Source organism: Balearica regulorum, chromosome 4 (assembly GCF_011004875.1).
Source record: "Balearica regulorum gibbericeps isolate bBalReg1 chromosome 4, bBalReg1.pri, whole genome shotgun sequence".
NCBI classification, from domain to species: Eukaryota; Metazoa; Chordata; class Aves; order Gruiformes; family Gruidae; genus Balearica; species Balearica regulorum.
In genome coordinates this window covers 26,931,291-27,074,691 of record NC_046187.1, presented here as the reverse complement: position 1 = coordinate 27,074,691, position 143,401 = coordinate 26,931,291, and the positions used below count along the sequence as shown (strand labels likewise).

The 143,401-nt window shown below is 38.9% G+C and overlaps 6 protein-coding genes and 1 long non-coding RNA gene across 13 annotated transcripts in view; 1 reads left to right on the top strand and 6 right to left on the bottom strand.

Moving 5' to 3' along the window:
- Window positions 1-20,587, bottom strand: part of UBE2D3 (ubiquitin conjugating enzyme E2 D3) — a 23,532-nt gene extending 2,945 nt beyond the window's left edge. For 2 of the 3 annotated variants that reach the window (XM_075751534.1, XM_075751536.1), the window contains exons 1-6: window positions 20,063-20,476; window positions 5,761-5,824; window positions 5,644-5,675; window positions 2,967-3,044; window positions 1,611-1,716; window positions 165-258 (exon numbers count right to left, since the gene is read on the bottom strand). In XM_075751534.1, coding sequence (XP_075607649.1) covers window positions 165-258; window positions 1,611-1,716; window positions 2,967-3,044; window positions 5,644-5,675; window positions 5,761-5,824; window positions 20,063-20,086 — 398 coding nt within the window. In that variant the 5' untranslated portion in view covers window positions 20,087-20,476. Of the gene's footprint in view, window positions 1-164; window positions 259-1,610; window positions 1,717-2,966; window positions 3,045-5,643; window positions 5,676-5,760; window positions 5,825-20,062 lie in introns of all 3 variants that reach the window. The other variant, XM_075751535.1, reaches the window with a different exon arrangement.
- A 14,057-nt stretch (window positions 20,588-34,644) lies between these two features.
- CISD2 (CDGSH iron sulfur domain 2) lies at window positions 34,645-43,828 on the top strand. Its single transcript, XM_075751537.1, has 3 exons — window positions 34,645-34,856; window positions 42,219-42,430; window positions 43,472-43,828. The coding sequence occupies exons 1-3, from the start codon at window positions 34,754-34,756 to the stop codon at window positions 43,559-43,561; spliced, it is 405 nt and encodes a 134-aa protein (XP_075607652.1). The 5' UTR covers window positions 34,645-34,753; the 3' UTR covers window positions 43,562-43,828.
- LOC142601705 (uncharacterized) lies at window positions 36,619-42,223 on the bottom strand. Its single transcript, XR_012835269.1, has 2 exons — window positions 42,151-42,223; window positions 36,619-41,603 (listed from the first exon to the last, which is right to left on the bottom strand). It is a non-coding gene; the product is annotated as an uncharacterized LOC142601705 (long non-coding RNA).
- Window positions 43,829-46,196: 2,368 nt separating the features above from the next.
- Window positions 46,197-68,401, bottom strand: LOC104637205 (sodium/hydrogen exchanger 9B2). Of its 2 annotated transcripts, XM_010304592.2 has the most exons (12): window positions 68,132-68,401; window positions 65,807-65,909; window positions 64,033-64,216; window positions 61,819-61,989; window positions 58,976-59,118; window positions 56,946-57,073; window positions 55,881-56,056; window positions 55,231-55,337; window positions 53,923-54,072; window positions 51,638-51,746; window positions 51,298-51,434; window positions 46,197-50,326 (listed from the first exon to the last, which is right to left on the bottom strand). In XM_010304592.2, exons 2-12 carry the CDS (start codon window positions 65,897-65,899, stop codon window positions 50,087-50,089), a joined length of 1,638 nt encoding a protein of 545 aa, XP_010302894.2. In that variant the 5' UTR covers window positions 65,900-65,909; window positions 68,132-68,401; the 3' UTR covers window positions 46,197-50,086. The 2 variants fall into 2 exon arrangements, with proteins under 2 accessions (XP_010302894.2, XP_075607642.1); XM_075751527.1 differs by lacking the exons at window positions 65,807-65,909; window positions 68,132-68,401 and adding an exon at window positions 64,779-64,915.
- Window positions 68,402-69,658: 1,257 nt separating this feature from the next.
- On the bottom strand, window positions 69,659-83,820 carry BDH2 (3-hydroxybutyrate dehydrogenase 2). 4 transcript variants are annotated; one of them, XM_075751532.1, is made up of 11 exons: window positions 83,797-83,820; window positions 81,958-82,038; window positions 80,349-80,427; window positions 77,160-77,256; window positions 76,527-76,635; window positions 75,257-75,317; window positions 74,433-74,546; window positions 73,841-73,899; window positions 73,075-73,167; window positions 71,731-71,831; window positions 69,659-71,335 (listed from the first exon to the last, which is right to left on the bottom strand). In XM_075751532.1, exons 2-10 carry the CDS (start codon window positions 82,027-82,029, stop codon window positions 71,778-71,780), a joined length of 738 nt encoding a protein of 245 aa, XP_075607647.1. In that variant the 5' UTR covers window positions 82,030-82,038; window positions 83,797-83,820; the 3' UTR covers window positions 69,659-71,335; window positions 71,731-71,777. The 4 variants fall into 4 exon arrangements, 3 of the variants coding, with proteins under 3 accessions (XP_075607647.1, XP_075607648.1, XP_010302895.1); XM_075751533.1 differs by having other exon boundaries at window positions 69,659-70,683; XR_012835267.1 differs by lacking the exon at window positions 83,797-83,820 and having other exon boundaries at window positions 69,659-70,679; window positions 71,130-71,831.
- Window positions 83,821-85,604: 1,784 nt separating this feature from the next.
- On the bottom strand, window positions 85,605-125,879 carry CENPE (centromere protein E). The gene is made up of 44 exons (XM_075751514.1): window positions 125,685-125,879; window positions 125,253-125,344; window positions 124,322-124,411; window positions 123,521-123,639; window positions 121,795-121,914; window positions 120,767-120,848; window positions 120,501-120,568; window positions 120,354-120,425; window positions 118,754-118,805; window positions 117,848-117,935; window positions 117,531-117,657; window positions 116,743-116,862; window positions 115,265-115,423; window positions 114,746-114,890; window positions 113,373-113,467; window positions 113,013-113,069; window positions 112,768-112,935; window positions 110,492-110,566; window positions 110,111-110,233; window positions 109,615-109,749; window positions 108,831-109,008; window positions 108,218-108,372; window positions 106,981-107,295; window positions 105,824-106,135; window positions 105,465-105,623; window positions 103,981-104,187; window positions 102,828-103,112; window positions 102,558-102,716; window positions 101,464-101,685; window positions 100,695-100,853; window positions 100,263-100,484; window positions 99,092-99,229; window positions 98,006-98,206; window positions 97,776-97,922; window positions 96,063-96,275; window positions 94,650-94,859; window positions 93,917-94,126; window positions 91,464-91,685; window positions 90,626-90,829; window positions 89,521-89,633; window positions 88,930-89,027; window positions 88,197-88,359; window positions 87,565-87,827; window positions 85,605-86,685 (listed from the first exon to the last, which is right to left on the bottom strand). Exons 1-44 carry the CDS (start codon window positions 125,738-125,740, stop codon window positions 86,588-86,590), a joined length of 6,696 nt encoding a protein of 2,231 aa, XP_075607629.1. The 5' UTR covers window positions 125,741-125,879; the 3' UTR covers window positions 85,605-86,587.
- A 317-nt stretch (window positions 125,880-126,196) lies between these two features.
- Window positions 126,197-133,611, bottom strand: LOC104637209 (radial spoke head protein 6 homolog A). Its single transcript, XM_010304596.2, has 6 exons — window positions 132,836-133,611; window positions 132,099-132,330; window positions 129,699-130,442; window positions 128,395-128,548; window positions 127,479-127,596; window positions 126,197-126,815 (listed from the first exon to the last, which is right to left on the bottom strand). Exons 1-6 carry the CDS (start codon window positions 133,540-133,542, stop codon window positions 126,575-126,577), a joined length of 2,196 nt encoding a protein of 731 aa, XP_010302898.2. The 5' UTR covers window positions 133,543-133,611; the 3' UTR covers window positions 126,197-126,574.
- Between the last annotated feature and the right edge of the window lie 9,790 nt (window positions 133,612-143,401).

The following is a 143,401-nucleotide window of genomic DNA, read 5'->3' as shown; positions in this document are numbered from 1 at the left end:
CCTTTGGTTTTAAATTATGCACTACCAAGAACAGATACTTCTTTGACACACAAGTTCTCTTCATCCCAGATTTTCACAAAAGGCTCACTCAACACAATTGCTGTCTGACAATGCACTCTTACAAAGTTTGTTAAAACATTAGTCTTACACAACTCTGTACTTACTTGTCTCTGTCTGTTTTATAGATACGTGCAATCTCTGGCACTAGTGGGTCATCTGGATTTGGATCACATAACAGTGAACAAATGGATAAGAGAACTGTAAAAAAAAGAAAAGAATCCTCAATACCAAAAAAGGAGCAACAATCTCAGAAACAATGGAGCACAGATCTTTGCATTAGTACAATGTCAGCTCAGGAGAGAACCTAAAAAGCCTTTTCCTGATATACAACCAAAATAAATTTGTAACCCTCTCTAAATAAGAAGCCCAAAATGATTTACAAGTTCATAAGAACTACTTCTTATTTCCCAATACTTACAGCTGTCAGTAAGCACACACGAGAACAACACTGCTGTCCCCTGCACTATGATGCAACACAGCAGCCAACAAAAGCATGTTATTATGTATTCTGATGACCAGCATGTTCCATGGTTTTAATCACGAATACCAGAACTTCTACAATTTTATTAATTTTTTTAATCAGACTGAATTCTGTCTCTGTTTTAAGGTAGCAATACACTGGTCTGCACTGATAAAACCACACGTATGTTGTAAAATAAAGGTGTAACACCGTTGTAGGCAGCTATATGGACTTCATCCTCTACTCTCACAGCAGCTTTGAAAGAAAAACAAAGGTGACAGCATTAAAATGTAAGGAATCCACATTCAAATCACAAACTACTCCTTGGACAGACAGGAATTACAAGTTGTATAGACAAAGGAACACTTTCATGGATCTTTTGAAGACACAGTGACCACTGGCTTTGAGGCAAAACAAAATTTGATCATCATGAAAATATTTAAGAATTAACTGTTATTTCCTATAGTGAACTGAGGAAAGCTACAAAGCTTCTATTGCAGCACAACATCAATTTATCCTGAAGTAGAATCAGTAAGCTCAGTTCATGAAGTAACGTAATACAATGCCAGTGCACAGTAGTAGAAAGCAACATGTATCAGTAACAGTTTTCTTTTATTCATCTACCACAGAGATATGCCATCATAACTCTGCATGTAATTCTAGACAGACTCAGTCAAAAAAACCCATGCAGATTTTGTTATTAAAAACTGACTTTAAATTAATATTTGAGTGTGTATCTACACAGACAGCTGCAAACAAGCAGTTTCTCAGCCTTAGCTCAAATACAGCACCACAGGCCTGTTTCAATCCAAGTGCTGGCAGATTCCTCTGGGACCAAGTTAGTAAGCTCTGCTAAGAATACTGAAGCAAGTAAGTGGCCAGACAAGCCCTTAAACAGCCAAGTAGCAGAAGGTGTTAAAAAAAACAACTATCCATTAAAAACACAGTAAGATATCATTATCAAATTGGCAAAACACAGGCTAGAATGAGTAAGGGAAATCAAGAGACAGGTAAGAACCCAAGACAATCAAAGCTAAAAGCACAGTATTCAACACAAGATGGAAACATTTCTCCTTCATGAAAAAGTTACCTTTAGAAATAGTTAAAGCAGGAGACCACTGTGATCTTAGAATATCAAGACAAATGCTGCCATTACTGTTAATATTTGGATGATAGATTCTTGTTGTAAATGCAACCTGCAACAAAAAAAAAAAAAAAAGAAGAGTGTGTTTCGGTCTATGGCGACAATGACGTCACCCTTTCTTCTCAGTCAACTCAATTTAAAAGAAAAGGATTAAGCAGTTAAACTGCATCAAATTTATGGAAAGGCACCCAAGCTGCAACCTCTTCACTTCCAATTACCAGGCACTGTATTTCAAACAGAAAGAGGGCAAGTATGAAGCTGTGTTTTAATCACAGGTGCCTGCATCACGATCAAGACACTCAACAGAAGCACCTCAACCACGGTAACGCTGCTATCACAGATCTAAAGAACCTCAAACATTGTGGTCACTCCAAATGTGCACTTTCATATTGACAGAAAATTGGAAGACAATGCTAGTGGCTGATAAAGCTACAAAAAAAGCGTATTTCACAATTACTGCCAAATTCTAACAGATATCATCTTCACTGATTTTAGGCACTCAACAAGTTAATCCTTACCCATAGTGTCACACTCCTATAGACCAACCCAAACAGCTACACTGTAATACTTGACAGTCCTCCAGCAAGAATTCCATTACAGTAGCACAAAGCTAATGAGTTTTCCTATCAATTAAGAAAAGGAGAACTAAAACCAAACATCATTCCAAGTGTCCTGGTTTTCAGCTGGGATAGAGTTAATTTTCACAAGAAGCTGGGAGGGGACACAGCCAGGACAGCTGACCCAAACTAGCCAAAGGGATATTCCATACCGCGTAACAACATGCTCAGTATATAAACTTGGGGAGGAAGCTGGCTGGGGAGGAAGGATCCAGCAAACAGGCTTGGCATCAGGTTCTAGACAGTGAGCAAATTGCATTGTGTATCACCCACTTTGTATATTCCTTTATTTGTATTACTGTTGTCATTTTCCTCTTCCTTTGCTGTCCTAGTACACTGTCCTTACCCCAACCCACAAGTTTTACCTTTTTCTTCCAATTCTCCTCCCCATCCCACCAGAGGGGGAGGAGCAAACGAGTAGCCATGTGGTGCTTAGTTGCCAGCTGGGGCTAAATCATAACACTGAGACATTCAGAATTCACATATATGAATTTGCTCCTAAAATATAGGCTTATGCATCCATTCTTGTGGTAGTCAGAGAGGGACCTAGCCATCTAATATACTGTAAGAATGCATGAAAAGAAATGAGAACTTGACAATATTACAACACAGATGCCAACAATTTCTGTCCTGTACTCAGTTCTTCAAAGAGCACTAATTTCACAAATGAGAAAGCAACACTTACCTTAGGTGGTTTGAAAGGGTAGTCTGTAGGAAAGTGAATTGTCAAGAAGAATACACCACCCTGATATGGACTGTCATTCTGTCAAAGCAAACAAATAATTCTCCTATTATTATCTTTAGAACAAAACATCACTGAAGAAATTGTTTTTAAATAAATAAAGGAGACAAAATTTATTTAAACAACTGAACTGTTTAATTCACAATATAAGAGAGATGCAATTAAAATTCAAGTACTACTTCCTAAGGTAAGCAATACAGAACACATACAGGTCACTTTTTGTATGGACGTCTCCAAGCTAATGCTTCACAGAAAACAGCCTGACAATCCACTCAGGACAACTTGGCAAAAGCATCCAAACACCTCCAAGGCAGCTCCAAGAAGTAATGTTAACAGAGTGGGAGTCCTGTCAGGCTCAAAACCCCCCAGGTTTTGTGTTTGCAGCTTATTTGTTACAACCACACAAGTCTACAGTGGTCATGGACAGCTCTAAGGGCCTCCCATTCCCTCCTAAATTCTGTCCTTGGCTTAGGGACTGCTCAGTCCTGCAGAAAACCTATGAATATGCAGCTAACTCCTTGGTTCCTTGGAAGGAAAGAAAACAACACTCAACCAAAAAACCCAACAAAGCACCAAACCAAACAAACCCCACTCTACCAGCACTAACAAACAAATGTAAAAAACCCCAAAAAACGTGTCATGGTTAAATTGAATTCTTCCTCCCTTTCTGTATTTGAATTTCACTGTAATCTAGCATGGAAGAGTATTTTACATTTCCCTGCTTCAAGGAAACAATTATGGGGATAATTCATTCAGGCATTAGCTATTAACAGTAAAGCAACATGTGGAAGTAAAAAAGCTGATAGTAAGCAGAGAATAAATGGAGTGACTAAATAGGGATTGTGTAAGTTACTAGTTACAAGAAGAAAGACGTAAGAAGCTTTTACTTGAAACTACAACTAAATTTCTGAAATAGAGCTAACAATTTCGTTATTTAACCTGAAGACTACAGTGCTTTTAATTCCAGATTTGGGGCTAGGGAAAATGAATTTGCGACACACAGCGTACACTTCTGAATTATTTGTAAATTGAATTTTCATATTAATTGCAAGAACATTTCACCAACATAAGGAAATAACTACATCTTTCTTAGTTAAATACCAGAAAATTAAATTCTGCAACACAAGGGACTCAAACCTGAAAACACGTAGGTTATATGCTATCCAATCTCTGCTGAAAACCTAGCAATCAAGATATAATCTCTTGTATTTGGTCAATAGATACTATGTGAAGCCCTGAGGAGCTAGAAAGCAACCCTTTTACTGCACATATTCTGGGGATATATTTTTAGCAATTACAGAAATCCCTCTTAGAATGCGTTAAACCAACGCAAGCTTTCTTACATCTGTCTAAGAAAATCACAGCCTATTGCAGAGATGGAAGGCCAGATGATTAGTTCTATAACCCTCATCTGTTATTAAGGGCACTAAGCAACACCACAGGTGCACTAGATCTACTAACACCACACTTCTGTCAGGATACTGCCCAATCTTGAAAGAGGAATTGCAGGCCTTTTGAGACCACAAAAACCGTATGGGAGGGGGAAAAAAAAAAAAAAAAAGAGCTGTACATTATTAAACCAGAAGGGGAAGCTGCTAAAAGTTATAATCCCAATTTAAATTCAACTAATGTTTAATACCTTAAGACCGTGCAGGCACCAGCCACGTAAAAATCATACTCCATATAGTGCAGAACATTCCTTGCCATTTAAACATGAATATAGCTATTAAACAATTTTATCTTTTTCAGGCAGCTAGTTACAATCAATGAGGACCAGGGATTTTGGAGAGCCATTTTTCCAGTCAGGTGAACCTCTAATAAGCACATTTTCCACAGCAATCTCCTAAAACCACACTTGTGTGTATATATATATAACATCAGGGCAATTCAGCATCACTGTTATTTAATTCCTACTCTGTAGCCTCACCAGAAGCATCACACAGTGGCTGCAGGTCTACTGGCATACAATATTTGCCTTAAGTTACAAAAGGTTTTGTTTTCTAAATATACATAACCAGCCCCAGAACTCCAGATGTCAAGTGTTTGCAGGTTAAGTTTTCAGTGAAGGGAAACATTTGCCTTTTTTAACAACGAAAGTCACACTCAGGCTTCAGATGCTTACTGAACATTTAACACAGTTTTTTTTTTCTCCAGTCATAACTGGAACCTCACATTTCAGTGACTTTTTCCCTTCCATTCCTAAAAGTATTCCAGATCTCAGTACATGACACTAGATCAAATAAGGATTCCCTGTTCTAAGATTCACACAAAAGCATCCCAACTCCTGACACTGGGATCAGCTCCTAGTACAAAGTTCATGCTAGATTCAAACTTCAGAAGAAGTTAAATGCAAACAAAATTTCTAGATAGTAAGTGATAATGTCTAGCATTGCTGTAGAGATCATCTCAGCTGAATTATATATCCTCATAAAACATTCCAGCAATAAAATAATCATTAGACTTTTTTTCCCCTCCTTCATTTTCTGTTACTGTAAGGAGTACCTCCAGAACTAAAGCGTGATAAAGGGAGTTAAAAAAAGGTAAAACAAACCCACCCCCAGTTTCCTCCTGAATAAGAACTACTAGTTTAATATTATGTCACAAGAATTAGTATACTTACAGGTCCCATAATTGTGGCTTGCCAATGAAACACTACAAAAGAAAAACTCCGCATTATTATCTATGCATGATACGCTTTGAGTTAGCAGAGCAAATCATAAAACTTAAGGTTACTTACTGTCATCTCCAACGGGACCTGCCGAACACTGTGCTGGAGGATCACGGGCTAAGTCACTAAGTTCCTTTAGGGAAAAAAAAGAACAAACAAAAAAAAATCTGTTCAGAGAAGGAACATTAATGAACTCAGTCATTTTCACTTCCTGTCCAGCAAAAATCTTTAACAGTTTTTCCATACACAAACATAGAAGAATGTGCAATAACAGCAATTAGAACCACTAGATCAGTATCAAAAATCTGTCTTATAAAAGACAAGGACCATCAAAACCAGCTATGAAGGTAAACAGCTACAATGACTATGCTTTTCCAAATCATTACTGTAAAGACACCCCTGCTGAAGAACAGAAAGGAGAGCAGGACACAGAGCCTGAAACGGGCAAAGTCTAACCACTTTCTGATCAAGATTTTCAAGGATTCAGTCTTAGCTAGAGAAGCCTGAAATGGGAAGAGAGAAAGCTATTGATGAATCTTCATGAAACAGAAAGCACTATGTATGTAGCATCTGACAGTAAAACTCAGAACAGAAAGAAAACAAATACAGAAACTCAGTTTCATTTTCCCCACTACCTCCAGCAGCAATGTATCTTGTATAGATTAAAGTAGATATAAAAATTAAAGAGGCTGACAAGTATTGGAATCAGGCAAAATATTTGTATTTTTTATTTTAAACTTCACATTTAAGACAATTATTCCTTTAAAATTCTGAATAACTGAGGTGCAGAAACCCTCCTCCCTCCTCCATTATAGAGGGAATGAAACCAGAAACTTCAGATGGAGGATTCCTTGTGTAGTATCAAGATTGCTATGATGCATCAAAGCAGTGCATCATTTATTTGTTGAAATGCTCCACAAGTTACTTGTTTGGACAGTGTCTTTTAAAATTAAATTTATACTTTCAGTTAAAATATGTAACAGATACCTTCCCTCTTCCCTGCTTTCTTTTGAATCTAAAAATGGCTTCAGGAGCTCCTAGATGCCTTGACAAGTGCAGATTTATAGAAGTCATGAGAAAAGGAAAAAACCTTCAGTCCCTCTCCCATATATTAACAGCTGCACACAAGTTATTTTGCTACAAGTCTATACAAGCCCTTAAAACAAGAACTTTCCACTAGTTTGTCAGAAGAAACCCAGGCATACCTATTACGCTGGAAACACATGCATATATTTGGACCAGACAGCTAATTGTTTTGCCTGGGAAGATCCTAATGTACATCCTTTAAGTTTCACGAATTCTGCACTTGATAAAAATTTAACAAGTGTAAGCCAACACAAAATGAGGGGAAAAAAATTATGTTCCCTGTAACCTAAACACATTGCTCTTCGGTAAGACGATAGCTCCTGCAAACACAGAGAGAATAACACTACTTCAATATGTAGAAGCCCATACATTCAAAAAAAAAAAAACCCCAACCAAAACCTGCACTGAAAAAAACAACCCTCAAAACACCACAAAAATTTAGTCCCACGTTTCCCCTCCCCTTCACATGCTAATTTTTATGAAGTTTCCAATTAACCAGATTTCAGTTTTGCACTGGAATCAGACTTTTGTAAAACAGAATTGTATTAGTTTTGATAAGCAAGGGCACAATGAAGGTAGTATTACAGTTCATTTCACTGCTGCTGTTATTTAGAAGCATGGGCAACAGCTCTTTCCAGATCATCACAGTAAATCCACTCAGAGTGCCTTTCTCTACATTCTCCAGCTATTGTTGGGGGTCCCTGTAATACTTATTTCTGCCATGAAATATCACTTACTAGGTCCATATGTCATTCAACACCCTCCAGAACGATTTGCTAAGTTAAACTTATATTACCCATGTAAAGACAAACAAGTAATGTAGAAGAACCTTCAGGTAGAAAGCTTTTTTAAATTTTCAGGGTGGGTGGAGTTTTTTTCCATTTAACAAATACAGCAGGTTTTGTTAATCAGGCTTATTTATCATCTAAATATATCTTCCACTCCTGAGAATGATCAATCATTTCCAAAATCTGAGGGGGGGGGGGGGGGAAGACATTTTGTCCCTTAAAATAAGTTGTAGCAATAGAAAAAGCAGAAAGACATAAACGTTACTATTTTAATATAGTGGTGTAGTTATTACTGGAGCAATTTAATTGGGAAAGAAGATCAGATTTATTTTTTTTTAGATCACAGGGACTTAGAACTTTGAAATGGCTCTTCATGCAGTTTATGAAAATTATAAAAGTGAGTAGCATAAAGACAAGGTCAAGAAAAGATCAGCGTAAAGAGGACTGTCAGAGGTATGTGCATGAGACTAGAAAGCTCTTCAGAAGGTATTGCTATCTTCAGAGAAACAAGAAATCAGTACTCAAGATAAAAATAAGGTATTTTAACACAGCAGTAAAGTTAGAGTATATCAATAATTCAACTAGGAAAAGCAAATATGAGTAGGATTGCAAATGTAAGACAAGTAATAAATTTAGTAAGTTCCGGTGAAAAATTTGTGCAAAAACACCTTCAGTAATATTAAAAACAATTTACAAGCTGAAACACATGAGTTTTAATATTCCAGTCTCCAGTCATTTCAAGATACATGTCCATACAGAGTAACCCCTTAACGACTTGAACTGTTCTAGAGAACAAACAAGCAGTGATTTTCATAAGCTAAAAGGACTAAAGTTTTGTCTGGCCCAAAAAAGTTTCAGTAAAAAAAAAAAAAAATCTAATTTTGCTAAACAAAGCAGTTCAAAATACAGATAAGATTAGTAACACGATACACCACTTAGCATTTCAACTACAGAGCAAGCAATTTACCTGCTAAATTCAGAAAGAAAAAAAGCTGAGGTGGCATGCATTCTTATATTTGCTTCTCTTCAATACTATGATCAGAAGAGTAAAGCTTTTAGTAAGGCTGTTTGCTTCAGCAGAGCATGAAGTGTTGTGGCAGAGCTCGGACAAATACGAGACACACTGGCAAGCTTTGCCTGCTTATAGTAACACCAGACCTATTTCACCTCCTCCCTGGTAAGTGTGTGGTGCTTCACATCTATCTACACTGAAAGAGGAAGGCATTTTGCAGCAAGGGAGCGGAAAGTCATTTCTGTGTAACTTTAAAAAGTGCCTCCTGAAAGGTACAACTCTGCTGAATCCAACAGGCAAACTGGAATAACTGGAACTAAACAAGCAGACGCACACGGGCTGTGATATTTGGAGCACAGTTGAAGCATTTCATTCAAGGAAAGGGAGGAGCTTGCATTTATTTTTTTTTTTAAAGCTTCCCACTCAGCAGCAGAAACACAAACTGACCTTCCTTCTCAGCTTAGCAATCAAAAGCAACTATTCTACAACAGGAAAATATTTAATCTGAAAAACATTTCTGACATCAAAACTAAGCTTCATCATAATGGCAATTAAAAAAATAATTAAAAAAAAATCAGCTCACAATTGTTCCCCTGCTTTTACTGTTTACTCACCAAGAAGGTGAAGACCATGTTAAGTTTCATTTTACAAAGCAGAGTTTAACTAGTATTTTAGAATTTAACCAGTATTTTTAAAAGTTAAAATCATTCCAAGCATTGTTCTGCAAAATTTCTATGCATAAGGGCTTTATCTTTCTAATATTCCTTCTGCTGCTCTACTTACTATCTCCAACTTTCAGTAGTGCTTTCCTTTGTCAAGGGTTACTAAGCTAAATCCCAAACTTACTTTAAAAACCCCCAGAGTAGAACCCACATTTTCTTGGAGTCACCTGCTATAGTTTCTCACTTTACAGGTGGCTTGAGAAAAAAATTCCCAAGAAGCAAATTCCAAAGACTTTACATAGAAACAATAAGCCAAATTTGGTTCAGAGTGATGCGTTATATGCCTATCGGAAAGGATTAGTCTTGAATTACAACCGTGACTAGTAGTCTCTGGCACTGCCAGAGGTTTCCGGTGTAGCTCCAGCATATCACCATTTCTGCGTCCCAGTTTCCAAATATAAAGTTGTGATCGTTCCTGGCTCTCCACAAGGATGATTAGTCACTTAGCATTTTACAGATTTAAACACTGTTTAAGGAGTAAGCACCAATGCTACTGTTAGAGGACAACGGCAATGTAGCATATATGAGAAGCAATATGTCTACAATTTTGCAACAGAGTTTTGAAAAACAGAGATAAGTGGAAATACAGCAGCAGTACCCATTGCTGCAACAGACAGACCTGCCTTAACACCAATTCAGCACCCTGGTACTCTGGCAGTTTCATATTAAGTCTGTAGCAAGATGTAGTGTCATTGGTGAAACAGCCCCATTCTTAATCTTCTCTCTTCTCTTTCACTATAAATTCATCAAAAAGCTAACCAAAAATAAACCAGTATTTTCAATTAAAAAATGCTTAGAAAAGTTAACTAATCTGCTTGTTTTGCACAAATATAATCATAACATTGAAAAAAGGGCTTATGCTTCATATGATGATCCAAAACATTGACATGTGAGTGTGAATGCAGGACTATGACCCCATTATAAACCACAAAAGTGTTGTCTTTTTTTTTTTTTTTTTAAACAGAAATGCTACTAAAAAAACTCCGTCAAATAACTCCTCTCTACCAGTCATTTGAAGGATGAAGAAAATGTAAAGAATGACATGGAGGATACTTCATCCAAATATGCATGAGCAAGACAGTGAAGGAAAATATTTAAGGGAACTATCTGCTTTTCTCACAGAGGTTTTCAGGTCTCAGCAAATTCAGTAAGAAATGACAGCTTGATGACTACCCAGCTGCCTTCTTGCAAGGTACCAAGTAGAGCAGCATCAGTGTCGACTCCTTTTCTCCTCCATTTGTCAGAATTCATACTCCCTGTGGCACAACTGCTACATTTTTCTAGTTTAAGCTGGAAATAGCCAGGGCTTATTTTTAATGATAGTAGCAGCTGACTTAAATACAGAGTGGCAGAAGATCACTCCCACCAGCGTGACAGAAGATCACTCATTTTCCTCCACAAGCATAAACTCACAGATTTAATAGTGGTTTGTAAAGATTCCATATTGGTTTGTAACACAATTATTTGTCAAAATAATATTTTGCAGCTTTCTGGTTTGTAATCAAGAAAACATAATGGAAAAAATGAGGTTAATTTCCTTTAAGTTTCCAAATAGTAACTCACTCTTCCTTGGAGGGCATGAAAGGTGATATGCAGTTAAATCAGAAGTTTAAGTTAAAAAAAAGAAGAGAAAGAGAACACAACAGCCAAAGAAAAATCAACATTTATTAATTTGAGTGCTTGTCTAATGTCGTCTGTGCCAAACAGGATATTTCAAACTCTAAGCATCCAAAAATTCATCACTGCATTAGTCTTACTCATTAGCTCACATCTGAAAACAGCTTTAAAAAAAGAAGGAAGGATTGGAAGCAGCTATAAAGGGAGGGGAAGAACATTTAAGCCTGTTTGAAGATTAAGAAGTGTCAACCAGCAAAGAACTACTGCCTCATCCCACACACCTGCATTTGCAACATTCGTTTCAGCATGAAAATTAATTACCCCTGGAAGCAGAGAATAACAGTTTGAAAGAACACCGAATGTGGGTTTCTAAGCTGAATAAGAAAGCGATGGCATAATACACATCACCAAACAAGTGTAACCAGCAGAAAATTATCAGTTTCAAACAAGCTGGCCTTTTGGCTAACACTTAATAAATGGATAAAAACAATGTATAATGATAGTGCATAATACAGAAAGATGTAGGTTCCTGTTGTTTTGTGTGGTGTTTTGTTTTTTTAAAAAAGACATTAGAACAAATATGCAGAGATAACACATGAAGAACAGTCACAGAAAACAGTGAGGGCCAAAGAACACAAAACAGTTTTTAAGAAACCCAAATCATGACAAGGAATGTAACAGTTCCTGTTGTCCCTATCTTGATTATTATGCTTGTTCTATTTTTCATGGTTCTCCTTTCTCAAGCCATTAGAACTAAATTTTTCAGGCTACACACTGCACATTGTTTGTACAATGTCTACCAACAGTATCATACTAGTATATTAAAAGACAATCATAGAAATATTCATGTTTTAAGCCTTGCACTCAAGGAAGGAAATGCCAGACTGCTGTGCAACAGTAATTAAGTCACTTTGTGTGCTTGGACTGTGATACAAACTACTCAGATGACTACACACTATCTTTTCAAAGAACCTACCGTTCAGTACACAAGCCCTTTGTGAATGACACTATTGTCTACAGCTCTTCTCATCTGTTCTGAAATTTGGAAGGCGTACAACATAGGTAATGCTTTTCACCAAATTTCAGAGTTACTGCAGCTAAAATGGCTCTCTATTGTATTCCAGCCTTTCACAGAATTCACCTTTAGTTGGACAGACCCAAGTGGAAAAGGAGCTCAGTTACCAACTTTGCTTTCCTGATCACTCACTAAAGGCACTCAGAACAAACTTAGAAAAAAGGTGGCAACTACACACCTATAGCTGTGCTTTAAACTCAAAGGTATGGCTTGTTTCCCCCAAAGCAATCAAAACCCACAGCAGCTTACTCAAGATGAAAAAAATCTGACTGCTTCACACAAATCAAGTTCTGAGGTATAACAACTACCATTCCCTGAAAACTAAAACACACGCTCAGTGTAGGATGAGGGCTGCGTACACTGACTAAAGTAAGTTGAAGGGAAAAGTGTGAAGCGAAGCTGGTTAATTCCCTATCCATTCAATGATAACCAGGTATTTTAATTCTGGCGTTTCCTAGCTTTTCAGTATTGGACCCTGAATCTTAGCATACTTTTCGCTTTGAGGTTTTTCCTGCAAAAACCACACTGATCTTTGGTTCCATAACCCAGGACTACAATGCAGACCTTAGAGAAGAAGGTAACTAGCATAAATAGGCCACTAGACAAGCAGCAAGATGTATCTAACTCAATTTAAAAAAAAAAGAAAGAAAGAAAGAAAAGACAGGGAAATGAAGACACAGATTAAATTCAATCTAGACAAATGTGAAGTGACGCACTTGGAAAGAAGTTCATATTCAAAGTAAGGCACTCTGGCCTGATGACTACCACTCAGGAATGAGATTTTAGCACTGTGATAGACAATTTCACACAAATGCTAGCTTAACACTTACTAGACACCAGGGTTTGCAGGGTTACATGAGAACCTTCCAACACGCTGCCCTGCAGCTCATCGAGAAGACAGTAACATAGAGCAGAACCTCAGCCAACATATCAACGAGAAGCACCATCGGTACGCGCACTGCCCTGGACTCTGTGACAGAGGCTGCCTGCAGTTTGCCAAGCCAATGCAAAAATCTTTGGGCACTGGTAGCGTACGGCACAAGTTTTTGCAGAAATCACAAGCGGCCTTACTTGGGCACTTAACCTCCATAAGTCTGCACTTGCTGAATAAAAGTACAAGAATTCTCCACGTTCTCAAGGAAACATATGGAAACGAGGATCCTCTAACAGAAAGTTATCAAATTAATATTCTAACAAATAACACCACATCTGTAACCAGTGTGGTGAATTCATTGTTTACATGTAGTCTGATATATTATTCTGAAATTTAATTATTTAACCTAATGAACTCTAAAAATCAGCTCTCCTTTTAAAAAGCTGTCTTGACTTTTACCAGTTGGGTGTTTTGTATGAATCCAAAGACACATGTGAAAGCTACTGCAATACACCATAGGGGAACATTCTATGTACGCAACTATATGGAGATGATTACACTAGCTTATCTACAGCTGTAGAATTACCCTATCATACTACACTATTGTGTATAACTACCCTTCGTGATGGTTCTGTGTTTTGAACAGCTAGCAGTACAGATGCAAACTAAGGATCTGTCTGTAAGATTAGATACAGTTACACAAAAATCAGCTCACATTGAGCCAACAGAGTGTAAAGAGCTCACAGAAGTGATGAGTACCTGGCCAACCTAACTCCAGGTTACAGAAAAAGCTCACTGTAGAGTTCACTGAGTACGTAACACAATCCTCATGCCCTCCATCATGAAGACCTAAAGCACTTTAGCATCTGCACTCAGTTCAGCTTGCAACTCTGGTGTCCAGATGCTAGTGGAACAGATTAAACATTTGTCTCCTCATTTTTTTTACTGGGCCCTAACATTTGCAAAGCAGTCTGCAATCCTCCCATCTTGCCTTCTTAAAACCAGAATAAAAAACCATCACAATTACAGGGGAAAAAAAACTGCAGGAGATCTTGAAGACGTCTAGCATATCACATCTCAAAAGGGATGAACTTCAGAACAAAGGCTTCCTTTACACAAAATTTTAATACTGGAGTTTACTGTTGGTAAGAACACTCTGAACAATGTTTAAGCAAAATTTTAAAAATCCCCTCTACCTATTTAGTCCTGAATCCTGCAATGCTCCCTTTGGCTCATTTTTCAGTATTAAACCTTGCCTACATCCAAATGTTTTACGAAGAGTTGCCAAAGGCATAAACACCAATTTAAACTTGTGAATGTAATTTTAACTTTTGGGTTTTTTTTGCAGTTTCCCCATCACAAGCTACCACATTTAATGTATCAGATCAGTGCCCCATAAAAAGCCTGCTGAAGAGAAAGTTTTTATAAATGGAAAGTACAGGAGCTTTTTTTAAAGTTTGAGGTGTTACATTTAGATTCAAGAAGTTTACAAAACTGTCCAGCATGTGCAACTCAACACAGTTTAACAGTCTCTTCTGATAAAGCCAACTTGACCAAAAGTAACTGCATATAAAAATGCACTACTGACTGCAATCATATATACATTCTCACTGCTGCTTTCATTTCTTACCCTAATTTATTTCTTTCTGCGTATTATACCAGCAGGTTACTACATCACGTCAGTTGCAGGAGAAAATGCATGCTTGTAACTTAGCCTTTTTTTCCAATGTGCTACAGCATCTTAGCCTAAACTATCAACAGAAGCCAGCTTATACTGAGTTAGCAGATGTAATGCTCAAGCGCAGACCACAAGTTCCCATCTGCCAGCTCTGATGCACAGGGGAGGGACCTATACAAGAACACAGGACAGACAGTTAAAGTGGCAAAACCTTAACTTTTGCAACAGAAAGATTTATCAGAGATCACATATCAATGCCCTAATCTGAATGACACAAAAGCTCTACCCTTTTCCACTCCTCCTTACCAGCTGTCACCTGACATCCCAGACAAGTTAAGAACCTCCATCCTCTCTCTCCTTTAACAGTTCCACCCAGCGGATGCAGAGAAAACGTCCTTGGGTAGGGGATGATGCCAGGCTAGAGGTGGCCTCCACAAGGAGCAGAGATGCCTTTGGCAAGAGACAGTTTACTGCTCTGTATTCAACAGCTGCTACTTACAGCTGTTTACATCCTTCCCCGCTCCTTTGCCCATTAATGTGTGAGCGCAAAGAAAGGCATTAGTGCTTCAGAGCTGGTTGCAGACTGGGGAGGAGGTTGAAGGGAGCTCATGCAGCTTGGAGTTCTTCTTCAGCTTCTTCAGTAGAAGAAACTCTTACCGAGAATAATAGCAAAAGCATTGGCTTACTTTCAAATACAGATCTTTAAAAGCTGGCATGACTGTAAAGAAAATGTTGGCTGGACAACCTTTTTACCCTGCACATTATCCCACCCAAATCCTTAACATACTGGAGGAACTCTGTTTTTAAGATACGCAAGAAGTACCCATCTAATGGAATACTGCTTTCTGAAGTTTTGTAAATTACTTAAGTGAGATGACGATCCCCTTCTCCCCCAATTCCAGTGCACACACTTAAAGACCTATGCTGACTGGGAACTTGTTTCACCAGCACAGTGCCTGGTTAACAGGAGAAATCTTTAAGTTACTGCAGTCCAAACTTTCTAGTTAAGGAAGCATCAATTTTCCTCATAAAAAAAATGACCAGTTCTTAAAACACATCCAAGACTTTAACAGTAAATGCTGGACTTGAATATGGGTATCAAACCCACCCAATTAAGAAGCATTATTTCCATTTTCATGATATTAATTTCATAGTATAAATGTCAATTCTGACTATTTGGATAAGCTAAATCTTAAACAGAATTTAGATGATGACAGCTTTCATCTGATGTTGAGGAATTTTAATCTGAATTTTAAAAAACACTGAAGTTCTTCGTTCCTAGCGCTTCCCAAACTCCATTACTGAAATCTCATTATTTAAAATAAACCGTGGCTTTCTGGCTCAACATGACCCTTCTAGTGCCATAGTTGTACTGCATTATCTACTTGAGGTAGGCCTTAGTCTACCCCTGGATACTTGAAATAGTTAAGGTGAATTAACTATAGTAAAAAATGTAATTCAATATATATAGAGAGAGCGTTCACAAAGGTTTAAAGCATTTTAACTAAGCTTACACCAACTGCATTTCATTAGCTAGTTAATCTTAACTTTCTGAGCCCCTAAACAGACAAATCCAGACTTATTTCTAGACATTCATTCAAAGCATAAGATCAATCACGTCACTTCAGGTTATTTAACTATTCTAAGTCCAGCAAACTAAATCCAAGACTGCCTGCAAAAATAAAGCATTGCAGGTTTCATCCAGAGAAGGAAACTGAATTCCAAACGGCTTTTTCTACTTAAGCTAATTTTTAAAAATTTCACACTAAGTTCAAAAGAAGAGAGTAACAGTTTAAAACAGAAGTAATAAGCAGGCTTTATAACTCTTAACTGAATTGCCTCTACAAAAGCTACATCTTTGGTTAAACTAGTGCAGATTTCCATGCTGCCTTCATCGCTGCAGATTACATCCAATCTCTGAAAAATATTATGGTTATCTCCAGGGTTAGTAGCATTTCTTACTATGAGTGTCTGGAGGATGGGGGTTAAAGTTGCAATTAATTATACATCTAGGAATAGCACTGGAGGCTATAGCCTTGAGGAAAATACTTGTTTAGTCTCCACTCCACCACTGCCAATGGAAGCCTTCTATCTGCACTTAAGTAGTGAAACACGGTTTTGCCACCTTCAGCCTTTAGCTTCCAGGATGCCAACTCCACTTAAGATTTTCTAATAAAATACCTCAACAGAATGATGCTGGCTTATGCTATGCTTAACCAAATGGACGTAAAACACAGCAGGCACAAGTTTTCTTAAGGATTGCACAGACAAGACATTTTGTGCATACATCTCCTGCATTAATTCTATTTTTAGCCTATCAAGATCACTGCTTAGGCCTTCTATACTACCTCGCTCTAATGGATGCACATAGCAGTGATGTACATCAATGATGTAATGTTCCCAAGTTTTCTCAATTTTACACTTTCCCAATTCCCTACTCCTACACAAGTGTTTCCCTACTACCAGATCATCACCACTCAAACCGGAAGCGCGAACATGCTGCAACAGTTACGGGACGTGCCTTCAGCAGGCACCACTCAATGTGCCACAAGCATATATCAAGCGTTTAGATACAAGCTCATAAATCAATGTGAATTTGTTGAAAATTAGGAAAAATAAAATTGAGAAAAATGTCATCCTCAGGAAAGGAAATAATTAAAATTAAGATGTAGGTTCACATTATTCCATAGCACTTGCTTGTCACTTTGTCTTGTGCAAAGCAAGCCATATCAATAAAAGCAGAGTTTTGCCAATCAAATGCAGGCTACCCTCAGGGCAGATGGCACAGATGCAATGATGAGCTCCAGCATAACATAATCTTTCTAGGACTGGCTAGGTACCTGACAACTACTTCAGTTTGGAGAGCGCTTTATAAAAGGTGTTCCAGAAGTAGATAACCCAACACATAACACATGAATACTCACATGCTTTCATTTCCAAGCCAGAAGCAGAATTTGCCAGTTACGTTTTAGGTAGGGGTTCTTGTATTCTGAATGTGTAACATACTTCAGATTAAATTTACACATACTAAACCAGTCTGAAAGTCTGGTTTAACCAATATAATAAAGAATTTTATTTTGTTTGATATGTCAAGTCCACAAAGAGGGATTTGGCCAAACAGACTGAAAATACCTTCGCTGGTACATTTGGGATGTCATCTGCTGCAGTAGAGAATGAAATCTAGTCCTGACAGGTAATACCACAAGTCAGGCTAAATCAGCTATGTGTGATCACAATGCTCTGAGGTACTGGTCTCTCTTTAGCCTGTTCTGATCTAGTGCCAACAACGTACTACAAGGAAGCAGAGAGTTTCAAGGTCTGATCTGTGACCTTACGATTGGAAGACAGGGATCCCAGCTCACCGGTGACCGAGTGCCATTCTCTGGCTTTACCAGTTGGCAAGATTAAAATCTAAATTCACAACCATCTTGTTACAAAATTGGCCCTGCTATTATTGGATTTCAGCCTCAATCCCAGTAAACATTTGTATTGGAAACCATGCTTGGGAAGAAAGCAACTCGCAAGCACTGGTTTCAGTTTAGCAAAACATCCCTTTTTCAGGTTGGCAAATACAAAATCAAAACTGTAAACCCTATGCGAATTTGGAAGTGTATCTTGTAGCACGGTGTGATTAAATTGATTAAAAATAGCACCTTCAAAAAAAAAACCACAACATCAAAAACCAAACCAACTGACCAAAAAAACCCCAACTCTAACCCAACCATTTCACCAATCCTAAACTCTAGCACTGGGTAGAGGAAGAAGCTGGCTACTACACAGTGCTGTACAGCACAAGGACCAATACACGACAAGACGCTGCACACAACAGGCCAAAACCTTGAAGTCAAAGAGATGACTTATTGATTCAAGAGCCACGCTGAATCGTTTTACGGTTCTGACCACCAGATTACTACGTAAGTGGAGGTTTGCCCTGGTTTATATTTGACAATAAATTCTTACCTGCAGTGCCTGAATGTTTCATAAGCATGAGTTGATGACAAAGCATACCAGGGAGTATCCTAGCTGTGTTTCAACTCAAGTGATATCATCCACTAATACAGGGGAACAAGTTCTGATGGCAGATTTGAAAAGAATTGTTTTGAAATTCTTGTGAGAGCGTAGCCATAATTAATTTAGCTAACACTAATCCAGAACAGATTTTAAATTTTCAGGGATAACAGAACTATCCTTTCATTAATAAATTATAAATAACCTCATTTTGATGAAAATATGCCGACAAGCACTGCCGAAGAGATGTGAAATTACAGTAAGACTAATAGGTGGCAAACTTTATACACCGTCTATAAAAGGTGTTTTGTGCACCGCAGTTCAGTTCACCGATTTCAGGACACACTGACTTTCTGCCATCTTGGCAGGCTACGAGATGACCAAGAAACTCCTCTCAGCTCTCGAAATACGTAAACGCTCCACGTAGCTCGCGTAGGAGCACAGATCAACAGCGACTTCCCGGTAACGCCACTGCGCTCCCATCGCGTTTGCAATTACATCCCAGCAATTCCCAAACCCGAAGCGCTGCCATCGAGAAACCCTAAAGCCGCCCAAGCGCAACCTCACGTCGGGAGCCTTCTGCCCTGGGAGAGGTTTTTTAAAAAAAAAACAAAACAAAACAAAACCCCAAAACTTTCATCACCTCGGCATTTTTTCCGAGTTAGCCGCGAAGTTACTCCACCCGGCTCCGATTGTGCAACGGGGAGGCGGCGGCGCGGTGCGCGCTCCCGCCCGGCGCGGGGGGCGAGGCGAGGCGGCAGGCGATCCCCGGGCGGCGGGAGGGCCGAGCCGGCTCCGGGGTAGAGGGAGGGGGAACGCGGGGAGAGTACGGCACCGCGGCAGCTGCTCCGGAGTCGACGGGAGCGCGGACGTGCGTATGTGTGTGTCATGTTATTGCAGAAAGCGAGAGATCCCGGAAAGAGCCCGAACTAGGCGAACCCGCCGCCATCTTACAATGCGGGAAAGAAGTTGCACGCCAGAGGGGAGAGATCGGCCCGAGAGGCCCTCCGGCACACGCGTACCGGCACCATCCGGGCCGACCGGCGGCAGAGGAGCGGCGGCCACGACGCCACCGCCGCGCCGGGGTGGCTCCGGGTTGCGCTGACATTCGAGCGTCCCCGGGAGCTGCCGCTCCCCGCCCGCGGGAGCGGCGCCGCCCGCGCCCCGGTCTCAACCGAGCCCCCCCCCTCCACCCTCCGGGGCTCTGGCCGACCTCCGAGGTCCCGGGCCTAGGCCCGGGGAGAGCGGCCTCAACGCCCCGGCCCGGCCGCGGCCTCGCCGGAAGGAGCCGGCCGCTGCCCGGCCTCACTCCGCCAGCCTCCCGCCTCCCCCTTCCCTCCCCCGCCGAGCCGGGCCGGCGCACCCCCGGAGCCGTGCCCCTCTTCTCCCGGGGCGGGGATGAGAGGGGAAGGGAAAAAACCAAAAATAAGATTTAAAAAAAAAAAAAAACAACGTGGGGAAGAGGAGGGGGGGAAGCGGGGGTCAGGCGGAGGAGGAGCCGCAGCGCTCACCTTGTTGATGCGTTTCAGCGCCATTGTGTGCGAGTGCCGCCGCCGCCGGGCCCGTCTGTGCGCCGCGGTGACTCCGCGCTCCGCTCGCGCCGAGGGGGGGCCGGGAGGGAGGGAGCAAGCGAGGAGGAGGAGGGGGAGGAAGGCGGAGAGGGGGGAGGGGGCAGCTGCGCTTCTCCTTCCTTCGGAAACAGCCGAGGGGGGCGCCCGACCGGAGCGCGGCGGCCGCCCAGAGTCCTGCCTGCCTGCGGGCAGCGAGGCCGTGCACCGGGGAGACTGCCGGGGGAAGCGCTCCGCCCGCCGCGCCGCTTCGCCGCCTCCCGTCACCGCCGGGAGGAGGAAGGGGGTGTGCGTTTGGGGGGAAAGCCGAGAAGCGCCGCCCGCCCGGGAGAGAGAGGGCTAGAGCCCAGCACAGCCACCGCCGCCGGCCAGGCCCAGACGCGGCGGGAGGGCGGGAGGCGGAGCCAGCGGGGAGGGGCGGGGCAGGGCGAGACACGGCGCCGCCGCCAGCGCCCCCCCTCGGGGGCGAGGGGGAAAAGGGGCGGGACAAGCACCGCCGGGCAGGCCGGGCGCATGCGCCGTCCCGTGCGTGTTTTGACCCAACCCCGCTGAAGCAGGATGATCTCGCGAGCGGTAGGCGCGAGTGCCGCGCCGGCGCGTAGGGAGGGGGCAGGGGAAGGAAAGTTCTGGGGCTGCCCGCGGGCGCCTCAGCGAGGGCAGCGCCCCGTGGTGCCGCTGTACTGCTGCTTGCCGCCGCCCGTGCAGGGCTGCTGGGGGTTCCGCTGCGCCGCGTCGGGCCTGCGGTAACCCCATGGGCGCGGCGGCGCGCAGCGCTGACGATAAGCCCCCGCCCCGCCGCCGCCCTCCCACGAAATGGCGGCGGAGGCCGGATCTACATATCTGCGCTGACGCGGCGGAGCGGTATCCTTCCGCGCGTTAACCGGCCTCGTCAGCTGTCAGCGCCTGAGGGTGTCACCGGACGGGGGGGGGGAGAGGGGCTGGCTCGCCTGTGGCCTGTCCACCGTCGGGCCGCGCTGGTGCCCGGGCACTGACTGCCCCCGTGTTGGGCGGCTGAGCCGTTTTCCGCCCCCCTTCTTTCGCCCGTTCGGGTGTCCCCGTGGCTGCGCGGCAGGCGGCTGGGAAGGGGCTTGTTCGAGTGGCGATGCGGTAAGGAACGCGGCTCCGGCGTTCTTCCGCCTCGAAGAAATAATGTCAACGCTTTCACACTCTCGGCGGGCCGCGGAGCCCGGGAAGCGGACAAAGGAGGGCGCTTCGGCGGGAGAGCAGGGGCCGTGAAGCAAAGAGGTTTGCACCTCTCGCTGTGGTGCCAGTGATAGAGCTAAAGGTCTGCTCTTGCCCGGGAGAGAAGCAGCGTCAACCAGAAGAGCAGGCCTGGTGCGAGAGCAATGGGCCTGGAAACTTTGGTTTAGTAGTGTATCCACACGCACAACTAAACCAAACCCGAGTTTCTTAGTATAGGGGAAAAATCACCACTGAAGGGAAGATACAGTAACAGCTGTCAGCAAAAGGGCAGGGTCATCAAATAATTCTTTAATTTGGAGATACTGCAATGCTTCCAGCTCCTTGGAGGCTTTGTATTTTGTGCAGCACAGGCGAACAAATCACTCTGAGATAGGCTTTTTTTTCTCACAGTAATAAACTGTGTGGATTTATGCGCGGTTGTGTATGTGGGGAAGGACTCCTACTTCACTTCTGTGAAGCAACAAGCAGAGGGAGATTGCCAGACTGCCTTTCTGCTCTAATGAGGGGATATATTGTATTAATAAACATGGCATTTGCTGTCCCAGGAGTATGGATATGTAATTAGCTAAAGACATTCCACTGAACCAAGTTTGCATCCATTATAGTGCCTTTATTGCACTACTGTTAGTTTTCTTACTATCTAGGATGCTAATTATAGCTTGTCTGGAGAAGGCAGCATATTCAGAAAACCTGATTGTGTAACAAAGTTTTCAGTATGAAGCTTGAGAATGGCCTGCAGTGAATTAGGGGAGCAATGCTCTTTTTTTTTATTTAAAAAGTAGTACTGTAGTAGGACTGCCATAGTTTTTTAGCATTCACATCATGTACAGGCTAGAGAGAAAACAATGCCTTGTACTTGTAAAGTCCATTTATATTTCTGTGATCACCTAAACCACTCCTACCAACTTCCTTGTGCAGTCGTCATCTTAATTGTACCGAACAGTGTATTCAGCAAGTGTAGTCCCAAACGATTTAATTCATTTTCTTATCTCAATCAAGAATATTGCTGAAAAACACCTTGTGGTTTTTTTCCTGTTTTGGATTACAGATGCTATTAAAGCTGTTCCAAATCACCACCAGCGTGTCTATCTTTCTGTCCCAGACATCTTCCTCTGTTTGTAAACTGCTTACAAACTTCCTGAACTTTTTCATTATTGTTTGTCATCTCAGGAGATTTAGGTACTTAACACTACTCCAGTTCTACATTTTTAATTATTATTTGAGATTAATGACCTCTAATACGGCTCTATATTAAGAGGTTTGATCTGGCTTGTGATTCGCATTTTACTGTATAATGAAAGGAATGAAGAACGGCACAAACATGCTGTTGACTGTGTAATTTTCCCTGCTAATTTAAGGCAACAGGAATTGCTAATCTGGTAAATCAAGTTTTGTTTGTGTGCCTTTCAACAGTTACATGTTAAAATCAATATCTCTATTAGCATTTGACCCCAAATAGAATTTTAAATTTATTGCATAGCTCTTGTTTGTAGCCACTGCTCAGAAACAGGTTTGCATGTTTTGTTCTGGTGTACCTGTTTAGACAAACACTTTATTACACTCACTGCTCATTTTTTTTAAAAAACAAATACATCAATTTAAATACTTACCTTTAAATACACTTGAGAAAAAGAATAAAAAATAATGACTTGTGTAGGAAAGAAAAACAAGATGCATGCTCACAGTTCTGTGGCCATTTCTGTAAGTCATAGCACACAGTCCTGCTTGGAAAACATTATACTTCTCACGCTCATGTCTTTTTCCTCAAATTGTGAGGTAAAAATCATGTATTTTCTCCTCAGCGTTTGGAAATAAATAAAGCCAAATAGATTTTTTTTTTTTTTTTTTTACTTCAGTAGGAATCCTGATGCAAGTAAGGCCTTGTAACCTTAATAATTGATGTGCCATATGCAAAGAGTTTCTCACCTTTACCATATGCAGCAGGTGTACTATAATGCTCCTTGCACAGATACCTCATGCAGTAATAAAAAATGCAAGAGGTACAGATGATGGTTACTGAATATGGGCATTGCAACTTATTGTGGAGCTACCCAGTCTATTTGGGTTTGCTTCATTTTAATTTGATTTTTGAAGCTAATCCTCAGAAGTGGCTGAAGAGAGGTATTACCATGTCTAATCTTCATACGTTAGTGGAGTTGGGTTAGATTTATGCAAAATAGCGCAGCAGATGTGGCATGGTAATAAACACTTTGCACAAAAGTACTGAGAACAGACCAGATCACTTAAACTTCATCTTTGAATTTTGTTTGCTTTTTCAGGTAGGGCATTACAGAGCCCCATGCAGTCAATTACTTCCAAAGGCTGAATTTGCCGGTCCATTTCAGCTGCTTTGTGCTGGTCCAGCAGAGCAAGCTGAATGGAGCTAGCATTGATACATTGTCATAGCGCTTCCCCTCAGCAGCCCAACCGTAGGGTAAAGGCTGGCATAGCTTGCTTGCACATCAGTGTAAGTTTTTCACTTCCACTTGCCTGAGACCAGTCATTTTTAAATTTTGAGCATGCTATTCTACCTGTCTCCAAAACAGGTGGAGCAACCAAGCACCCTGGACACCAAGCAGCATTCCATACAGGATGTTTCATGTATCTGAGAGGAAAGGGGGAAATGATGCAAAATGTTTCCAAAAAGATCTTCCTTTTTAGGAAAGAAAAAAAAAAGACTTCAACAAGAGCAAGACGTCCTTCTTCGTCCATCTCATAGATCATTCTTAGTTCCTGTTTAGAGGAGACAAAACACAACAGCTTCTGCTGCTGGAAAACAAAGCACTAAGAAGATCAACAACAACAACAGCTTCTCCCTGTTTGCATGTATTACCAGGCCTCAATTTTCTCTTCAGCATCCTGTCCAACTTGTTTTTCCTTTAATTATCATAAATCAAGCTTGCAGTCAAATCCCTTTTTAACCTGAGCACAATTCATCTTATTGGGGACCCTTTTGATTCAGTGGAGACCACAAAAAGTAAGATCACAGAGGAAAGCTGACAAATAAGATTGTTCCATTGGCTTTTCTTAACAAATAAAAAGGCTGAATTTGCCAACCCAAGTGCCACTACATGTCAGTGAAAGAAAAACAGGTTTGGGGATGTCATAGGGTTCCACCTGATCTGTGTTTTAAATACCAAAGACCAGCAGCCCTTCCTGGGGCTGGGGGGCTTCCTCCTTCAAGAAGAATGGCAAGGTCATAGTTACTGCATTTGTACTGCGTGCTCAGTTCCCTGGCTCTTAGATCTGGGATCATTACTTCTCCTTCTGAAAGGAAGAAGAGGTAGCAAAACCCTTTCGCATCTGGTGTCCAGCTCAAGGTCGATGTGTTAGGCAGCAGTTGGCTTTCTAAGGAATATTAGATAAAAGGTAACTTTTTGTCTTATATTCCAATTTGGCAATTCTTCATCTCCCGTTGTTTCTTCAACAGATTCTCTGACATTCTCACTGAAACAATTTCCAAGCTATTCTGCATGTTTCCTTGTATAGTAGTGCTTTTTGTCTTGCTGTTAGGTCATGGGGCAAAACACCGAGTCCCTACATTAATCCATTTTAAGTCGTTGCTGCTCTATGTAGGGAGTTGTAAGATCTAACATTTAAGTCCACATATGAGTCCCAGTGAAAAGCTTGAGTGCTTTGTTGAATAATGGCATGCTAAGGTTTCATGGCTTGCACAAGGTCATGTGGGATTCACAAGAATATAAAACACTTCAGTAACTTACACTGAGATCAACAGACCAAAGTTCCCCACAAAATCTTCCAGTCTTCAGGATTTTGTTTAGCACTTCATTGTTTAGCACCTTCTTAGCATCATAGTGACAGCATAGTTTTCTTTCAGTTAAAGAAGATTTTTCTCTTCTCTTGAAATGCTTACAGAAAATAACAGCTATTTTACAAGAAGAAAGTTTTGACAACATAAAATTCATTATGTTATTTTCACAGACCTAAACAATGAAATCTTTGAAAATTGCTACAGGATATTTATTAGTATTCATACAGAGTATTCATTTTTTCCCAGCAAAACTACCATTTGATCTAAATGAAAAAGATATTCCTTTCAAGTCAGCAGCAGTTTGTGTCACCAAGAATGTTCATTTTCTGTGAGGATTCAGCCATATGAATATTGAAGCGTGAAACTCAGATGAGCACATGCACGGTATAATTATGATGCCAATTTTGAAAAATGAAAAGTTTTGTTGTCATGCAGTTATTAGCTAACCTTTGTTTTCTTCTTTTGTATGAATTTTTTACATTCCTGAATAAACATGGATAATATATACATACATGTCAAAACAGCATCTTAAGGGTGCAAAAGGCTGAGCAATTAGTCACAGTTGCTAACATAAGGTAATGCAGGCTGAATTCAGCAGGTGAAACCCCTCTCTGGAGCAAATCAGAGTTTTATAAATTTCAGTAGGTGAGGGTTGGAGATCTCTTCAAAAAGGTGTTTAATGGTGACCTACTTTACCCCATCCCTTTGGAGATGGTTGCTTTTCCTTGTTATACCTGTTTTTTGACCCCTCAGGCTGACTTGAAACTGCATGCTAAGGCAGTAGGAGTTACACTGTTACCAAAAATGACCAACCTCTTAGAGCAGTTTTCAGCAGTACTTAATTTGGCCTATTGTGTTTACTAAAGCAGACATCAAAAGACTCTCTGAAGCGCTTTCAAGATATGTCTTTTTTTTATTACTTTGACATAATTGATTACTAGTCAGATTTGGACCATCCTAATTTGATTGCTCCTCCAATCTTTGTTCCAGGATGCAAATGTACTAAGCAAACCACAACCTTTGAGGAGTGTTTGGGTTAAACAAATTATTTGAGCAGTGTACCTAATACACTATAAAAGTTGCTAATCCAGATAAAATATTAAGGATTAAAGTTAATTATTCAAACAGGCTAGCTAAAATATTTCACCGGCTCCCTAGTATAGGCAAGGCTGTTCAGACTTCACAACATGCTCCGTTGATTGAAGTGTGGGCTTCCATTCACCTGGCTTGCTCCATGCTAAGTACAATTGTCATTGTTTGATTAGAGTTACAGGGAATTAGTTAGCTTGAGCTAATCATGACACTGATGGTGTACTTTATCCTGAAGCATAAACCACCTTTTATCTTAGGAGGTTTCCCCACAAATGTCAGCCAGTGTTTCCAGAAGCCCTGGGGCAGGGATCCTCTCTGAGTTAGGAGCTCTAGTACCACTGACCTCCCAGATGGCCCTGCAGCGTTTCTTGGCCATTCCCCCCATCTTCTGAGGCAGTGCTGCCTCACATAGTTGTAGCTAAATAAACATTACATTTCGGCAGAGGTAGCAGGTTGACTTTCTGTCACTCTTCATTTAGAGGCTTTTTTCCCTTGTAGAACATTCTCTTTTTTTTTTTTTTTTTTTTTAAATCCTCATTCTGTTTCATATAACATAATGCTATGTTTCCCTGAGGGAATTATTACATAGTCTTGTAGATTGCAGTGTTTTAATTGTTTGATGCTGTATTGACTTAATTTAAAATAATGACTTAAGTAAATAAGAAAGTCCATGGAAATACTTCAGGGGTTTTTTTTGTTTGTTTTGTCTTTGAACTGACAGGACTATGCCATGTATTTAGACAATGGATTTAACTAGACAACTATCATGTGTTACTAGGAGTCATTTCACTTTTCTTCTTGTCCTTTTGAGCAATCTCATCTTTAAAGATTTGGCTGATCTCTTCAGTTTTTGGTATGTCCCAGTTAACTACAAGATGCCCAAGAGCTTGCTTAGACCTCAAATATCCAGGTAATTATGGCCAAATATATCTCTTAGAAGGAAGGAATATTATTCTTGTTTGCTGTCATATTGTAATTCAGGAAATATTGTTGATGACTCTAAATCACCAATACTGAAATTAGCCAGTTATTACGCTGCTCATCATTATGGTTAGGGGGATGGATCAGGGCAGTATTTCTGAGAGGGTGGGTTATGACACACACAGTAGTTATGAAACATGGTCAGGTGTTGGCAAGTTGTTGAAAATTTTGCAAATTATAAAGCAAAGGCAACCCAGCTTCTGCACTGCTGGCGACTTTTATTCTTCAAGGTCAAGCATGCTTTCAAGACATATTACATAGATTTGTCACTTTTACAAGCAATAGATGTTAACTCATTTTTCTAAAGACAATGAGGGCTGCAATTTTTTTTTTTTTTTTGCTTTGGATAATGGGATGTCAACTTAAAAAAAACCCCACTGAAAAATACTGGCGTAAGGAGTTGGTAGTGGGATTCAAGATACTCATTTGCTCAGTCATAGCAATTTAAATTCAAGTTAATAGGGGAAAAGACAATTTCTTAGTCCTTCCTGACTATTTGGTGGCCTATGTTAAATGATTTTATGATCTCTGTTTAGCTCCCATATTAGAAAAACAAACAGTGCTGCAATTAGGCATGGAGGACTCAGGTACTTGGAGACTAAATGATACGCTTACTCTTACTTTGTTCAGGATACTTGACAGTATCAAATCATACTGGACAGGCAATTTGAGGGACTATGTGCGGCATCCATTTCTACCATATCCATTTTCTGAATAATTTTAACATTTCTGTCCCTAAAGCTGTCAAAATAACTCACAGAAAAGCGTAAAAAAAACCCAGAATAAAAATATTTTAATTCCTCTTGGGGAAGCAGTTTAAAACGTTCTCAAGTATCTTAATACATTAACTATAGACACCTATGACAGACTAATTTTCAATGAAAGGCTTTCTGCTCCAAAAAAAGGGGCAGTAGGATCTTTTCCTAGTTTCCAAAAGCACTCTCCTAGCATGTTGTTCAAGATGAATGCCTGTTAATTACCATGTATTTATTTTTCATTTATTTTTTACCTTTCACAGTCATTAGGCTTACATTTCCTGTAAAGTACATTTTGTAAACTTTGAGGTGTTTATATCCTACTTTTTGTGCTGGTTGCTTTCTCTGCTGATTCAAAGGAAAAAAAGAATTTTAAATTCCTTTAATTTTTAATTAAAAATTTTTTTTTAAAACGTATTTACAGACCTTACAGTTGCCTGTACTGGGGTGAAGTACAGAATTTATATAAAATTCTGGCAATATCTTGAAAAGTAAGTGAGGAAGTAACTTACAAATCTTCTAGGGAACAGCCAACTACCTAGATCTGGAAGTGCACTGTACTATAGCTGACCTGCAGTCCAGAGGACTTGGAGTGCCTGGAAAAAATAGAAAAGAAAAAGCATTACTAAGATAGACATCAAAGAGGCTATATTCATCTTATTTACTTGCGGAAGTACTATTCCATGTCATTGCCTTGGAATCAAGATAGCCACTTTTTCCCTGCTTTCATCTCCATCCCTTATACATATATCTGTTGCCTGAAATTGAAGAGGCATGGTGTTTTGGGGTTGGTTTGTTTTTTGTTTTGTTTTGTTGGTTTTTTTCCTCCTCTTTATTCTTGTGAGATGACAGAGAAGGAGTATGGGTTATTGTCAATGCCAGACCTGGCTAACCTTGTAAAGGGGAGACGGGCTCAGAAATCTCCGCAGCACTGTTGTTACGCAGCAGCATGAAAAGGAATGATAAACTGCTGTTTTACTGCACTGTCAGTGGGCATCGTGACACAGGAAGAACTTAAGAGCAGAGTGCAGTCATATTGCAGAGATCATGTACTCTGTCCTCGGCAGGGGAAGCTGGTACTTTTTCTGTGCTATAATTAGCCACTGCCAACGAATGCACATTGCGTCACAGGAATTAGTCTTGTGGCATTCTCACCTTTGCCTTCCAAAATGAAGGAAATATCTTCCAGTGACGGCTCGTACACTGAAGGAGTAAAGTACTAAGGGAACAAATATACCCTCAGTTGCCTGGTCAAGGATATAGAGTCTTCACTGATAGCAAAGATCAATGCAGTTTAAAAGGGAATGGTGAGTGGTCCCCTGCTAAGAATATATTGACATATATATAGCTTCTTTTCCCTGGAATTCCCATCATAAAAAAGCAGCTTGTAGTGTTTTGATAGTGGTTTTACTTCACGTCTGTTCATTTAGCATCCTGTACTTCGCAGATTACATCGGCTTTGTTCTCTGTAGGTCCTTTAACATAGGGGAGGATGTATCTGTTTTCCATCACTGCGGCTTCCTCCCAGGGGACAATCTGGGGATTTTGCAGCCTGGTTTATTGCAACAAACCAGGCAGAACCTGCCACAAATCAGTAATGTATCTGGTCTTTTATGAGCGTATTAGTGAATCCTAAGGATCCTTGTTCTGATTTGAGTAAAACCTTTGTGAATTAGCAACTCCCTGAAAGCCAATCAAATTCCAGATCTGTTCAAGTCTGTATGCGAGCAGTGATCAGATCAGTCTGGATGCTCATGAGCAGCACCTATCAGATCAGCTACCTAATGTAGGTGGAAAGACTAGATGATTCATGGAATGGGTCAAAATTTAAAACTCATTGCAATATTGTATTTACTGTGTACTTTCTTGTGCGTCATTAGTGTTACTGGACTGACATTACAATAATTTCACGTCATACAACTTGTTACTTCCTATGCTTTAAATAAAAGTTGAAACCAGTAACTTAGTGTAACTGAGTGGATATTCATAATTTCATCTTCTGCTATTTCTGCAAATATTATAGTAGCTGTAAAATCCACTACTGTGGACCAGTGCTAACCATTGCATAAAAAGACAGTTCCAGCTTGGAAAAAACATACAATATAAGTAGAAAGTAACTGAACTTTGTCTGGGGATATCTAGGAAATTAGCACTGGATACACCTATTCTTTATTGAGATGGGGTTTTATTCAACTTTGTTTCATATGCCCAACCCATAACTCATGGGTAACACTTCCCACTCCCCAGCAGCAGAAGTCAGAAGAAATTAAAATGTTAAACCTGTGGCTGAGAGATCAAAGCATGGTAATTTTCTTGAATAAATAAAACCAGGGTCTACTTCTCTGTTCTCTCACGCACAAAGTTGCCATGCTGAACTTGATCCAATTCTTAGAAATCTTGCCATTTTTCTTTACATTCCTGTTTTCATTCTTTTCACAAATTAATAATGCTACAATCTGTGATAATAAATAGCATTCTAAGCCACAGGGAATTTTAAAGTTCAACAATAATACATGATAGTAGTAAAACACTGCAGTTACTTAGGCAATTACAATAGCACCTGCTTTCAAAATATAATAGTTACATTCTAAAGTTCTTGGACATTAATTAGATTATAAAGTAATATCATGCTAATTCAGTAGTAATTTTATAATATGAAAATTATGCTACTACAAAATTACCCTATGGATTCTATTATAAATGTGATTTGTTTCCTTAATTCATTTTTCTCTCGAACACTTTGCCTACCACAGAGTAGTAGATATTTTCCATAAACACCAGCAGAAGCCACTTAAGGTGCCAGGTCTCAGAGTCAAGTGAAAGCATAACAATCTCAGCTTTCTTCTAAAGGCAATTAAGCTTCTGGATGTAAAAATAAGAAATGAAAACCTAACCTGCGTGCAACACAATTGCAACTTGCTTGCACTGTTCATATGCATAAAATGGAGAAAAGTAACCGTATATATATGGTCTTATGGTTTATGTTTTTAAGCCAGTCTCCTTATTTTTTTAGAGGTTCAATTATTTAATGGTTGGGTATGACAGTACCACATAACTAACTGATGGAGACATCGCATGAAATTAATCACAGTTCCTACAGCCTTTCTGGGGTGTAATGATTTTGCTTGGTTTTGGGGAAGTGGAAGGGTGAGAGATCTCTGCATGTAGCTGCAACAGCAGCTAATCAAATCCCATTGTGAAATGATTCAAATATAAAGGGAGAGATCTAGCTTCCTCCTAGACAGAGGCTTGTGTTTGCTGATCACAGAAGCCAGCCCTTTGGTGACAGGATAGTTTTTAGTTGACAACAGTTCTTTCGCCTGCTGCAGAGATTATTCCAGGCGCTCAGTATGGAAAATGGCAATGCCAGTTCCAAGGAAATGCTTTTAACAACATGAGACATCCTGTTGATGGAAAAGCTCATTACCATGAAAGAGTGGTGAGCAAATTACCGTGCTACTTAGGTTTGTTTTAGAGATGGAAGGACTGTGTGTCTGCTGCCTCAGAACCTTTCATCTTTTATCCTTACTGGTGTGTACTTGGTAAAATAAAATAAATAAATATAATTTATAAATGTTCTTTTCCTTTGCAAATCTTAGTGTAAGTATTATCTCATTTTACAGCTGAATTAAAGGCACAGGGAAATTAAGCAGTTTTTGAAAGGTAACGAGAAGAGAAACACAACCAGCTTCTTCTCACCTATGCTCAGTATGTTGGACCACGACCAGCTTGTGGATGCTGAAGGCAGTTCTTATTTCTACTGTGAGTTGGACCAATGCAGCTATGTTGTAGTGACATTATGCTTGGCAGAATAAATTCTGCCAGACGTGATCTGCACCTGCACCATGAACTTTTCTACCACTCTCATCAAAGCATGCATAGTAGAAAGTGAATTGGGCTGGTTCTCTTTTGGGCTGTGTTTTGGGAATTCCATGTAAAAGACCTGAGCTAGCACTAACTATGTAGATCTCTTCATGTGGGCTCCATGCTCCATCTTATCTGTAATATTCTTGCTAAATGAAAAATACCCATTGATAGAGGATACCTACTGCTGAAAGCAGCAATCATATTTCAGTATCAGCGACCTAGGTTCTGTTCAAGTATCTATACTTGGGCTTTCTGTACTGTTATTTTTATTCTGTGCTGCGATTTTATATCCTAACCAATACCAGCGTTTCAGTGGTCAAATTCAGTATGAAACACATAAGCGGAGGCAATCTCTGCTTTTTAACAGTTCACAAACTGAAGCTAATTATGCAAAAATGAATTGTTGCATATTATTCTCCCCAAAAAGCTAGAAAATTTTCCAGATACCCAGAAGTATTGAGATTTGAGGCAAAGTTGAAAATGATGCTGATAAAATCCTGAAGAAGCAGTCTACCTGTGCAATAAGAACGTCCACATAGGGTGTTAAACATATATAACAGAAGAGAGATGTCATATCTGCCTGGTAAACCTTGTGATGTTGACTGATCTGAAGTTCTGAGCCCGTAATGTGGTCCCTGAAGATGGACTACTGCATAAAACCCTGTTCTTTTCTGTAGGACTAAGCAAGCCTGCAGCTTACATTTTCCCCCTTAAGTCAAACAGGAAGTCTGTGGCCAAGTTGGAGAGTGAACACACAGCTTCCGAGCCCCAGTTCAAACTGGATTTCTAAAGACCATCTTTTGCCCCCTCTTCGGTTAAGAATCTCATTCAGGCTTCAATTTCTTTGTAGTTTTTCCGTAATCTATGACTTCAGCCTTTCATATACCAAAAGCGTTCATGAGTCATGTCAACTGATACCTATGCAGACAGGCGAGGCGCAGTGAGAACAGTTCTTCTCTGCAACATGTGCAGATTGTCTAGCAGTATGCTGAGTGGAGCGCTGATCAAAGGCAGCACAGTAAGGCTCAGGAGCTTCAGTGAAATGTCAGCTGTGGTCCCAGTATCACGGCTAGCATCCAGAGAAGGCTGGAAGAGCAGAAGAGATGGAGGACGAGGGAAGGACAGAGGATTTCAACTTCAATGTGAAGTTGTTTGATTCAGAGCTGGAGGATTTGCCTTATGTATCTTCAGCCTTATGTATTCTTTCCTCAGAAAGTTTCACAAACAAGGTTACATCATGACACCTGATTAGTAATCTTTGCAGAATAATCAAGCATTTTGCTCTTTCATTATCTTGTCTAATAGCAGGCATTTGCCTACACAAGAAGGAATCATCTTAGGACATCAGACATAGTCATTACAAGGATAAACTTAGGTGAGGCAGGGAACTAAGATACTCTGAGATCACAGGAATATTCTCAGTAGCTAAAGAAGATGATTCATCAGGAAATGTTAATGTAGGGTCACAGGTAGAAAAGTAATATTCAGGCCAGAAGCACAAACAAGCTGATTTTGGGTTTGGTTTTTTTTTTTTGGCGTTAGTTCTATATGGTGATTTTAACTTTTGGTTAAGATTTCCTGAATCAATTATTAAACTAGTGAAAGAGATCTAGCACTGGGTTTATATATTCTAGTCAATACAAGCCAAACCTGACTACCAAGTAGATTCAGCGAAAGACAGACCAGTGGGTTCCTCCGACTCAAGAAATACCTATAATTACTCTTTCATGGCTTTGCTGAACTCTGTTAACTTACCCAAAACTTCTTAATTACCAATTCTGGGCTGGCAGGAAAAGTGCACAGTTGATATGGGCAGATATGCTGTGGTTTCTGTCCATTAAGGGAGAGAACTTTGCTCCAGTCAAGATCACGTAAGGAAGGAGATACATCTTCTAGAGGGATTGCGCCGCTTCAGCTTTCCTGAAGATGCTCGTGGTCTGTGCTATATGCTATTAGCACTTGATGGATTCACTGACAGTAGCAAAGCATCTTGAACCAAATGGAGTTAGACTCATGACCAAGGGACTAACACAAGAGTTTTCAGGTCTAGCTGGATTGTCTAACTTGACCTAGAATGGCTACATACTTCCCATTTTTTTCACCTGGCTATACAGGAGCAATTTTCTATGCCAAAATAACCAGTCTCCTTGACATAAAATGAATTCATTAATTAACGTGCTCAGAGATACAGCTTGTTCTGTGCAAACTATAGCCAAACGTGAGGTGGATGGGCCTCTCCCTGTAATATTAAACCTCTCAGCACTCACATTATCCCACCTCAGAAGAGTTATAATACCATATGAAAAACATCATGCATATGAAGAAAAATTTTCTTTTACTTCAATATTTTTAAGACCCTCGACATGAAATGCAACTTTAAAACAACAGGATGACGACAGGTAATATATAGGCTATAAATCATAAGCCAGATGTTATTAAAGTTGCACTCCCTCACCTCCCTACCTGTACCTTCAAGTGAGGCCTGCGCAGGCTAAGCAAGGCCCGAGTGACCAGCCATCACCGGGCACTGCCCCCCCATCGCCTCAGGAGAACAGCTGACTCAAGAGGCGCCCTGCTGGCTGCCAACGGCCGCGGTACCGGTACCGGCCCCCGCCTGCGCTCACCGCCCCGCCCGGCCCCGCCCCGGCCCCGCTGCCCACCGGCCTCCGCTCGCGCCGCCGCTCCCTCCTGGCCGTCACGGCCGGCGCCGCCCGCGCGCCGCCTTGCGGCAGTAGCGCTCCCGGCCCCCGCGCGGCAGCGCCCCCCCATGGAGCCCGCAGGAAGCGCGGCCCGGAGGGGAACAGGCTGTATCTCTGAGCGCATGCGCACGCGGGGACGGTACCGGCGTCGCTGCGTCCCGCGGCGCATGCGCGGTAGGAGTAGCCTGGGGAAGCGCGCGGGCCGCTGTGGCGGGGGTAGTTGGTGGTTGCGGCGCGTTCCGCTCGCTCCCTCGCGGCCGGCGCCATGGTGCTGGAGAGCCTGGCCCGCATCGTCAAGGTCCAGCTGCCCGCGTACCTCAAGCGCCTGCCGCTGCCTGAGAGCGTCGGCGGCTTCATCCGCCTCACAGGTAGGTTGGGGGAGCAGAGGGGCCCGGCGGCCTTGACCCCTTTCTGCCCCGCCGCCCCTCCGGCGCCAGGCCGGGCGGCACGCTTCTGCCTGGACACTGGCGCCCGCCTGGACTCCGGCACGTCCAGCGGGCCTGCCCCGTGTCGGGCTGCGACTTCTAGTTCTCGCTCCAGGCATCGCTCGCTTTTTCCCGGCCCCGCTAAACAAATTATCTGTTACAGAAGGGGGCAACCCCAGACGTTAAATCGTCGTTAAACTGTTTCAGCAGGAAAAACATCCGACAAGGTGGTTATGATGCCCTGTGAGGTAGATGGTAATAGAGTAAAATGCAGCGATAGAGTAAAACGTACCAGGCTCCTCGGCCCTAGCTCGTTTGCATTGTACTTAAAATTCCTCTCTGTACAAGTACCAGCAAGTCAGAAGCTGTGCACGTAAAGAAAATGGGATTTTAGCTGAAGGCCTAAAACACTGCCTCTTCATTTGCCTAAAAGGTTAAAGAGAGCATCTATAATGTTTAAAAAAAAAAATCTAGGAGTGTGCTACATACACAAAGTTAGGGTGGTTTATTTAATCATTTTTATAAATATTTTCTGGGTGAAGGAGTGAAAATACCTATTCATTAATGGTACCCATGTCACAGAATAAATAAGAAAGAAAACTAAATACTAGCAAATTCTTTAGGTGTTTAGTGTATTTAAGTGCTTTGCAAACTGGATCCACCTGAGCCCAGGCTAAGCTGTTATAATACAGGCAGAACCTCAAGTAGTGTCAAATGACAAGTCTAGTTTGGTGATAATAAATAAGAAGAATGCTCTAACAGAAACTCTCTGGAAACAGAAGAAGTCTCCGAAGTGTAGAATCAGTCTTATGTTTGTCTTGCAGCACTAAGCTATATGGGTTTAATAGTGCTGGAAAATGATTTAATTTAGAACAGGCACAATTTATTTAAAATCATGTTTATGCTGCTTGTAAACTTGAAGTCCTGTTGTCTTTTCCATGACAAGGAAACCTTTTTAAATGAACCATTCTTCTTTCCCTGCAGCTACTCTCTCATCTGAAAATGTTATTAATTATATTTCCCTGCTTACTTCAGAGGGGTGGACTACATGACCTGTGAAGGTCCCTTCCAACCCAAACTGTTCTGTGATTCTCTATTGACTGAATAGAGAAATTCAGTTGCTACAAAGCTGGGAGGAAGGGGATACAATAAGCTACAGAACAGTGCAGCTTCTCATATTCTTAGCATTTGGTAGTTTCCTACTTAAGTCATTGCCCTTTTAATCACAAGTTGTAGTTAAAATTTGTTAAGTTTAGTAATGCTTGAGTTTAGTTTCTTCTTGCTTCACTTGTCCAAACATACATTTCTGTAACAGGATTATTTGTGCAGTCTCTGTATTTATTCACACTACATAGTAGTAATATAATTTATTCTGGTAAGAACTTTTTTTTTTTAGTAGAATGATCAGTGGGGGAGAACTGGTTTGCTGTCATGTTATTTACCCCATAGACAGGTACTTCCTTGAATTTGGAGAGAGAGCAAGAAGCAAACAACAAATGGAGACCAAACATGTGAAATGTCAGTCCCAAAAATATTAAACAAAGGCAAAAAAAGGAACTGAGTCAGAAATTGCTTTGAGACCTGGTAGGATTTAATGAGTGTACCTGAAAAAAAAATCCACTGCCTGTAGTTCTTAGTGATTTCTTTGGTCTTGTGCTAAACACTCTAAAAAGGGGAAACAGGTATAATTAAAAATACATAGCTATAGAAACATTTTGACACTTTTTTCTTTTTTTTTTTCAACAGTGAGCTAGACTAGATTAATATCTGCTGTTATACTTGTCTATCTTCTTCTTAAGGTGGATATGAATGAAAATTGAGGAAAAAACAGCAAAAACTTTACAAGGTGCTTAAAGTTATGGCATAGGATAAATGCAACATGGTGAGGCTTTTCAGAAGGAAATCATAAGACACCACATCCTAGGCACCTAAATTAAAAAATAATCCTTAGTGCTTAAAAGTTATTGAAAGTCATTGAAACCTCATTGCTTATTAAAGACTCTTGTACTTATCTGCACTCAGAGCTGCTGTCAGTCTAAAGTTTCATCTGAGAAAACTGGATTGCTTCGGCAAGTGCCACTTCTTCTGTATAGTTGTTGTGGTCTTAGTCTGTCCTGTCCTAAAGTCATAAGCCTCTAAGAGCAGGGGATTTCCAATTCTGGGAGTTATTTTGCAGCAGCAACTTAAAGGAGCATATATATTGAATTACTGTTAGTGAAAGACTATTAAACAATAGGGAAGATTATATTAATATTTTCTTTTATATTTACTATTACAACAAATTACAGAGGAGCATATTCTTTAGCAAATAACATATCAAACATGTCAAGCATTTTTCTTTGCTTCTTTTTTGGAGGTGAGAAATAATATTGATCTTAAAACATTTATAGTGCGTTACTGTTTGCCCTTCGGTGGCATCTACTGAGCTTAGTCAGGGACCAGCACTATGAAACACTTGCTAGCATAGACCTTGTTTGCAAATGCAGGCCAGAACCCAAATCTGGAACAGTGCAGTCCTCTGCTTGTTAGCTCTTTTATTGCTTCTGTAAACCTTCATTAACTTCCAGGCAGATGCAACTTCAGTTCCTCTAGTACATCAGTTGTAGAAACAACAAACTAAAAGTATAGGGAGGATTCTTTTGTATAGGATATTGTATAGTGTGCTGATTAAAAATCTTGAGACGCTTCTTGTCTGTCATGAACTCACGAAATCACAATGGAAAACTGCTTGCTTGGAGACAGGAAGACTGTTAACATCCAGAGCAAAACTCCTGAAGGTAAAAGCAATGAGGGAGGAAGGAAAGAATGTTTGACCTTGGATTTGAAAGTGGATATCTAAATTGTCGTGCTGCTGCTGCTCCTCAGAAGCCTCTTTCAGTCTCTTGCCATAGCTGCTTTACCCTTCCCTTCTCAAGTTCACTGAAATGAACAGTGTTGTCTCATGCTGACATTGCTTTTTATCCTGGTACATATCATTAACATGGCATAGATGTTCACCTCAAAATAGCATGTGGTCAGAGTGAGAAAAGAGAATTTCAAGGTTTATGTAAGAATCTACGTGCTAGTCTCCTTTCCATAAACATGACAGTCCTGTCTTACACTTGGCCTATCTGTTAAGAGGGACTTTAATGTAACAAGCTGCCAGGCAGGAAGAAGTTAGTTTTGTGGATCATCTTTTACAGTACTGAGGGACAGAAGATACCATGATAACACAGTCTTCAGAACCCATTTGAACAATGAGTTTGTCATTTGCAGAGTGGCTTGCTAAGCTACCTATAGTTTTGGCCTTTAATTTATTTAAAGTGTGCTATGTCGCTAAAAGGACTGTCACCTCTCTACCTTCATAGCTGCTGATATTAAAGTGGTGTGCGGAATCCTTTGTATTCAGTTTGTACAGCAAGGAGAACACCCTGAAGAGACCCAAGCAAATAACAGAGAACAGTTAGGATAGAACTCCTTATTAGTTCTGAAGAGAATGTAATTGAGAAACTAATTTGAATTTGAATGAAGAATTTCATCAGCTTAGGGAATATACAATCACAGTTCCAATCTTCATTTTGATTGGTAGCTAATACTTGTTAAACTTTTTGCTTGCAGCTGAGCTGTAACTGAGAAGCTGCTTTTGGGTCCGCATAGGGTCATTTCCACAGAAATTAGCTAAAACATAAACCAAAGTGAAAGATCGCAAAGGAATAGTTGGTGAAGGACAAGCAGGGACCACTTGATTTGACTCTCAGTAGCTGGCCTGTCCCTTTCTGTTCACAGTATGGGGTTTTGGTTTTTTTTTTTGGTCTTGTTACTGTTGGACTGAAAGTTAAGACAGCCTCTCCTCGAAAATGTAACTGTGGCCTATGGTCCATGGCCTCAGCTACTTGGAATTCTCTGGGCATTCCTGTTTCAGTGATATTCCTGATACTTTCCAGGACTTATCTTTGGGATTGGTCTCTGTCAAACACAAGTCAAGTTTGAAGACTAACCTCTTCGATACTCTACTCTCCATTTCTGGCTCCAAAGACTGCCTCTTCCCATGCAGCAGAACTGATAAAGAATCTCCAGAATCAATGTAATTGCTGAATTCTGAGTTACCAGCTGTGAAAATAAAGTCTTGTGAATTGCCTTACATCTGCTTCAGAAAGGTATGAATGGCTTCAAAAACACAGAGCAGCTTACAGTTGTAGGAAGATATCATTGCATTAGTTTGCATGAAGCTTTTCTCCCATCCCCACCCACACGGTCCAAAGACCTGGGACTTTTTTGCTTTGTGACTGTATTTTGCCTCTCATGTCCTAGAAGCGTGGTCATGTTGATTTTTCAATCTAAAAGTATGAGCTTCTGGCAGTCTTTTGGTGATAACAAGTCAGTTTATGATTAGTGTACGTACTGGTATAACTGGGGGCTTTCCAGAGACTCCCAGATTAGAAATACACATATTTTACAAAGAAATCATTGGCTAGTGAGGACAAAACTCTTTATCAGCAGTTAGCATGATACAAATATTAAATAATAACCATGATAAATAATATCCTTGTACTTCCTATTCCTGTTTCTAATTTCCTTTCTGAGAGGTTACAGCTATCGTGTTCCTGTTTCATTTGGATGAACCCAACTGGTTATGAGTCTCCCATAGACATGACTACTGTTCCAATTTTGATACCATATCAGGGAGTTTCAAGCTGTATTGAGATGCCACTTGCCGTTTGGTTGCTAGTCTCTTAATGGCCTTTAATTCTGATGCGAGACATTTCCTTTTTGTGTCTTAGCCCAGTGTATTCATCATATACTTGATAGGTGTCCTGCTTCTGATACGGTGCACTTGTTAGAATGTCTGTTCTGGTTTGGAGTTCAGAGCAGCTTTGTAGAGATCCACCTCTTTGCCAACAGTCAGGTTAGATACTCAATTTGGTAATTTTTTTCAGTGACCAAATATTTTTCCTCTCTTCTAAAGTATGTTCCAAGTTGGGCCTTCACATAAGGTCGGAAAGTGCATTTGGATTCCTGTTGATGGGGTGTTCTGGAACAGTGCATCTCAATTGACATTACTCACATGATACCATTTTTGCCATATGAGTGACAAGGCTGGAATGTGGTTTAGTTTGTACTGCATGCCTGTAGTTAATATAATTTACTTTTTAGCTTCAAGGTCTTAGCACCGAAGTTACCACTGTCTCATGAAAGTTTCTGTGATGTTGATTAGTCCTTTCTGATACTGCTAATTAAAAGAGTTAAGTAAAGCTATGCTAGCTGATTCTAAAATGGTGGTTGCATTGGTTTGGTCATGTGAGGTCAGAGGGGTGGCTCATTAGCTGTCTTTTTCTTTGAGACAGTCTGAGAGACATTTACCATAATGGCTGCTATCAGATTATTGTGTTCTCTGTTCTTCCAGGCCGTGGTGAGGGAAAGGTATTTGTGAGAACTGACTGTTTAGCATCTGGTGGGAATAAGCTCTATGTTGTAGTCCAGTACTGAATGTTTCTCTCTACTGGAATATTCAGGCAATTTTGTTTTTTAATTAGTATTTTCACCAAGCTTGTCTGGGTGGATAAAATTGCTTAAATTTTTGTATTGCTGTTACTGAACAGTAATGATAGAAAAGACAAACAGGCACTGCTGTCCAGGAAACTCAGTATTTTGGGTAACTGAATGCATTTAAGTATCTCATTGTTAATGATTTAGGGCTTACAGCTTGTTGGGGGGAACTGAGAAAAGAGCAACAGAGATTAGTGTATCACAGTGACTCCTAGCAAATTTTGTCAATTGCTATGCATAGGGACCTCTGCAAGTGCAGGTGTGGAAAGACTACTGAAAATTCTTGCAGTGCCTTTAGCATTTATAGAGTTGTGCGTTCCCAGATAAATGCAAGAAGTGTGGTTTTCACTTCAAAGGCTCTAGAAAGCTCAAAGAACGTAAAACTAGTCCCACAAAGTATTTTCATTACATGGTGTACTTCTAGAAAATTCAAATTATTAAGAAAAAGCCACTGTGTTCTAATTGGAAAAGTATTAGCATGAACATGTGCTCCATTATTACAAATAAAATCAGGCTATACAGAATAATGTCATTTCTGAGAGCTACAACCTACATCTTTAGCCTGCTCTACTTCATTTCCTTTCTTGTACATCTTAATCTCGAAAAACAAACTGTAGAACAAAATTGTGCTATGTTCTGATCCTAAATCATGTAAGAGGAACTCGATTACAGTGTCTTGTCTTACAAAGTGCTTGTGCAGCTATTTGTGCTCTAGCTCATTACACTTTGTTTCTCATTTAAAAATATTTTAAAACTCTCTTCTATTTCTGTATGAGTGTTTAGATTTAATGTATTCTCCAGAAATACAGAAAAATGTTCTTTCCTTTATTGCACCATGGTACTTAAATTTCACGGGAGTATTATCACAGCATGTTTTGCTGGAAAAGTGGATCCACTTTTAATATATATAGATCTTATGCTGATGAATTTCTTAAAAAGTCCAGTAAGTCTTTCTCTCACCAGTATGTGTAGAAGATTTATATTGATGTAGCAACACAGCTAAGTCTGCAGAGGATATTTGAATCTCTTACCTGTACTTAGAAGAATTTCCTCAGCTGGGTAAAAAGCAATTTTCTGTGGCTTGAGTTTCCTGATCTCAGGATTCTTTCTTTCTCTGTGTATTGTAGAAATTGCAGGGTTGCAGATCCCTGAGCAAATAGAGTTCTGAATAGTAAAACCAAAAAGATTGATGAAGGTTTTCTAGTGCTTATCTAATAATCTGTATCATTTCTACCAAAAAAACCTTGGAACAAATAAAATGAGGGAAAACTTCAAAAAGTTAAAAATCTGAAATAAGCAATTAAAAATTGAATTATAAAAGGTACTGAACAGTTCTTCAAATACAGAATGTTAAGATTCCAGAACTGAATATACTTACTGCATGTAAGCATGCCCACTGTGCTAGTACACAGTGCTGGTTTACTTTGGGTGAGCAGAACCCCTGTAATTTTAGGGTTCCTCATTTCAGTACATCTTTTATTTGTTTTGGATTTATTCTCCTTCATTGAGCCATTTTCTAGAGTGTCAAAATTAAACTTCTGATAAAATTCTAGGAATCACATTTTCACCTTGGCTACAGTAAACCACAGCAGTAAACCCCAGGTTTTAATCTGGGTCTACCTTTCTTCTTAAGACTTAACCACAGAGTCTTGTTTGCCCTCAGAGCCTTGCTGACTGAGCAACCCCATTCCCTACCCTAAGCCTAAGTTACCTGAGAGTAGCTGATGCTGCACTGTACTGAAGTGGTGTCGACCCAATCCAAATTCCACCTGTCTCTAGTTTCAGAATGGCTGCGGTTATTGCCTTTCCTGGGTGTGCTGGCCTTGCTTGGTTACCTCGCTGTTCGTCCGTTCCTCCCCAAGAAGAAACAGCAAAAGGATAGCTTGATTAACCTCAAGATCCAGAAGGAAAATCCAAAAGTAGTGAATGAAATAAACATTGAAGATCTGTGCCTCACTAAAGCTTACTGCAGGTGTTGGCGTTCTAAGACGGTAAGATGCTTTGCTACTTTAGGATTAGAGATTGAAACTTGCATATTATTATCAGTGTTTTGGTGGTGAATTGCTACATGCTGACCTGTTGCTTTTCTTGGGAGGTGGAACATGTTCCTGGTTTTGGAGAATGGCACAGTTCTTATTTTTCTCCACTGTAAACCTATCTACATGCAGAAAGAAATGTAGAAGCTTGTAAGAAACACAGTAGAGTTTTTCTAGAAACACTTACAGAGTGACCACCTGTGAGTAGCTTAAAACCAAGCAAGACTTGTTTAATATTTGAAAATACATTGCAACTCATTAGAAGATAACTACTCCATTTTGCAAAAACAATGCTTAGAAAATTGTTCATATTAGAATGAAGGTAAGGCTGGACTTACGTTGGTGAAGGAGAGCATATCCCCGTGTGGTCCAGAGCAGCCAGTAGATACATGGTTTGGATAGTCCTTGTCCCCCAAATCAACTAGATGTACATGAACCTTTTTCACCTACCTTTCATTTCTTTTGAATGTCCTGACTGCACACTGGTTTTGTCTTCTCTGGACTGAATGCTTTCCTGTTTTAACAAAAAAATCTGCCCTGGACCTAAGAAAAACCTTTTAACTGTTCTCCCTTCAGACTAGTCACTTCAGCAAAGTATTTCAGCTTTCCTTAAAACAGTACTTTCTGGTTGCAAATGATTAAATCTTTTTTAAGAGCACTTTTACTAGTTCCACAATAAACCTTAAACCATTTGTGGCTGTGATGGCTGCTTTGCTTGTTATTCTTTCATGGACAAGGCTTTGTCCCTAACTTTGTGTCTAAGAATAGCTATTTTAGGACCTCACAAACTTCCTTACTTGCTAGCAATGTTTGTTTTTTTCCCTTAGTAACAGGTCCTGTGTCAGATAGGAGACAGGGAGTTTGATGTTGAAACGGAGCATAGTAGGAGGAACTAGCAACATTATCAAAGTGCTCTTGACGTAGGAAGAAGTATAAAAATCACCATGCAATTGCTGTACAGAGTTATACTAATTCCTCATGTATGTTTTCTTTCAGTTCCCTGTCTGTGATGGCTCCCACAACAAGCACAATGAATTAACCGGAGATAATGTAGGTCCACTAATACTCAAGAAGAAAGAAGTATAGCAGATGTTTAATCCACTAGATCACGGATGATAAAAAGTCTTTTTATACTGTTGTAGTTGCAAGGGACAGCATTTTATTATGTGATTGGTATGATTTAGTCTGATTGCTGTAGATTTCTTTTTGGAATAAACTGCATTTAGACAGTGCTAAATCTGTCACTGTTTTGATACTTTATTCTGAGAAGAATTGTCTGCTTTGTAAAACTGTAAAGTAACTATCTGTAAATAAGTCGTTTATTTCAACAATAAAATGACTTCTTACAATTAAGCCTGTTTTGTATGAACATGCAATTATAAAACTGGCTATTTCTGAGTGATAGAAGTGCACTTCTGTCTGTTGATTTTGTTCTGCTGAGAAGCCATGTTCATTCTGCTTTTCATGAACAAATTTAAGTGGGGAAAAAAAAGACACTAAATTCATTCTTTATGAATATATCTAAGGGTACCACATAGCAATGTTAAGTTACACTAGGTGAAGGCCTGGCCTGTGTGGTGCCTGAATGGGCAGTTAGTCTCATGCAAAGCAGCCTGGCTGAGACAAACTCCACACAGCTGGAAAGTCTCATATGGCATCCTAGGTGGAATGCTGCAGTTCCAGACCATATAAACTAAATTATTGAGCAGGTCAGCCACTAACATTATCCCTTTATTTTGGGGCCCCTGTGTTGATCATTGATGAGCTCTTGTAAGGAAACAAATTTGCTTCTTGCAAGGTCACATGCACTGGACCTGCTTCTTTTTGTAGCAGGGACTTTCATGGAAGGAATTGGTTAAATGACAGAACCAAGAAAGCGGAGCTGAGCTGTATTCTTGGCTTGTTACCCATTCAGAATGATTACTTGGGCAAGTCGGAACTTTGCTGTGGTATGGCTTAATTTCAGAGGCAGGTAAATAATTGCTACTTATCTAACTGCTAGACTTCTAATTAATTCTTCTGAAGTGCTTTATTTTCCAATGAAATACTGTATCCATCAGTTGAAAAATAAATATTTGATCCATGCTACAATTTTAGACAATTGTACTAAGGCAGATTTCAACTGTTCCTTAACAGCATTTCATTTGACCCATTGTTAGGCAGGTTGGAACCCCCAGAGCGATGTGCTGTTGCCAAAGCTGATCACCACCATGCTGAAACAGAAAGCAAGTCAGAAAGCAGTTCTCACATAATGGCTCTCGCAGCAGCAGTAGGACTAAGGTAGATCATTCCTCCTGCATTTGTAACAGTTGTAGTTCTAAGTACCTAAACCTCTTGCTTTGCAGCAAAAGACGGCTGGTTAGGAAGTGGTTGTATGTTAAATTCCCACTTTTACAAAGCATGTAATAGAACAACGGTACAATCTTTAATGTTTAAATGCTTCATGGTGGTCTTCCCTTAATGGATGAGCAAACCATAAACATTATATTAGGATATAACATAACAGTAATATGGATTTTCCTCTAAGTGTCTTATATTCAGTCTTCACTTATAGATGCAGTATATTGAACACCAAGCCCCAATTCTTGGGTTTGCTGAAGAAATTACTATTAGAAATGTAAAAGCCTGGCTTTAGATTTATTTTTTTTCAGGCTTTAAAATCCATAGCCTGTTGTAGCAGGTTGTTATATACAAATCTGTACAGACTTCCAGCTTTTATCAGGATACTTTTGCATTCAAATAGTTTGATTTCCTCTGAAGTCTGAGAACTAAACTACATATGTCAATCCTGTTCTTACTTCTGTTGCTCTACTCAAACAAATCCTGTTAGAGTAATACAGCAAAATTGGTTTCATTTCTCCCACAAAGCTCCTCTGAAAGGAGAGCAACAGTGTAAGGCTTAACCTTTTGTCTCCATCTCTAGCATGGCTTGATTATGTATTTAATTTTTTTATCCCTGCTTGCTGTTAGATGGGATTGCTGCTAAACTATCTACAACTGTGGCTATGCAACAAACAAGGGTACATGTGTTTACTTTTCCTTATGTCTATAGGGGAATGAAACACAGTTGTAGTATTGGCCTGCAGTAGCAGCACTCAGTCACAGTTCCTTTGTAGAAAGGACATTTTAGTAATTTCCACAAGATAAAATTAAGATCACAAGCAAGATAAGTGACCATTTCCTTGCATTTCAAAATCTGTCAAGGTAATACTGTTTCTCATGGCCACAGAATTTTCTATTAAAAATTTCAAAGAATTTACTAGTTGGTTTAAGTTATCTAGCTAGAGTCTACAGGGATCGATAGCGAAGTACTGAAGCGTCTGCAGAGCCCTGTATCTCACCAGCGACAGAGTTGAACCAGTTACCTGCTAGCATGTGCTTGGTAATGCCTTGCCACTGGATGACTTTTCTAACCTAATTTGGAAGTTGCACACAAAGGGATAAATTTGCCCCTAATGCTAATAAAGACCAGGACTGAGGCAGTAGACCAGGTCTTCACAGTCTTAATGCAAAATCAGGAGAAGCTGAACTTGGCATGTCATGACATGCCTTTTTACTCTACAAGAACAGTAACATTCACCTTTCTTTTGATTATGAATTTGAACAATACTTATAATAGACTACAAATAAACTTGTAAAAGAAATACATTTAGAGAAAGGTGTCTGACTTGTGGCAACTGCTAGACAATGTAAATGTAATTTAAGTGCAGCTGGCACAAAATTTGATCTCTTGCACTCTGTTTATTTAAAAAGCAAAATGCAAAAACTATTACTCATTGTTTTGTGGCTGTATTACACCATAAGTGTTTCACTGTTAATTTTAGACTTCAGTCTAAATTGCCTAAAATGCTCAGTTTGGCTGAAAAAGAGAGAAAGTGGTGATTATAAATACATTATCACTGCATGCCCTGGCCTGTACGACTCTCTGCTTCCAGATGGCCAATTTCTGTCTTTTCCCATATGCTGCCTGCTGTAACACTGCCCGCTGCTTGCCGCCGGGAACACGCTGTGCCATCAGACCCTTCTCCTGCAGAGGTTCTTGTGAACCTTCTGGAAATGCACACATGCACTGCACTCAGTACGCTCCCACATTATTCCTGTGATTATGTCTGCGTGACAGCAGGACTCGTCTGGTTATAGTTTACTGCACATTATGCTCTAATTTTATTTCCTGCAAATAAGAGACTAGCATGGCATAAAGATTTTATTGGCTTGAATTTATGCATTATTTATGAATGATTTCATGGCATTTTATTAAAAGGGAGATGATCTTAAGTGTCATTATGTCACCCACACAAACTGATAAAAAGTGAAATCGTATCAAAGTTAACTATTTAAAATCAGCTGAAATTGTCATGGTATTTATTAAAAAACCCCAGTCTTTTAGGTTCCTAGCCCCGATACAACATTTCTTTTCATGTTAAGATGCAAGTGTTTTGTTCCTTTCTGGAAGGCAAGGAAAGGAGCGTTATAAAGCATTAATGCTTTTCATTTTAGATCTGCAGGTCTATTAAATCTTCTTGAAGATTTAATAAAAGCTGGGGGAAAGGGGTCTTGTGAGAAACATCCACATACAGTGGCGAGGAAAGGAAAATTGATTCCATTTCATTTAGATTAGTGAACAAGATGACCATTTTCATTGGTATAGCTATTCAAGCACTCAGAATGGTGGGAGTGTTCTAATGCATAAATTGAGAGTGCACTGAGGTTAAGGGAACATGATAAATCCAATTTATGAGATGCTGTTATGATGGTGAGCAAGTATGAGAGGCTATCATGAACATGGGCTATTTGTCAGATGTTTGCTTGCATACTTACGGTTGTGTTCAAAGGGCTATAATCCTTACACATCACACTTTTGTTATTGAACAGACTAAATTTGGCACAGTGAATGCTCCCTGCAGGAGGATTCTAGTTTTTATAAAAATTTATGAAAAAGCAAACCACATAAAGCTTCTACTCCTGTAAGTTTTACTCAAAAGTAGAAATACTTTATAGACAGTCACTGATGAACTGAACACCCTTATCAATTAGGTTTACAGACATTACAAATTCCAAATACAATAACTTCTTATTAAAACTACCCCTACTTAAGTAACAGAGTGCCTCCATTAGCCATGCAAAGTAGGCAGAACAGGCTCAGAAGTCAATGGCTGACACAATAAGCATCAAGCACACACAGCACCCTAACCATTCAGCAGTGCGCAGTTTGAAAGCATCTTCCTTTCTGGTTAGGGGACAAATATGATCTGAACTAAAGATTGCACATTCCCAAAGGAAGCAGAAAGAACAGCAGTGTGTATAGTAAGAAAAATGTCAATGTACTTGACAGCTGTTAGGGGAAAACTTACTGAAGAATTTCCTGGTATTTTTAATCACTGGAATTGCTGGCTATGAACCTAAATATTTCTCAGGAAGCTTTCTTTTTGGCTTGGAGAGGAAGGCATATACAAAGGGATACATACTGAGTTGTAATTAATCTGTATACAGAGGCATACATGGACGCTCTGCAAATCATACTGTTTGAGACAGTTTTCTTTTAAAAGTGTTTTTATACATTTTTGTGTTGCATATTAAAAGTGTAAAAGCTAAAACAGAATTGACTAATTCTTGCTTACTAATGCCAAACATATCTAGACATCAAATATATTCTATACAGTATCCTATAAAATGAGTTCAGTGAACTGTAGTGTAGAAATCTGCAGGAAGGCATTGTCCATCTCGGTTACAGGCACAGTCTAACATCCTTACTAAAAAATAAAAAAATAAAACTTCCGGTTTCTGAGGGATGCTGTACTGACTCCATGCCTCAGAATGGAGTTGGGAATGACCTGCTTGGAGCTAGTTACTTGTAAAAAACAGCAGAGTGAGAATGATTTGCTGATATCTGTCAATACTGAACCCTAATTGATAGCAAAGCTAAAGGCAAGAGCAGGATTTTGATCAACAGAGGAGGTTTACTCCTGACTTTAGGACAGTCAAGGAAAAGAGAAAGGAAACTCTTCTGGGAATGGGAAAATCAAATGTGAACTATATTGCAACTGACTGTGCAGGAGACATCTATATTGAATAAAATGAAGAAAACCACATTTAAGCTTTTTGCTCCCCCTGGTGAAATGTTTTGGCAAGATATTCAACAGGACCATTGCCAATCATTATATCGTGATCCACAGCTGCACACAACTTGTGTTTCTGGAAAGACCCATGGGATCTGTGGGTACGCGCTGAGGGTGCTAGCGCTGTGTTCTAAACACTGCTTCTTCGTGACACCTGCCTTCACAGCAGCCTTTCTGAAGGTAGGTGAGAATGAGGCTGCTTTCACTTTGTACCATCCCTCTCAGCACTGCATTTTCAAGGCTGTTCATTTGAAGTATGTTAAGTTTTCTGCATCAGTCGGAGGTCAAAAATGCCCTGGCAAATCCAAGAGGCCTCTCCAGTCAATCCAGCCAGCCACTTCTTGGAAAAATGAGAACTAACTGGCTATATTTTTAGGAAATACCTGGTTTTCTTTACTGCAGTTACCCACATGCAGATGTGAGGAGGACCTGATCATGGCATTTTTCCAGCCAGGTAAGTATTAACTTAGGACAAAGCAACAGATCCTAGCTGACCCATGAATCTTGATTTGAGAAGAGGTCTGCTGCTATTGCCAAGTTCCCCAAAAGGAGCTGAGGAAGAAATGGACAACTCATTGCCACCTTGGCCTTGCCCTGTCAGCAAACCCCACCTGAGAAGCGCTCTCCCCTCTGTCCTGCAGTGGCCAGCACGAGAACATAGCCACTCTCAGTGGCTGAAGAGTTGGCTTTCCCTCCCTTGACATCACGTTGTGCGAAGACTGAGGTACACAGACGAAGCAGCAGCCATCACAATCCTATACAACCCTCTCTCAGTCCTTACAGCCTCCACACAACTCTCATCCCACTTTTAAGCTCAGTCTTTTTTCCCACCAGCACCATGTGTATTACCACAGTCTGTGATGGACCCAACTGTCTCTTTCAGCACATAAGTACCACTTGCTGTTTCTTGCTACGGCAAGGGCCGACAGTCCCTTGAAGGCACAAAGGTGCGTGTGAGCTGTGAGGAAGAACAGCCATAGGAAAAGGCAAGTTTTGGAACCCAAATGAGGAAGGAGAGGGAACTGCCAACCCGTGGTGGGACTCATTCACTGTGTGTCAGCAGTCTCTTATTCAGAAGCTGCATTCTTTGAGCTGTTGAACTTGTCATCTCATGGCCCAGTTTCAACCATCAAGAAGTTATTCACATTAGTCTCCATTTTCTTCTGTTTATATTCCACCTCATGACTCCACTCCATGCCTGAACAATTCTGATCCTCTCCCTGGCCTCACACCCACACATTCCAAGTAACTGTTGACTGCTAATTTCTCAGTGACTCACTGCCTGACCAGCATATTCACTGTATGTTCAGCTATTTCATCTCTTAAGGCACCATCAACACATAAAAACATTTTATAAAACTCCAGCAGGGCTGCTTTTCAAATAGCAGGCATAACTGATACTTGTTTTGGTTTCCTCCAGAAAGATTACAGACATGCTGTGTTTACTCAACAGAAGTGTAAGGGCTGAAGGATCATATTCCTGTAGATGTCTGTCTTATGAAGGTTCACAGGCCTCTGCCTCTTCTCTGACCTCAGCACCTTCCTCATCCTCCTTGGTATTTGTCTGAGCCTTCTGCAGAAGTCTGGGCCCTGCCAAGCCAATAACCAGGGCTCCAATTGGAGCAGTGATCAAGATAGCCAAGAAGGCTACTGTCAGTACATCCATTCCATACTTTTCCAGTTGCTCATCCTGATGACTTCTCGCTGTATCCAGGGCAAGGGAACCTATTGCAGCCTGCAGGAAAGAAAACGTTGCTGAGATGGAGCAAGTAACCTTTAGCACTGAAAGAGGAAAAAAGGGACTAATCATCAGTCAAAACGTAACATAAATTTGATGGTTTTAGTGCGTTCAACCCATTCGTTTCTAGGCAGTACGTAGAAAAGTAAACGTTATACTACACCGATGAGGACAATTTTCACTTGGCTATAGTTTTAATTTCCTAAGCTAATGAGTTTATCTGGATGGTTCCCTCCTGTGAAGAACATCACTTAGCTGCCATGTTATCCACATTTCTGGAGGATGCGTGATTCATGAAATGAGCCAGTATATTGTGTATTGCAGCTGCTAAAATGCCACAGTTTGACAATGCGTCCTGACAGCAGTCAGGACAACCTCTGAAAATTTAGTTCACAAATTTTGCAATAATCCTTGCCTATTCTGATTATTAACTTTTGTTTGCAAGTAATCATGCTATTGAGGTGAAGTCTAAATGACTTAACGATCACTGAAATAAAGGAGCAGGAATGCAGCCATCCTGAGTTTTTTCTAGCAATATGGCTGTCAGGCTACGCCTTACCAAAATGACCACAAACTGAAAACTCATTCCAAGCCTCTGGTGTGACTGTCCCTGCAGACACTTCACGTGTAAGAGGGAATTGCTTTTACCTTTGTTTTGAGAGTTCTCAGAATGTAAAGGCACAATACTCTGAATAACTGAGAAAGAGTTAAACTTCCTATGATATATGTACAATTTGCTGTCATTAAGAGTACAACCCAGGACGCAAGCAAAACACCTTCACATAGACGGCTCTCCATGCACTTTTCCAGCAGAGTTAGGGGACAGTTCAGAATATGAACTGTCCATATATTACACTCTGCTGTTATTGAGCCCGAACCTCTCCCCATTTACTGCTGTGCTAGTTATGAGGAGCTTTGCTAAGGACAATAGATTTAGCCTGGAATGAAAGTGATTTTGGACTGCTTACCTGGACAGTGGCTTTGGGAATCCATGCCAATGAGACAAATACTTTCTCCTTGAAATTAAACCCAGCAAAACACACCATCAGGAACGTTGCTATGATTCGCACAACTAGGGCAATGCCTAATGTAGCAACACAGAGCCCTGCAACAAAGACAAACACTTCTCAGTACTTTGTGCATAGGTGACCGGGGTGAATAAGCCTCCTAAAACTGTAGCTTTACAGTGGGGTTAGTTTGGGGGAGAGGGGAGGTTGGGTCAGCCATAGTCTACTTTGCTTTAGATTTATTTACAAAGATTCTTTGGAAGCCAGTAATGAAAGCTGGATAATTAGTGAATGATCTTACCAACAGTTTCAGGCCTAAGAGATCTAACAGATACTTCTGCTCCAATTAAACCAAAAAGAAAAGGTTGAAAGATATTCCATGCAACTGCGACAATTTTTTCTACTTCCCTCTGCAATGAAACAAAAACAATGTGTAAATTCACAAAAATATGGCCAAGTAGACACATCATTTAATTAATCAAAGGATAACTGGAAAATGCATCATAAAGATTGTCCAGAATTGCTCCTCCTTCTCTGACCTAATACTAAAAGCTTAAAAGTCAGTTGCACCCATTTCTAAGGTCAGTGTGTCTAGCTCTGCTAGTAAATAAAGGCTTGCTATCTCAAGAAAAGAAATAAAAATCACTGATGTTTGAACAGTAACAGAGCAGTTTGCAGACAAGAGGAAAAAAATAAAGCATAGTTGATTTTCAGTACTTAGGCAGACATAATTTGAACAGCATTGCCATGAAGTTTCTGAGCCTTTGAGAACTGCATGCTTAAATGTCTTCTTCCATTTGTATCTAAGCAGAGTCAGATCCTCAAAAGCTTCAGTCATGACCTAACTCTGCTTGCACTGCACTCAGTCAGAGGCCTATCTCCATGTGAGCAGGAGCAAAGTTAGACTAAGTCTGAAATCCCATACTAGTAAAAAGTGTTGACCTTTCCAGTGTGATGTACTGTATAAGGGCAAAGCCAGCTTTTCTCTTTGTTTTTGAACTTTACACTTAACAATTTTCTTAAAACAACTGCTGCCAGGATAAACAGGAATTTTCCTCTTATGCTATGTGTACCTTTTCACATATCTAGTAGTAAGTCTTTTTTAATTAAGTGGGTTCTACAATAGCAAGTGAGCCTTCAGGCTGCAGTGTGTGAAAAGTATAAGTGCAGTGCGCTGTCACTTAATAATCAGTCCAGGGCTTAGACATGTCCTGTCCTCAGTGTTCTCTCTGGGACAACTCTTGGAATGAAATGGTAGATGACTTCTGTAACCTTGGAGAGAACGAGATGGAAATATACAGACTTCTAAAAATTTTTCTTACTGGTCTCATTTCTCCTTGTTATCTCACCCTTCTCTTTTTTGGAAAAAAAATAAATAAAATAATCCTCTTTACAGATGTTAGCATTATTTCAGTCCATTTACTGTATACAGTATGCAGTCATCTCTGACTGTATCTGATAAAAAAAGAGCTAAGGCATTTGAAAACAACACTGTTAAGGCCAAGAAGCATCATTCACTGATCAAAAAGAATTTAAACTAAGCATTTCTACTCCTTTAACGTCCTTCCTTCTGAAATGGTTTAAAAGCTTTTCAACAGAGAGCTTTATCAGTTGTAATGTCCTTAAGTAGATAAGTCCCAAGAGAAGTTTTCCTTCTTTTAGGATCGGACAACAATGTAATACGTTAAATAGAAACCATGGCTTCTTTTTCATTGTTTTAACAAATCTTCAGATCTTACTGAAGTCAGGGTCTAGATGGGGATAATAATATGGACTCTGCTATATCTGATCCCTCTTCCTTTCTCTTCTTTCCCCCTTCTCCTACTGCATGTCGCAAGGCTACAGCTGTGGAGAGAAAGATGCCCTCAAAATATTAAGTGCAGAAGGTATCAAACACATGAGGCAGTGAGACATTCCGAGGTACAGAAATGCAGCAGGGCAGCAACAGTAAGAGGAAGCAGGCTTAGTAGCTAAGAGAAAGTGACTAAAAATCAGTCTTTTGTACGGTTTTTCTATGGTCTTATATCACCATGTATTGTGGGCACCCTGCTCTCTAATTTTTCCAGAATACACTGACTGGGATTTGGGAAAGATGAGAGGATGGTTAATTACTGTTTTCCATTTCATCCCCCCCAAAGCCACAGGGAACAAAACCTCAGGGTATTCAGCCCATGTGCACAACTGTATTTTGGACGCCTATTTGTATATCTTACCATGAAGTGACTGTGTAAGGTTACAGACAGTCACAGAGCTGGCACATAGAGCTTTGGATTCCTAGTCAAGTGCCTTGATAACTAGATCTCTTTTACATGGCTTAAGATGTCTAAGAAAAGCTTGTGAGCATTTCTCTGTCAGTATGTTAGGCTCTGTATTGCTATATATTCACATACATGGGAACTTTCTGTCATGCTAAATGTTAAAGAAGTCGTCCAAAATAAACATGACTTTTTTTTTTTTTTTCAATCCATACACACCCTAAAGCTTCATAAATGCACCATTACCACTCCTAACATAAATTCAAACTCCTGTCAGACTGTACATTCAGAGCAGTTTTGGTGTGGTATGCTTCTTTATGTAAACATTCACCTTTTCGTCAGACCATCCCACACCTGCAACAAAAGCTAAGACTAATGTGCAGAGCCCTCCTGATCCAGGGAAGCCGAAGTAGATGCTGCCAAAAACAGCAAACATGGACAGCCCAAGTACAAAATATGATCTCTTCCATGCCAGAGATGCCTGCAGCGAAGGAGAAAGACAAACCAAAAACTAAATTTATTTTAGAAATGGAGGAAAAAGGTTGCTTCTGTTAATTTTGAAAATAACAGTTTGAAAATAACAATTGCCATTAACCATTGTGAAAGAATCAAAGCTTTCAAGTGAGACTTGAACTACTCATTTGAGTTTGAGGGGTTTTTTGGACATTAATTCCTAAAAAAAATTAATTTTGGAAATTTAATATTTTCTTTCCTCTGCCCATCCAAAATCTTATTGCCAATAGGCTTTTTGTATCACAAGGAACATGATGGTCTATTCTAAAAGTCCTGCTTCAACTCTTTGGTAACAGGATTTTCTACCTGTGCAGTCAAGTACCAGAACAGTTAATCCAAGGAGAGGTGAAATCCTTGCCACTAGATATTTTTAAGGACAAGTCAAACAAATGTTTGCCAGGGACAGTCTAGTTTTATCTGATCCAGTCTCACAGCAGACAGTTACATCTCTGCCATTGCTCCCCATTTCTATTTTTCTGTTTAGCTCCTGTATCACATTTCTTATGTTACTTAAGAAGAAAATTTGGTCCCACTGAGGGCAATACATGCTTTGCAAATTGACTTCAGTAGTCCAGAACACATCTACTTTCTTCCACAATTTTCTGTTCACTTAATTGCCTCTTGATAGTAAATTAATCTACCACTTTATGTAAGAATTTGTATTGAAAGTAGCACATTCTATTTAGCACTAATGATATGCCCAGTCATGTAAAGCCTACAATCTGTCCACTTGTTTTTAATCTTAGGCCTACTGGAAACATCTTATAGAAGTAAATGTGTCGCACATCAATCTAATTGATGATTATTTTACTGTCTGAAATGGGTATCAGACCCCTTCTCCTTTACGCGTGGACACTTCCACCACCTTCAATGAGAGCAGGATGGTGAGCTGGGTTCCAAACTCTGCATCAGGAAGGACTGTGAGATCATACATTGTTATCGTTGCAGAAAACAAGTAATCACCTATGAAACACATCTTCACTTGATAGGCTTTGCAACCTGGAAGCTGTTAGCTCTGTACACAGCTTACCCCAAAAACAGCTTGACGTGAAGCTTGGAAATACAACTTAACATCATCCCTTAGCAAAGAATCTCTGTTTTATAAAAAGTTTTACTGGGTTTTTACCTGATCGTGGCTTGGGAAATATCGAACAAACATTCCCAGAATCCCCCCAGCTGCTATGCCAACAGCAACCTCGAGCACTCCACGGAGCACATTGTACAGAGTAGAACCTATTTGGCAAAAGAGAAATGGGTTCAGTATGCCATACACAGACCCTTCACACACAAACCTCACTGTACACCTATGAAGGTGATTCCAGGACAGCGTCTGCTTTAAATTATTTGGGGGCAAAGGGGTTCAGAAGGGAACCCATGGGCCTGAAAGAACTGGATAGCGCAACTTCCTTTCTCTGAAAGCTCATGCCAAGAAAGTGTGCCAGAGAAGCCTGAGAAAGAGCCACTGTGAGAACACAGGCAACCCCAGGGAAATTTGAAAGCACTTTATGTTGGGCATGCAGGGCCCAGACTTGGCAGCTAAGCAAGCAGACAGGGAAAAAATGTTCACTGAAAGTTTTTGTGATCCACAACTCAGAGCAGACAATGTTACACCAAGACTTGATCATGGGTAATTTACCTCTCAATATTCAAGTCCACACGTGAACTTTATAAGGAGATGTCATTAAGTTACAAACCAGTCAGTCATAACAGAGCACACATTCTTCAAAATATCACTGTTCGTTCTGGATTTCACCACATACAGATTAACCAGCATACCAGAAGAGAAAGCCATCCCAAGGCAAGTGTTGAAGCCTGTGATAGCCAGAATGTCGTCAATGCTGCCAGCTGCCATTAGCAAAGTTGGGACACCTTTCTCCACCCCATATCCTCCAGCTTGTAAAATCAGCATTGAGGGAACCACCACAGCAGGGGAGACTGCACCTAGAACAAAACTGAAAACACATAGGTTCAGCTTCTCACAAAAAGATAGCACTGAACTACAGAACTTTGAAACGTTCTGACTCCAATTCTTTTAAAGTGTAAACAAACAGACCTTTACATAAGCTATTTTCCTTACCTTTCCCTGCTAATTACAAGCAGGGATATTACTATGCAGATTTGCAGCCATGTCTTGCTTCCTGCCCAACTCAATAGTATTAAAAAGTAAAGGGGTCCACAGACTGAGTCTACACTGCAGGCCAGTTATGTTCCCTGATATATGACTTGTATTGTCCCATTTACAAACCCGGTCTAGGCAGGCTTATGACTCAATAGCCCAGTACCTTCTCATAAAAATCAGTGTGTGGCAGAGAAGTTCATCTATCTTGCTCCACTATATGGGTCTGGACCAAGTCCACCGGTTTGGATAGAACTAGATGGAAAAGGTTTCTTCTTCAAGGATATTACTCCAGAACATAACATGCCATATCCTTATCCTTGACTTGTGACAGGAAGTCTATCCTACCTGCATCTCTCCATGAGGTAATTCTGAATTCCAGCACGAAGATTCCCCAAATTGTGGTATCATTTTCTGTCCCTAAAAGCCCCCTGTGTTGTGTTTAAAGACTCAGGGATCGCACCACCCTTCTTCAAGTGCTCAGATCACAAACCCAGAAGAGTAATGATGCAAGTACTCCTCCACAGCCTGAAAATGTGACCTTTAAATTACCCACAGACCAGACATGAATGGTAAGTAAACAACCACAGGGGCTAAGCACAGCTTCCTAACTGGCATTAAACTGAGGTCTCTGCTTGGCGCAGAGAACTAACTGCTCTTGGATCATTTAACTGTAGCATGAAAACAGGCACCTTTGTCATACAGGAGCAAAGACAGTATGTTACCCTAATATAAATCCCCATTGCCAGGGCAAGTGCATGAGTAAGTAGGCAAGAACCGCAGCCGTGCATGTTTCTGAGATGCACGGTCCGAAAGAAAGCCGCAAACAGACTGCTTTGAGCTTCTTAAGAGCCTGCAATATACAAACACATTCAGACATTAGTATCAGTACCCTTGGCTTTATAGAGAGAAAATACATTTACAATCTGATAGGGTTTATTAAAAGAATCCCCTCTGAGCTGCAGTACAGGACAGCTTTACGTGGTCTAAGCCAGAGATAGGCTCAAGCACAACTGGATTTGGATATAAAATTCCAAGCGTGGCAGTGAAACCCACTGAATCTAGGTTCAACAACGTTCCTGCGTGTCACAGGAAGTAGCAGCAAAAAATTCCATTTGGCTTCTTGTGCAAAGCAAACCAAATGTGAGAGGCTGGACTAGCTAGGATCCATTTGAAAAGTGCACCATCAACACAGCTGACTTACCCACAGTTACTTGAGGTCATTTGCTCGATCCACAAATAATTTCCTATAATCCCACAAGTTGCACGAGCACTCCCAAAAAAATATCCAAAAATCCATGAACAAATAAGGAAAAGTTGTAAAACTACATAAACTTGGCACAGGGAGCCAAGCATCTCTTTCAGCTGTCTGTCACTTGATATCCAGAGCAAATTAAGTTCCATTTCCCCCAGCAACTTCTATTCAAAAATTTCACTCAAACAGAGTATTTATTTGTAACAGCTGCCTTTAATAGTCACAAACATGACTCTGCTAGGACAGGTCCCTAATTTTGACATGGGGGGAGGGGGGGAAATAAAAAAAATAATCAATGACTTGCACTTTTTACCAGCGCAGTTTATCCCAGCATAATTAGGGTTGAGAATCACCAAAGCAACTGACATCTTTGTCTTCACAGCTTCAATGACATGAGGACCAATTGTAACTGCATCAAAGCATTGCTACATAGAGTCCAAATGACAAATTCGATTGCCGCATGGGAGAAAAATGAGTCAAATGTGAAGTTCCTTTGGCAAAAACAGTTGTCGTGGAATAGAAAGAAAAGCACTCTCACAGAACTGGGCATCCAAGCCGTTTGTAACAACACGTAGTCCATGTTCATACAAGCTTCAATGTCTTGGAAAAAAGGATGATAGTAATCTAAGAAACCAGGCATTTTTCAAGAATGACAGAACCCTATTTTCATAAATATCTGAAGCGTTGGCAACTCCCTAATTTTCATCTTGGTTAAGAAGAATCAGTTTAGTTGTTTTGAACTAGCTATACTTGAACTAAGTTTTACATAAACTTTAAGCAGTACCTTAAACTTAAATAGATAGGGGCCAACATGGTACAGCTTTAGTTCAACCAGCTGATTTTGATCAAGTCGCACCTTGCCTTCATTAATTTATGGAACATCACATTTCATAGCGTGCACAGGAAGACTATTTTTTTGTTCACAGGAAAGTTATGTGAAGCATTGCTTCTGTAGTGCAGCAGGACTCATCTTTGCAATTAATATATTTGCATTAAAATGGCAACGATTAAAAAAAAGAAAAAAGTAAAGAAGAGACACACAAGTTTGGATTTTTTGGTTGGTTGTGGTTTTTTGATTGGTGTCACACAAGCAACATTCTCTTTCAAGGACTGGGGATGCCCTCCATTACTTGTTTTAGTTTGTCAGTGTAAATAGACAGAGAGTTTGTCAGGGAGTGTAAACTCTTCCTGACAGACCATAATGGAGCACATGTCCTCAAGATGTTCTGCTCACAAAATTCAGGATATTTCTTTAAGACAAAGGGGAAAATAGTTCATAACATCAGTTTTCTTCAGGTATTTTCTGGATTGCTTGCCTACTCTACAAATCCAACTGTCAATATTAACATATGACTATACAACAGAAACTATGCTTTCTGTAATGCTCTAATTTGCAGATTCTCTAAGACTGAACAGTTAAATATTTTTAACAGAACCAATTATTCATTGCTTTTGTAGACCATTGTATAGTTTGCCTCACACAAATGGTTGGTGCCATACCTTTGGATCCAGGCCGAGTCCTGCTCGGGTCAAGATAATTGAAAGAGCAATATTCCTCAGTGCTGCAGACCAGCGTAGGTTTATCTGGACGATGTCACTAATGAATGGGGTATTTCGGATTAGGAAACCAGCAAGTAGCATCCCTTAAATGAAAGCAAATAAGCTCTTGTCAAATTATTTGCTTTTATTGCACTAAAAGCTTGCATAGAATTCTTAAAATAGACACCATTCTATGTATTTATGAGAGACAAAGAAACAATTCATGTTCTGAATTATTAGCCATGTTTTAATGATGGGGACTGAGGCATGGAAAGACAGAGACATGTTTAAAGCAATGAAAGTGACCTAAGAACACACCAGGTTACCAATGAATAAATCTGCAGGATGCTGACACGTAGTTTTAGTGCAAGTCAACAGAATTCAGCTTTGTTCACCAGGTGCAGGTCATACTTGCCTCTGTATCCTTAAAGATATTTTGCTCATTAGCTTGTATCAACATGAAAAGAGGAAGATTGTCTAATATTGCATGTTTATCTCAGAAGTTGGAAATTGTTAAAAATCCTCTTAGGTGTAAGAAATGCAGATATCACAGGAACCATAATGCTGAGTTCATTGGGAAATATCTAAAACAGCTAATCATGGACTTAAACATTTTAAAATACTCTGGCAATATGACTCTTCTCCAAAGAGGGGAAAAAAAGGGGGGGGAAATCAGGAACTTGCTCTTATCCTCTATTTGAGCTACTTGCACGATTGAACCTTGTGCAAAGATTAGCAAAATTGTCTAATCAGAGACTTCCTGCAAAGCTATTGGAACTGTAGTTCTGAAAGGATATAGAAAAGTACTGGAAAGGGTGACTTTAAATACAGATCTGCAGAGAGTCATTGTAGGTCCTGATACTCAAAGATGTATTTTTGTGGCATAATTTTGTATTAGCCATATTAAGAAATAGGAAAACAAAAGAGATAAAAAGAAAGCAAAGACTGTGCTTAGATTGGTCCCAGCTTGGTGTGAGCCTTGGCTGTGGACTTGATGTGTCCTGGGACATGCTAAACTTTTGGTCATTGTTCTTCCCACCACCTCCCGGAAAAAAACAGTGATATAATTCATCTGTGGTACCTCATGACAATTATATCAGGGTAGTGTAATGATCACATGCTCTTTGCAATGTTTGCTTCAGGTTCTAGTCATTAGAGCTACCCTGATCTAGAAATCTGCTTAAAGCAAAAAAAAAAAAATCACCTCAAAGGATACCTCCACTGTTCTGCTCCATGTTGCCTGCTGCAGAAACCTCTCTACAATGTATATCTAAAATATACTATATGACTGTTTCCATAGCAATTTCACTCCTTTTTTCCTCAGACAGAGACTCACTCTAAGGTCCATAAGTGCTCAGCCAGCCACATTACACTCAACTACACCTAGCACAAGTGATTAAAGGCACGTAAGAGTGCAAGATTTGTATTTTTAGTGTAAAAAAGAATATTCAAAGACATTATCTATCTCTTCTTCTGACTCAGATTTCTCCAGTTTTCCTCAAAGGCTGGGAATCTGAACAATGAACTCTGTCCTAAGCACCTCAAGACACGTGCTGTCATGTTTAAGTTTCTGTTGTTCAGTATTACCTCTCTGACAAACAGTTTCATGCTCAATTCGTCACTTTTAGATACAGATGTAATTTAAAAAAAAAAAAAAAAGGCAGAATCCAAACGGTCAGAAACTGTTTTTTTTTAATGGAGTGCGTTTATTCAGAAAGGGCAGACTCCCTGTGTGTTACATTCTCTGTTCCTATTATTGTAGGCATGCATGCTATATGCAAAACACCCCTCCCTCTCATTTGAATTTTTTTTCGCTCGTGAAGCTAAGCGGTGCAAGAACACGCATACTGTACGTGAAACTATCTAGCCCTTCTGTAAGTAGTGCTACTGCGTGATGCACACCACCAGCTGTGCAGGTTACAAAATCACATCTGTGCACTACAGGCAGGTATTTGAGCCCACTCTGCCACAAAGTCTTACTGTCTGTCAAGGGCTTTACTCATTTATGCACTAAGCATAGTAAGGGGGCAGTATACAGCTGCTGAGAAGAACCATGAGCTTCATTTTTAAGCTTCATCGACATCACAATGTTGTACTGATCTAACCAAAACCCCCTCTAGGAAAGAAGTCTAAAAAGGTTCTGATGATGTAAAAATTAATGGCATTTTCATCTCCCATTTTATTTTACATTAAAATGCAAAATAGAAACAAGATGTTGATATGAAAAACAATGTTGTGATTGATTCAAAATAACTCTCTTCAGAAGAATTATTCCTTGTGGTGAATTTATTTTCTCACATTTCAGGTATCTTGAGATAAAGGAAGGAGAAGAAAAAAAATTTGGATTACCAGTAGTAGGGAATTTCTGTAGCGTTCTCTTTGGAAAACATTTTCATTGTGTGAGATGTACGCAGAACAGCTCAGCAATAATTTCCTTATGAGTTAGTTATTCTACAGTAACAGGAAGTCTGGGTTAAGACTCCTGTTTAGTGATATTAAACCCAAATTTTAAGTAACTGTGACAGGGGAGACTGAAGGACAATAACCTCTGAATCTGTAGATACACAGTTCTCTAGTCCCCAAAGAATTAAGAGCCTCAGTAGCATACAGGCTATTTCACTTGAGCCAGTTTGAGGAATTTTGTACCTTCTTGGAAAGGACCAGGTAAAAGTCACTTGGGAAAGCTACAGATTTTGAATGTGATGCAGTTTGTTCCCAGTCCAAACATATCTAGCATGCAGAGATTACTTGACAGTGTAAACATCACAGCTATGCAAGAAAAAAAGGAAGGAAGGATATCTTACCCAGAAGAGCAGGGAGAGGGGGTAGCGTTCGTATTTTAATGAATCCAAAAATTTTACCTCCGATGACAGCAAAAAAATAAAGAAACAGAATTCCAAACAGGTTTCCACCTGGGAGACACTCAGTCCCAGTGATGGACCAAACCACAGCCCAAACCAGGGCCATGATTGCAACTGGAACAAAACAAGAAATATTCATATTTAATCATCTCTCAGGGACAACTTTGTTTACTATTAAATGGCATTTGGTTTTCTACTAAGAAAAAAAATACCACAACTTTCAAAAATAAAATCACTTACCTTAGAAATTAGTTTAATCATAACAATGTGTTTATGTAATGGTTTAACCCATTTGGCAGTGAAAACGATGACACAGCCGTTTGCTCACTCTGCCCCCCCGCAATGGGATAGGGAAGAGAATCCCAAAGAAAAAAAAAAAAAGGTAGAACAAGTATCTCAACTTGTGGGTTGAGATAAAGACAGTTTAATAGGACAGAAAATGAAGATGATGATAATAATAATTATGATGATAAAGGAATACACAAAACAAGTGATGCACAGCACAATTGCTCACCACCTGAAGCCAATGCTTAGCTAGTTCCTGAGCCACATCGCCTCCCAGCCAACCCCCCAGTTATATGTTGAGCATGATGTCATATGGTATGGAACATCCCTTTGGCCAGTCTGGGTCAGCTGTCCTGGCTGAGTTCTCTCCCAACTTCTCGTTGGCAGGCCAGTATGAGAAGCTGAAAAGCCCTTGACTGCTTGGCAACAACTAAAATATTAGTGTTATTAACATACTCTCATCCTGAATCTGAAACACAGCATTATACCAGCTGCTAGGAAGAAAATTAACTCTTATCTCACCTGAAATCAGGACAGTTTAATATTTGATGCTCCCTAATAAGATGTTCTGATATTATAGATGCTAAGATACTTTAAAAAATGGTAACAGGAACATCATTAGGGACCAAAAGGTACTGAGTGAGCCTTGGGCCACTGTGGAAAGCACTTAACAGGCCCCAAACTTAAAGCAAAGACTTTCACTGCCTTATCTTGCATTTGCTTATCTTCCTTCAGCTACTTCAGAACTGCAGTAAGAAGCTGCTGCTGTACAGCCTAGTATATGTTTGAGCTAATGACTGCAGCTCCAGTCTAATTCTTAAAAGAATTTCAGTATAATTTTTTGGCTGGATGTGCTTGTGCAATTCTTTGCTATCCCTGGGGGGAAGAGGGGGGGAAAAAAAAATAAAATCAAAGAAGGTCATGTCTCTGGACAGCCTGAAGTAATACAGATACTTCCCTTGATACAGCAAAGAGGGATAATACATAGGAAAAAAAAGTCCTGAAAAATATTATGAGAACATGAAAGGAAAATATTGTAAAATATGTGAAAATATTGTAAAATATGTGAAAATACTGTACTCTTTCCAGGTTCCCAAATCTGTCCCTACAGTTATCCAACAAGAACAGACATGCATAGATATAAAAGCAGAAGGCTGAAGGAGAGGAAAAAATGTGTTGAATAAATCCCGTTCTCATCATCATAAGAAAATGTATTGCATTTTCAGACCGGATTTTTGTTAGTCTTATTTAAGGGTGATGGGTGGCAAAGGGAAGACCAGTAGATTTCCAAACATAAAAGCCTAAGAATCCCAAGTGAGAGAGAATGGGGGCTGTGGAAGCATCTTTTGTTCAGAAAAGACTGAAATAACTGGTTAGCCAGGCATTCTCTTCTGTGAGCCTTCAGTGCAGGGCAAATCTTAAACAGAACAGGTGGTTTGCCTTATAGTGAGGATTCTCAGCTCTTGTTAAAAAACAAAAAAAGGATCACTGCAAAGTCTCACTATTTGTTGCCTTAATTCAACGAAAAGCCATCCAGCATGCCAAAAATGCCAATCTCTCACACAAAAATGAGCTATCAAGACAAGAATCAGGAGGTCTTTCTTCTGATGAAAACAATTCGCAATGCAAAAACACACCTGCCATGTTAAACACAGAAGACAGGATGCAGGAACAAAAACTATACATTGAAATCTTTGTTTCACCTAATTGTTTTTTTCTGCTAAAACATTGAAACAAAAGTGTGATGTGTCCAACGTAGCTATTTCCCTTCATTATTTTCAAGGACAATGGATAGATATCACCACACCCACAGAAACAAGTTACTTCATTTACCATTTCTCAGTTTAATTAAATTCTATCTTTCTTACATACCATTTGTCACTGTTCGGGCCAGTAAACCCTGAGGAGGACAAGTAAATGTTTGCCTCCATGTTCTTGCAGGTATTGAAGACCCTGCTGTTGGTTCCGGAGGTTGCTGAGCACAATGATTCAAGAGAGCAGTTTCTTCTGTTTGTACATTCCCATCAGTACCTTTGGCATCTACTGGTGGTCCCTCCTGAATGAAGACAGTAAGACTCTCTCAGAAGCGGCAGTAGATACATTCGAAGTAGCATACGAGACCTGAAATTAGCTGTGATGCACTAGATCCACCCTGTCTACAACTACATTAACTACACAATCGCCATAGGAATGGTCCAACTTTGTACTACGTTTGGGATTTTTAGTTATGCATTTGTTTTTGCATGGCACAGAGAACTGCATACTGGAAAATGCAGGACACTTGCCTTTTTATCTGCAACTGACAGGACTCCTGTCCCAATATAAATAGCACCTGTTCAGCAACAATATCAGCATATTTGATGAAGAACCAACATTAACAGGCCAGGTTCAGCTTATCTTGTATATGAGCTAAATACTTATCGATATTTTCTACAGTTTGCTAGGGTTCTGCTTCCAGATTGGATTCCACAATACAGGTAATGATTAGCATCATTCCAGTGAGACAGTGTCTTTAACACCTAAAAAACTTCTGTTGCAAAACCGAAACAACAAAACCCACTTGTGATTATACAAAGATGAAAGAAACAGATCAGCTGGCCAGTGCAAGCATTACTCACGTGATCCATTGCTGGAAGGCTCAAGCTGGTAAGTCAAGACAAAGATGGAGAAATACTACTCTGGGAGTTATTTCCTTGAAGAATGGTTCCTTGAAGCTGTTCTCTTATACTGATTCATCTACTTATCCATATTCATAGCCAAAGCAATTTTTGACCATTTTTGGCTATGTGTCTCACTTCATTTTAGGGTCCTTATTTTTGAGAAGTTAATCATCTACCTCCCCTTATGATTATTCACCTTCATGTCAGCTCATTGTCACAGCATGGACATGGAATTCTTGCCTATACTGTGGTTTGGCTGTCCTCCAGTAATAGCTTCACATTTCCCATTATTTTTCTGTCTCATATCTCTCTCTCTCTATATATATAGATAGATATAAATATATATATCTCTCTTTTACTCAGAGTCACAGTTGGAACACAAATCTCGTGAGCTTTCAGCATGGAGTTGCTTGGTTATCTACCCTGTGATTCTGCGATCACCAGCTGCCCGTGTATATAAAGATATGCCATACAGTACTTACCTTTACAGTCAATATTATATGTTTACTCTAAAGTGCATTTTATATTAAAAATTTTATTCTTACTTCCATTTACTGCAAGTCTTTTTTAAGGCCATGGAAGTCAACATTAGAAATACGCACTGGGAAGTTTAAAGTTGTGGGGTTAATTATTTTTGTCAAATATAAAAGGGAAGAGATGCATGAATAACTTTCAGCAAGTGGACAGATAGGCACAATTTGAAAGCAAAGAAGCAATCTTAAGTCCATTTGATTCTCTTCCATAGCTAATCATTATGCTGATACATTTTCCACTTCAAGCTGAAATTGCAACCACTGATTTCCAGCAACCGAACATACCACAGACTTTTAAAAACTGAACACTTTTTAATTGTAAGAAGTTCCCACTAAGGAGATTTCTCTTTGTATTCCCTTCAGATGTAGGGATTTTAATGGATGTAGGAAGAAAAAGGAAAGTAAAAGGAGGGTTCCCCTCACTAAAACTACATTGAGATCCTAATTTATTACCTCACTTTTCTCATACATGGGAATCATGCCATTTCTCTCACAAATTGATGGCTCAGAATCTTCATTGTCATTTACAATATCCTCCTTTACCATTGTTGCAAACCTAAAGAAAGTAATAAAGGTAGAAAAGTTAGAGAGAAGCAAATAATGTTACTTTCCTGATGCAAGAGTTCTCAGTGATGTTGTTTCCTCCCCCACAGATCAGATGAAAAACTCTCCCAGTTTGGAAGTAAATGGTTTTGCATGCCCATGTATGCTGTACAAAAGACACAGTCTAACAGAAGAACAGTATTAAGCTTACAAAGTCAAGCACTAAAAGTACAAAACTAAAAAAAAAAAAAAGTTTTAGAAACATGGTGATCTCTGCTAGTCTGTTATTTCCTCCTTAAAAATACTGTTGTAATATATACATATATATTTGTTCCTCCTATTGGCACAAGATAAAGGTTTTTTGCTGTCAACACCACTTACCAGGACCATTAGTTCTGAAAGTGTCACAGGGCCTGCATGCATGGCAGTGCAAGTGACCATTTCATAAAGCTAAGAACACCCATAGTTTCTAAAGCACGCACACGAGGGGATGCTTTTTCCCTAACTTAAACCTGACTGGATCCAGCTTGATTTTCAGAGGAGTTTTCCAGAACACGGTTCTGTTAGACATCCTTATTCACATGTTGACTGAATATCTAAGAAACAGAAGATGCCTGTTTGAATAAAGATCAGGACTATGCGCAACTTGTGCTCTATATTCAGGTGAGCCTGATAAAACACGGCTCTTCTTTACTACTTACAGCCCACAGAGATAATTCTCAGAGTGGGAAATAAGGTCCAAGTTGCTTGTGGGTAATTGTCACTGTATTTACTCCATGTAACTGGTCCGCTTGTTCCACAGATGCTAAGGCTTACCAGTGTTGTTCTCTGTTACAGCAAAAGCGTGCATATATTCTCCACCAACTATATTTTAGTGCTAACAGCATTTTCTTGAAGCCTTTTACATTGCTCTGGCCATATAAAACATCACTCAAGCTGAGCCAAAACTTCTGAGCCAAGGAATTCCTTCCTTGCTAGATTGCTGGAAGCAAGTCAGAGAGCTGATTCTCACAATTATCAAGCCTTCAGTTTATAAAGATACATTTGATATTTGGGAATGATTGATGCCATGAACAAAGACAGGGGCTATTGTAACACCTGGGTGGTTTTGTTTGATCTGTTCTGATATGAAACTGGCTTAAGACATGGCCAAGGCACAGAGAAAAAATACAGAGCCATAGGCAAACATTTTAATGCGTTCTAAAGTAATAGTTTTGCTTTCTTTTTAAATGTAAAATGTTGATTTACTCAAATTCCAGTACTTTTCTATATCTTTAATTACTACTCATGGAACCAAATAGTTGTGGTCTCAAAGTTGTTTGTTTCTTTTTTTTTTTTAATGAAATAAATGATTGGATGTTCTGCTTAGCAGGAATGGTTTCAAGGTGTGAAGGAAGAGTCTGATAGTGGACACACTGTCCTTACCTGTTTTGTGACAGGTCTTCATGCTGTCAAATTCTTGAGATATAACACTACTTTCAAGCAACAGCCAGCTGGCTTAATGAGACCAAAGTGAGTAGTCAGTTTACTCACATCAGGGTGGGATTTTTTTGGATTCATGGGCTTTGTTTGGATTGGGGGGTGGGGGGTGGGGGGGTGGTTGTGTGTGTCTTCCTTTTTTTTTTTTTTATTTTTAAAAACTTTACCTCCTCTACAAACAAAATCAGCAATTGAGAAATCATGGAGCAGAATTCATACCACAGGGTTAGGGCCTGTACCATGGAAACCAGCCAGTAACAGGCTTATTTCAGTACCTCCCTGCACAATCTACTTTCCTATTTTGAAACAAAAAAGGTTTTTATTATAGCTTTTTATTAGATCCTCTCATTTGACTTGATTTTAATTGGTAGGGAGGAGGAAAGAGAGGGAGAGCTGAACTGAAGAGATGAGTGACAGGGGCAGCATGCGCACGCCTGTATTATTAGCTCTGTTGCCCTGATGACTGTCAACGTTCTGTTTTGCGCAGGCACAGGACAGAAAGGAGTATAAATAAAATACCACAACCACCGCCACAGCAACGAACATTCAGAATAAAACAGAGCAAACAAAAAAACCAGCCAACAACCCGAAGCACGCATCACCAGACGTAAGTAAACCCTGATGCAAGCTCCTTCCCGCCTCCCCCAGCAGCTTCCTGCCGGCAAATGCCGCTAAGAGCCCTCCGCCTCAGCTCTCCTGCCGCCTCCAGCCTCACGGGAGGGAGATTCCAACAAGGCAGAGGGGCAGAAAACTTACCTGGGGAATGGCAGGGATCAGAGAGAAGGAACCGCTACCTGCGCAGCCTCTCCCGCCCGGCCGGTCCCTCAGCAGGGAGAAGGGGAGGCGATAATCCACTCCCAGCAAGCAGCAACAGCTCTGCCAGCCCTGGCTGCTCCTCCCCCGGCGTTGGCGCTAGTGCCACACAGAGTCCCGCCTCGAAAGTCACGGCTTCTCTAGACCAGCAGCGAAAGCCTCAAGTCTGGAGCTTGGGAAGACCGAGAGGGATTCCCGGATACCTTCCTACCTCTCTCGGCGCGGTGCATGGCTCACTGCCGGGCAGAGGCGGCAGACAAGCGGTGACTACATCGGAGCTGTCAAACAGACGTCACGTTGATAACGTTGAGCAACGGACCACTCCTGAGCCCACGGCATCCAGGAGGGTGAGGATTTGTGTCTCACACACCCAGCCCTCCACTGCCCATGTCATTTCATCGTAACCGGTACACATTAAAAAAGTTGCTTTCTACACAGCCTTTCCCGTGGCTGTGGGAAGGGGCATGGGGAAGCTACGCCATCCTCTCTCAGACCACAGCACAGCAGTTGGATGTCAGGTGCAAAGAAAGGATAAGGATCTCTAGCTGATTTGGCTCTGGATGGATGCAGAAGAAATGCACTGAGGCAGGCAAAAGAAATTTCTTTTGCGTATTTGTGGTGTTGCCATCAACACATTTTGACTTCTCAAAGGATCAAGTGTGCCCACCACGAGGGAATGACACAGACCTCCTCTCTCAACCTCATTTTGCAAACTACACTGGGTACATGTGAAAAGCAGATTCAAATGCTCCTAGAATTAAGCAGACTACAAATCTGAGAGAAAAAGTGCAAGAAACAGAATTACCCAGGTCCATGGAAACAGACCAGGGAACTAAAAGGTCACAAGAGCATTAAGAATTTTCCTTGAATAATTTCAGTTGAAAAGCTCCCTCCTAGACATTAGAGCACATTTCAGAGTTGTGGCTGTTAACACACCCATGAAAAGCATTGTTAATAAGGCAAGAGACAGCAATCTCCACTTTTTTTTTTTGTTTGTTCGTTTAGCTTTTTTTGGTCCACCAGCTCCTCAGACTACCACTGAAAAAAAATCCGTATCTCTGTGCTTTTAGTGCAACATAAAAAGCAGAGGGCATCTAATTTTCTTGCAGGAATGCTTTGACAAAAAAACATTTGAGCAGCATCTGTATATTACAATCACCAGTGAGCTTAGAAATATTAACTAATAAAGTTCAGTATGAAATATGTATAATAATTTTCTTTCAGACTCTTAACTATACTTCCAGAATACACAGTGCAAGTTTCCCGTGTTACTGCAGTGGGGAGATTCTCTTTTCAAGGTAAGCCTTCTAAACCTACTACAAAGGAAGGACTTTGGCCTTCATATTAAACTCTGAAAGCACTGAAAAGGTATCCTGCCAGTCTGAACTTTTACCATTTGAATTTATGCCAGTGAACATTGTGGAGCTGTTTTGGATAACTTTGGATTTCTGCATCAACTTGCTCCTGCTTGGCTGCCAAGGTCACTTTATTGAAATAGTAGATACTCAAAACCCCCCTAAAATAAACTGCACAAGATCAGAATGCTCCAACCATGATTAAAGGTAAAAGTTAAACCTGTAGTAAGCCTGAGGAAGCCAAAACCCACAATACTTTCTCATTTTAAAAGTGTAAGCAAGTGTAACTTTTACAAATAAGAACTCTGATTTTAACTAGACATTATCTTGGAAATAAAATAATTCTATTAATTCTTCAGCTAATACTGCAAAGCTTAAGCAATAATTTCAAAAACATGGCAGTTGTTACAGAAACATGCACCAAATATTGTACATTTTTCTCTGTGCTTTCTCATTACTGATCAATCATACTCAGTACAGTTTACTGTTTAATTCCTTCCCCCACATATATACCTGTATTTAAAATACATGAATATATATGAAATTGCATATAGCTTCATTCACAAACTATATATATGGATCTAGGTACATTTTTTATTTTTTTATTTTTTTAAGGTAACCATATTTATAGACAGCCAGTCCATGCCATTCACATCAATTTTAACAGTACATCAACAAACCAGTTTGGGCATTCACGTTATTCATTGCCTTATATCTCTGGGTCAGGATCTGTATTTTTCCAGAGCATAAGACTTTGTGATAATAGGTTTCTGATTCATAAATCAAAGCTACCACGTGCTATCACATTAGAAACATCAACACAAACTCTTTTAGAAACAGTCCTTTTCAGAGAACTTAGCCTTGTGTTTTAGCATTATATTGGTATTTGAGGATCAAGTCATAGAATACCAAAGCCTAGCACCTAGCATACAGATTTGACAATATTTGTCCAATATTAGTACTTCCTTTTACCTAGAGTAAGTAGGTACATCCTTTTACCTAGAGTGGTAAAATCCACTCCTTTTGCTTGTGTGCCAGAAGTCAAGTGTATTTGTGAAGATCCACCTGTGATTAAAGAATACTTCTCCCACATATACCCCCATCCATGCCTACCAGAGTGATGTCCTTGCATAGTGCTTTCTGTACATGGAAGGAGAAAAAAACAATAATAATGATACTTCCAAGACCATTTTAGGAGTGATCTATACCATTAATGAAACAGTTCTGGTCTCTATTTCTCCCACTAGGACCTCTTCTGTACTAGTTAATGTACTCCTTTTCTAACTGACTGTAAAACTACATGTGATTCTGTATGGTCTCTGTATGCTTTAAGCATAATGATCTGGAAAATGGACGCTGCAGTTGCACAAACCAGCTGTGCACATACACTGACTCTTTGCTGTATACCCAGGAAGTTTCATGTGCCCCTACCATGTATCTACAGTGTTTCACTGTCTTGCATCACCCACTTTGGATCTGTAAGTGTTTTCAGGCTTGGGACATATTCTTTTCAACAATTCAGACTTTTTCTACAGCTATTACAGTTCTAAAACATTTTGCTAACGATGGTACAGAGCATAAAGTACTTTCTTTGGAATTTGCAAAGCAGAATGTTCTTTCAAGTACAATTTGCAACTAGTATGTTCTCTAATATAGAAACCAGTAACAAAATGATTCAAACATTCCAGTCTTCAAATTTGCTATTAATTCTGCTTTCTTCTGCTTAAACCACACTTAGTTCAGGATCCATTTGGCTGATTCAATAGTAGTCGCTCTGGTTTCTCTGGATACTCTGTCAATGCTAGTAGGAAATCTAATTGTGAATGTTTAGCTTCCAAATACTTTGGGGGATGAGAATAAAAGGTAGTAGTTAATTCCTTTCACTCAGATTTGCTTAAAACACAACACAGATTTTTTACCTTAAATAATATTGCTTGCCCTCTGACATCTTAAACTGAAATCTTAAATTGCTATTCTTCCATGCTTTTGGAGTTGCCATAAATTGAAATTGAAACCACATCAGATATGTTTTACACCAGCGTTTTACTGTTTAGGGAAAAACGAATCAGTAAGATCAATCTAGAAAGATCAGATCACAGTAAAAATGCATCACATTTGTTCTGAAAGACATCACATGTGTGATCTAAATCTTTGCAAGCTATCTTAATTGAGAAACATGATCCTGACTTATTGCCTTTCATATGGTATGAATTTCCATTTGCAGGTAGGGTCAATCACAAGCTCCATCCTCCATCAATGATTACTTCATTACCAGTCACGTAGGCAGACTGAAATTACATAAAAAATAACAATAATTTTAACTAATTTTTCATGGCTGTTAATTACAGAGAAACACTTTCTTTAAATTAAAAACAACTGCTTTCTTTTTATGCAAACACTTTTTTCATTTTACAACAATAACTGAATAAATAGAATATAAACAAACTTAGAAATGGAAGCCTTTCAGCTAACTCAGGGGAGAGTAGCAAAAGTATTATTAGAGGCATTAAGATGAGAATGCATCCCAAGTGTACAAATTCACATAAGACAGACTTCAGATATCTTACCCACAGGAGTAATACCTCACACTATGAAGTTATTAGCTCTGTTCAGCTGAGCAGAATCTGACCAGGTCAGCCAGTAATTGTAAGGGGACCTAACTGAAAATTTAGAATGTGCAGATAGTGAGATAAGCAACTGAGCTGTTGACATTCTTCTCCATGTCAGTACTGAAGTATACTGGAATGTATTGGAAGACTACAATTCAATCTACACGTGGTTGAAAACCTTATGAACAGACTGGAAAAAAACAGTAGCTTTACAGAAACACTAAAGCCAAGATGAAATTGAGAAACAGATTACTGGTAGATGGCAACATTAAGACTAAAATAATTTCATTGAAGGATTGTGTTATGCTCAGTAGGACTGCTGGACAAGTCCAGAGGACTCCAACCCCATTTTAGATTCATAGTAAATTTGTAGCATCTGAAATAATTTTGATGTGTGCTCATTAGTGTTGGTGGTATTTGCAGTGGTCATTAAGAGTTTGGTGTATAACGGCCTCAGTGGGTCTATTGTTTTCCTTATGCTGAAGGGGTAGATTCACTCTGAGCATTAGCCCTTTAAGCAAAAATCTCCAGCAGTTCTACGCAAATATTCACTCTTGAGTAGGGAAGGTAGGTGATGACTTAATTCTACCTCCTTAAAACGTGATCTAGCTGTGATGCAAGTTTGGAAAAGCAGACAAGCCCCTTTCTCCTACCATTCAGGGTGATCTGAGGTCAGTCGATTTACCCAGATGACATGAAACCACCAGGCTATGGTACCAGATACCTACTGCATTAACAATCACTGTCAACATTCAGGTTTTGTCTTGTAGGTTGAACTCAGTAAAAGACAGGGTTGGATTTTTTTATTTTTTGTAACAGTCCAGCTCAAAGACAATATAAATATTCTTAAATTCTCTCTATTGTGAAACAGCAAAAGTAGCATGGAATTCTGTTACAGGAAATTATATAGTTTCATACTTACTTCATCAGAAGCCAAGTACACAAAAAGATGGGCCACTTCTTCAGCAGTGGCCATCCTACCTGTCTTCTGTCTGGCTAGAAAGTCTTTCAATGCCTAGATATACAAGAGCATTTAGTATATTTTAATCCGATTAGTATGACATGTACAAAGCAATACTGGAAACAGGCCATAAGTCATAACTTCCTTTAGTACAGTGAGTAGGGAATTTTTGCTAGAAAAAGAAAATAGAAAATTAACAGTGATATGAATTTCAGGTTGAAATATAGTAGGAGACTGGACCTAAGTTTCTGGTTGCAGAATAAAGCCAACGTAAGTCCCTCTTCCTTTGGTGGTAGGTATTCCCAGGCCCTTCAAATGAGAGCTCACAGTTACCCAGTCAAGTATGGTTAAGCATCCAAAATGATTTTGAAATACATAGGTCAGAATGCCCTCTTTATCATGGTTTTGCACTAGTTTGTGGCTGCCACGTACCACAGTAGAAAATGTCTTCTACTTTTGCACTAGGTACAGTAACCAATGGTTGCAAACGCTTCCATAGATGACAGACCATCTGTATTCACTAAGCAATATATTCTTCTGGGGCATTTGAAGACTTCTGTCTTGAGTACAAACTGACCGAACTATGAAAGGAGACACTACTGTTATGTTATCATTGGTACTCTGAAATAGGGGACATTCTTGAATATGGGCACAAGTGCCACTATATAGTTATTTTATTTTTTAAAAGGGAGTTAAACATCATCAAACTAATAAATTGTTTTCTCACCTGTTCTGGGTTAGGCCGGGCTTGGATTCTTTCCTGTAAAGATGGTGTGTCAACAGTTCCTAAGCAAAATTTTAAATTCAGCGTTAGAAATCAACTGCATTAACAATTATGACAAAAAAATGCAGTTAATTGGTTCTATTTGTATATCTTAACACTTACATGTAACTTCATAATATGATTCAGGAGAAAGACTGCAAAACTATCAACATAGCATAGGATTCTAAATTTCAATAGAAGGCAAAACTTTTGAGAATTAGATTCAATTCTTTTCAGATGGTTAAACAATGGCTATCCTGTTAGCTAATCTTTGCCTGCTTCTAACTTCCTAGACTATATCTCTGAAAATTCAAATACTGTGTAATGGATATATAATGTGCATGCACTGGGTTAACAGACTATCCATACAGCTTAACTACAAAAGTAACAACTTTTCTATTTTGAATCTCAGAAGCATTTCAAGCATGTACTGTTCTTTTATATTGCTGGTAACTTTGATTGCCACTTGCAAGTCTATTCTTTGTTAATAATGTCAAACTAGATCAGGCCATCTAGGATCTGCTCCTAGTTTACAAAATAACGCAAGAATACTTACCAGGACATATGCAGTTGCATCTGATGCCTTGTTCAATAAAATCAGCAGCCACAGACTTTGTTAGACCAATAACTGCTGCCTTTGAAGTACTATATACGCATCTGTTCACAACTCCTAGAAGAAGGCCAGTGTGAAGGCAGTGTAGAAACATATTGAAAAGAAAAAAAGAGAGCACTAAGTTTGTTCAATATGCACCTGCTTCTGGACCCCAGCACTTCCTGTAGCACCTGCAGTCTCTCCGTAACAGCAGGCTAACTGGAATGCTGACTGTCAGAATTCTACTCAGGCATACATCAGAGCAAAGTACACGATCTTTCAATAGTATAAGATTGGGGAGTAGTCTAGAAAAGTTAACAAAACAAACGAAGACTGAGGAACAGTAGCCACCCATCTGTTAGTCACCAGTAGGCTTCCTTGGGAAGCATAGCTACAGTGCTTATCATTTCTTCACATGTTCTTCAGAGAAACAACGTAGCAAGATATCACTGGAAGTAATTCCTTTTTAGTTAATACATACTGGTAAAAAGGATGCTACAAAACATTCAGGACAGATTTAAAAGAGGCCTCAGAGGCAAGGATCTTAGTGTTTCTGCAATTTTCTGTCTGTGTCCTTGCGTGTATGTACAAGTTGATGTGTTCAGGTTTTGGGGTTTGGCTTTTGGTTTTTTGGGGGGTTTTTTTGGGGTTTTTTGTGTTTTTTTTTTTTTTTAACTGCATCCCATCACAGGATTGGCAATGTCCTTTAAATTCAAAGTTGTGCACTATTTGTTTTGCACTCCCATTATTTTAAAGATTTATATAAGGAACTCTAGCACAGTACTGACCTTTAATGCTGGATGCCACAGAAGACATATTTATAATATTTCCAGATTTCTGTTTAAGCATCTGCAAAAGAATACTTATGTCATTCAAATGCAAACTATTTTGTCATCTGCAGGTCCAGCAAAATAGCCCGTAACAACCCACAGAGCAGCCCTATATCCAACTGATAGGCAGGGTAATGAAGCATAATTGCCATGAATAGGTGCTTATCTCTTTTTGATTTATTGACTGAAGTAGTAAAGCAGAATCCAAAATACTCACTAGGTTCTCCTAAGTCATCTCAGAAGATGAAGACTATGACAGGAAAGGATTTTTTTTTCCTAGATAGTCACCTCAATCATTGCCCTCTTGTCACCACAGTAAGTTACACTATGTAGACATCTGCTCATGCATCTACCAGCGTAGTAGTTCACTGATCCCATTCAAACTCTTATTGTTGTGGAGAAGGTTAAAACATAACTCTAGCATCTTTGAATTGTAGCTAAATTTCTTTAAGTTGTAACCTTTTTAGGCATCCCAAAACCTGAGATGCCTAAAGTTGTTATAAACAACCTTTGAAAATGAAGATCAAATAAGAAAAAAAACAACCAACCAAAAATCAAACCAAGCGGACTGCAACAACTCTGAAAAGAGTAGTCGTCATCCAGTCACGGTCACAGCTTCCACATTTGGCCTTTGCATTTACAGGAATAAAACCACCTTATTCAGTCCACAAGTTTTTGTAGTCCCGAACCTAGTTGTTATGTTAAACACAACAAGTGTCCTCAAGCTGCTAGACTGTCTACCCAGCATGGTTAGATGGCATATTAGCATGGTTCTGGTATAACCAGCATGTTGGCATCAGACATCACTGAATTGCTTCACAAGATAATTTCCAGAGTTCCATAAAAGTTGTGTTAATATACATTATTTATAAATATTTTGTAGCAGTGGCATTGTGCAGCCATGTGCTATAGTATAATACAGTAGCATTGTATTGCAACGCCTCCCTCACTGCCCTGCAGTTGAAGGATTTTAGTAACAAATTACGTAGGGCAAACCCCTTGAATTAATATTCTGTACCATATCCTTTAGACAGATTGTCTACTTGAAGGATTACACAATACAGAGAATGTTTTAGAGTAGGATCGCCATAATCTAAGGGCCTCCTCTATCCAAAACTGGATACTTGCATTTTTATCTCAAATTTTATCTCAGTGGCAACACCTTAGACCTCTCACACTTTAAACACAATGCAGCAGAGACTAAAAATCATGGGCAACCAAGCCTTACCTTAGGAAGGAATGCCTTGATCATTAGATACATGCTGCGAACATTGAGGTTCATAGTGAAGTTCCAGTCTTGCTCTTCACACTCCAGAATGGTTCCATGATGAACAAACCTAGGATAAATGCATGAAGCGGATCACTGTCTGTGATTTACGTTTCTATGGTTTTTTATGCACACTTTTCCATTACTATTTTGCAGTAGCTAGCTCTTCCAACTTTGAAAAGGAGGGACAAGAGCTCTTTTAAAGAAAGCAAGCAACAGTATATTTCTTCTCATGACTATCAAGGACACAAGACAGACTCCATATGTGCAAAGAAATGCTTGGCAACAGGGAAATTAAAAATAAGTAGAGCACTAGCAGACCAGCAGCTTTGCTCCTTGTTGCGCTAGGAGGGCCAAAGCCATCAGTATAGGGCACTCAGAGTGGGGAAAACAAATTCCAGAGCCATTCTATCTTGGCCTGGGTAACATGGCTGCGCACAAGAAGTTCAGTTTTGATGAAAACACATGAAAGTTTGTATTAAAGGTATAAAATGCATTAAAACAAAAGAAATAAAACACATTTGAGTAAAAGAAAGTTCTTCTGGAGGACAGGGAAAAGTGTAAAAATAGTAGGGTCAATTAGAAGCCGGTTACCCTGCAATGTTACAGAGGACGTCAATCTTTTCAATCTCCTTGGCCAGATTTTCTATCTGCTCCCTTTTGGTGACATCCAGAACCCGTATTTGAATGCCTAGAAAAACACGGTATTTGCTTCACTGTATCAGGATTGCACCTACAATTCAAGTCAGCGGCTTGCCAGGAACAGTTCCCCCTCAGTGGTGGGCCAAGACATGGAGACTCACTGAGCGAGAGCCACACTTAATCGTTAAGTTAGTGCAATGGTTAAATTGGGACAGCAATGGACAGCATGTCATGCTATTTAAAATTTCAGAAGGGAATTAAAAAGAGATCAACTGATTTGATTGTCATACAGCATCACAAGCAGATGAGCTAACGTAATTTACCATAAAAACCATTTCCAATAAATTTGAATCCCACTATACTCTCAAGCTGAAGAATTATAGATCCTGTATAATTGTAACAAGCTTTGTGCCCATTATTATAATTACTTGGAACTAGTTGTGTCACATACACTCGCAGTCACGTTACATGCCATCTATCCATGTGTAGTTAAGGATATTATGAATCAGCTTTATATAATTTAATTAATAAGGAAAAGTGATTTTGCATTACCTGGAATGATATCATAGCAATTATTTAACTGCAAGAACATAAGCAACATATTTGTAAACTTGTTTATAATCAAACAAAAGAAGGTGTGGAATCTCATTGCTTTTCACTATAACCATCTACTTATTTTGGCCTCTGACAGCTGTCACTGTCAGTGATTGTAGCACTGGCTGTGCTGGTGCCATACCTTCAAGAAAGACACTGATAAAAAAATAATCCTTCTATTTTGTTCAGAGAAGTTACCTCTGAAAGACTGAGACACATAATTACTGCAAAACAGGGACAGGCGCAACTCATCCAAACACTTTTGGAAAGAATCAGCCCCTCTAACAGAACTGCTTAGGGCCACCCACAGCAGTGCCATTCCTGGGACAGAAGTGAAAAGAGGAAAGTAAAAGAACTACACTTCCAGATAAGCTGTAATATAATATGATGTAATCTCCATGTTATTTAACTCATTTTACTTAAGTAGCTTCCAGCAACCTAACACAACTAGCCTCTCTCACCCATGTCAAGGCTGAATCCTTTCTGTGGGATAAGCATACTTCATGATGCCCTTTGCCTGCACCCTCGCTCTGTACCGCGTGCACAGATTGAGCTGTGCCCCTTCTCAAATACATGAACTTTTCATCCAAAGGAAACCTGGATGAGCGAAAAAAGGAGGAGCCAGGGTATACTCTAGCAATTCCCTTAGCGGGTACAATCAGTCTCCAGGGCACTAAGACTTGCTGCTGATCACCCTTTTTGCCACAGCATATTCTGCATCTAGGATGAAGGGACTTCTAGTGCAGAACACACCTGTGCCCCAAAACACAGCAGGTTTTGGGGTTTTCCCCCCCATTTAGTCACATGCAACTAGTGACACAGTCTAATATATATGTCTACATATATTGAGTGACTGTAGGGGAGATGGAGCCAGACTTCTCAGAGGCCCACACCGGAAGGATGAAAGGCAACAGAAAAAAGCTAGGACATGGGAAAGTCTGACTGAATGCAAGGTGTTTCTGTGGGTTGTGGCAGGATTTTTTTGTTGTTTGGGTGGGGTTTTTCAGGTTTGTTTTTTTTTAAATATCATTATTATTTCAAAACCATGAAGGCAGTCACACTGAACATGGATCTTCAGAGGCTGTTGAGGAAATTCCATCCTTGGAGATGTTCAGAACTTGCCTCAATACAGCCATGAGCCACCTGCTCTAAGCAGAGCCACTTTGAGCAGCAGGCAGGAGTAAATGGCCTTCACAGGTCTTGTCCAGCATACGTGATTGCATGAAATACTGTAAAGCTATCTGCAAAGTGTCTGAGTGATGTCTAAATTATGGGAGAATTTTATCTGAAATAGATAAAAACCTGTTTCTTCTGAAGCCAAACTGACAAGTCCATGAACAGGCTTTATATATGTCTTAGTTAAATGATATTGACACTTCTGAAGAGAATTGCATATAATGATGCAATTAGACTACAGGCTGGTGACATCAGCACTAGAATTACCTCTCCTGGATAAAATTCAAAGACTACAATATGCCAAGCCTTAATAAATTATAACTTCACTAATCATATGTCAAAAGGAAGGAAATGGCTCTGAATATATGGAAAATTACCTCTTCCCTTGTGAATACACTAGCAGAAGGGAAAAAAAAACCCCACAGTTCAAAATGTAACATTTTCCTAAACACCCTCAGAATAAACCTGGAAGTTTTAAAGTTCCCAAAGAATTACACAGGGATTGCTTGTGGTGAACTCCAGTCAATAGAGACCAACGTTCACTCTAAAAGACGTGCCAGAGAAAAGTGTTTTTGCACATTTGACTGTTACCCTGTAATAAGAATTCATTAAATCCACTTCCTTCTGTCAAATTAAGTTGGAAGCATTTTCAGTTGTAAAATATATCCCCATCTTATTTTTTATTTCAAGATTGAAAAAATATTTTTTTTTGATTTAGTGTCTCAGACTTGTGTCACTTATGATTAAGAAACACAGCTATGCAAAACCTGCTCCTTGAAATACATTCCTGTGATATCAGTAGGAAAGTAACCTTCAGGACTGAGCATTTGTACAAACAGAATAGGCTTATCTAGTGTGAGTGGGATTAGTTTCTGAAGACACACAAATTCTACTAGACAGCTATCCTATTAATGCATTCCTTAGGAAGTATGGGCCATGGAAATGCAAGACACTAGATCTGCTTTTTGTGTAGCTGGATGTTAGTTCTTGTGATCAGAGAAAAGCATTCCATGTCTTTTAAAGTGATATGTTTGACGATTAGCCTAATGATCGCAAATGGTAACTGAAATGGGTGCCATTCTGGGAAGCAGAAATCAACTGCTGCTGTGACATAACAAACTCAAAGTTATTCCACATGCCTGCAATAATACTTTGCCTGACATGCTGACACTGCAGTATTTTACATGCTAAATATCTGCCATGCCACACCACACCACAGAATAAAGCAACACCAACATCTAAAGAATTAGTCTGGATATTTTCCATTTTTTCTAGCCTTTTGAAGTTTGCCCTATCCTCAAATTATACTTCAGCCAGTCTACAACACAAAACTTACAAGAGTTGAACTAATGCTTACTGTAGGTCATTTACCTTGATATTTCTCCAGTTCTTGCAGCTTAGACTCATTGATGTCTGTAGCAATGACTTTGGCTCCTTCCTTAGCAAAAGCCTGAAGAATACAAGAGAAGCAGTTTGTATTTTGATATTCCAGATCTTACCAGAAATAAAATCTGTTTTCTTCTTGTTTGCTTTTTAGCTTGAGAAAATTGGCTGAAGGCAGCTATCTCTCACTTTTCATTCTGGGCATGTCAGGGAATAATGGACATCAATTACCACATCCTGGGGACAACTAAGTAACTATACATGACGTAAGACAGATTTAAGATCTTCTCCTTAAAGTAAGGAATCCATAAATAAAGTGTAAGTACAGTAACCAGACTAAGATAACCAGTACTATCTTTGCCCTTATTAGCTGCATGTGCACTAGGCAAGCACATTACAAACACGCAGGACTAGAATCGTCTGTATTGTTGGATTTAAATGAAGTTATGGGATTTGACAGGTAAAGGCATGAGTCATAAAAAAGGAATGGTGGTATATAAACTTCATAAAAATCCTTTGCATCCAAATCATTGGAATAGAGCAATATTAGAAGCAGCATTAATTTTCTTGGATACTTAACCAGAGTTTTTCCTTCATTCTTGGTGCTTCCCTCAAAACCTGCTTTCTCTGCATTGCAATCACTGATAAATCGACAACTACACTAACAACATAACCTACATGTCAGAAGCACTCTGACATCTCAGACTCTTCAAAATAAGCGTCTCAAGTGCAGGTTAAGATGATAGCGGCATTAAACGTTGCAGCCTTGTTGGGTATTTACAAAGTGAAATCAGCAGGAAAGTTACATTAAAACACTCAGTTCAAGGAGTAGGTAAGTGCCAAGATCAGCAGTCTTCTGTGTTCTTAACTGCATGCGTGAGGAACTAACTAGTCTGGCAAAAATCCTACTTACAGGAGCTTTTCCTGCCTTGTTGATTACATTATGGAGATAGCGAGATAACTACCAGTTTCTCTATCTGCTATGGGAAAAGGAAGCAGGAGGGGAGGAACAGGTCAAAAGGAATTAAAAAGGTAACCAGAAAGTTAATACATATGTTAAATTATGTGTAGCAGTAATTAAATAAAGTTTGTAAAGCATTTCTCACAGTTGCTTGTTGTGAACAATGTTGTAGCTGTGCCATTAGTATCGTGCAGACTCTGTTACATCACCTATTAATGTAGATAAGATGTCTTGGCTCTACTGTAGGGGATCTTTGCAGTATCCAGGCCTAGAACAGGAAATATTCCCTCTATCCTCCTTATCTTCTCCCACAACAAAGCAGCAGAGATATTGGATTAAAGGCACGGACAGTGCCAACCATATAGTGTTAGAAAAGCAGTTGCAGCAGTTCTCAAATCTTGCCCTCATCCTTGCCTAACATCACCACTCGGAGCTGAAGACTTTCAGAAATTCAAACAGCACAAAGCATGCACGATACAGTAGAGTAACTATATTATTCCCTTAATTTTTCAGTGGGTAGTTCTGGTTTTATTTATTGTTTATTAATTCAAGAACTTGTTTGGTGCAGGTATCACTGGACAAGCTAGCACTAGAGACCTAGCTTAGGTACAGGAGAACAAACATGTTCCAACTTACTATAGCAGCTGCTCGTCCGATCCCCTGTGCTGCTGCAGACAGCACTATGATCTTCCCATCAAGCCGACCCATGCTGCTGACCTGTGCAGACAGATGAGGTCACAAACTTTAACAAAAAGATGAGCCAACAACACTCCCTGGGAATCAGATACGAATGCATTCCAAAAACTAGGCATGATTCAGAGTACCTCTACTATCAAATCATATCACAGATTGTCCTGTTTGGCTGCAGTGTGACTAAGTCCTCCAGGGTTCTCAGAAGGGACTGCCTCAACTTTTTTTTTTACTCTCCATAAGTAAGGACCAAAAAGATCAAGAGGGATCTGAGCTCAAAAGACAAGCTTTATTATGAGCAGAAACCGAAGTTTATGTTTCCTTAAACGGGGGGAAAAAAAAGTCAAGATGAAACAGAAGTACAATAGTTGTAATCTAGTGCTCCCACTGTCTGTTGTGTTCTTGGAAAGCAGGTCTTTCTTGTATTCCTCTCAAGCTACAAACTTATCAACTTCCTAGATTGCAATAAATTCCACACAATACTTCAGCCTTGGTGTCTGCTCTGAATTGTCTTAGGAATCTCCCAGCACAGCAGATTCCCAGCTCCAAGGCAGGAGGGTGGGGGCCGGAACAAAGCTCTGTCCTGTCTCACCTTGCATGCTTGGGGCGAGCGCTCGGGATCCTCTAGGAAGTTCCACCTTACATGGTGTGTAGCAGCCAAAAGGCTAAATGTAGTCCTCTTCTGCCCAAGCACATGCTAGCTAATGCTGCATTACATTTAAAGAAATACAGCATGTAAAGTTGCAGACAAACAAGTAAAAGCAAATGCCATCCTCTCAACTCCTATGGATTCAAAAGTTTCCAATAGGATTTTTGTTTTTTTTAAGGAGTAAACTACTTAATAGGATGTTTCAAAGAACTGCCTACAAAGTAAGGTCACTGTGTTCCAGTCAGAGTATGATATCTGGTGTTTGTTAACTGGGTTCCCAGTAACCTTCCCTGAAGGTTACAGATTCAACAAATCAGACTTCTTCTGAAGCAGTTTAACTGAAAAATTCTTTGTGTTCCAATATAAAAAAAAAAATTATCTTTTTTGATTTAAAGTCAGACTGAGTTACAGACTGTGTTTCAAGACATTGAAATGTTTCACTGTAGGTTCCCCCCCCCATAACTGGGACACACATGCATGCACACACACAGAAGCAGAAAGAAACCAATACAAGCCAGAAGAACAGTCTCCTAAGCAAAAAGTAACCCAAATGCATGTTTCTAATTAGGGGAAAGCACAATAACTTAAAATCACTTTTTAGGTCGGCTAATAAAAAGATGTCTTTTTGGATGCCTCTGGCAGTAGGCTATATGAGGTTATATGGGATTGGGCCTGTCTTAGCATCACCTTTTTGCATAGACAGGCAAAAAATACCAAGTAAGCTGAGCAACATGCAATTACGCACACAACTAGGTTGCACTCTCTCTCTAATGTACCAAGCTTTCCAAAACGCAACTCCTCAAACATAAAATTATGGAAAAGGTTTTATCAATTGTAGCAAGTCCTGAGTATCTCCATGAGCTCAAAGTGCTCACTCAAGGCAGAGAAAGCTCTTTCTTATTCTTTGTTGTCATATACATCTTTTCAGTGAAAAAAAAAAAACAACCCAGACCTGATCACTCTAAGTACTCCCCAAATCATCTTAACACTTTGAAAAATGTATTTATAATGCATTTTGCTTCCAATCTAACAAGGTTTTTATGATCATTTGCCACACTGATTCTATGAAGCATTTAAAAATAAATATATTAATATAGTCACTCACCAAGAGATCTCAAAACAGCTTGTTTACTGACCTTTGTACAGAAGGAAGTTTTATACTTTTTTTTTTTCTGTGCTTCTTGGGATTTGTAGTCTAACTGGCAAGTTTCTCTATAGGAACATAATTTCCTGTTGAAAAATTGTGATGCTGCCATCTAGTGAAACTCAAGATTTCAAGTGTGATTTTCTCTTTCGCAGGAAAAGACAAAAAAGGATCCCCAGTGTTAGCTGTCCATTCTCCCTAAGGAATTAAACAAATCAACAGGATTCCCACCAAAAAAGCCACAAGAATGTTTTTCCCCAGTCTCTCTTAAGCAATACAAGCTACCAAATTCCAAACTAGGACAATACTTGCATGATTACTTGTTCTTTTTGTTTTCTTTTTAAACTGGTGATTTACCAGCTTACCTTTTCTTTTTGTATCTAGTGGTTTAACTTACATTTGTTAAGGCAGAGTTAATAAAAAAAACCCCACCTCTTAAGACAAACTAATTTAGTTACAAGCTCGCACCAGACCTAAAGCTACCCTCATAGAATTTTTCATTTGGAATCCTGCCTGAACTTCAGTTGGGCACATTTTCCTCAGAAAAGCTATTTCTATGTGTAAGCTGGGACATGCATACACAAAGTTTAGTAATATTATCTTGTCTTTCTGCTGAACTATGCTAACTTTCTAAGGCTTTGTAAAACAGCTCTCCTGTAAACAAAATCTTCAATGACTAGGTTTTTAACAGCATTTATCCATCTGTCCCTAACCTTTTGCCTACTGAATTCAGACACAGATCTGTTGAATAGGTTCCTCTTTTTCAGCTCAATCACCAGAAATATCTCCAAATCTAGAAATGTTCCAAGCAAGCAGTAATTAACAAAAAAAAAAACCCCTTGAAATTGTATATAAAAGTGGTAGATCTATATATACACGTTGTTTCCCCCCTTCTGGAAGGAAAGTCGGTTTAATTCATATTAGAACATAAAAATGGAGGGAATAAAAAAAAGCTGGTAGTCAAAGGAAATATCATTCAACCATAGTTAGACATTGAAAAAACCCCCTACCACCCCAAACTAAAACCCCCCAACCAACAAACCCCAAAACAAAACCCCCACCACGCAAACACGAGCGGTTTTCTCTTATCACCGTCAGGAAATAAATTGTTCCTACATATCCTATGGCGACGGTAGGAACGGAGAGACATTGCAGTGTTGAACTCAGCAACGGTATTTAGAATCTATATTTTTGGCTAGCAATATCTTTAAAAGCTTCCCAAAATATATTCCAGGTCAGAGATTTAGAGATAAATACTTGCAGTTTCTTAGTAGTTACAGTAGTTGGCAGAGTTTTTAGCTATTCTAGGTAAATAGATAGTTGGTTCTTTAACAAAAGATCTCTGAAGTACCTCCATCAGGTAATCCTTGTGCAACTCTTCCAATTCCATAACCGCTGAGTGCCCAGCAACATGTCAATGTAACCATTTGCTTATCAGTTTGGGGAACCCAAAACGGAGTACTTAAGACACCTCGCATCATTTAGAGCTTTATTCCTGTAAAATAAGGATGATGATGCTTTTGATGCAAGTATCTTTGTTAGATATGAATTCTTCATCTCATGATGATGATTCAAGTCTTAACAGAGTTGATATCAGGTTTTGAGCACCAAATTCCTTAGTTGGCAGTGGAGGGCGTGTGGGGAGGAAAGAAAGGAAGATCTATCTTTTAGACTTCAAACATTTTCTGACAGAAAAAGACTCAAGAAGAAAGAATTCAAGAAAACAGTGAAAGACTTGTGCAACAGTAAACTTTTACACAAAGTAATTATTGCAGAAAGTTAGACACAGACAAGAAGGACAATAATGATGGAAGTGGTGAGATTTCTAGAAAAGATAATCTCTAGACACTGAATATTGTAATCAACATCCTTAGATCATAGCACAAGTGACCAGCAAAAGTATTTTTAAATACTTAAAGTTTATTGTCAAAACAAACCTTATACAAAACATCAAAAAAGTAGGTGTCTCAATGCAGATAAGCAGGCTAGTAAAATAGTCCGTCTTCCAGCCCCAATTGTCCAGTTTATTTTCCAGAGTAGCAAAAAAGTGTCAAGTCCATTGCTTACTATTAAAAAAATCCAATACCTGACTTCAGACAGGAACTAGAAGAATATTGAAAGGTAATGCAAATGCATACTCTTGGGATCATAATTGCCTGAGCTGCAGAAGTACTGTCACAAGTTTAAGAGGAATCCTTGATTGTGCACCCTATAAACAGCAAATTAGTAACGTTAGTTGCAATATCCAAATAGGTCAAAATTGGGGTGAAAATACAGTTTCTGTGGACTTAGAGAAAGCATGGTATAACACATACACGCTGAGAAACAAAGAGTATAGTTCTTTCCAACTCGACAGCTCTCTGAAGATACAAATATCGACCACCCAGAAGAGGGCTGTTTTAGGAATGAGAGAATGAAAAGTTTAAGATTGAGATTGAGAAGTTTCACAGTAGATTAGTTTGTGATCCATTCCTGTTTTCATTTTTTTTGTTCAATACATTGGCTTTTCTTCCTTTGCCATCAAAAAAACCTCCAACAAAATAGAACATCATCAGATCAGCAAGCTGTGGGCAACATGACTGCTCTTCCATTTTTGTTCTTGTATTCCAACTTTTCCAGTTGTGGGAATTAGCAACTCCAAGACAGCAAGGGATTTGTGTGTCACCAGAGCTCTTCCCACAATTTGTGGAAGAGGCTGACAGCTTTTCACCTGAAGCAATTATCTTTTGTATACGCAGATTCTGGCTGTAGCCACTGCAAAGGCAGCTTACAACAGAGCACTTTTATTGGGTGGTGCAATCAGGGGCTTTATCTTTCTCTGAAGCTCCGAACCAGTGCTTAAGATGTTCTTCTGTGGGCTCTATTCCTGCAGGTCGTGTATCTATACGGAAAACAAGAACATTAAAGTAACAATTAAACTTTCCCTGTTAGACAAGCAGTAGGGATACAGCAGTGTAATCTTGACTAGTGTTTTAAATGTCAACTATCAACGCTTGCCTCTAAGGAGCTTTGTGTTGTGAGGAAATCTGTACTATTACAAAGTTGGCCATCACAAAAACCAGCATATTCTTTCTGGAAGCCTGCCATCAATACATTGAAACCTTTCAACACATCTGCTGAGACCTTCCAAAAATTTTTAGAAGTACATGTAATGATGAAGGCAGTAGCATTAATATGGTAGCATAGATCACTAGGAGACTTCCCCACAAGTCACCAGGCCAGATATAAGAAATCCTGAGTAAGGCTGAGGAACAGAAGTTCTCAAACCAGCTATTACTGCAGCTGGAGCCAGGCAGACCAGCAGATTCAGTGTCAAAGACTATAGTCTACCATCTTGAAAAAGTTTAGAAAAAAGTTAACCAGCAATTAACTTCGAATAGTTTTGCCAGAAGTCTGTGCTTAACCAATGCAAAGTTAAAAAGCAAAACATTTTAGAGCATCAGCTATCTAGCAATGATATTTTGCTAATTCACTTTTAAAAAAGTCAGTCATCACTACTTCCACTGCACCAAAAGAAAAAAGTTTGTATAATCTTCAGAGGGTGAAGGACTCAATTTTTAGGTTCTGTAGAGCATACATAAGCTTCACAGCTCCAACTGGTCAGTCCTTCAACAGCTGACTAACCATTCAAGAAAACTGTGTTATCATGCAAGTTTCAGGTCTGAATATAGACCATACAGGGCATTTACCCTCAACTCACAGACCACCCCTTATATTTTGCCTCTCCAAATCATTATAGGACAATCACTGCATTACGTACCTGTTAGCGTGCCCAGGCTGGAATTATCAAAGAAATTTGTTGGACAAGTCAGTGGCAGAGGCTTTGTTATGTCCTGAGTCACAATTTCTTTAGACTTCAGTTCCTTGGAGGGTGAAGGCATTTGCTCTTTGAGGGAATATGACACCGTCTTCCTTGGAGACCTCGGTACTGGCTCTGCAGTGATTTCTCTTGAGGATCGTTCTTTCCATTTTAGTGCTCTTTCTTTCCATTTTCTAAGTTCCTCTTTCAGTTGAAGCTCATTACTGAAAAGAAAAAAAACCAAACAAACCAGCATTTAGTTAAGAAGAATTTAAAGTAGTTACTTTAAGTAAGGAAAGTGTCTTGCTTTCAGAGGTACAATTTTTTTAAATTTTTAATCTAAAATGCTTTCCAACATACAATTTAAGTATATCTTCTAGCATTTAAGAGATTCTTATGAAAACAAGCAATTTAAAGTTCAAAAGCCATAAAGATATATATAAGCTTTAAATAAAAGCTTATGTGAAAGAATCTAGAAAATCTAAAATTAATAATAATTGCTCACTTCTATTGGTCTCCCAGAAAGAAACACTAATGACATACTTAGGTAGCAACAAATGATTTGACATGTTCCTGATCAGCTTTATACTTACCTCAGTAGAAGGTCATTTTGCTTCTTCAAGTGCAAGTTCTCTTTCTGTAGCTTAGTTTGTTCAGATTTTAGAACAAGTATTTGTGTGCTCTGCACAATACCACTGCCGCCACCACAAGTAAGGGGTATTTGGGATTGCTGAGGAGCTTCTTTTTCTACCACCACTAGAAAACAGTTTTATACAGACGCGCATTATTTGGACAGTGCTTAAAACCAAGTTAATACTTTTTTAGCCTATTCCTTCCTATGGTTTTTCATGTAAAATCTCACTAGGTTACAAGTGCCATTACAACAGCTTTTTTTTTTTTTTTAATACAGAAATACATCTCCCAGCATTCACACTGCCAGGGGATATATTACAAAACTTAAAAGATTCTTCATTGGGCCATTTAGAGTTAAATTAGTTGGTTTCAGGTATGTTGTAATTATAATTTGAACTAGCTATTGATATGTAAAGTCAGGCAATGAAAAAATGGCAACATGAGCTACTACAGCTGCAGCTTATCCCACCCCAAGCACAAACATGGCTGGAGAAATAAACACAAGAACTGCTGTGATTCTACTGCAGTGTACATGCAGCTAACATTTTACTTTCCATTTCATCTTCCAAAGCACCCAGTCTTCTTCATACCCTTTGAGGTAAAAGGCCTGCATTTCACTCTGGATTTTAACCATATAACCTTAAAACTGAACGTTTAACATGAGAGAGTCCCTTATATTAATCTTGAACTTACCAGTAACATCTTGCTCTTGCTGCGCTCTTCTAAGTTCTTCTTTCAGTTTTCTTAACTGTTGTTCTTGGTGTTCTAGAAGAGCTTTATAATTAGCCAGTCTATATGTGGCAGGAAGGAAAAAAAAATCCTCAGTTTAATGATTATTACAGTTGCAGGAGAGCTACTTTGATTTCCAAATGAGCTATCAAATACAAAACATGCCCCAGTTATACAGGTAAAATTACATAAACCTGGTTTTCAGTTTGATTTTAGGTAGTGTAGAAAACCAAAAGTTGGACTAGCATTATTCTCTGTGTATCCCTTCTCCCAGTGATTTCAATTACTACTTTCTCTTCACCTTCTTTTGTCAGAACAGTTGTTTCAATTATGGCTGAACACGGGTTGGTTGAGAAATTTTGGTGGGTGTATAGGGAAGCTTTGTAATCAACTCAAGATGCGTGTGGTTTTACTTCTCTATAATCTAGCTACAGTAAAAGACTAGGACACCTAAAGCTGAATGGTCACTTCTTATTCTGTAGAAGAGAGAAACAGACAAGGAGAAGCCAAGAACAAAGTAGTTGAGAATCATAACAAGGTAAAATTTGAACTTACTTCATATCAAAAGAGTTGGATTGTTTCATTCTTTCCATATCGTATTTTACCAATTGTGTTTTGAGATGATCAATTTCCTCTTTGTACAACTCAGCACCTTTATTTAATTTTGCCTGAGAAGAAAATAAGAGATTGAGTATGAAGAAAGGCTTGTTACCTAGCAATGAATTTAAGGGTTCCTTACTTTGTCTCTTTACTATCATCTGCTACATTTTGCAGGACAAGACTAGGAGCAGGAAATTATTCTGGAGTAAGAACAACCTACATTACCAACTAACACTATAGTGCTAGTTGGTATCCTAACGATGGTGTGTGTTACGTGCAATCATATTTTAGCAAGTTTTGCTGGCTTACTTGCAGATACAAGTCTGTGAATTTTGAACTACTATACAAACATATTATGTAGAAAATAGCTCATGCTTTGGTTTCAAAATTTAAATTATTTTTTAGAATGTTTCAGAAATGCATGACATACAAGTGATAAATTTAGCTTCTAATGTCATAACATGTCTAATGTCATAACATGTTTCGTCTCTGAAGGCTGCATTGGTAGAATGTAAAACGGCATGCTAAATAGGCGGGTAGAGCGTTCTACTCTACAAATGCCATACAGAACAATAAACTGATTTTACAGAGCTACATTTCATCTACAGCTCTTCTCAAGCATGCTCTGTCTCTCTCTGAGATCAGAGGAGAATAAGAGAGTAAAGTAGCCTGGAGAAGAGAAGGCTTCAGGGAGACCTTATAGCAGCCTTCCAGTACCTGAAGGAGGCCTACAGGAAAGCTGGAGAGGCACTGTTTACAAGGGCATGGAGTGATAGGACAAGGGGTAACAGCCTTAAGCTGAAGGGTGGTAGATTTAGATTAGATGTTAGGAAGGAATTCTTCATTGTGAGGGTGGCAAGACACTGGAACAGTTTGGCCAGAGCAGTTGTGGATGCCCCATCCCTGGAAGCGTTCAAGGCCAGGCTGGATGGGGCTTTGGGCAACGTGGTCTACTGGAGAGTGTTCCTGCCCGTGGCAGGGGGGGTGGAACTAGATGATCTTTGAGGTCCCTTCCAACCCAAACCATTCTGTGATTCTATGATAAGTATTTTGCTCATACCTGGAGACTCTGATTCTCTGCCAAGGCAGTTCTGAGGCAATTCTCTGTCTCATTCAGTTTGGCTTGCAGTTGAGTGAGCTCACTTGTCGCAGTTTTTATTCTTATCTGTGCTTGCAACTTGTTTATCTTGTCATCTTTCTCTTTGACATTTTTTCCTACTTCATTTATTACATTTTCCAACTTTTGAATTTTTACTTCCATAGCCTATTGAGATATAATCAGTTACGAGCAGTTATGCCAAGAGATATAACAGTAACAGCACATGGTCGTATTCTTAATAAAAACAAACAAAACCCCCAAACCACACACCAAAAAAATACAACACTACAGGCCCTATGGCAACTCTTGGTATCTACCTCACTGTTTTGTGTCACATTTTAATATTCTGGAACACTCAAGTCTAAGAAAAAAGTGCTTTGAATGAGAGTAACTGTGACCAAAAAAAAGGACAGAAAATGAGTCCTCAATTCCTAGGATTAAAGATAGAATTCTTCTCCAGCTTCCAGTTTGACACAGTGAATATCACGTACTTAAAGGAAGCATCAAGAGTATCATGCTATTAAAATCAATACTTCAAAAACAAATGGGAACATTTCATGTGGATTTCTAAACTGGCATCTATTTGTGTACAGAAAACAGGCAGTTAAAATAATCACATTACAGGCAAGAGCTCAAACTTTCACTTCGGAAATAAAAAAGCTACAAAAATAAAGTGCACTGTAGGCCAGTATATTATCTGGCACCCATTCACAGTTGCCAATTTTTATTTTCTTTTCAAAGTACTCTCACTTAGCAAACAAGCATCAAAGAAGTTTTCTATAGAAACAAATATCAGTACCTTTATATTTTGTTCTGCATCCTTTAATTTATTTTTAAGCCTGTAGTTTTCTTCTTCTAACGCAAGACTGGCAGAGCCACCAGGGGCCAGTTGTTCTTTAAGAGTGTTTAGTTCTTGACACAACTCTTCACTTTTGTCTTTTCTCTGTTTCAATTCAACATCAGCATTTCTACAATAATTGGCAGTTCTGGCATCCAGCTCTGAAGAAAGTTGAAGGAGTATCTGAAAATAAGTAGTGTTACACAGATAAAGTTTAAATTGTTTTGAATCAGCTAGAAATAGGGTAAATGAAGAAACAGGAAGTATCTTGGCCTGTATTCATTTCACATTCTTGTTTCAGTGTCCCATTTGAAGATGCTTGCTATCAGAAATAGAATCACTAACACTCAAAAGTCTAGTTTCATTTCCAGAAGAGGGGGAGGCAGGAAGGGGTACAAGAGAAGATGATAATGCATTGCAAATTTCCCAATATATCTGCATTAACTCAAACAAACAGTAACATTACAGAAACAAAGAAATTATATTGGAAAGACTTCTTGGATGTCAGTAACAGAAACAAACACAATTATTCACAGAAGTTTTTACTAGAAAATATCATTGACTATAGTAAGCAACACCATTTGTGAGAAAACATGCACACTGAACTATTCTAGAAACCCATATGCTTAACATGCCAGGTAAAGAAAAACTTCACAGCTGTCAGGAAATGACAAAATTATACTAGATTTTTTTTTTTGTTTGGTAAAAGCTTTGATCTATATAATATGTCTGTCGGAATTCTTCCGAAAATTCTGCCAACATTGGGAAATCCTGAAGTCAAGACTGGCTATCGACTCTAAGGAAGAAACTTTTCAAAATAGACTAAACTTAATGGGACAGAACTGAGCCACAACACTAGGGGAAGAAGGGTGATGAGTGCTTCATACTTCAATACTAGTAGAAGGAATAATAGTACGAACACAGCAGGAACTTCCAGGATACTTGTCAGGAAGACTGTTCCTAACAACTAGTCAGAAGGTAGTGGATTCTCTCCCATAACCTGTTTATTGAGAAGTGTTCAATACATTTAATCAGAGAGCTAAAAATCTCATGAAACCCTGTTCATGATGTACTTGACCTGGTAAAACACTTGGTCTTTTTTACCCCCAAAGGGGGCAAGAGGTAAGGCGGCAAGAAAAGAGAAAGGAAGGCTGAACTATCTCTAGAATAACTTAACTTTCTGAAGTCAGAAAGGGTGTGAGAATATAAGTTACAATGAAGTTTTAAAAATGGCAGAAAATTTTGATAAAGTTGTCTTGAAGACAGCAGACAATCTTGTGGGCATAAAGCCTGGAAAAAGTGATTGTATCAGGCTGCCAAGTTCTGCAAGCAAAGCTATATAACCTAGAGTTTCCAGAATTTAGTCTAATAAAAAAATGCAAACATCACCCACACATTTATTTGTCACCTATAAAGTCTTCTACAAAGCAAGTTTCCAAGTTTGGAAGCATGAGGACAGTAATCTTTAAAAATCTTCTAAGTATTCCTACATTTAGATTCAACGAGGCTCAGTGCCAGGTCCTGCACTTGGGTCACAACAACCCCAGGCAACACTACAGGCTTGGGGAAGAGTGGCTAGAAAGCTGCTGGGTGGAAGAGGACCTGATGGTGCTGGTTGATAGCTGGCTGAATATGAGCCAGCAGTGTTCCCAGGAGGCCAAGAAGGCCAACAGCATCCTGGCTTGTATCAGAAATAGTGTGGCCAGCAGGACTAGGGAAGTGACTTTCCCCCCATACTCGGCACTGGTGAGGCTGCACCTCGAGTCCTGGGTTCAATTTTGGGCCCCTCACTACAAGAAGAACATTGAGGTGCTGGAGCGTGTCCAGAGAAGGGCAACAAAGCTGGTGAAGGGTCTAGAGCACAAGTCTGATGAGGAGCGGCTGAGGGAACTGGGGTGGTTTAGCCTGGAGAAGAGGAGGCTGAGGGGAGACCTTATGGCTCTCTGCAGCTACCTGAAAGGAGGTTGTAGCCAGGTGGGAGTTGGTCTCTTCTCCCAAGAAAGAGGTGATAGGACAAGAGGAAATGGCTTCAAGTTGCACCAAGGGAAGTTTAGATTGGATATTAGGAAAAATTTCTTCACCAAAAGGGTTGTCAAGCACAGGAACAGGCTGCCCAGAAAAGTGGTTGAGTCACCATCCCTGGAGGTATTTAAAAGACGTGTAGATGTGGTACTTGGGGACATGGTTTAGTGGTGGACTAGGCAGTGTTAGGTTAATGGTTGGACTTGATGATCAAGGTCTTTTCCAACCTAAATGATTCTGTGATTCTATCTTACAGTTAGTATGAATATAGTAAGTGCTGATAATAATGAATAATCTTTAAAAAGCCTTTTATTGTGTTTTGTTTTCAATCAGATTAGAGGCACTTAGAGTGCTTACACAAAATACATTTCTAATTAAAGATTTAACTTTACCTTGACTTTAGGAGTCCAGAAGTTAATGACTTGCAAAAGCCTTTCGTTATCTTTCCTTAACTCTTCTTTAAGTTCCTCTGCATCACAGTGAGTTCCTGAACAAGCTTCCCAGAACTGTGTTGTTTCTTTTCTAGCACTTTCTTCCTGCTGTAACTGTGCCTCTATGCTGAGAAGTTCACTTTCCATTTCTGATACATCTTTGAGAATGCTCTTTAGAAAAGAAGGGATTCAAGTTTAAACATTGCTTTGATAACTACATGTCTAAATACACATTTTACTCTCTTAGCTATCAATATTTGCAGGAAGTCTGGTTTAGTGTCCAATTATCATATAAAAGGAATTTCACTATACCTAAGGTGCACCCTACTGGGAAAATGAGAAGATGATCTACATTCTTGGGGCAAGCGGGAAGGGGAAAGTGGAAAAAATATGCATGTTAGTAAGAGTTTCTCCCTTTGTTTTAAAAGTCATCTTGGTATCGGTAGTATGTATTTTACAGGGCAAATGAGTAAATAACATTCTCACTATTTTATAACCTAATAATTTCACTTTGAGCCATTTTATAAAACCAAATTTTCATATTATGAAATTAGTAGCACAAAAAATATGAATTCCACCCTCCCCTTAAGTGAAGTCTTAACAGATAAAAGCAATGCCATTAGATTAGCACCACCACATTACCCCATGCTTTGAAATACACAAGTGTTTGTCTGAAAATTGGTTCAAACGTTACCTCTGCATTCAAGTGCAAACTCTGCAGCACTTCACTGATGTTTAACTCTTGAGAAGATATTTCATTCTGATTCAAATAAATCTTCCCGAGATACTGAATCTGAGTTCGTAGCTGATATTGTTTTCTCTTTTCCTCAAGCAATTCCATTTCATACTTGTTAACAGTAGTATGATATTCTCTTCTCTTTGAGCAAACACGACTGAACAGAAACTGTGGTAGAAAGACAGGATATATCAGTAAGTATGCTTTAAAAATGGTACTCTGCATCCAGCTAAAATTCCAAATTTCATAATTCTACTCTCCTAGTCCATAGGTGTCCAGGACAACTAAAACGTGACTAAGAAAATTAAGTTCGCACGTGCTGAATAGCAACAGCATAAGACTTTTAGCTGGGTCAGCATTTCTAAAGTATGATATTTTTTGTAGACTCCTGAAAAGGCCAAAAAGTCTAAAATGTTTCAGACACCCTTCCATGACTCTAGACTTTGAAAAGCAAAGTATTCTTTGTTGTATTTATTTTCTCAGAGTTGTGAAAGGTGCAGATAATCTACAAGAAAAATATCACCATGCTGATATAAAGCTTTATTCTAGTTGACATTACTACTTAAACATCTTTAACTGTAAAAAGTTGAAAGGCATCTATGGAAAAAAAGAAAAAAGATCAAAACCTAAACCCCTTAAGTTAAGTCATGAATAAGGCTCTTTGGAATACTTGTTAAATTATTTAGCTAATGGATATTTATAGAGACAGCTGACTCAAGATCACATCCAGTATTTCTGTACACTGGATACAAACCTTGCCTTCTCCGCAGCCCTTCCTCCCCTCGTAAACAAAAACCCCCTAATATTTAATGGTAAATAAAGAAACAGAACAAAGTTTTATGCAGAATTACAGTAAATGATATAACACGAATTCTTTCCCAATTTCCCATAACTTCTTTTCTGATAATTGGAATCAGTTTCTCCACTGAATTACGAGAATTGGGGAAAGCCTGCAAGGCTATAGAGGTTATCAAACTACTTGGGTAGTTTTGCAGAGTAAATATACATCTCCAAGGCATCTTGCATGTCTCTTTCCCCCACAATAACATACATACTTAGGGGCCCATAATTTGATTTATGGAGTATAGAAAGAAAATTTATTTTTCCAATTAAAGTGGATTAATAGTAATGAAATACTGTGCAAAGCAGTTAAACTACAGTCAAAAACTAGGGTTGATTAACTTAACTAAATAGTTCCAGTTTTCCAGGATTGTAAAGCATTTACTATCAATTTATTTTCCACAAGATATGCATTCACAAAAATCAAAGCTAGAGTATATAGAATCCCAGCAGTTAATATTGAAAGCTTATTAAAAAAAAATCCCCAAAGCAATATGAAGCATCCATATATTCAGCATTTTCAATTGGTACCTTCAGTTTGTTCAATAAACTCTGGAGATGACTGTTTATTTTCTCATTTTCAGTTTGAAGTCTTTTGACTTGTTTACTCTGTTCCAATGAAAGCTGAGTCAGTATGACAGCTATCAGTGCTTTTTGACTATTCAGTTCATTCTTTAGATTCAGAGACACTGTGGAGAGACATTCATACCTCTTCCCCATATTCGGGAATTTCTCAAGAAGCTCCTAAATCAAGTGAAACAAATACATTCTGTCACAATTAGAAAATGAGTGATTAGCTATGAACAGAAGGTCAAAATAAGCTATCAGACTCCAGGATTAACCCCTACAGTATGTATTGGCTTTACAACAGAAAAGTTAATAGGACTAAGACAAAAATACTAAGCCAGACACAACAGTAGAGAATTTCTTAGTTTCTAAGAAAATCATATTTCACAAGCTCAAAATATTTTCATGATTTAGGTTGCCTAGCCCCAACAAGACCTGTAGATCAGGCCTGAAACAAAACTGTTGCCAGTTCACAAGTTTGCCAGCTGGGTTGCCCTCAGGATGGGCTCTCAAGTTGACCTACTTGGTCCTTTGCTGAAAGAAAGGGATCGTGGAATTGTTGCTAGCACTCTGCATAAAAAGGGAGAAGTGATCGAGCACTGAGCAGTCTGAGAAATGCATTAGGCTTCAGGGCACTCCTAGTAAACTGCAACTCCAGTATCACACACAAAGCTAGGTTATACATTTTAAAGGAAGTATAAAACTTCCTAGATGTACTGCCTCCATATTTGGTTCTCAGTTGAAAGCAGCAGGATTCACCAGTTTAACTCTTCACAGTAAAAACATCAGAACTAACATAGGCCCTGTCCAACTATTTTCAAAATACTTGAGAAACTTGCACAAGAAAGAGGCAGACAATATCTTACCTATTATAAAAGTCAGAAAGGGAGAGTGCCATTTGAAGTGATCAATTGATGTTGCTTACTTCCCTCATTATTAGCTCCCTACTGCTGATGTAGGATAGAAAGAGTGTGAATCAAGAAAGCAATGCATAAGTGATTACCACAATTCGGTCCTTTACTGCTTTTGGCGTTAACTGAAGAAGCACTGAGGGCTTTTCTAGCATGGTATAGAATGACGCCCAGATCTGCTGTGCAGATGTATAGCCTGCACTGCAATAGTACTCTTTAAAGTGTTTCATACATATTCATAAATCCTGGTTTATTTAGGCTTTCAGTAGGTTAGTAGTACTTCTCACATCTGTGAGAAAGTATACTCAGGATAGTTAACTAACAAGAGCTCTGAGAAATTACAGGAGCTTCCTATTTTGAGGAGAGAAGCTATTTAATGAAACTAATTGGAAGCCAGTTTATTTTTGATGTGGAGTAATGAAAGGGAGGATTGGGCAGGGGGTGTGTGCGTGTGTATTTTGCAAAAACAAAATGGTGAACTGCTTCTACATGACTAGTTATTTTCATTGGGGTGGCTGGACAGTAATGAAATCCAGTGAGAAGTCTCAACTGAGAAGTTCAATTTAACCTTCTTGGAACAGGATGCAGAGCCACTGACCAGCAACAGCAAATCAACTGTTCCCATGGTTTGCAGCAACAAGATAAACAAGCAACAAGATATATAAAAATTTTTATGGATTATACACAGAAGCAAGGCTTATGCTCCAGAACAAATGGTTTTAAGGTTTTACATGCATCCTTAAAATAAGGAGAGAAGTAAGTTTACCTTAATTTGCAAGGTTTTTTCCTTCAGGGTGTTGTCAACCATCTGCTCTGCATTATCTGGTGGATTCACCTGAATGGATATATCATTCAAGCTTCTCTGTTTCAGTTGGTCTACAGCACACTCTAGTTTTGCATTTGTTTCAACACACTAAAATAAAAGCATAAATATTTAAAGTGCCATTCAAGAAGAGAAGTGATGAATAACTTAGGTATGCAACTTGCAACACCAACCATCTCATAATTTTTTTGCAATTCTGTTTTTAGCTGGTCCCGCTCAGATCTGACATCCTGGAGAAGTTTTTGTAGTTCATCTTTTTCTTGGTTAATTGATGAGATTTGTTCTTTAAGTTGGAAAGAGTGACTAGTTCTTTCAGCCAATAACTGGTCTTTTTCACATGACACGCTATTTAGTGTCTCAGTTAACTGTTGAATCTATAATAAATAGTGGAGAAAAACCAAGAATTATGATTTGGTCCTGGTCAGTGAAGCACTCAAATCAGTTGTGTCAAATCCAAAGAACATAGTTTGCAATAACTCTAAAATTCACACTAACGGCAAGAGAAGTTTAAAAAAAAAAAAAGGTGTTCTAATCACTCAGAAACTGAAATTAAAAGGAAGAGGAATAGCATTACACCCAGAGAACTCTACTTTAGTCAACTTTGCTCTTCAGTAAAGCAAGAGGAAACAAAAGAGGCAGTCAACATATGTCCACATCACAACAGAATGAAAAGAAATAGAAGATTAGCATGAGGACGGGCCATGGAATTGTCTTTATATCTGCTCTAATGGTTAGAAGAGTAACGCACTTGCTAATATGAAGCAATCCTTAATTATAATAGTCTTTGATCTACAGAAAAAGGACAATTTTGACAGGTGAAATTGAAGAAGTAAAAACTGCGAAAAGACTGAGTTGGCAAGAGCTAAGTGCAAGACTTTCTAAATAACAGATAGAGTTTGAAAGTGTGCAAAGCACCAAGGATTCCAAACGCACTTAGGTTCATACTGTCTAGTGCCTTTTAAAGTCTGAATAAATACATGTACAATTATGACTATATTAAGTCTGCACACATTGGATAAATTGGTGCCCATTCTAAGGAAGTGAACAACCCAGCTGGTTACGAGGCTGAGACAAGTTGATGCTACTTCTAAACATCACTAAAGAAACTTGTACAAAATCCTTTGCCTGTGTTCATGCTTATTTAGCACACATAAAAATGATGCACTGAGAATTAGAAATTAAGCAAAAGTTTAGCACATCAGTGATAAAGCACCAGAAGTCAGAATTGCAGAATAGCTACTAAAACCAAAGCTCCTCACTTTGTTTGTTAGGCTGTCCTCCAAAATCTCTGATCGCCTCTGAACTTTCAACAAATGTTCTTCTCTTTCTTCGGCTTTGATCTTCTCATTGCTGAGGAGTTCTTGTTGCCACTTCAATTCCTTTTCAGTTTCAAGAATCTGGAGTAAAAATAAAATAGCAAATATAAAATTAAGTTCTGAGATAGCACATGACTACCTCTCACATACTAGGCTACTCAATATTTCATAGGAGTCAAAATACTTGGCATAAAAAAACCCACCTGTTTTAGTTTGAGTACAACTTCAAATGTTGTCTTTGAAAGTTTCTCCTTTCACTAAGCAAAGCCTGTCAACCAGCATATTGATAAATCCTTAGCAGTGTAAAACTTAGATGAAGTATGCTACAAACCTGTTTGGACATATTTTCTGCAATCCCTGTTTACATAGATGAGTAACACAAAGCAGAGATTTAATTTGAGTAGGGTTCACATCAAGAACTATCTAGAAATTATTACTAACACAGTTTTACAAGTTGGACTGCTATCAGAGTACTGTTAAATTATCTATCGTAATTTATTATATAACTAGCATTCCTTTCACTAAACCTCTGAATTTCCACTGAAGTTGAAGTTTTACAGCAAGACAATTGATACTCAAAACCAGTTGAACTGGAAGATATCAGTAGTGAGAGTAAGAAAATTCTCCTCCCACCATAGATTCAAATTAACTAGAGATATTTGAAGTGATCACTCAATATCTGAGCAAGGAGTGCTGCTCAATGAATACCACCTAATTCACTTGTCTTCACTGTTGTGAAGATATGCCTCATCCAGAAGAGAAATAAGAGTGTCAGAGTTTGCCAGCTTTAGTTTCAAAACTTTGGACTATGGAACATACCATGTCATCCAATTAATTAAAAAATGCCTGTTAAATGTTTTGGTAATGAAACCCATGTATTTTTCCGGTTCCTCATTTATTCCTAAATAAAGCAGGCTCAGATAATCTTTTCAAAAGAATTTACATACATCGTTAAATACTACTCCACAAGACAGAAGTTAAAGCACATCAATATTCTTCAGTCTGGGTATATAACATTAATACTTTAAGATATTTTTCAAGACAGCTTCAAGAATTAACCATCTTCCTCTACCAAGTGTTTATAGTGATTATACTTTAATCAAAGATAAAGCACCTTATCAACACTCTCCTGCAGGTTAATCTCCAGTTTGCTCTTCTCCGCTTGAATACCTTCCAGCATTTCCTGGAGCTGATCCCTCTCCTGTGCTAACAAATTACACTGGTTCTCCAGCCGTTGAAGGTTATTGCTTTCACTCTCAGTCTTTTCTTTCAGTTCACCCAGCAGCTGGTGCCTTTCCTTAGTTGCCAAATTTAAGTCCTCATTCAATTTGATTACCTATTAAAAGATATTTTTAAAAATAAGTATAAAATCAACACATAACTAGTAGCAAAAACTCCTCTCCTGTTACTAAATTGTATTATCATGACATCATCTATCAGACCAACAAAAGAGCGCAAATTATCATGGGTAAATACCTGTTATTCTAATGAGTCCTTGAGAGGACATTCTCCAAATAATTTCTAAGTTTCTTATTACTGTACTTGCCTTTTCTTTCAGTTTGTTTATTTCTTCATTGAGTTTTTCTTCAGTGTTTTGCAATTTCTCTTCTCCATTTGCTAGCAGGTTCTTCTGGATATCAGCTTGCTCTTTCTGATGCTTTAGTTCTTCCTGAAGATTTTCCATTTCTGCCAGAACTTTTAAGGACTGCAGAACAAGGTATGACACGGATGTTCACTCAGTATAAGGCAGAGAAAAGAAGCAGCTTCCTTTTAACTTTAGGAATTATGGGCTTGATTTTTGTTAACTACATACCAGAACAAATTTGTCTGAAATAGTGTGTCAACAGAAGCATACTTTTCATGCAAATATTGAAGTCACTAATCTCCCAGGAAATAAGACATCAGGAGGGAGAAATAGGATAGCTGATCAGTTTCTTTTTAGGTTTAGCTTTCTTTTCATCAGTCCAGAATGAGCTGAAGTGGTAGGAGAATTAAGCCCTTTGATATCAATAAGCCTGAATTACCTCTACTGTTCAGTGCTAGATACAGAGTGTTTGTCCAGCAGGTGGCAGACCACTGTGCCTAAACCCGGAGCAGCACAGTGACCAAAAGGGCAGGAAGAGCAGACGGGGAAGAAAAAAATAGAGATTCCAAAACCCAGACTGGATTAGTAAACTAAATTTTTAGCTTACTGCCACTATGAACAATTGAAGGGAGAGGAAGAGATACTGAATAGCAGAAGGCTTCATGACTGAAATAATTCAGAGTAGTACAACTTCTCTTTAAAACAATTATTTAAGAGATTTTATACGTACTCTCTCCTGGCTTTCCCGACAGTCAGCCTCTAACTGATCTCTTTTTGCTTTACCAGTCTCTACCATTTGCTGTAGCTCATCTTTCTCCTGATTAAGTAAAGTGATTTTTTCAAGCTGCTGACAGATATGCTCATTCATTGTTCTTTCTATTTGTTCTTTTTCTGCCAGTAGCTTGCCATATTCAGAAGAGACCTGAGTCAGGTTTTCAGTTACTTCAGTGAGCTGAAACAACAAATAAGAACCAGTATTAATATTTCTAATAATTTCTAGCATGGGTAGAAGTAATTTGATAGTTATTTTGGAAAAAAACCCAACCCAGTAACATTCTAATTTATTAAATTTTGTTGTCCCAGTAATCAGGTTCTGATTTAGGAAGAGTGTTATTGGATCATATTTCACAAGCACTATCTGAACATATGGGTTGTTATAATTGAATTATTTTACAGAAGACACTTCCATTAACTTACTGCTATAGTAAAGATGTAACAATTTTGCTTAAAAGTCAATCAAATTTCAGTGCTTCTGTCTCATTGGTAGACCAAAGTGAATGTGTAAAAACTTACGGGCCATTATAATTCCATAAAAACGACTCCATTGCTGTAACCACAGCAGATGGTCTTGATTCTAACAGACATTAATGTCTTAAAAGCCACGATAGCTTCAGACAGGAAAATAATAAGTAGATAAGAAATGTATAATAATGCAAGTTAAAGAATGAGCTAAATTGCCTTTTAGTTGCTCAAGTATCTTCAGAGTTACATAGCTAAAAGACATACTAGAATTTAAAAAGTTTTAAGACTTGGAAAATATGTTGAGGTCAAAGAGCAGTATTGACTCCAAATAATATTCCATCATTCAACACTAAGGCATGTTTAGTTATAAGTAAGGGTTGTAGCTTGCAGGTGAAATTGTATTCGATCATCTTTTTACTGTCTCTGTTTCTATGGAAGCAGTACGGGGGGCAGGGGGAAGGAAAGTTTTTAATTAAGTTTCATTATTACATTCACTGAACTCTTACAAACTGAAGTCTGCAGAGGACATGAGTTGCCAATCCTGATAGAATTTTTAGTTTACTTGACAAAACTGCATCTGACCTTCTGCTGCAGTTCATCAGTTGTTTCCTTCAATGCCTCTTGTGCTTTCAAGAGTTGGTTTTCTTTCTCCGAGATATTTCCTTTCAGCTCCACAATAGTCTCCTGATGCTGTTTGAGAGAGCTATGAGCACATCTCAACTCTTCCTGCATATCTGAATTCTTTGGACACACCACAGTTAAAGTAAATTAAAGCCTGAACAACACTTCCAAAAGTTAAGGCAGAAGTTTACTAAAGCTGTTACCCTAAAGGCATAAGACTATTTTTCTTACCATGTTAATTGTCTCCTGTACAGTTTCTCTTAGCTGGTCTCTCTCATTTTGGAGATTCTCCAGTTGCATTTTAAGACTATCATCTCCTCTTTCTGTCAGAGTCCTCACATCCTGACAGTCATGCAGTTTTGGAGTAAAATCTGTTCTCCCCATTTCTTCAGATTCTTTTTTACATTCATTGGCCTTCACTTCCTCCATTTCATGCAATTTCCTTTGTGTCTGGCTCAACTCTTCTCTCAGAAGAAATAATTCTTGCTCAATAGATTTTTCTTGAATCTGTGGTATCTATTTTAGAGAGACAGAAGTCAACACATTTGGGGAAGTAGCTTTAAGAGAAACATATCTGATCTTTGACAGGTTGATTAGGTAAAACAAACAGAAGCAAAGTTTCAGAGATCTGTATTTTTTTTTCAGAGTAAGATTTGACTGAACTCAACATGGAATTCAAATTTCTTGAAATAAAAGACATATAAAAGTAAAATTTGAGGTGAGGACTTCTGAAACAAATTACGAGAAGTAGTTTAAGCCTGAGGGGGTAAAAAACACAATCAAAAAAACCCACAAGCCCCCCAAAGCAAACTACGGAGACCTTATCAATATTTCTAGTCTCAACAGAAGATAGTAAGTGTCAAGGTAATTATTTCCTTGAAATTTGTCCATTCACCGATAAATATTAAAAAAATACACATACTTTACTTAGAGGTATATTTATCTACACACTTTGTATATATACATAACATGTGCAATCAGCATGTCCAATTATGGAAAATGTTGGCTGCAATGTCCCTCCAACATACACTGCCAGGAAAAAAGTCAGTTCTGTCTATGCTTTGAAAAAGCAGAACCATTCTTTCCAGATAAGCAATTTTTAGCTTCAACTACTTACAGAACTACATCTCTGTGCAGATCAACATCATCATCCTGTATCAAATTAAAATTCTATTTACAGGAAAAATGCTTGTCATATCCTACTACTAGTTGTCCATATACATATACAGGTGGAATATGTGTCAAGTGAACAATAGTAACCCTGGTGTTTAATGGTCTGCAATCAAGTAGAAGGATCCTTTTCTCCAGTTTGTTTTGCAAATTATTTTCACTCAAGTAAAAATTGAAATAAGCAAGCTTTCCATTACAGCCTTAGCATAATTACCAAAGTTCCTTCCCCATACTCTTCTTTTTTCAAGTGTAAACTGTCCAGCTTATCCTGCAATGATTTGTTCTCTTGTGTAAGGAAAAAGATTTGTTCCTTTAGTGCCTGAAGCTGATCACTTTCTTTACAGTTATTTTCTGATTTTTCTTCAGCAAGCTGGTCTCTCTCTGATGTGATGATTTTTATTTCTTCTGTCATTTGTGATATCTATAAAAAAAAGAGTGCAAAAACATTATTTCCTCAATTCAAAACCAAAATTAAATGCAAAAGTTGTTTGATTCACTCTGCTACAGTATTTTTAACAAACCACTGTAACCAAACTAGAAAAACTCCAGAACCTAGTCTTCAGCCTTTGTCACTTGTTTTGTTTTAAATGCTAATCTTTCAGCAGTCTCTTCTAGGTAAAAATCTGGCCAGTATTGCAGAAAAAGTCTTAGAGGAAAAACCAAATAAGAAACACCTGTTGGATTATTTTTATACATCTGTTCCAAAACACGCAAATGCTGAATTGACAGCCATTGACTTACTGGGTCTGACAGCTGATATAAAATCATAGAATGGTTTGGGTTGGAAGGGACCTCAAAGATCATCTAGTTTCATCTCCCCTGCCATGGGCAGGAACACCCTCCACTAGACCAGGTTGCCCAAAGCCCCATCCAACCTGGCCTTGAACACTTCCAGGGAGGGGGCCTCCACAACCTCTCTGGGCAATCTGTTACACTGCCTCATCACCCTCACAATGAAGAGCTGCTTTATCTAAATCTATCTTCTTTCAGCTTAAGGCCATTACTCCTTGTCTTATCACCACATGCCCTTACAACCAGTCCCTCTCCAGGTTTCCTGTAGGCCTCCTTCAGGTACTGGAAGGCTGCTACAAGGTCTCCCCAGACCCTTCTCTTCTCCAGGCTCAACAATCCCAACTCTCCCACCCTGTCCTCACAGCAGAGGTGCTTCAGCCCTCTGATCATCTCCATGGCCCTCCTCTGGACTTGCTCCAACAGGTCTATGTCTGTCCTGTACTGGGGGCCCCAAGAGCTAAACACAGTACTCCAGGTGGGGTCTCACAAGAGTGGACTAGAGGGGGAGACTTCAAGAAAAATTCAGTCTCTCCTAGTATGGATTCTCCCTCCAGAGAAACCATGTCACTGAAAGCAACAGTGTAACATACAATATTCTCAGCACTCTTTGTCAGTTGTTGAACTAACAGGCACAAAACCCAGTGGCTCAGCTTTCTGCTGTACCTCGGGAACTGAGATGACATTTACAACTGTGTGCTACACTTCTTATTGGGACTAAGTGTTATAAACCAACTGGTAAAGACCTGGATCAGGCAGTACTACTTTCTTGCCCACTTCCTACCAAAGGCCTAGAAAATTTTCTAAGGACAAGCAGAAGAGACTAGAAGCAGACTAACGAGTCTTGTTTTCAGTGTTGGAAAACACATGAAAAGCATTTTTACTTGGAATTATTACATAACATTTTACCTGTATTTCAAGTTTTTTAATGGTTTTCCCTAGTGCCTCTTCAACACTCAGAATCTGAGATTCTTTTTCAGAAATATTTTTCTCCAACTTCTTAACAGCGTCCTGGGATTGCTTGAGAGAACTCTGTGTGTTTCTCAGTTCTTCGTGTGCCAAAATATTCTTAGAAATAAAAGGAAGAAAATCCACCAAAAAAAATTGAGCTATTTTGCAACATTAGGAAGTACTCCTTGATTTACAAAAAAAAACAAACCACCAACACAAAACCCCACTCCCCTATATACTTTAATATAGTTTATAAATGTTCTTACACATTTCCCCCTAACATGTACGTTCTGTTTCTATAAAGACAGAATTCCTACCATTGAAACAGTGTCCTTTATATCCTCTTTGAGTTGGTCTGTCTCAGCTTGGAGAGACTCCTCTTTTTCCTTCAGGTAATCTCTTTCCTGGGTGACAGCTTTTATTTCTTCCCGACAGTCAGTAAGCTGCTGAAGAATTGACTGGATCTCTGAATCCTTGGCTTCCAGCCTCAACTCCATAATCTTTTCTTGCTCTTTTAATTGCTCCATTTCGTTTAACTTCTGCTGAGTCCGGATATAATCTTCTCTTACCTCCAGAAGTTTTTTGTGCTCTGCTGCCTTTTCTTCCAGTTCTTTCGTTTTGCTAGAGAGCTTTAGTTTGTAAAGGAAAAGGCCAGACACTTCCATTGTCATGCAAAACTCTATTATATGTACATGTTCTCATAGAATCTTATATTAGCTTAGAAAGGGTGAGACATGCTAGCTTTCAACAACAGAATAGGAAGCTTATCATTTCACTTTAAGATGCTGCTTATATTCTTGCACATATTAAATAAGTATTTGTTTATGGAACCTTCCTGTGGTTTCTCCTTAGAAGCAAAAGTCTTACTAAAATATAACACCAGAAATAGGACTGTAGCACAGCTTAGGAATTATCACATTAGGAGTTATCAAATCCATAGCTGGAATATGGCAGCCATATCAGTCCCAAAAGCCTTATAAAAAAACCCAAGCATCTTTAGCTCCCTTTTCCTCCTCTTGAATGGTTTTTTCCTTTCTAATTGCAAATTTATGTGGTGATTCTCTTTGGTCTGAAATATCTCCTGTTCTAAACAGAGTTCAGTTCCCAATGAGGAAACTTTGTTTCTATGACTCTATAGAGTAGGTCATAGTAGCATATTTTAAAAAATATTTTCATACTAGCTATATAACTTAAGAATGGGAAAAGAAGAATAATTAAAACATCAAAGAGAACAGATAACCTGGAGCAACATATGCATTTCTTTGCCTATGAAGAAAGAGACTATTGAGTTGTATAATCCCACAGCCTTATACATGTGGCATAGAATAAGTAATATGCACTCATAATAAAGGAATTTCAATGATAATGTTACTTATACCTTTAAGACTACTTCTCCAAAAAGGTTCTTTTTTTTTTAATATTATGAATTAATTCGTCATGTCTTATATGTAAAAAGAAACAAGCTGACACTGACCTCCAATGTAACTTCATCCAAAGTTGTTTTAGACTTTCGTGCTTCTTTAGATAGAATATCTATTTGGAGCTTCATTTGTTCATTGTTTTCTGATGCAGCTACATATTTTTGCTCTAGTTCTTCATGGCGCTGTTTAAGTGCTACATATTCCTGGCCAGACTTTACATATTTAAGTTGTGCATCTGCTAGATCGTCTTTTGATTTTCCAATTTCTGCAGTCATATGTTTAAGTCTAATTTCATTATCAGCTACTTCAGAAAGCAGCTTTTCTCTTTCCAATTTTAACAAGCATAGCTCCTCACATTTTTCAAGAATCTGCCAACAGAAAAGCAATATTAATAGCATTTTCCTAAATCAGTATTTGTCCTAGCTGTATAATAAAAACATGTACATATGCAGATATAGGAAATAAAGTACAGGCAAACACACAGCACAGTACATTGAGTTTTGCTTTGTTGGGAGAGAACTGTCTAGCAAACAATCCTTCAAAAGAAGCGAGACAGAGAAGCCCCTTACCAAACCCTTGAAACGTCTCCTCTAACTCTTTAGGTGTTCTTTAAATGTTTACTTTTTCCTGTGTTTGAGCTGGGACTGAACTGATACTCCTAGCTATAACTCCTAAACTGAATATTTAGGTGTATCAATACTTTCTTCATGATACAGAGTTGTTAACATCTAATTAAGTTTTGTTTACTAGTGGAAGTAAAACACTTGAAGCATTTGGAACTTTTTGCAAAGCATTCCTGAGTTTGTGAGATAACTTGCCCTGGATAATTTTCAGTGCACATACTTAGCAGCAGGTATTTAAGAATAAAGAAATCTAGAAAGTGTTTGCAAACAAACCCTTTAGGACACATTTATAGCAAACTTGGTCTGCTAAGCCCTGACCCGCTAGGAAACAGAAAATTTCCTTACAACTTTTCCAGAATTGGAAAGTTAAATCTGTTACTCCTCAAGTAGCATTTCTGCTAAGAGGTCTTGAAATTTTAATCTTTGCCCAAATAGATAAAAATTTGGTTTTAGAACAGTGAACCAGGATCAAACACCATTATACATATACGCAGTTATCAATGGTGACCACGACAAATAGGCAGGCAGATGCTGGACTAGAAATGTTAGGTTATTTGATTCAAGACAACTTTTAGCTTTAAGACTTCATATCCAATAGACCTCCATTAATGTTACCAGTCAAGTACAGTATAAAAACAAGGAAAAAGGTAGATTTTCTTTTGTTTACCTCTTTCTGCTGTATCTCAATAGTATTTGGTAGAGACTGAAATTCTGATAGCTCATTTACTTGTTTTTGGAGAAGTGCATTTTCGTTCAATGCTCTTTCTAGTTCTCCTTTTAAGTCAGCTGCCTTTTTTTCCAGCTCCGCAAGAGAAAGCAGATCTAGAGAATTAACAAGTTTAGATTAATAAGAGAGTGTGAGAGAAGAAAGGCATGTTTTAAATTAAGCAGAAGATTTATAATGCATTCTAGATGTGCTATCAGTATTATTCTAGAAAAGTGTATTTTACAGTGGCCAATGATTAAAAGATGAAACTACTCATCTAAATTTGGTCATCACATGTTAGGTTGACATCCAGTTTATTTTAGATTCTCCCTGACAGCATTCATTAACTTGACCGTCCTCATGCCAAATACAAAATATTCTATAAGTTTTCCACATAGTTCAAGAAAGTGCTAAAGCAGTTACTATATGCCAACAGTACCAGATGCTCTAATATTTTATAGTGACAGAAGCGCCAAATATTTGAGAAAGCAAGAGCACAAGTCTTCCCTATCCCCCCACCATTATGAGGAAAAGGGAGGAGAGGGGGGGAAAAAAGCAGAACCTGAAACAGTACCTTTTGGAACTTTACCCTCCATCAGTGAAGTTAGCCTCGTGTTTTCTTGAAATACAGACTGCAACTCTTTCTGCAAGTCAGCTTGCATTTTTTTGTAACTGGCTTTTCCCGCTTCTACTTGGCTTTGATAGAGTTGAACATCCTTTTGCATTTGCTTGTAATTATTTAAGAGCTCATTCTTCAGGAAAATGAAAACAAAATGCAATTCACACACAAAATAAGTCTACTTGCTTAACATTTAAATATTGCATCTGTCAGATTTCTTCTTCTCGCTCTGAACAGCTTTTGCCTTGATAAATACGGCAGAATAAGTCACAGTTTAACAGCTGCATTCCTGTCAGAGTCCTATAACAAAGCACACCTTACCTTAGAGGTCAAGGCCATAACTGCTTCTACTATTTTGTGTTCTCAAAGCAAGCTCCATCCCACTTCTCTAAGTTCACATCCCTTATTCTCTTTTGTTCTCTGGTAAAATTAGGTTTGGAGCCTTATGTCCTAGTGACTCCCTAAAGAGTGTTCATTTGCTCAGTCTCTCTACTGGTAAACCTAAACTTAACGACCACTCCTGTGGAAGAAGCCTCTATTTTCTTTTTATCTTTCTCCTGAGGACCCATTTTCCATGAATTCCATAATAAAACCATTACTTGGAGCATGAGTCATTTAGCTTTCTCCAAATGCTCTACCACATCTTGTCTTTACCAATTGCCTTCTTCGCTAGTCTGGGAGCAGATAGGCCCTTAACAGCACTTTATACAACTATAAATGTAATTTAACAAGTACTTGCCATCTTCTCCTTCAGCTCCAAATTTTCAGTTCTGAGAAAAGCAGATTCTTTTTTGGCATCCAAGGCTATGGTTTCACTATCTAAGAGGGATTTATTCAGCTGCTGAATTTCCTCAATTAGCTTATCAGAATCTCCCTGAAAAAGACAGATAAACACTCAAAGAAATAAGAAAATATATAGGCATAATACAACAAATGTATTCATTTTAACATGGTTAAAAAGTAAACACAGGCTCAGAAAACTTAAGTTTACTCTAAAAGGAACAGTAGCAGGCTTGTTTGAGACATGGGAACAAGAGCAGCATTTTCCCTAGTTTTACTTCACCAGACTACTGCTGTATACTAATGTAGTAATTAGCATTTTAAGGTTCGTAAAAAAAAATTTGTCCTAACATCTGCAGGGAAGCAGACTTCAATTATACCAAGGTTATACCTAAATTTAACCCACCTCCAACAAAACCAAAACCATCTCAACCCAGCAGAAAACTCAAATTTACCACTGAAAAAGATGTGTCCTTTTTTTCCACTCCTGCTTTCTGCAATTCTTCCACACGATTCTGTAATATCTTTATTTTGTTCTCTTTCTCTTTTAGCTGTTCCAATTTGGAGTTTATTTCTGCCTATAAGTTGGAAGAAAAAAAAAGGGAGAAGGAAGATTCTAGTGCCTAGTTTGTTTTTTCACATGAGAACTTAACAAAAACCTGCTTTGTACATAGTAAGCATTCAAGGGTTTTAGACATATCCTCTTTATAGCTGGTACGACTATCCAGAGGCCAATGATGTGTAGGTTGTCCTCAGTAGATACAGTATTTCAAGATACACAAACGAAGCACATTTCATACAAGTCTTATTGCATGTAAATTCATGGACAGGCTCACCTCAAGCTCCTCATTGTACACTTCAGCATTTGAAACTAGATTCTTTAAGTTGGTAATTTCATGCATTAGTTGTATCTGTGGAGCAAATTGAAGCAAAATTGCAGAGGATATTAGAAAGCACCCACACCAGTAGTTTTAGTTGTTAAGACCATGAAAAAAAGCAAGGTCTATCTTGTGTTTTCTTTTCTATTAGTGGCCAAACCACATATACACACGCATATCTATTTAAACAGCTACAAAGCAAGTTGCTGCATATCCTTTCAAATGGATAGATGAAATGCAAAGCTCTATTTTAGCTTCCCAGTAATTAGAAAGGATTCAATTACAATTTAATCTGCAACAGCTTGAGAAGCAAGAGCAATGCAATCAAAGCAATTAATGCAGAAATTTTACAGATATGACAATTCAAATTCTAGTCACATTAGGCAGCTTTTTATGACACAGTGTAGATAGTGAATAGATTAAATCATAAGTAACAAGAATGAGAAGGTGCCAAAATTGAGGTAAAGCAAGCCACGAACACATTCAGTGGCATCCTCTGAAAGGAAGCACAAGTAGAAGACTAGATACAAAAACACTTCTAAAATTGAAGAACTCTTCTTTTGGTCTTTGTTGGAAAAGCTTTACAATAAGCACAAATCTACAAGTCCTTCTGTATAGTCACAAGCATAGGCAAGGAGAAAATCCAATCTGTAATTTTTAAGATCAGTGAAAAGCTTTAAAACAAGCACTCTCCTGTGAATGTTTCTATATAGTTAGGAGTATAGCAAGAAGAAAACCCAACTCGTAATCTTAAAATCAGAGGATGGTTGTAGAAGATATGGTACAATACTACTGTCAGAAGTAATTTAATCTTTATTAGACTGATAGAGTTTACCTGTATACATTTGTGGTGATTTAAATTGATGGATCTAAACTAATTTGTTTAGTGAAGTATGTGACCTTTCAGTATTGCTGTAATTAACCTGCTACATGGGTATCAACAAATGCTTACATTTCACAGACTGTCTTCAGATACATAGCTGAAAACATGAATGATTCAAAAAGCAATTCTTGTAATAAAACAGATGCAATGTTCTAAAGTAGCTTCTATCAGATACACAAAAGCTTTGCAGGGAAAATTGTAACTGAGGATTTGTTAAATGTTGGCTGATAAGGAAGGTAGCACAGTCAGTCTAGCATACAAAAAGAGTCTTCTAAAAAGAACCTTAAATACAAGCTAAATCATAATCTATTATGGATACATTTTGTTTAAGCTCCATAAATCTTTGTAGGGAACAACAGAAGTGAGAGGTGATCTTGTTAAATTGTAACCTAGAAGAACAATGCGAAAGGATATAACTTCAGCTTCAACCTTAGTTTCACAGTCAGAGGATCTTAACAGACTAGCATATACAAGTCATCTGCAGAGAAAGTATCGGTAAAGAAATAGAATAATACATCCATGTTTCAATACCTCAATTTGTTGGTTTTGTGGGTTTGGTTGGTTGTTCTTGGTTTTGTTTGGGTTTATGGGGTTTTTTTTGCACTGTGACTTATTTCACTGTCTAGCCCTTGGGCAGCTAGAACCTAATACATATTTTAGATTACAGAATCCAAGCATAAAACATTTGGACAAGCGAGGTGCATTTCCACTAACAGCACAAGGAGGTGAAGAGAACTGAAAGTCAGCATTTCCTATAAGTTATCCAGTAGGTAGGTTTACCTTTTCTGACTTCCTGGCACAAAATACAGTGTTTCAGTTTTCTACAGACTTTACTATTCACACTATTATTTTTAAATATTACTAAGGTAAATAATATCTTAAAAGTTAATGCTCATGTAGTTCAATGGATTACCAACAGCCAGAGATATCATGGATTGTAGACCAAGATGTTTTGTACAACAAATGTGAAATACAGTTTAGCAACCATACTTTAACTTCAAAACAGTTCTCAAAAGGTATTGATACAGCAAAACAACTGTCTCTTGCAGAAATCTAGAGTGAAATGCATATCATGCATATATAAGAGTAATGTATGGACACATATATACACACAAATATATATTTAACCAGTATGAGACTCTCAAAAAAAAAAATCTAAGTTTGAGTTTTACACTGAGTAAATTCAGTTCAAATCCTGGGTTCATTCATTCTGTTGCTGAATGTAGTTTATAACACCATCTGTTTGTGAATTAACAAGTATATCCAAGTATATATATGCTGAATTAAAATCTAGAAAACATCTGAGCACAGACAACTCTTATCTCTCTGTATTTATTTCACTGTACCTTACCTCATGATCTTTTTGCGTTTGTTTTTCCAGTGCTTCAAATTCATCCATTTCTATTTTTTCCTTCAGTTTCTCCTTCAGTTCATTTATTTCTAATTTCAACTGCTCATTTTCCAATACTAAGTTATTAAAATTAGCTTGCAGGGCATTGATCTCGTTTACAGCAATATCCTGAAAAAGCAGAAGAAACTTTAGAAGTAGTTGTTGGAATGTCAGTCTTATTTCTAGAAAATACAGAACAGACTTACCTTTTCTAGGGCTAATGCTTCACAGAGTTGCACAGATTCTTCAAAGTCTCTCTGAGTCTAGAAAAAGAATTGCTCTCAGTTAACTGATCTACAAGATCAAGCAAGTTTAGTACTATATTCCTTATTTCTTGTCTTTTCATGACTGGTCCTCTTTAAATACTAAAGCCTACTGGATCATTCACCACCATAGAATCATAGAACCACGCCACAACTTCACAAGTTGACCAAGAGACTTACTTTCTAACTAGTTATAATAATTCTTCAGACATACAGAAGAATATTGGTGTTCTACAGATCTTACTGAGAAGCATGTAATGTATATGCACTGTATTAGACAATCAAAATAGATCATGATGTTACCCAATTCATGTTAGGTCCAGCAGTCCATTCTACATCTGAAATTTGATCGGGAACCATTAGACATTGGTTGTCATGTTCAGAAATCTCTAAAATAGCTGAAAGAGAGATGTATTAAAAATACAGAGTACCAGTAAATTTTAAGCTGGACATCAAGAATTATTTTCTTATCAAAGAATTTTTATCATATTGGAAATAATAATTCAATAGCAAAGATGTAGCACATCGAGCAGGACTTCTGAATCTCATGATTTTCTCTTACGAAAGGGAACAACATTAAAGTCTAGTCCCTACACTGACCAACTTATCACAAGTTAATGAGTATTAAAGCACATCCAGAATATATACTTCATTACAGACAAGGAAAACGTTTAAGTGTCAAGCAAAGAACCACTCAACAGTATCCTGCAAGATTTAAAGTAAAGCACCACTCCCCCAATACAGAAAAAACTCTGACAATCCACACACAAGCAAAAAAGCTTGACAGAAAGAGGTAACAAGGCTATAAGAAGATACAATTCAGCAACGACACTATCCAATTATTCTGTCTTCAGTTCAACTTTCTTTGTCCCTCGTTCCCCTAATAAGTCCTTGAATTTTTTCTGTATCTCAGTCTGATCTGAGTAATGACTTCTGGGTTCTTCTTGAAGATTTTGAATCTCACACACACTTCCTCTCCTGCCTTTTTTTCCGGAGGAGAACACAGTTTGTATGGATGGTCTGTGTTAAAGAATAACTTTTCCTACTTTTACAGAAAACAGGGGGATTGGGGTAGGCTGCATGACAGAAGTATTTGTACACCCTCCCTTTTACCTCACAGCTCTTTTGGTTTTAAGAAATTGAAAGCTCAATATCCAGAAGAGGAAAAAAAAAAAGTTATTTCCTTGGAAAGTGTGTACAGGGACATTTGTTTTTGTTGTGGTTTTTTGGTTTCAATTTTTTTTTTCTTTTTTAAATTGGTGCTATCATAGAGTTAACTTATTTCCTTTGGGAAACTAATGCTTGCAAAAGTTATCCAAACAGGAATTTGCTATATATTATTTCACCTGCAATAGTGAGACTCATACTCCCACTTTTTAAATAAAATTAACCTTATCTCCAGCGCAAGAACTTCCAGCATTATTGTGCTAAAACCCCTTCTGTTCCAGGCAGCATTCTTTGATGGCAGACAAGTATAATTTCCTTATTGGCTCCAGGTAACTTTTTCAAAACTGGGTTCATGGAACATAATTTGAGTAGTATACTGCCAACTAAATGTTGCTTTTGTATTGTTAGCAAATTAATTTGCTTTTTAACTTAAGTCTATTAAAAAGAGATTATTTCTCATTTCAAAGCTACTTTGCAGAGTTTCCTCATTTTCTTCTGAAGATACTTACAATCCTCCATGTCCGTAAGTGTTGACAGAGACATTTTCATTTTTTTTGCTTCAGTGAGCCTTGGTTTTTCAAAGTCTTCAAAATAGCTCACATTTGCCTGGTTTATTTTACCAGGAGCCCAAGTAACTCTTCTTCTTCTCTTGGCCTTTAAAAAAAAAAAAAGTATTTACAGAAAAAGTGATACAACCAAAGCATTAAGTACAGAGTAGATGTTGCATTAGGCTAGCTAGTTCTAACAGTACCAGCAGCTAACTAGACAGTGTTTTGCAGTTTCTTAGAAATTAAACAGCATAACAGTTTGAAAGCAAAAGTCTCTGCAGTCTGTTTAAAGGAGAGCAACATTGAATTGATACTCACTCAGAAGTTAACGCTGAAAATTACCACTTCCAAAATAAGAAAAATTACATGAGAATTGCCTCTGAAAGTTATTCTTCATTGTCAATATTACACTATGTATTTAACATTACCTTTTGCAAAGTATTTCAGAGTTAACGAATAAGATGTAGAACAGGTGCTTACTTTACAATTCTGTTTTGAGGAAAAGGAGGCAGAAGTCACCAGCATCTCAGTTAAGTTTCGTATCCTATCTTCCTGAACTTTTTGAAGAGAATTTTTTTCTTCCAATAACTGGGCCAGTTGGTCTTTTTCCATTGCATGAATTTGAGTCTTTGAAGACACCTTCAATAAAAAGAATATTAATCAAACTGACATTTTAGGAGCACAAACTATTCCTACAGAAGACACACAATTGCTAATATTTAAAAGCAACTACACACATATTCTTTTAAGACTGGAAAAGCTGTCTAATCTTTAACAATGTAACTGAATTTAGTCTGCAATTTACCTGTAGACTTAGTAAAGGGGTTAAAACTCCCCAAAACAATACAGCCTCAGATTTTTCTAGGGACAAAAAAAAAAGCATTCTTTGAAGTATAACATAGTTTAAGATCATCTTCCCAAGGCACCAGAAGTCTAAAGCTCTGAGAGCTATGATTCAATTGTCAAAGAACAGCAAGCTACCTTAATGCATGTAGCCTCTTAAAATTTAAAGTACTGAAAATTTATTCTGTTATAAAGCAACTGCATTACAGTAGCTAGTTTTGACAACTTTATCATAAGCTTACAGTAGAGTAATTTGAAGTTCACATGGGATTTTCCAGCAAACTCTTCTGCACTTAATTAAGTACTTTCCTCACTACCTACCATCTCAGAAGAGAGCAAACACACTTTAAGGTGAAAGTTTATACTGCAAATTATTTGTCTTTAAAAATAAGAGGTTAGTTATTTTTCTTTAAGCTTTTCCTATGACTTTTTATTTGCAACCCCCCCCCATTCATCTTTTGATGATTTAATTCAGCAAAACAGTATGCTCAGAATTATGATTTTCCTGTGCTTTATCTTTTGTGATCTATGCTCTAACAAGACTTGCAAGATTGCTCCTCAACTCCATAGATTTTTGGAGAAAGATCAACACATGTGAGACTATGCTGTTTGGTGGGAAGTTACTATTGTTCATTATCTAAATGTATCTTCTGCCTATACATGACATAAGTTTTGTCAGTGATCTTTCACAGTTGCAACTTCTGCAACTCAAACTGAAGTTAAACATCAGTAAGGGGGAAAAAAACAGTGAGTTGGAATCTTTAACTGCAATAAGTTATTGAATCTCAGTTCATTATTCCTTTTGATCTGTAGCAATATTAGTGTGCTATAAGGCACTACAAATTTCTATTTCTTAAATACATTAACCTACAGAAAGAAAGCAATTCAGTTAGTTGTTCTCATTCAGTGTTAGCTTTCACACAGATATGTTGACTATCATCAGTTGTTCTAAACTTCGCATCACCTTTTCAATTTCTATTCTCTGAATAGAAGTGACATATCTCTAAACAATTTACCTACCCCTCCAAATTAAACTGGTTTTGATTTAAAACAGAATGTTTCCAAATAGCCATTACTACTAAGGATAGATTAATTTTAATAAGTTTATTACATACTTCCTCCAGCTGCTTTTTCAAATCCAGAATTTCTTTGCGATACCTCTTCAGGAGGGCATCATCATCAAGCACTTCATTGACTTTCGGAGTATTCTTCATTCTTTTGGCTGTATTGGCAAACTGGAAGAATATTCTCTCATGACGAATAGTTAGAGAACAAATATATCAAAAGATTTATTCTGTCTCATATTTCCCAACAGAATTAAAGAGACAGTTTATTAGGTAGAGAGCAACATATAATAAAGGACACAAATATTTATATTTGCTTATCTTTCATGATTTCTAAGCTTTGAAGAGCTAAGTTTTGTTTGCTTGGTTTTAATATTAAAAAGTGAAGCCTAACATTTAAGTTATTTTTTATTTAATAAAAAGCTCAAGAGAGCAGCAAAAAGGAAGACAATCCTACCTAAAGAATACAGCTCACAAACAGTTCAATTACCTTCCTTTTCTGTAGGACCTATCTAACATCTTGTGTAAGCAAAAAATTGTAGATCTAACTGTGTTTGGAAAAGGCAAATGAGAAAACAGAGGTTATCTACTGCCTGTAAAGTGAGAGAAGGACCTTTGTTCAGCTGCCAGAAAGCTCTAGTTAGACAACCTGGTAACAAGATGACAACTGGAAAAAGATGCTCTGTACAAAATAAATATTTCAAGTTTCAAGTCCACAGAAGACCTTTAGAAGATTCGAGAGACTACAGATCCAGCAGATTACATTTTCCACTCCTCCAACCTGTCTACAATGAAGCCTTGAGTCAGAATAATGCTTGAAAACAGGTGGTAAGTTTTACCTGAAGAGTACTGAGCGTTTCATCAAAAGAAGCAGGAGTAATTGTACAAATAATAACTGTCTTAGCATTTCCTCCAAGGGAGTTCTGCAGAATTCGAGTCAGCTTGCTGTCTCTGTAATTTATGAAGCTGTAGAAACAGAGGGAAGAAAAAATGAAAGAATTTATATTTTTGTATGGAAAAGACACAGTAAATATCTTTTCTAGAGGGAATATGTTATTTGCAGTAGTTACCTACATAAAATAGGAGACAAAGGATTTTAATTGCTTAGTTTATTAGCGACTTCTCTTAAAACACATATACAAACACAAGTGCTTACCCAGAAGGGTCATCACAAAGTTTTTTGATAACTTGACCCAGAATGAACAAGCTCCGGTTTATATTGCAGCCTTCTTTCAGTCTGACACCTAGGTATCACACAGTAATTTTTTTTATTATTTTTTTTTTAAATTTAAAACATTAAGATACATTTTCAACCAGTCAAGTTTTTGTGCTATGTTATGCTCAGAGGGATTATCCAAGATTTAAATCTCAAGTGCTACAATGCACTATGACTCACCAGCACCCAGTATCAAATCCTTTATAATAGCCAAAATGCACCAAAATAAGATAGTAATCTATCACAAATAAACATTCATAATCTTTACATAGTAAGTAGCTGAGGCCATAAGAACTTTAACTTTGTTTCCTCTTTAAATTTTGCAAATGCCCATATTTACATATGTAAGTATACCAAACCAGCCTTAGATACGATTTTTGGGTTGGTTATTCCTTGTAAGAGAGAGTATTAACTTGTGTTCCTCTCAAATAACTTTTCTATGATAAAGGCATTTTTGTGGAGCTTCACACTGTCATTGTTAACAAGCAAGCTTCCTCTTAGCTAAAGAGTGAGCCAGCTATTCACACTTCACCTTTACATATAAGTTCCTACAATTTTCTGATGATTTCTTTACCACGAGGGAATCTTCATTTTATTAGTTCAGTGCATGACTGTTGCTGGAGCTGCTATTCTAGAAAAGCCATATTGCTACCTAATTATCTGCACTTTACAGCATTTTCAGTATTTTTCTGAGTAGATCCTGCCTTACCGAGGGGAAAAAGAAATTATTTATGAACAGCAAGTAACACAATAGCACATAGATCAAATAATTTCCTTTCTATCATAATCTTTCATAAAGGTTAATTAACAGAAGCGGTCATTAGGAGAGCCTTATTTAACACTCACCTTCAGATCCGGTTTGACTAGCTCTTTCACTGCCTGCCAGATCTACCAAGTTCTGCAAATTCATTAAATATTTCACAGGTTAGTTCTGAGGCAATTTACTTTTAGATTCTCTTAATTCAATAATAAATCTCTAAAAATTGCATAAACTAAGTTACACTTAGAAAAAAAACCCAAGAGATCTGTCATTATTGGAACTAACCCATAGCTACCATACACATACCAACCAATACTTTCAAGGTACACAAGACATGTTTGTATGAATTCTATTAATACCACCCTGAACAATATTTCAAACTTTCAAATTCCCCCTATCCTCAATAAGAAAAAGATAAACATAGTTTCTCAATACAGAAGTGTTAACTACAGATTCAAGCTGTAGGAAGCTTTATAGAATCACAGATCATCTGGTCCAATCTTTCATGGGAAAGAAAGCCTAGATGAGATTATCTAGCACTCTGTCCTGAATCAGCTGTATGTCTCTCCTTGCCTGCCATTGTGGGCATAAGGAAAGGAAGAAATTAAATACCAGAGGAAAAGCCTCACTTAATCTGGTTCAAAGTCAACTAGAACTTTATAGCATCCCATAATGATTTGCCTGAGCAAGTAGCCCTCACTTTAAGTGGTTTCTGTTTCGGAAGGGTAAAGTCCTGTACTAACTCCACCAAGCAGCAACAGACCAAAAAAACCCTCTATCTGCCCCCCTGTTAGTAGAGGTTACTATAAAGTCAATTGAAATAGAGACAGGGCAGAGGGTGGTGTAAGAAGAGTAGATCCCCTAAGCTATGGTGAGAAAAAGAAGTGGGCAGTAGTTTGCTCAGATATTGCATGAGCAGTGTTTACATTCAGATCCCAGAGCTTCTTCATATGAAGCCAAACCAGAAAGCTCTTTCCACAATGCGACTGACTTAATGATATTCCCAATTCTGAATAAAAGCGCGCATGCAGATTTTAGCAAGCTCAAAGGCTTTCATATTGATTTCATTCCTCCAGTTGATTTGCATTGTTTTCTGAGAATCAAGGAAAGACTGTATAGAGAAGGCTTCAGAAACCAAAACACTCTCCTAGAGAGCAGCAGTGTACACTAAGTGGGAGTGCTTTTGAAAAAATGAATCTTCTGGCCATTGCAGCCGCAGGCCACATGTTGTTTCAACTACAACTAAGTGTAAGGATAAGAGAAGCCTTAAGGTTACTCATTTTAGAATTTATTTCACTGCACTTGTCAGTGGTCAGGAACCACATGTAGGGATCAAGAACTCGTCAGTAGGGGAAGCTGTGTTTAACAAAAAGCAAGAGCACTCTGACAATAAGTAGTCCCTTATGCTCCTGGGAAGGGCATAATACTTCCCAATACAGCACGAATTGCCTAGGAACTATTCCCACATCAGAATTCCCTTTAGCAGGAAGATATCCTCTAGATAACACCCCAGGAGTCTCCTTCTATATAGATGATCAGAAACATGATTTCTGCTTAGGAAACATCTGACACAACAACAAAGCATGCTTGTAATGTCATTATAAAGTAACATTCCTCTCAAACAAGTGGTAACAGTAAATTCTCTACTTGAATGTCTATTTAATAACTTCTTGGAGTATAGCTTACCAGGTGGGATACCATCACTGCTCCATCACAGTTTGCATTTGCAGGGTCACTGCGTTCTCTGCTTTCAATGATCTAGAAGAGGGTGCAATAAAGTTTTTGTCACTTCAAAAATACTAAAACCCCTCCTAATAGTGAAACAGTTTTTACCATTCTGAAGATAGTGTGAGAACGGCTGCTGTGTTCATTCATTTTTGTTTCTCCATAATGGCGATTTTCTGTCAAAAAGAAATATTAGAATACTTCTGGTTATATTCTGATAAACTGAAGATAACAGACAAAAAGTACAATTTTAAAACTATGGGAAAAACATTTATTTCTGAATATAATCTCAAAGCAATACCCCATGATTTTAGATTTATCTGATTCATCAGTACTTTTCTAAGATAACACCTGACATTGGCTAAACAACTTACTTTCTCCTTTTCTGATCCATTCCATAACTTGTTTTGGGGCAACCACCACCTCTTCAATCAGATCTTCTACATACGTATTCCTCTTAAGAACAAAAACAGTAATAAATTTTACTGAACTCTAACTCACTTCAATACATTAAGTTAACATTACCAGCAATTATTATGGTATTTATTCCAGTTTGCTTCCTTCTTAAAAGGAAACAACATCAGTTGAATGTCTTTTTACTCTGAACACAAGGAATGGGGAAGTTCAGGTTACCATTCTGACAAAGGTCTCAAGGCACAAGAATCAAACAACAGAGATTAGAATGTTTTCTAAAAATAAAACTGGTAAGGGAAATATCCTTCTGGACAATTTCTGAGGGAATCCAGGAGTATATTTCTCAGTAGATGTTATAAGGACATAATTGTACAACTGATAAATCTCCCTTCTTCCCAAGTTCCAAAAGCACTGATCATTTAGGGCACTGAGAGGAAAAACACCCAAACCAACCAAAGAAACCCCACCAATTTTTATTATTTGCTACAAAACTTAATGTAAAGAAACTGAAGATGGCATTTATATAGATTTATTTTTCCCTACTGATCATCTTACTGAATAGTTCTAGCCTGATGGTTGTTCTATGATTACAGCAGAAGTGTATCTACTCCATAGATGATATGAAGATGGTATTAAAGAAACTCTGTATGTACGTTGAATGCTTCTAACACATTGAGCTAGAGGCTTAATATCATGTTTGTAGAAGTTTTATTAGCTAGACAACTCCCAAGTATTCACTGTCAAAGTTAAATTAAATGTACTATCCTGGAAAACTTAATGGATTGAGTCTACATTTATATAGATAAACCAGCAACAGCAAGCCCAACTTCACTGTTGTTATTCTACTACATCGTGTCCTTCTGCTAATTCTGAAGATAACATAGTGTGACACAGAAAAGTTTTCAACTAGATGACTCTGAAGGCTGCTTTTTAAATTTTCTTTCACTCCAGACCGACACAGTATTTACACTACATAACATCCACTTACATTAACATCCTCACGAATTCCCAGAGGCTTCTTTTTCCTGCTATCACAAAGCAAATCTGTAATGGTTTCATTGTAGATTTCCATGTAAGAAACCCTTAGCAAGAATTCTCTATCTGGAATCTAATATTGAAAGAAGAAAAAAAAAAAAAAAACACCAAGAAAAAAAGAGCAGACTAATCAATGAACACCTTTTAATGCAAGTATTCCGAACTCAAAGGCATACATTTGAATATCGTTTCACGGATTTCTTTCCCCACCCATTCTCTTTGCACATTAGCACCTACCAATGCAGAATAACTTTTCTTCTATCCCAACTCCTTCCAGTTGCATTAATGGTATATCACTTTTAGTAGGTTATAAAAGCAAGGTAACTGCTGTCCTGGTTTCAGCTGGGATAGAGTTAATTCTCTTCCTCGTAGCTGGTATAGTGCTATATTTTGGATTTTAGGCTGAGAATAATGTTGATAACACACTGATGTTTTAGTTGTTGCTAGGCAATGTTTACACTAAGTCAAGGGCTTTTCAGCTTCTCAGACTGCCCTGCCAGCAAGGAGGCTGGGGTGCACAAGAAGCTGGCAGGGGACGCAGCCAGGAGAGCTGACCCAAACTGGCAAAAGGGATATTCCATACCATATGGCATCATGCTCAGTATATAACCTGGGGGAAGCTGGCTGGGGGTTTAGATCACAGCTTGGGAACTAGCTGTACATCAGTGGTCTGTAGGTGGTAAGTGATTGTGCTGTGCATCACTTGTTTTGTATACTCTTTTATCATTATTCTCTTCCTTTTCTGTCATATTAAACTGTCTTTATCTCAACCCATGAGTTTTACTCCCCCCCATCCCACTCTGGGGGAGAGTGAGCGAATGGCTGTATGGTTGTTTTAGCTGCCTGACGGGTTAAACCACAACACTGCCCTACAGAAGTGTGACAATAGTCGCCCCACTTAAATGCCCTTTTCATATCTAATTTTCTCCTGCTTAGGGTCTTCTCTCTGCTTGCTTAGATTTACTTCGCTGCTGCTTCTTTCCCTGCCTCCCTGGTAGAGAATACTGTGGTTGGGAAAGGCTGCACAATGGACTCAAGGATTATAGCAACATGGAAAGTTTTCTTGGCTTCAGTTACTTTTATGGAACCCCTAACATACTCTGCACCTCTTCAAAGGAGGAGGGACAATTTCACATAACTGATAATGATTACCTGAAATCCTCAAGGCAAAAGGAAGTGCTCTGCAGGTGATATTTTGGAAATCACTGTTTTAACTTATACCTTCTCCTTACTTCCTATTAGCATTAAGCAATTAGCCTATGAATCTTCTGAAAGCTTGAAATAAGTAAATTTAGTGTCATATTCTTCCCACTTAAAAGGTCTTTAATACTATTAATTTTTCAAAGTTGTAAAATAACAGAATAAAGAATACAAAGCTTCACATTACCTTATCTACCATGTTAATGACTGAGCATCTATTTATACTTGTAAACAAGGTTTAGTATATTTGCAAGTTTAACAACGTCTCTCAGTTTTGTTCTGATTTGATTCCAACTAAGAGTCCCTTTATCTTTTTTTAAACCACTCATCTTTGTAAGGCTAGTAAAACAACTGCAACATATGGTCCAATATAATATATATTTCCTTCATAAGCTCCTTGATCGAAAATTAATTTTTCTGTAACAATCACAGATATTACTAGTCCTTTCTGGTCACTTTAGTTTAATGGAATTGCTCACCTCACAAATAATTTTGAAAACATGTTGAATTGCCTTAGGGATAATGCCCACAGAATCTTCATTTCCCATCATTGTGTATGTCTTCCCTGAAGCAGTCTGTCCATAAGCAAAAATTGTGCCTAGAAAGATAGTTAAATTTTACTAATTACCTATGAAATGCATTACTGTCCTGGTTTCAGCTGAGAGAGAGTTAATTTTCTTCATAGTAGCTAGTATGGGGCTATGTTTTGGATTTGCACTGGGAACAGTGTTGATAATAGAGATGTTGTTGTTGAGCAGTGCTTACACAGAGCCAAGGCCTTTTCTACTTCTCACACTGCCCTGCCAGCGAGATGGCTGGGGGTGCACAAGAAGTTGGGAGAGGACACAGACAGGGCAGCTGACCCAAACTGACCAAAGGGATATTCCATGCCATACGACATCATGCTCAGTTTATAAGGAGCTTGGAGAAGAGGAAGACGGGGGGGGGTGGCATTCCGAGTGATGGCGTTTGTCTTCCGAAGTAACCGTTACACATGATGGAGCCCTGCTTTCCTGGAGATGGCTGAACACCTGCCTGCCCATGGCAAGTGGTGAATGAATTCCTTGTCTTGCTTTGCTTGTGCACACAGCTTTTGCTTTACCTATTAAACTGTTTTTATCTCAACCCATGAGTTTTCTCACTTTAACTCTTCCAATTCTCTCCCCCATCCCGATGGGGGGCGGGGGGCAGGGAGTGAGTGGCTGCATGGTGCTCAGCTGCCAGCTGGGGTAAAGCCACAACAATTAAAAACAGGATTTAAACAGTTTTTTAAAACTTACCATTATAACCTTGCACAGCTGACTGTATAATTGGAACAGCTACACCTTCATATAACTGCTGAGTGTTGTCACTTGAGTGAAAGACACGATCTTAAAAAAAATTAAAATAAAGTATCTAAATCCATTGTATTGCAAGTCAAAAAACAAACTGTCATCTTACTATTGCTGACTTCAAATCCAATAAATACGCATCAGATTGTAGGATAATTCAAACATAAAATGTAATTGTGATAGTGAGGCAGGCTTTTTTTTTTTTAAGAAATATTAAGCCCAGAACCAAGAAAGATACAATGAACAGACAAGTCAAAAAATACCCAAAAACCCTAAGAATGATGGACACAGTTAAATAGTTATCCCATTTAATCCTAAAACCAGTTATGGCTAGTTTATCTATGAGGATTGTAAGCCTGACAAGACAGACTACTTGTTAAACTCCTAGCTTGGAGCATGCTTTTATTGAATCCATGTGGGAAAAATCTTTGTCATGGCTACATTCATATTAGCAAGTAGAGTGGATCAATAGGAAGAGACTCAAAGTGAGGCAGTTAGGAGGATCCAACATCCACACTAGGCACTTTTCAGTTTTGGGTTCCCCTTCTCCCTAAATACTCTGAACTAGCCCTAGTTTAGTGCATTTGTAACTGGAATTCATACAAAAAGAATCCAGCTCGCATATTCCAAAACCACTCTACAGCATGAGCCAGAACAGAAAAAACAACATGGATGAGGAAAGCTGACTTCAAAAGCATATTCCTGGTACTGACTAAACCAGAAATCCTACATACCCCAAGAGCAAAAATCATGAAATTGGAGAAAAAGTTCACAGACACTGCAAAAAGCTATGGTCATTGATGTTAGCACACATGCAAGTAGTACAGTAACAAAGGTCCATGTAAGCATCAAAATAACATAATCACTTCCATATTCTTACCATAATTGAATACTTTTGTACCATTGACTTCGGAAATAGTATTATTTTCACTTTTCCAGTGGAGTGACACCTTATCTTCTAGAGCATTTTCTCTAAAAGAAGAGATACCCTGTTAACCTTACTGGGTTAAGACTCTGCTCCTATAACGCAGGTCTACCCCCCTACCGCGAGCATCTCTCTCCCCCAGGCCCTCGCCAGCCCTGTTTCTTCCGGCTCCCTCCTTCCTCCCGGGGGACGGACGCCACGTTTACGCCCCCGCCTCCCCCTCTTCGTAGGAGGGCAGCGGCGCTCTCGGGGGGCCCAGCTGAAGGTGAGGGGGGCTCAGCAACACCCAGGGAAGCCGAGGGACCCCCCGAGGCCGCGGGTAGCACTGAAGCCTCCTCTCAGGCCGGGGGCTCGGGTGCAGCCCTCCCCACCTGGACGGAGCCTCACCTATCGATGAGCGGCCGCACACGCACGCAGACCGTCACGGCTCCCTCATCCGCCATCCTCGCGGCCGTTGGGCAGAGAGCCGCGCTCCCGGGCACGCGCCGCCTGTGACAGAAACCACTCGCTCCTTTCACGCCCGCTCGCACCCAGGCGAACACCCCAACCGCCACCGCAGTTTGAACTTCTCCCGAGATCGCTTCCTATTGGCCCGCGCAGGGCAGACGCCACGGCGGAGCGTACCACTCGCCAAAAGGTGACGGGGGAGGCCAGGGAAAGCGTAGTGAGGGCTAGATGGCCGAACAGCCTCTGGGCTGGCCCGCCACACACCCCTGTTTGTCGAGAGATGGTGCCAGCCAGGGCTGCCGCGACGTAGGAGTGGCGCCCTGTAGGCGACAGCCATCTGCCGTGGGAAATATCATCATTGTGCACTCGGATAGTAACTTAATAACCTTTCTACTGAATTTAAATAGTATGCTTTCACAGACAAAAGTGCTAGTGTTACGTAATTAAGGTGGTTTTTTTTTTTTTGGTTTAAGTAAAATTTATATAGGTATTGAAGTGCGGGTTAGAAAAACAACAAGAACGTTTGGTGGGTGGCAGGTACGTAGGCAGTTCAAAGCGGTGTTATTATAGGAAACAGAAGTGGCCTATGTTTGCTTACTCTTCTAAAAAACCGCTGCTTTATTGTGTTACCTTCCAGTGAAAGCAATGCAGTCTTCACGCCAGCACGGGTGGGCTTGGGGGAGAGGGAAGGAAGGGAAGGTACCTGTGTAAAGAGCCTACAGAAATCACAAAAGATTGTATTTCTTTTAAAGTCAACTAATTAATGACTAACTGGTGAAAATATTATTCATGTTTAAACTTTTAAAATAAAAATGTTTCCCCCCCATATTTTAATCATCATCCTCCTCTTCATCATCCTCAATATCTTCCTCATCTTCCTCCTCTTCAGCTGCAGCTAAGGCTTCTTCCTTCGCAGCCTTGAAAGCCAGTTCCTCTTCCAGAGCGGGGTCTCTTGTCTCAGTGATTTCTGGCCCCCTGGGGTATTCTGCTTGCACTGGCGGAAGCAGTGCGGGAGTGTGGTTTTCTGGACCGTATTTGTGACCCCAGCCAAAGTAGATGTTATCAAATTTCCTGAGAAAGAAAAGCGAAAGATCACACGTTCTCCTCCCAACAAAACATAAGTGGAGATATTGTCAGGCTTCCTTACTCTGCTGTGCAAAAAGTCACTGTGGTGCAGATACCTTAGAACAGAAATATTTGAAAGATGGCACCTCTTTTTAACTGCTGTAACTGTTGATTGATATGTCTTCCACTTAATCTCCAAATGCTGAAATGAAGGCTGTACTCTGTCACTGCACTATATTGCAATATGACTCCAACTTCACATTGGTAACATAGGGCCGTTTCGGACACCAACTCCAGCGTCCCTTTGAAAGCATGTACAGGTAAAGACTGTATCATGTGTAATGGAACGAACATTAGAACCACAGAATGTAGCTATTTTTGTAAAAAGTACCACAGACTCAAGAATATAAGTTTTAAATCAGGGATTGGGCTCACATATTAACTGGGCATTTACATCCATTAACTTTATACTAGCCTTTCCAATGATTATTAATTTTCAGTCTTAAATACATAGTTACTGTTGCTGTACACGTTTAAGTGGCCATCAATCTATGGAATAGTTAGAATTCTGTCAATGAATTAATCATAAAGCAACTTTGACTTCATTAGACACATATCTCTGTTTAGCACATACAGTCTGTGCTGTAACCACGTCAACTAGCTACTCACTTGCCAGATGCAAAGGCATATGCTCCGGGCCATCGGTTAGACCGGAGGATTGCAACAGCGTATTGCGGGATCAAGTTTGTAGAAGGCTGAGCTGTCCAAGCAGGGATGTCTTGAATTCCTGGAGGCAGCCAAACACACATTCTATGAATAAATTGACGTACAAGCCTCTACAAAATATTTAAGACTGAGCTACAAGAGCTACAAGACTTTCACAGAATTCAAGCAATGGTTATATTAAGTTGCGTGTTACAAGAGCCAGAAGTCAGAAACAATAAATGTAGGCACTGTATTAAAACAGGTGGTTTGGATGTATGGGTAGGTAGCACAGGAATGCTAACAGACCCACATACAGAAAAGATCATGCTCCTGAAATGCAGTAGTACTCACCACTGTTTCTTTTGTCAAGGACTGTTTATATCACTTATGTATAAATTATATAGTTATATTTCACCTTGATCAAAGAATGGAGAGTAGGAAAATCATTGACTATTGATGTAATCTAATATTCAGGTTCCCATATTCCCATGATTTGCTGCAGTACTATGCTACAGGTTCTAAATTTTTATTTGTATATCTATGCATCTGTGTATTTATTTATTTATTTAGACATGCACACACACTTTTTTTTGGTCTAAAAAGATGATGGAAAAATAGCTGAATGTATTTCATGTAGTGAGCTGTCTTGAATTTGCACTAGCCTGACAAGTCTGAGGTATTTTTTTCTCTTTATTCTCAACAACATTGTTAACTAGTAAACCAAATTATTTCAGTTTTATAAAAGAATGTGCTTACGCTACAGGGGCAAACTATATTGCTCCATGAAGCATCAGAAACCTATAACTTCAAATATTTACTACCTAAATGCCAACACTCCTAGTGGTTCTCTATCAAAAACTTCATATTCCATGAGGAATACCTTCATCTTCAGAGACTGGAGTGAGAAGAGGAGGTCCTGTTTCTTGCTGTTGTTCATCTGGCTCCTCTGCTTTCTCATCCTCTTCATTTTCTTCTTCTTCTTCTTCTTCATCTTCCTCTGATTTTTGAAAAGGATTAAGCCAAACACAACGACCCTATAATTGATGTGGTAAAATAATAAATGCATGTGACAATTGCCAAAATAATGCAAGCCAGTCAAGACAATTGGCTCAGGCATGCACACACAGAGTTGGGGGACGGGGGGGAAGACAAGTGTATATTCTACAGTGGGTATATTGTTGGCAGAATATTGTATCCTTTCGGCAGAGTATTCCCTATATCCCTCATTACTCCCTCATCCCTGCCTACTATTTCAGAATAACCTTATACCTCTGTCATCAGCTTTTTGTTATTTGATAGTCCTCAGTTCCCTGCCATTTTGGTTTATATCCTTGCTAGATTACCAGTTACTGCAAACTAAGAGGCTTAGCTTACAGACTTTGCCCCTTCCTTTTAAAGTCTGCCTTGTTATTTAGCTACCAGTCAGGGGAACGTAACATAATGTCCTTAAGGTTCTAATGCATATAGGTTTTATTTTTACAACTATTGCTGGTAATAATTTTAAACATTATTTCCTACCATGTGCTGTTATTTTACACTAGCATTCTTGAATTGGTAGACTGGCCAGCAACTCATCCAGCAATGATCATCAAATTAGTAATACCTCTTTCCAGCACTAGCCTGCTATCATGAATATTTTATGCTACAATTTTATTTACAATATTTTGGTTTTATGCTATTTCTGTTTCACAGAAGAAACTAAGTGACAAAAAATAAAACAGAAGAAAGGATCAAATAAGTTCCATTTAGCATAGAATCATAAGCTATCTGCACTTTAGCATCCTACCCAGGAAAAGAGAATTTAAACATTTTTGTAAAGTAAGGACTTCAAAAGAGAAAACTCAATATAAAAGGTTACCAGAAACTGTTATCTATCAAGGTCCAACTCCATACTGTTATCTAAAGATATCTTTCAATCTCAAGAACACATCATTGAAAAAAGTACTAAACCTAGAAGGTTCGTATATATATATAAAATATATGCGATATGTAAATATGTGCAACATATTTATGTATTATATACTATATCAAATATATTTTCTGTAGAAAAATATTTCAGTCCAATACCATTTCTGGTGAATAGTTCAAATGTGCAGGTGAGGATTTTCATTTATGTTCTGAAACCCTACAAGTACTACAGTGTGAATGGTGTCCGAGGTCCACGTGAGCTACGCCAGAACATACCTGCTTTAGGATACTCTGTCTGTGGTGTACCCATGTGGAGAGAGAATCCACCAGTTCAGCTACAGAAAGAGGCTGAAAATCGGGGTTTTCTTCACATATATCTCTTCCTCCTCCCCCCTCCTCCTCCTCTTCTCCTTCTTCCTCTGCAAACTGGTAAAATCCAATGGGAGAGATCTGGGTTCCTGCTGAGATCCGAGCTATCTGTGCACGCAGGTAATTGGCTTCATTTCCAGGGAAAGGAGGAAAGCTCACAACAGGAGCATCCAGCCTACCAGTGAAGAACTTCTTGATTTTCCTGGCACAGACAATCTGGGCTGGCGTCACTGAAGGCAATTTCACCCATGGCTTGCCTGGCTCATTACAGACAAAGTAGGCAAATTTATTAGCCCCAGTCCCATTTTCTTCTTTTGGGATGACAGGTGGGGGCTTATAGGTGGACTTTGGTGGTTCATCTTCTTTCTCCTCATCTTCATCTTCACCCACCCCTTTCCCTCCTTCCTCAATAACTTCTTCCTCTTCTGTTTCGTCCTCCTCTTCCCCCTCATGGTACTGTACTTCAGCTATAATATAGTTCATCTCCAGGCCCAAAATTTTGCCCCAGAAGCGACAGGTCTGGATTGGCTGAACGCTAATTAGTTTTTTAAGGGCAAGGAATATGTGATAGGATTCATCTTTGCTCAAGCCTATTCCAGCCTGTTCAAAATAAAAGGCTGTTTCCATCACATTAGGTAGAGGCATCTCTCCCTAGGAAAGAAGATCTGGAGTTAGAACTGAAGAATACTATAATTATCTATTTGAAAAATTAAACATTATCCACTGTACATTATACTTCACTTTCCTGTAGTGCCACTCATTCTCTCAAAGTGCTTTGCAGACATTCATTCACTACATCTTCCACTATAATTTAGAAAAATTTAAAATGCCATTTTATGAGTAAAGAAGAGAACACAGATGAACTGCAGCTTTTAGAATACAGGATTTCAACATTCGAACTCACTTTTAATTACTGCAAAATTAAGAAAGTCAGAATTCTCACACTGGATCTACAAAGGACTTCAGTGCTAGGGCATGTCAGCTATGTAAGAGGCCTTGATGCCCACAAATGGTGTTACTGTGTTTCCTTGTGTTTGTGGCAGATGCATTTGGAGGAAATATAATACGTATTTTATATATTTAGACACCAGAGCAGCAATATTTCTCTGGAATGAGTGTTGGGTTTTTGCACACCTTGGCATAAAGCTACCTGCATTTTTTAAAATACTGGCCCCTGCTCTTACTGAAGTCCATAATAAGACTCCTACTGGCTTCAGTGGAAGCAGAACTTCATTACTGGTAATGAAGATTTCATTAAGTATTTCCATTCGCTTTATCACCCTTCTCTCATTACAGGGGGGTAGGGGATTATATCACACAGACAAAGGTATTAAAAGTTGTACATGGCAGGGTAGGGAATTTGGAAGAAGTAGTGCTAGTTTCATATGGAATTTCTTTGGCCCTTCTGGATTTCTTATATCAAAGCAAGATACACAGGAGTATGAAAAATGCAAAATTCCATTCTGAAATACCCTACTTTTTCCCATTTTTTACCATCTTATACTGTTACTGTAAAATAAGTAATAGGCTATGGAAAAGATCAAAGTCTATCTTTTTGTGTTGTTAGTATTTGTATTCTGCAATGGCAATTCATTTGAATATATACTGGTAACTTCATATGAAAATCAACATCCTGTTGATTAGTTTCCCTTGGTCATTACAAGAATTCTCTTAATTTTTCATTGGTTACAAATGCTTCTGCATATAAGCAATTGAATAGTGAAAAATCCCCTGTTTTAATAAGTGGCTTTTCAATTCTAGTAGTTCTCATTATAACTGGTTTGGTTTTTTTTTTTAGTTGGAGAAGGAGAGACTGCAACCTCAGCTGGAGCTTGAAGGATCACAAAATTCTCCATTCTCTATTTTACAGTAGCAGCTGTGCACAATATTCTCAAACTAGTGTCCAGATTATGGTCACTTTAGGTAAAGAAATATCACTTTTAGATAAAGAAAAGAAATTGGGATGCAATATTCCATGTTGAGCTGGCATATGGGAGATATTGTAAACTTTACTTTCTGTTGAAAGTGATCATCTGTAGGACATCTATGATTTTAAAGGTTCAGGGTATTAGATTTACTACAGTAAAAAATCCCAACTTAGTAACCAGATGAGTTTTCTTCTTCACAACCAGACATTGGATCATCTCAACTATGAAGAGGGTGCGTGGTACTGTGGCTGCAATTATTTATATGATCGTGAGAGGCAATACTACAAGGGAGATCACAAATTCCTTCCTTCCCTTCCCGCCATCATCCCACCTATTCCCTGGTATATACAACATCTATTTTTCTCTTATAATAACTCACTATCTCTTCTTCCAGTTCTTCATCTCCTTCTCCATTTGCCTTGAGGAACAAAGCTTTACGCTTTTCTGCAGCTTCAAATTTTGGAAGAATCTCATGTTCATCTCGAAGAGTGTCCATTTTTTTCCGAAACTGAGCCCACTTCACATCCTTGCTGATATTCTCAATTATGTCTACTACATTTGTGGGCTGTTCATCCAGGATCTTTGTTAGCATATTAGCAAGATGATCATATCTGTCATGTAAATGTAAATATTATTGGCCTACTGTACAAAAGTCTTAGAATATTATGTTTTTAATATCAAAAGTAGTAACAAATCACCTGGAGCTTTGGAGAAATCATTGGAATAGTTAGATGAAAGGGGATCATGGAGCATTATGGGAAATTAGACTTTAAACTAGCCTGATTATAATATACTTAGGAGTAGTCCCATCTTCCATTTTTGGTATATACTGCACCTGCCTCAGGAGCTGAAGCTGAATTTAAACTTGGTCTTAATCAAATCAATTTCCCTTTGAACTCTATAAATTCCCTTGGGAATTTTGATTCTGAAAGATGTTGGACACACAAGTATCACATAGCAATGAATTATTACATTCATAACGTATTCCCCCATTATATATATATCCCCTGGTATCCCTCCCTTTCTTAACGTAACCCTTTGCCCTTTTACCAACACTACTTTTCTCTCCACTCATACTTCCTACCCCTTTCAACTGTGTCCCTTTTTCAGACTTACAAGTTCAGGCCAGATGTTGTGCTGCTCTGCAGTAAATAGGCTTTTGCATTCTGAATTGCCAGCATTCGGGAGTTGGGATCTGGTATCTGATCATCATATGGACTGTATCCTGGCTGATAGAGACCATAACCTGGTTCATGTGGTTGATAGGGGCCATGCCCATGTCCATAGGCTTGATAGTGATCTCGTCCTACTGCATATGTCTGATAGGCACTTTTTGGTTCTTGAGCTTGGTGAGGGTCTAATCCTAGTGCGTATGACTGATACATGCTTTGTCTTGCCTCTTGTCCCAGCGTGTAACTCTGGCTGATGTTTATTTCCGGCACCTGTAGCTTGTAAGAGGCTTGTTCTGCTCCCCATGGATGATAGAGATGTTGAACTGGGGTCTGTGATTCATACGGTGCTTGTTCCGGTGCATGAGTCTGGCCGACAGTTTCTCTTTGGCCTTGTGCTTGGTAGGGGTCTTGGTCGGGTGCACGTGGCTGATAAATGCTCTTCCTCAGTCCTTGTGGCTGGTCGGCGCCTTGCCTCACGCCCTGGTATTCATAGGAAACCGGTCCCGGTTCTGACTGCTGAGGCTGGTGAGAAGTGTACGGCTTGGGTTGATCGGGGCTGCGTCCGGGCCGCAGGTGCTCCCTGAGGCCTGGCTCCTCCGGCCCTTCCCGCGGGACAGCCTGGGGCCGGGGCTCCTCGGGAGGCCCAGCCATAGCCGGGTCCGGGGGGCGCGGGCCGGGCCCGGGACACCGAGCCACCCCCCAGCCGCCGTCCGCTCCGCTCGTCGCGTAGCAACGGCTGCCGCCCGCGGGGCGGAGCGTCGTCGAGGTAAACCGGCCGCCGTTGCTTGGGACGCCCGGCGGGGCGGTGCCGGAAGGGGTGGGCCCGCGCCGGCGGTTTTTTTTTGTCAGGACGCGGCTCTACTGTCCTGCTGGAACTCGCGCTCGGCAAGGGGCAGCAGCTCGTGCCAGCGCGCTAACCGCGCCCGCTGCAGCCAGGGCCCCTGAGGGAGCAGCGGCGCTGAGGGAGGCCGTTGAAGCCATTGGCAGAGCGCCGCGTGCCGGTGGTTGAAACTGTTGGAGGCGCGCGCGGGATAGCCGCTCGGTGGCGGGGTGGCTGTTGGAGCCGCCGATCCGGCTGTGCCCAGGTGCCTCCTGCCGTTACCCGGCGGGCTGGGGAGTGTCCCGCTTGCGTCGCTGCACGCTGAGGAGCAGCAGGTGGCTGGGAGAACGACCTGATGTCTGAGGGGGCTGCCGTCCCCGTCAGCTTTTCTCAGCGCCGGGCGGGAGACGCAGCGGCTCCTGAGGGGGCTCTCCCTGTGGGCGGGCCCCAGGGGAGCGGCCTGCAACGGGCTGGGGGGCCTCCTGCAGGGCTCGCCTCCCTCAGCCCAGCGGATTTGGCGCGTTTGCTAGGCGGGAAATCCCAGCAAGCTGCCCGAGCTGTTAGTACTTTTTCTAGAGAGGCTTTCAAGCCCTGTTTGTTTCCTTTCGTCATCACTCGCAAATCGTGAAGTGTGGCCAGTACTGTCTTGAACGTTTGTGGTACAAGAACCTTTCAGCTCTCTGCTGAGAGCAGAAGAATGGATCTTCAAAAGCTTAATTTTGATTTTTAAAAAGTGACATTCATTTGCCTTAATTGCTTTAATCGTGTGCAGTAGAAAATGTAGTTTAACCTTCTGTGTTTTAGTGGTGATATATCATGCTGTTACTCTAAGGTACAAAGCTTTTTCTTTTAGGAGGACAAAAACATTGTAAAATCTGTCAATCACTTAAAAAAATTATATTCACAGATCCAAGGGGGACACCCTCCCCCCCCCAGATGTAAATTAACTTGGAATGAAGGTGTTCTGATAGAAAACAGTTTTGTTGTGTGATGCTATCAGTGTTAAGGAGACAGCTGGCCATAATGTGAGTAATTTCATTTTGCAACAGTATTCAAACACTAAAATGTGAAGGACAAATGTCGTGTTACAGAGGAAGAACTTGCTAACTTCTGTTTAGCTACTTGAGACTTGCTTTACAGAAATACAGTGGCACAATGCTTTATGCTTTTGTAGTCCCATCAGATATTTGCCACAGTGCTATCTACTTAAACAGATCTTTGAAGTAATGTTAATATCCAGAGCCCTCATCATGTGTGTAAAAGTTGCTTATGTGAATTGTTTCCTTAATTGTTTGTAATTAAATTTGTGAAGAACTTGTACTGTTTGAGTAAAGTTAAACACATACCTAATATTCAACAAGGAGGTTATGAAACAAATGTATAGAGCAGATGAGGTTTTAAAAAAAAAAAGGCCTTTTAAGGAGCTACATTTTAGCAAATATCTACAGCTGGCCCAAGGGTAACTGTCAGTGTTCTCTAACAATTCAACAAGGAGAATAATACTGTCTTAAGGTATCCATGTGAAGAAGTTGATGCTGTACAAATCTCAGCAAAATGCCCTCTTAACGTTGTAAGTTGTATTAAATAAATTAGTGCAATACCTGAACTATAAAATATACTTCTGTTATTGATGGATCAGTTAATGCAACTTTTAAAAAATGCAGTTTATTTTGACTATTTCTTAGAAGCGACCAGAAAAAGTTCTGAGATGGGGCACTGCAAATTTCTGTCAAGTTCCAAGAGAGTGAGTGTCAGAAGTATCACTGTGGAATCTGACCCCTTCTGAAACAGCAGCAAAACATGTTCCCACATCCTTTAAACAGAGCATTCATATGAAGAATTAAAAAGTTCTTGTATTGTGTTCCTGTGATTCCAACAAGTAAGACAATACCATAAAAATGTTATTTCTGCTGGGTTTTAACTTGTAGAGGTTTTATTATTGACTTGCTGATCTTCGCAAGGAACGTGCGGAAGCTCATTGTTTTGCAGATGTATTTGCAGAATTTACAGATTGACTGCAGGGGGCGGTACAGTATTTGCAAATGGTGAATTCCTTTTTATTTGGTATCTATTTCATATGTGGAGGGAAAACTTGATTTCAGGAATTCCCTTCTATAAAAATTGTATGAAATTAAGTTATCTTTCTACCTGTGATGTTCTGTGAAGGAGCTGCTCAAGAAAGGACAACTTTATCTTTTCAATCTTGTTCAGCAAAGAGAAAACAAGGGACACCTGTATCTTGTAATAATGTTCCTCTCTGCCTTTGCAGTTGTTCAAGTTAGGACACCTGTAAAATGCACAATGGCTCAGGGCAAAGAGTACCTCAGTGCAGAAGGATGTTTCAGCAAGGTGCAGTGATGATCTCTTGTTGATACAGAAAAGTAGGGAATGGATATATGCAATATTCCTGCAGAATCACTGTCAGTAACCTGAGTTAATTAGCTGAACAGTAACTAATGTATTAATGTTTTTCCTTCCAAAGGAGATACTGTATTGTCTCCACTGTGGCCAGGTAGCAATGGTCTCTTGTCCTATGAATTCAAGTCTGGTTTTCACTACTAGTTTTTTTTTTTAAAACTGAAGTCTTGCCTGTTGCTGATTTCAAAGTGGAGATTCAAGGATGGTATAAAATGTTGCATGTAGAACTGGACATCTGTTGCATTTCTATATAGTTTCATTGGTGAATTTTGAATATGCTTGCACTGGGAAGGGAATGACAGGCAATCTGAATAGTTCTTCCCATTTCAAGTGGTAATCCTTCTGTGCTCCATTGATTTCTGTGCAAACAGCTATTGAATTGGAAAGCCCAAATTTAGATGCCATGTGTGTCCTCCTGGGAGAATGCCTTCCTCACCAGACCAATAAGTAGCACCTGTAACTACTGAGGTGAAGCTGCTTTTTACTGTGTTGCAGACAAGGCAACTTTCACTGAATTCCAGCCTGTACACTGGGAATCAGGTGCTGTTGCTTCCTGTGTGAAGCTTGTTCTGGCAAGCAGCTGCCAGATGTGCCATCAGCTCACTTAAGAGGAAAGCATAATTAGTAGATTCTTGTTGGATTTGGTATGGCATAGGTTTCAAACTGTATACCATGGTCAAGACTGAAGTGCCTGAGTATATGAAGATGATCCTTAGCTTTTCCTTCATAGTATGTTTATGAATTAAATAGTTATGCTTGCTCTGACTGCTTCTAAATGACTTCAAGAGGAAAGGTACTTGAAAAGTGCAACTTCTGTCTTGTTACCTTTGTTAATTCTTGTGAAAAGACTATTAACTACATAACTGCTTTTTAATTTCTTCTGTTTAGAAGCCAGTGAAAGTTGCTTCTGCAGTTCCAAAAAAGCCACATGCAATTTTTATGCTTAGTTAAACATAGAACAAGTAGTTTTAATTGTGTAACAGTTTTCTTTTACTTTTTTTTAACCCAGAGAGGGTCAAAATGTATTTCTGCATCACTTTCAGAATATAGTTTTCCATTTGATTGAATTTTTTTATCACTTCTAATAGTAACTTCCTGTTAAATATCTAAGCGCCTGCATATATAAAAGCAAATATTATTCTGTGCATCTTAGATGTTTATTGTGCAAAGAGGAATAGATGCTCATACAAGATCTCCTTAAAATATGGTAGTGACTTTTTTGTTAGTTACAAAGTTGCTATTGAGTCATTACTGCTGGTATGCGTCTTTCTTCTTCCATAGTGCTTGATTTTTCTTTTTCTTGGCTTGTATGCTGGAGTCAAACTGCATTCCTCAATTGGTCATAGACATTAGATTAGTGCTGGCAGCCTGAGATGCTTTTCTATGAGGTAATATTATTGCAAAGCTGAGAAACCGTCATTCTTCTGCAGGGGGCTGATAGGAAATGCATATGGTGCTCTGAAAAGAATAATAATTTTTGGAGATCTAGTGCTGGCTTTTGCTCTTATTGAAGTCAGTGGGAGTTTTGTTACTGACTTCAGTGAAAGTAAAATTAGGTCCTTTGTCATTTCATTATCATTTTTTTGACATAGACCTGGTTACATGCTGGGAGACAAACATTTTTTTCTAGTCCTGACTTATAGTGGAGAGTTGCTGTGGTTAATGCTGAGCATGAGTTTGCATCCTGAGGTGTGTATTCTGTGTTTTACATCCTCTGGGTTCAGAAAATTGCTGTGAGTTACAGGATAATGTTCAGTAGACTTTTAACTCTAACTAGGCAGTGGCAGCAACATTGGTGTGGACCAGCAAAATTTCAAAGGGGTAAAAAATTTTATATCACTTGGTAATGAGTGCTAAACCTACATTGTAAATAAAGCCTTTGTTCAAACTACATTATTACAGTGACATGGTGAGGACTCTTGTTAGAAGTGCAGAAAATTGAAGTTGATAGTTTTTCAGATACCAGAATGCAATGTCTTTGTGATTATGATTTCTATTACTGAAGGTGATGGTATTTCTCTGGTTTTAGGTTCTGTGTGACTGACTAAAAATTGCAGTGGACACCATGATTAATGCATTCTGGGTGCTGTATGTCTAATTTATTATAACTTTCATTGATGTTGGTACACTACTTCTTACCTGTCAGTACCATCAGAGCGTGGTGTTTTTTGGTTGCTATTTATGAGGAGAAAGCTTAGTTTTCTGGTAAAGAGGGTGTGGCAGTTGTGCATCTTTTACATACATCCTGGGTTTAATCAGTGTCAGCCTAGATACTTTGGTGCTCAGAACTGTCCATTTCCTGCAAGTCTGTTTAGATCACAAATGGAGATGTTGGAGGCTGTGTGGTGTGATGCTTGCTAGGGTGGGACAAAAAGCAGTGATGATCTTTGCTAGCACGTTACAGCTGTGACACAGTTCAAGGGCCTGTTTTGGATCTATGAAGGGCCAGATCAGCTTCTATTTGATTTTGTTGACTGTTATGCAGAGAAATCTGAATGTCTGTGTGGGATAGTGCCTTCTATGCATAATTGTGTGTTTCTGTACTACTCTCATCAGCTGAACCTGTTTCAGTGGTTTATGGTGAAGTTACTCAAACTTGTTCCTCAGACCTGTATAGATCCTGGTGACTCTGGTGTTGCAACAGTGGAAACATGGGCTTGTGTTTAGTATCTTTGCTGCAACAGTGTTACCAGATGGGAATAGTGTGGTGAATGAACTTGGAATAGCCTCCTCTGCTCTGGCTTGTTGCAGGCTTGTGAAATCATTACATGCTTGTTTTTCCTTGTGTGTCTGAAGTTCTCCTTTCTTAGGGGATGAGGGGGTGAAAGGGAGGGGAGGTTTTGCTCAACATAAAATTTCTTAGAGATTTTGTTTTTGTTAATATTTAAGTGACAGTTAAAAGGGAGTGTGTAATAATTTATTGTCTTTAATAAAAGGGAGGTTCACTTTTCATTTTGCAGATCTGTAACCTTTACTGTATTTCTGAGTGATAAAACAAACTTTTATATTTATTAGATACTGCATTCAACTTACAATGATTATATGTAATGGTTTTATTGTTATGTGAAGCTGAGCAAGTGTAATCACTTAGAGTATTACAAATTTCAGTCAATTCCTATTTTGATCTTCCCTGACTGTGTGTGTTATAGCACTTCTCATTGTAGAGAGAATGGATTTGATAATTTTTTTCCCCAACTGTAGTAAACCCTCTAATCTGCAGCAGTGGTATAAAACAGGGTATGATGATTGAGCAGTATTTTACAAAACTATACAAAACATGAGGAAATGGAGAACCAGGCCTGACATTTTGCCCTTCCAAATGATTAGGAGGAGGATTATCTGAGGACGTTCTTTGCAATTTATCAAATACTTAGAAAACAAATATTTTAAAATCAAAATCCTTCAGAAGTGTAGATAGCATTGTTATCATTAGGGACTCTGGAGATGGCTAGGATGTTTTGTGGAACTTAAGGATATACAGAAGAAGTTTCAGTATTTCACTAGGATTAGTCAGACATGTAACTTTACACTTCAGTCCTTTACAGAAGGAGCTTGCTATATTAGACTCAATAAATATGAAATTCTGTTTAAAAATACATTTTTATATTGCAGTCCTGTCAGAAAATCCATGCTACTAAATATCACTTTAAAAAAAATATAACTTCTTAGGCCATGTTTTTTCAACAATATCCAAGCAAGTTGTCCTATCTTATGCTGTTTTGGCTGTGTGATATGTAATAATTGACTTGTTTGAGGATAGAAGTATGCTCAGAAACAGTATGTTTTATTTGTATCTATTGAGTTCATAATGCAATTGCATTCTTCATTTGAAATAATACTAAAAGCATAATGGGGAAGCAAGCCTATGAAGTTGACTTTGTGATGATCTCCAATAAAGAACAATGATAGAGATGGATTTCTGTTTCATGAAATACCATTAGATCAACCATTTTCTCTGGAAATAATTTCTCTAAGTTTTCATTGTAAATTGGATGCCTAGGTTCATTCTCCGTTGTTGCAGATAATTTTGCCTCGTTTTCTTTTTCCAGGGATGCAGAACTTCCTGTAAACACCCTTATTCTAGGAACAAATATGTTCACTTAAACTAATTCTTTTCTTTGTTTTCTCTTTATTTTGTATAGGGTTTCTATTTTCACTTAGTCTCCATGTCTCTTTTTATACCTATGAAAAGCGTGACCAAAACCAAAGCAACAATTTGCATCAGCAATCAAAAGACTGTATTTAGGTGAAGTAAACAGGAGTACCTATGAAGTGTCTGAGATGTTTCCCTGTATTTTATATTAGTAACTTTGCAATATCACTAGATATTTGGTGCAACAATTTCCATCCTATTTTACATATAAATAAGTTTAATAGAAAATATCCTATGAATTTAGATAGTAGAATAGATTCTATTAGTCTATTTTTCTTGCAAAATATTTATATAACCATTGTAAACAATGTCTTGCTCACCTATGTTTGAAACTTCCTTCCTTCTATATTTTGTTGATGAAAACTGCTTCTTTAGGTGTTGATGTTAATAAGTGTTCAAAACATCCATATTAAACCATAAATTTACTTGCATTCCTTTGTCAAAATATGAAAAAATATTGTGTCCATGTAAGAAACTGTAAGAGCATCTTAAAAGGTGCTCTTAAGTATGTAAAACTTAAGGGCTATCACACTTGACTTTTAGCTGTCTGGAGCGAGACTGAGAACTCTTTACTTAGGGTTAATATCCATAGGGTAAAGTGTTTGGAAGTTAAAGACATGACAATCCATGCACTGAGCAAGGATTGTTTAACTGAATGATGTGGAAATTCTGTCATGATATGCTGTAAATCATCCATCTCTTCTGGCTTTAGTCACCCTTTTCAGAACTGAAATGTGTCATGATTATCTATTCCAGACTCCAAATTCATAGATCTTCTGCTGAAGGAGAAAGTAACTTCCTCCCTTTTCCTTCACTGGCCAAAGAAATAAGTAGAACAGCTGCTGGGAGCATGCACCCTTTATACCAGCCTAGGTAGAGCTCAGAAGGGGAGAGACCTGAATTCAACTCCCTTCAGGCTAAGGCTCAGATTCCCTGCGTCTTGAATAAGGGAACTGGGTCTGTCCGAGGGGACTTGAGTACACTGCAAAACTCTACTATCCTTTTCCTAGCTTAATATTCAAAGTTGTTTTTTTATCTCTTAAAAAGCAAAACCATGATCTTGGAGCATAGTCATGAGTGATTTCTTAAGAGATTCCAGTATAGTCAATAAAAAGATGAAAACAATTAGAGCTAATACTTCATAGCCAACAATAGTTTTCCAGGTTCCAGTAATAACTATAAGAAGAAAACATGGGGAGCAAAAAATCAAGGTATTAAAATAACTCACAATAGAGCCTGAAACCCTCTTTAAAGAATCTAGGTCTAAACACCATCTGTTAATCAAGTAGTTTTGCTGTTAATCAAGCAAGGTTTGCTTCCTGAAGTGACCATGCTTTCATTCAGAGGGCCGAATTCCATTATAGAGGTAATTAGTGAAATTCCCTGTACCTCAGTGAGACAGTTATAGCTCAAACGCCTTCTGTTAGAAATTTACATTATGGGTTTTTCATTAATGATATTCCACAGGACATACTAACTTTATGCATTAAAAAATTTACTTTTTTTCACAAATAAGTATAGAGAAAATTGAAGCATTATTCTTATTAAAAGAACAAAAAAACCCACCCAAGCCTCTTACTTACAAGGTGGTGTATTTACAGATTGAAAGTAAATCATAACAGGAACAAATTCAGCAGGTTTAATATGCCTACCTGCGTTGCATTTCCACTCTCCTTGACAACTCATGGTAATTGGTATTTAGGTTGAGATTTAATAACTATACTTACTGTTGTGAGGAACTCCTTTAAAACAAACATCAAATTTGTTGGATGAATAGGTTTAGTTTGTTATTGGTATTCAAAAGAATATCATGGCTGTGGAATTCTGAGCTAACAGGTTTAATTATGTACCATTTGACTTTAGATTTGCTTCCCCTGAGCCTGAAGATACATCTTGTTAATGTTCTTCTTTCTCTGGAGATTAAAATAGCATCTAGTTGATTTCATTGCCAGGTCTATGAATGCTGTACCTGTTAGAAAAGAGACAATTCTTCAGCCTGAGATGTTAGAGTAGCTCTGACTCAAAACTTCTTTTAATACGTAATCCAGAGTTTGAACTTTATTTAAATGACATATAGACCTTGTATTGATTTCTGTATGATGATTAATTCAACAATTCTTGATGTATATCCTTAATCAGTCTTTCACTGTGTATTTATTCAATAGTTTTGAGATCAAGAAGTTAACTTTGAATAACTAAAACTGGCAATAAAACTACTGGATTATTCTGAGATTGCTCTCAAAAAAAGTTCGGTCCAGTTTTAAAATTGTATAGTTTATTGCCATTCTCTTTGTTTGTTTAATACTAAAGTGCAACAAAAATGGGAAGGGGGGAGGTTTCTAAATAGAAGTATTAATTCTTTGAGTTTTAAATCTCTTAATGCTAAAATTCTTACAAGGGTTCAGTCTGTATTATGAAAACACAAATCCAAAAATGATGGGAATCAAGAAACGGTAATAGTAAAACTTGCCAAGTAGATGTTTGAGTTACTTTTGGGAAACAGTGTAGTTTCTGAAATTCTGGATCTCTTCCAGAAGCTGCGTTTCTTCCCTAAGCCTTATCTGTTTCCTTTTTTAGTTGTGGTGTAGGATTTTTTGAAAGCTGTCACTGTAGACATAGGTGTATCTTGCATATGCAGCAGTTCATTTCCCCTAAGCATGTGCTATAAATTCATTTACCTACCATCTGTTTTCCATTCCAGTTCTTCCTCCTGAATGTGGAACTTGCCCTTCAGTGACTTACAGTTCATAACTTAGGGTCTATGAGCTCTGAGTAAATTAACACATTCACCTGGGGTGGATGGGGAGAGGAATGAAAGTTTATTCATGAATTTCCTGCTAGGGAGAACTCAGCAACTGAGTTATTGAGTCTCTCCACTCTCCCTCTCCTGCAACAAGTACAGTAAGGTTACAAATTAGCTTTTGCCCTGATTTGAGACTTTTAATGTTTTGATCCAGTGTTAACAGAAAAGTCATTCTGATAGCTTGCCAGTTTTCATTCTAGTTTAATTATACAGAAGTTACTGCCTGAATTATGGGACAGAAGAGCACTGTTTAGCAAAAACCCCACTTTTAAACATGTCACTGTTTGAAGGTATTGTGTTTAAGTGAACCCCATTT

Coding starts and splice junctions, on each gene's coding strand:
- CENPE (XM_075751514.1), bottom strand. CDS start 125,740: ATGGCGGATGAGGGAGCCGTGACGGTCTGCGTGCGTGTGCGGCCGCTC. Junction 120,426..120,500: donor CTCACACTATCTTCAGAATG/GTAAAAACTGTT, acceptor ACCCTCTTCTAG/ATCATTGAAAGCAGAGAACG. Junction 118,806..120,353: donor CAGTGATGGTATCCCACCTG/GTAAGCTATACT, acceptor ATGAATTTGCAG/AACTTGGTAGATCTGGCAGG.
- BDH2 (XM_075751532.1), bottom strand. CDS start 82,029: ATGGGTCGGCTTGATGGGAAGATCATAGTGCTGTCTGCAGCAGCACAG. Junction 80,428..81,957: donor TCGGACGAGCAGCTGCTATA/GTAAGTTGGAAC, acceptor TGTATTCTTCAG/GCTTTTGCTAAGGAAGGAGC. Junction 73,900..74,432: donor ATGCAACTGCATATGTCCTG/GTAAGTATTCTT, acceptor AATTTTGCTTAG/GAACTGTTGACACACCATCT.
- LOC104637205 (XM_010304592.2), bottom strand. CDS start 65,899: ATGGTAAAGGAGGATATTGTAAATGACAATGAAGATTCTGAGCCATCA. Junction 64,217..65,806: donor CCATGTATGAGAAAAGTGAG/GTAATAAATTAG, acceptor GTCTTCATTCAG/GAGGGACCACCAGTAGATGC. Junction 51,747..53,922: donor TGGGATGGTCTGACGAAAAG/GTGAATGTTTAC, acceptor GTTTCATTGCAG/AGGGAAGTAGAAAAAATTGT.
- CISD2 (XM_075751537.1), top strand. CDS start 34,754: ATGGTGCTGGAGAGCCTGGCCCGCATCGTCAAGGTCCAGCTGCCCGCG. Junction 34,857..42,218: donor CGGCTTCATCCGCCTCACAG/GTAGGTTGGGGG, acceptor ACCTGTCTCTAG/TTTCAGAATGGCTGCGGTTA. Junction 42,431..43,471: donor GGTGTTGGCGTTCTAAGACG/GTAAGATGCTTT, acceptor GTTTTCTTTCAG/TTCCCTGTCTGTGATGGCTC.
- LOC104637209 (XM_010304596.2), bottom strand. CDS start 133,542: ATGGCTGGGCCTCCCGAGGAGCCCCGGCCCCAGGCTGTCCCGCGGGAA. Junction 128,549..129,698: donor GACAGAGTATCCTAAAGCAG/GTATGTTCTGGC, acceptor CATCAATTATAG/GGTCGTTGTGTTTGGCTTAA. Junction 126,816..127,478: donor TATGCCTTTGCATCTGGCAA/GTGAGTAGCTAG, acceptor TTTCTTTCTCAG/GAAATTTGATAACATCTACT.